Here is a 144,179-nt window from a genome sequence, read left to right on the forward strand (position 1 = left end):
CCAGCCACGACTGAAGAGAGCCAGGTCCGAAGTCCTTGAGCTAGTCAAGTCCGATAGTTCACACAAAAACATCTTATAACAAAATTAATCCCCCACACCTACCATAAAAAAAATAAATAAATAAAAAGTTCAAGTCTTCCGTGAAGTCAATTTTAAAAATAAGAACAAAACAAACGTAAATCTCGTTGTAACCCCGAAGAAGTTTGCACTGTAGTTTCGTTTATTTTGTTTATTCCGATCACACGCGTATACCGATTCCAACCCGCCGGTCCCACCAGGTCCCCATCGGGTCATGTTCTCACTTCCCTTCACACACTATATATAACTGTCCTTCACAATAATAGAAATGCATCAGTTCCAAGATCAGAACCAAATATCTCTCTCTTATCTCAGTACTCTGCACTATCTTTTCAATCTCCGGCAACAGAAATCCATTTTTCCGGTATCATGAAATCCTCATCTTCTTCATCGTGTTTAACTTCCTTGACGTTCAATGTTCGAAGGCGTGAACCGGAGCTGGTTTCACCGGCTAAACCTACACCTCATGAATTCAAGTATCTCTCAGACATTGATGACCAAGAGGGTCTACGGTTCCATATTCCGGCGATACAGTTCTACAAGAATGAGCCTTCGATGAGAGGACAAGACCCTGTGAAGGTCATAAGGAAGGCAATTGCTGAAGCTTTAGTATTTTACTACCCATTTGCTGGTAGACTCAGGGAAGGGCCTGGAAGGAAGCTGGTGGTGGAATGCACCGGCGACGGTGTAATCTTCATCGAGGCCGACGCCGATGTAACGCTGGAGCAGTTCGGTGAAGCACTTCAACCACCATTCCCTTGCCTGGAGGAGCTCCTTTACGACGTTCCCGGATCGGGTGGTGTTCTTGGTTGCCCTCTGTTACTGATTCAGGTAAATTAATTAATTAACCATCTCAAAATCCTCTAAGAATAGAATCTAGGGGGGCAATTCCCTAGGTTTACATACATAGATTAGAGAAAAAAAAATTTAACTTTTTTTAAAGTAGTTTTAACCTATATTATGCCTAGTGATGTTTAACGATCAACAGGGTTTTTAGTGTATAGTATCATTAACGCAAACAGAGAAATTTTTTCCTCTCAGGTTCTCTGTCCCGTTCGGTTGCCCCGTTCCTCTTATAGGGGCAGAAATGATAACTTAACCACCAACACAGATCCGCTACGATGCAATTGCCCATTCTGGCTTGTGCAGCATAGACTGGGCCGCACGTGCAATGATCGCCTTACCTTCGCTCGGGCGAGGCGTTTGGGCAAGGGTAAGGCGGTCTTTGTGCATGCGGCTCAGTCTACGCCACTCAGGCCGCAACGGACAACACACCGTGGAAGATTTGGATCCCTTAATCACACCTAGACAATGTGTTCGAGCAGGAGGTTAGATTATCATTTCTACCCCTTATGAGAGAAATCGGACAACTATTCCAGACAGAAACCTGAGAGAATGATCCATCTAAACGACACCGATACAGGTTGAACCATATAAGGTCCGAATATATTGAAAATTCAAAAAATTAAAATTACGTTTTGGACTGATTCCATTTTTTTTTTTGGGATACCATCTTTTGGTTGAGACTGATACCATCTATACATAATGATATCTGTCACGATAGATAGTGGTATAAATCGGCCAATAAAGTCAATATCTAAATCATAGCTATTAAAATGCAACTTTTTATTTTGGTAAAAGTATTCTTCTACCAAAAAAAAAGGAGTGGATTAGAAAGAATTCCTCCATAATTGGTGATGTGACTATTTATATGCTTCATCAATGATGGTCTTGATCCACATGATAGAGGAATTCCTCTTGAAATTATTTTATGATAAAATCACAGCTTTAAATTTTGGCATGATGACAATTTTATTACTAATTCAAGGACTAATAGTTTCTTTTCACCCACGTGAGTGTCTCCTTTTTTCTTCATTTGGTTCTCCTATGTGACTCTAGAATACAGGTAGAGAAGAGGTTGGCTCAGATTTTCGTACGGATCTGATTCACACAGATGGAATCCAAAGTGATACCTATCTCTCTTGGATTCCATCTGTGCAACTCAAACGGTATGAGAACGTGAGCTTCACTCGATAGAGAACTACTTCGTATGATAGGGTGGGAGAAGGATGTACCTTGATTTTTTTTTATAGGGATTAAAAAAAAAAAGATAAATTACATATCATCCTCTGATTTTCAAATAAAACTCAAATTATCTATGGTTTTGGTGTGAAAGGATTATTTTATTTTTGTATTAAAATATTAAAATTAAATTTATAATATTATCTTTCAAAATCTCTGTTTGGATGTCAAGACTAGTTTAGAAATTTAAATTTATTTAACTAGTTAACATCATTATTTAACGACATAAAACTAATGGTAGAGATTAATTTATCATAATAGGATCTAATACAAGGGATGATTTGAATATTTTAAAAAATCAAGGGATGATTTGACTTTCATTTGAAAACCAGAGGTGACAATGTAATTTACCCAAAAAAAAATTATTTCCACTTAAACATTTGCAGCCCATCTCCAAAATTAAAAATCCCTGTACTCATCGATGCCCTTACATCCCTTCAGTGGCTCTGTAGTAATGTAGGGACATGAGATAAGTCAATGTTCTTTTTCCCATCCCAATTTTACCCTTTTCTCATTTCTTTTCTTCAGCATGTAATTTATTGGGTAATTTTTTAAAAGGTAAAAAATTCTTTAGTCCATATAGACCATTAAATGTATTTTTAGAACAGGGTTCGAACCCAACCAAAACAAGGGAGGGATTTAATCATTTCAAGGAGGCCCACCTGTGAAACGATCCAAACACTCATCTTCTGGCTGGGCCAGATCCTGAGAAGAAACTAGAGAATTATGTAATCAATGCCCTTCAGACATTGAATGCATTTGATTTGACGTGTCAACTATAAGCACTCATCGACTATGTTTACTTTTTTCACAAAAAAAAAAAAAAAAAAGACTCTGTTTACTTTTGTAGTATATCGGGCCCCACAATAGTTCTTACACATATTGTTATTGTAATCTAATAACGACTCAAAATTCTTTGATCCAATTTGGATGCAGGTGACACGTCTTATGTGTGGTGGGTTCATTTTTGCCCTCCGGTTGAACCACACCATGAGCGACGCAGCCGGTTTGGTCCAGTTCATGTGCGCCGTGGGTGAAATAGCACGCGGAGCACGGACTCCCACTTTGCCACCTGTATGGAAGAGGGAACTCCTCACCGCAAGGGATCCACCACGTGTCACATTTTTACACCGCGAGTATGATGAGGTGGCTGATACTAAAGGCACACTCATCCCTCTTGATGACATGGCCCACCGATCTTTCTTCTTTGGCCCGGCTGAGGTGGCTGCCTTGCGTAAACACGTGCCTCCCCACCTCCACTCGTGTTCCACATTTGAGGTGCTAACGGCTTGTCTTTGGCGATGCCGCACAATAGCTATCCAGCCCGACCCGGATGAGGATGTACGTGTGATTTGTATAGTCAACGCACGTGCCAAGTTTCAACCGCCATTGCCGGTCGGATTCTATGGCAATGCGTTTGCTTTTCCGATTGCGATATCCCCGGCGGCAAAATTGTGTAATAATCCGTTGGGATACGCGTTGGAGCTGGTGAAGAAAGCGAAAGGTGAAGTGACTGAGGAATACATGAGATCGTTGGCGGATTTAATGGTTATGAAGGGGAGGCCCCACTTTACGGTCGTGAGGACCTATCTGGTTTCGGATCTAGTACATGCCGGGTTTGGAGCAGTGGATTTCGGGTGGGGAAATGCGGTATACGGTGGGGCAGCAAAGGGAGGTGTCGGGGCAATTCCAGGGGTGGCGAGCTTCTACATACCGTTCAGGAATCATAAAGGAGAGGATGGGATAGTGGTGCCGGTTTGCTTGCCTGGGCCGGCGATGGAAAGGTTTGTGACGGAGATCGAGGGCATGATTAAGGAGCCTCCCGTTGATCAGATTGACAATACTAAGACCACCTTCATCATATCTGCTATGTAAAATAATGATTTTTTTTTTTTGGTGCCCTTTTCCTTCTTTTGTTTTGGATAGCCATGTACGGTTTGGTTACTTTTGGTATGGTTAAATTAATGTTTTTATTTGTAAATCTTCAAAGACAACGATGTTTTTTTTTTTTTTGCCTTTCCTTCTTCTGTTTGGGATAGCCATGTATGATTTGGTTACTTTGGTATGGTTAAATTAAAATTTTTTTTTTTGGGATGTCAAATGAGCTCACCATTATGGTAGCCCGATAGGGAGTGGGCGCTTAGTGGGCCCAAGGGATGGCGATAGCTAAATAGTGGTGCATGGCAAGCACCAAAGCATTTATGAGGATTTGAACCAGTAACCAAACCTGGGGCATTCCTTCAACCAGGCAATGCCAAATTGCTAGGCCAAAGCAAAGACAAGGCACAACACAACAAAGGCAGGGTGGTTATTTATGTCCCCCACTGTGTCTAGGCGCGTGATCCCTGTCTGCGTTTCATGCAGAGAACGGTTCCCAATATTTTTTTTTTTTTTTTTGCCCTTTTTCTTCTTTTGTTTTGGATAGCCATGTATGGTTTGGTTACTTTGCTACGGTGACGCTTTGGGCTCTTCTTTGGACTTTTATTTGTCTAATACTTAGTTTCCTTGTAGATGCATGCCACCATTGCATGAGTTACTTGGGTAGTGAAGATAGTCTACACTATTTAGTATTTACAATTCCATTCTACTTTTACCAGAAAAAACTGAGGTAAAAGATTTGCGATCTCCAATGTTGTATTCCCATTTGATGTACTTTTTAGATCTCCAAATTAAACCTCTTTGCACAACCAATCTTACTACGGTTTACGGGCTTGTGCCATTCGGGCTATTATACTCACCCGCTCCAACTCGGACCAAACCCATCCAATTAGGTCCATCGCAATTTCAAAAATATTTTCTTAGGCAGGCTAGCTCGAACCTGCTCAGTTATTCCTTGCCTGGGTTAGGGTTGAGGTACTTATTAGCCCCACCAGAAATAAGCCCGAACCCGTCCAAAGTTGATTATTGCAAGGTACCGATAAATGCACCAATACGGGACTACTTTAATCCCAAAAAGTGACCAAATTCACCCAAGCCGAGTTCGGCTCCCATTCTCGTAGTCTCATAGGGGGCACACATGGAATCCACTCAAGTGGGTCCCAAATGGTGGATTCCATATGTATGCCTCTTAAGCGTACGGGAATCATTCTCGAACGAGAACCATTCTCGTACAAGAATGGAATCCCGCCTCACCAAACCACACTACCCAAATATTTGTAAACAATTGGTCTTAAAATATTCAAGCAAGAAGGGTTGAAAACCATAATCTTACCAAACATAATAAACTACGGGACGTGTTCTCTGTCCAAGAGTGCGGCGCGAGAGCCAATCAATATCTCCCTTTTGGTTCAATGCATGGGAGACAGAGATTATTTTATAGGAAGGAGAAGAGAGACAGACACATGGGCACTAGCATGGGAACCACGCTCCTAAAAACCTATTAGAGGTTTCTAGGCATCCTGGTCGTACAAGTACTCCCGATGGCTCTTAAATATACGTCACTCAAATGTAGTGTGTTATATGATACAATAAAACATTAAAATTTTTAAGACTACCAATAGAGTGCATGGACTACGAAAGAGTACATGGATCACTAAAGGGTGCAGGGTCATCAATGAGAGGGTATGCCATTACATGTTGGGATATATGATTAAATTTTGGTCCGAAATTTGATAAATTATCAATAGACCCATTCCCTAGTAACCAACAATCAAAATTTGTATCTCACCATTCCACATATCACAAATGAACCATATCCATCAAAAGATCCATTTCACTTCTTGACAACATGTCACTCCCCTACAAGGTAGCTCGTATGCTCTTTTGGGATTTCCAGAAGGAGACAAGATCTCACCTAAAAAATCATATTCATTATAATTTAATTACAAAACTGCCATTAGGCATCACCCCATGCCATGGTTAGCCATCAAGCCCCACCTATGTCACGATTGTAGGCTATACAAATAGTGTTGGACGAAACGGTAGAGACTTTCTCCCCTACTTTTAATATCCCTTGTCAACTTCTCTCTTGAAGGTATTCTTCGATCTTGTCGGGGAAGAATAATAAGGATGATGTTGGTTCCCAACTTGCTTATGATTCAGGCAAGTCCTTCTACTTCACTAGATAATCCATCTACGAAGGTTTGTTGGGTAGAACTTGCATCCGACGCTCAACCCACTTCTTCATGCGATGAGCGGCCTTATCAAGGTAGGCCCTAGCCATTTTAGCAGTATCATTCCAATCTTTCACAAATCGATAAGTTGCGAGGGTACTCCCTTTGTAACCAACTACTAACGTGTGTGGTGCCAATGGTTATTGGCCAATGATAAGCTCAAAAGACCTTTTGAGAGCGGAGGAGCTTTATTGTAGGTTAAAATAAAACTGTGCAACATCCAACAAATTTATCCAATTTTTTGATTAGTGTTCACAAAGTGTCGCATGTAGTCTTTGAGGAGAGCATTGAATCTCGCTCTATTCGGCCCTCTGTTTGGGGCCGGTTGCATGATGTGAAGTCTAATTAAGATCCCAAGCGTTTAAGTAGCTCAGACTAAAACTTTTCAATAAACATTGGATCTCTATCATTCACAATATTTTGAGGGACGCCCCAATACTTGACCACATTCTTCATGAACATGTATGTTGTCTCCTCAACTGAGTAGTGGATAGAACCAGAGATGAAAGTAGTATACTTGAAAATTTATCTACCACCAAAAGTGTGGACCCGTACTCTCTCACTTTTGGCAAAGAACAAATGAAGTCAAGAGAGACACTTTCCCGTGGTCTTTTGGGGTATAAGCAACGATTCCAACAGACCCAAGGGTTTGCTCCTCTCGGCTTTTTCTTGTTGGCACACCAAGCAAATCTTGACATAATCCATCACATCGTCTATTATGTGGGGCCAGTAGTATGCTCTCCCTAATAAGGCAAAGGTGCAACGCCAACCAGGATGTCCTGCCTATACAGTGTCATGGTATTCCTTGATCAGCTCCTGCCTCAAGTTCCCCGATCTTGGAAGGTAAAGATGGCTGCCTTTGGTGTAGAGAAGTCCGTCCCCCACCGCCGCCCCCCCCCAAAAAAAAAATGTTTTGTTCCTCCAACTTGTACCAAGGCTCAAAGGATTTGAACTTGGGGATCGGTTTGCAGCCCGCCCTTGATCTTCTCCAACAAGTTGGTGCTAACATAACTCATATACCGCCTTGTCTCTTGTTGCATTGTTGCAAGTTCAGCCTTACAACTAAGGGCATCTGCAACGTTATTCAATTCGACCAGGCTTGTACTCCAGGGACATGTCAAACTCTAATAGTAATTCTTGTCAGTGAGCCTGTTTGTGAGTTAGTATCTGTTGGGTCATGAAACAAGATATTGCCATATTGTCGGTCTTCACCACAAAAGAAGACCCAAGCAAGTAGTGCCTCCATATTCAAAGGCCATTAGCTCCTTCTTTTGAGCCACATAGCACCGCTCGGTTCCAAAGGTTTTCCGCTCTCAATGTTATTGGATTTTTTTCTTCTATCATTACTCCACCGATGGCATAGTCTGAGGCTTCAATACCTCAAAAGGCTTGGTCACATTTGGGATTCCAAGGACTGGTTCACATGTGACGACAAGCTTTAGTTCTTCAAAGGCTCAAGCACTTATATCAAACCATGCCCACAACCTATCTTTCTTCAGCATATATGTCAAAAGCACAAACTTTTCAAAATATCCAACAATGAATCAATGATAGTAGTTCACAAGTCCTAGGAAAGACAGCAACTCACGAACACTGGTAGAGCCCTTCCACTCTTAGATGACTTTGATCTTGATTGTGTCTATCCGCACTTGTCCACCACCGATCACGTGACCTAAGAACTCAATGTGTTGTTGCGCAAATGAGCACTTCTCCTTCACATATAGATGATTCTCTCGGAGTAGCTGGAAGACCCTTCTGAGGTGTTCAACATGCTCTTCTATGATGTTGTACACCACAATATCATCAAGATGCACCACCACAAACCTATCAAGACAATCATGGAAAATCTGATTCATTAATGTGCAAAATGTGGTTGGGGTATTAGTCAACCCGAAGAGCATGACTAGGAACTCATATGCGCCATATCTTGTGACATAGGTGGTCTTAGGGTCATCGCCGTCTACAACAGGAACTTGATGGTACTCCAATCTTAGATCAAACTTAGAGAAGTATTTGGCCCCTCCAAGTTAGTCAATTAAGTCCACGATCAAGGGTATAGGGTACTTGGTGACTTTGTTGAGAGCCCTGTAGTCGATGCATAACCTTAAGCTCCCATCATACTTACATCGGAAGAGCAATGGGGCCTCAAAAGGTGCTTTGGAGGGTCCAATGAAGCTTGCTTCAAGTAACCCATCCAATTGCTTATGAAGTTAAGTCAATTCAAGTGGGGTCATATGGTGTGCGTTGTGTATATCCGCCATTCCATGGTCTTAAAAGTCGGTTAACCTTTTGGGATTGATATGTGGTTTGTGTGATTACACTTTCATCAAATAAAAAGTGGTGTCATATGGTAGGGGCCCTTTGCAGGTGGCTTTGTTCCTAGGAGGAGCTCAATTTGTGGCCTATGGCCCTCTGAGGAGAAAAGGTGTTTTGGCAACTCCAAAGGCATCACATCTCCGAACTCTTCCATATGCCACAAACTTTGTCAGGGACTGGCTCCATGGTTATTTCATCGTCATGTAGGCCTCATTTGATTAGAAGGAAGGGTTGGTGGGATTGTTGGGAAGATGGGATCTACATGTTAGCATGGTTTTGATGGATTGGAAATATTGGGTTAAAGTTACAAGGAATTTTACTGTAGCATTCCACCCACCTCGTTTGGTTGGGTGGAAGCGTTGTAGGGGTGCAAAGAGATAAGGTAAGGCAGATTTGCAGATCGGAGGAGAGAGAAAAGGTGAGATGAGTGAGACGACAGAGGAGGGGCAGAGGGATAAAGATAAGGTTGCAGAGAGGAGGAGAGAGAAATGGGTGGAGGGATAAGGATAAGCTTTCCCACCCAACCATTGCAACCCGTCCAACATCTCACCACCTCGCTTTATGGCCAAGTTCAATTGCAATAATGATTTCGCATGCTCCAGAGTTCAGACCAGAAATATCTCAAAATAGAAGATCAATAAATCGTTGTTTTCCAAGTGTTCAGCAGTCCAAAACCCCATAAATTTGCTTTCGAAATCAATCCAATGTGTCTATGAACCATGAATTAATGACTCATTGCAATTACCCAACAAAGGTTAGAAGCTCGCTCTCTCTCTCTTGAGATGAGATTCCAGCACCATCATAAATGAAAGGGCTGAAGAAGGTCAAGAGAGAAGCTATTGGAGATGGATAATTTTTCCTGCCCGGCCACAACCCCGTACATTGTTGCACGCTCATCCAACCGTTGCAACCCTCTTCGGTCCAGCCGCGCACCGCACCAGCTCCAACCCTTGTGCCAGTGCTTTCCCTGGAAATTGGCAATGTCCCACCAAATTGGTGGGTGAGGAGGTGGAGTGAGAGAACCATCACCCACGTAGGCCGGTAAAATCTAATAGTTTTTTGGTTGTCCACTCCGTTTCCTTCCCTACATAACCATACCATTTTTTCATACCTAACATAACCAAACAACCTAAAATCCTATACTTCGGAAAAGTTCATATAATTATCCCACCCGTTAAATCCCACCCCACCAAAACTCTTCTAACCAAACAGGGACATAATGTTTCTTAGGCATAAAATTTTCAGTTGTTTATAGTTTCAGTTTGTGAATCTCCAGAAATTGAGACATTGCAATGAATGCAATTTGTTGGGAGTGAGCTGCGCGATTTGTCTTGCACTCTTGCTTCGTCTCCATGCTTCTTAAATGCCCACCCCCAAGAAAATGTAAATTACACTCAGGGTCCCTAAAGTTTAGGGAAACCATGATCAGGATCACTCATGACTCATGTTTCAATTTTTGGGGTCTTTAATGTTTGCAAAACTACATTGGGCTCCCTTTGTTAGACAAGTTAATCAAAATCATGAAAAATTCTCAACCTCTAATTTTCTTGATTACAACTATTTTGCAGAACAAGAACCTTCCTAGCTAATAAGACCCTTGGTGATTGTATTGGTTTGTGACAAAGACTATGATCATTATCTTTAACCTAATGCCTGACGAGTTAGTCTAATGGGGGAGGACCCTTTTCATAGTTTCCCCAAACGTTAGGTCACGTTGTAGTGCCTTGTTTTGGTCCATTTCATTCTGATTTAGAGTTCAAGACATGAGGAATGAATTACGCCCATACTCGAGAAAGGCAAACCACCTGACTTTATCAAGTCCTTTTTTCCCTACGAGAGTAAGGTGTTTCCTCCTCTTCGAAGTTTTGTATCATCTCATTCTGGTCCAAGTATACGCTCAGATCCAGAACCATCAAAGAGGTTTACAAACTTTCTAATAAATTCGGGGTTGTTTATAGGAACACTAATGATATAAGAATTTAACAGAGAAAAATGATCCTCCACTCTATCCAATCACACAATAGTGTAAAGGACCATTGTTTTTCTTTCTGGGATGTCACAGGACCATTGTATCTGAATCTTGAATAAGTGGCAGAATTGCTATTTCATAACATATAGACGGAAAATTTAAGGAGCATGCGCAGAATCTGCATACATTGACGTCGTTTTCATTTCAAGACATGCCAAAAGCCGTTAGAAAAACTACAGTTTGAATACAGAAGTAAAAACCCTAGTTCAATTTGATCTGAATCAAAATTAGGGACAAAAATACAATGAAAGAAAGCACACATGTAAAACACAATCAAATCCAATAATATTTTTCCCTCTTCTATTGACAAGTCGATATGCTGAGGAAGATATCGGGATGGCAGTCAAGGTACAACCCCAAGATCCTTGAAATATTCATGCTCAAGAGCATTCCGTGCTGTAATTCTTTTACTGGGGTCCAAGCAAAGCATTTTCTGGACAATTATATGATATTTATAAGTGATAGGAACCACAAATCTGAAGCTACATGTGGACACATCTTCCTTTTTGTCTATTTGTTTATGTATTTGAGGATCAATTGTGAAACTACATCATTTTATGGTTTTAGGGAATATCTGAGTAGCAACCAATCTAGGTTGCTACCTTAATAGCACAAAAGAAACGCCAACTATTAGTCTGATGAACTCCATCTGGATATTATTCAAGGGAATAACTGTTAACATTTCACAAACCGATTGTTAGATTTTACACCCCTCGGAAAGGGGAGAGCAACAGAACTTTTGACCAGAAAATCCCCTTCCTAATGGTGTGAAATTCTGGATAAAAAGTTTTATGCATCCAAAATCTTTTGGTATAATTATATGCTTAAGTCTTCATTCATCGTTCTACAAGTGTGTGCCTAAATTCAACTCGTCCAACTAGTGTTGTTTCTAAAAATAAATCAAAATCCAAACTTACCGAAAGTAGCTCTACTCCAGCTGGTTCAAGATCAGGGACCACAGTTGTCAGGTCCTGCATATCAGAGGCATGGTTTAAATCTCTTAATATATTTTCAGGATTTTATGACACAAAGACCCACATGAAAATCCCAATCACCTTAGGAGGCCACTTGGGAAAGGCAGTTTTGAAATCAGGTAATGAAGTCACCCCAGGCCAAGTTTCTTCATTTGGAGTACCCAAAAGTCTTCAGGGAGGAAAAAACGTGTGAATCGAAAACACAAGGAAGAAGGATAATGTACACACAAGAAGGTGTAACTATAAGTGAGCAGTGGAACCTGAAAATTTTGAACAGTTCATCAATCTCAGAGTCCCCAGGGAACAAAGGTCGCTGGTTCACCATCTCAGCAAATATACAACCCACTGACCATACATCAACTGGAGTGGAGTAATGGCGGGACCCAAGGAGAATTTCTGGTGCTCTGTACCAAAGTGTTACCACCTGTATGGGAGATAAGGTATGAGAAACATGGACCAAATGATGAGCAACTGGACCTCTTCTGCGTTGAGATGGATAAAGGTAGTGCAAATTTTTCATATCTAACTCCATGATTTTTGCAATATACAAGTTCTAAACTTAATAAATGTTTTGTCAAAGATTTTTAACAATGGGTGCCAATCTAACAAATAAAATACACATTTATAACACTAAAATGTACCATTGCAAATTGCAATTGATTAGAAAATTAAAAACCTCATAAAATTGCTAGTCCTGATTATAGCTAGTTCTAAGTTTCTTCACAAATGCTTTGAAGAAATTATCATAAAACATCACATGAAAAATAGACATATATACCCACCCTTGAGCGTACCTATACATCAAACTGATCTTTCATACATTCAGCTTGGATAATCAAGAAAATTAAACCAACTCCCAGTAGTAAGAGGTTCGTTGGAAAGTAAGGTTTTGAGTTTGGGTTCGACTCGGATTGAGCAAGTTAGGTGTAAACAAGTGCCAGCACAGGATTTTCTATGGAAAACAGCTAATTGGCTGGTACTGCAGGTAGGTGGGAAAAGAATTGGAAGGAAAGTTTCAACCCTTGGCTAAGCAAGTTGTATGGAGTTAACTGGTGGTTGTTTTTTCATTTTTTCTTTAATCCTTTTTTTTCCTGTGGGGGGGGGGGGGGAATCAAGGGTCAAGAGGTGGTCACGAGTTAGGTATTCTTGCTGTAATAAAAAAGGTAAAGTAAAAGACAAAAGAAAAAGCAGAAAAGCTCTAAGAATCCACAGGCTGAAGCCTTTAATTCAAATTTCCATTTCATTAGCCAGAGTTGGACCGTTTCATAGTAATGCCAGCCTGAGCTGCCTCCAAGCCTACTACCTTGAACTTTTTAAAACTGAAGGAAAAAAGCATATTAGGTTTCTGTTTAGATTACAATACTGTCACTTTAGTAAAGAGTAAATTAACAGTCAAAAAGGCTGTAACTATATTCTTCACTCTCTTTAAGTGGTGGAGAAGTTCAGAGCCACTTCATAAACATAATTTTCAATTACTTCATATTATATTGACTGCCTCCTTTATACTTAATTCACATACCTTTCATAGTTCGTAAGTGTATAGAGTTAATTATTCGCTCTGGAAATCTATTTTGATTTTCAAGTGAACTGTAAGATGAAAAAGGGGGAACATCTAAAGAGTTTTGAACGCAGGCCCGGTCTGTGTCAGATTCTGACACACACGCCCACATCCTGGTAACATAGCCAGGCACTTACGTATTGTTCCTCCTTTTGAGAATTACACAAAAATGAGAAGGGGGGTGGAGGGAGGAGGATCGCTTGCAGAAGAAAATAAAAATACTTAGATGTCACATACATTGACAGAAGACCTACTTAGAGTCAAACCTAGGTGATATGCCTCCAGGAAGTATATAATTATTATTATACAAAAGGGAAATGTTTTTGTTATGAGTTTATCCATCCCATGTGAGGGACAAACAGGTTCGAAGTGCCAATTTTGAGTTCATATTGATGTCTATGTCCTCGTTATTTAGAAATGGTGATATTCTACTGTTAACACATGGATCCAAAGTGGAGGAAAAGAAACTTAAAACAAATACCGAGGAAATTAAAAGGGCACTGCACATGTGATACCTCATGAGTAAATGTCCTCACAGGAATACCAAATGCCCTGGCCAATCCAAAGTCTGCGAGTTTCAGTGCATTGGTACGACGGTCTATCAGTAAATTTTGAGGCTTCAAATCTCGATGGAGAACTCTATGAGAATGGCAATAAGCAATTCCTCGAAGGATCTGATAAAGGAATGTCTGCAAATGAAAAAAGGAAAATTACTTCATGAAGTTTAACAAGGAGCACTCCTTACAATGATCATTCGTTACAATACTTAGACCTAACTGGCAAGCCAATAATTGATGAAACAACAAAGAAGAATCAATAACCAGAGAGCTATCATACAAACCTGCCAAATGAGTACAACCTATAAATGGATAGTTGTAATCCAAGTTTGAAAATGATAGAGTTTTGTCAGAAATCCTTAACCTCTAAAATGCAGACCCAGACTAAAAATGTGGCATCATAACTCGAGAAACTTTTTCGAGTTCCAAAGTGATAAATTACATCTTTTAAAATTCAGAATGCATAAATCCCTAAAAGGAGGAAAGATCTCACCCACTTTTATTAAACGAGGATCTTTACCAAACTCTGGACAAGAATCCATGTGCTTCTTCAAATCAAGGTCCAGATACTCAAAAACAAGATACAAGCGTTTCTCACTGTGTACAACATCCTGCAACCTGTCACCAGAAAATTGTTGAGTAACTTGGTCCAACAAATGAAATAATATACACAGAGTAGTAGAAACCAGACACAAAAGAATCAGTAAAGTAGACCAAATACAGGCAGCACTTAGTTGGTGAACAGCATACAATGTTTCAGAAACCAAAATGGTCAAATTGTCAGCTACCATACATTCATACATGATGTGAATGATTTCGTATACTAACTGGGAGATTAATATTCATATCAATACAGAAAATTTAATCAAAAGTTCCAATGGAGAGAGTTTTGAGTCAAATGAAAAAACATAAGATCTTTTTTCAGCTATTCATGTTCCTCCCCCTGAACCCCCACCCCCACCCACCTTTTTTCTATCCTTTTTGTTTGGCTGAAAAAGAAGATCTTAACTATCTTCTTATAGATTAACCTTTGAGCATCATCTTGATACCTTTGCCATCTGAGTAAATACAATTATCCTATTACAAGGATTCAACAGGATATTCTTTGAACCATCCATGGTAGTGGGCCTGGTGTAGATAAGCTTATCTTCAAGATCCACTAGTTTGAGCCAAATGGACAGCTATACTAGTCAATCCAACCAAAGCATCCCTTGGGTTCTCTAGATAATGACAAGTTTCATGGCTCATCTCAACTAAATGGACCACCATCTAGTGGATTTTCTATTATGTATTATAAGCCATAACTCTTAACTGTTGGATAAATAGGAGGTCAAGCAGATTAGCCATTTATAAAATTTGAAGCCAAACATGATCAAATAGCCTTACCATGTACTGAATCTTTTACCTAGCTGTTCAAATCTTTGACAAAATTGATTGTCAACTATGCCAAATGAAGTAATCCTCTTGGGTTGAAACTTACCACATGAGTCAAAGAAGATGTGGATAATGTTCGCTACCATTTCACCTTAAAGTTCGAACTATTAGGGAAGGGCAACATCAATGTATAACTCAACACTCCTGCAAGTGCAGGCCAAGATCCCATGGTCCTTGCACGTGGAGCTCATGCGGCATTTCCTTCGCGTGGCATCGAGGAAGAAGAAATGTCGGGATTATAACATTGCTGGCAATCTCAAGCTAATCTGGAAAATCTCCTCTAAGCATGATTCTATCTGGGTTAACTGGGTCTACTCCTACCTCCTTAAGCGGGACTCCATTTGGACGGTCCCCCAACCCACCGATCCCTCCTGGGTTTGGCGCAAGATCCTCCTCCTTCGCTCTTTAGCCCTTTCAGCTACCTCCTCAATGATAAGCAACGGGACTTCTATATCCCTCTGGCTTGATCCTTGGCACCCCCTTGGAGTTCTCTACAATATCCTTGGTGCTCGCTCAGTTTCTTCCTCTGGCATTCCTAAATCTGCCCCTCTCCACAATCATCTCCCTTGGATCCTAGTCTCCCCCCTCCCCTTCCCCCCTTATCTCTCAAGTCTGGGTGTCTCTCCCCCGCCCCCTCCCCCCATCCCTTCTCCCTCTGACAAGGTTACTTGGCTACCCTCCCCTAAAGGGTTTTTTAGCTCTTCCTTAGCTTGGGACTTTGTCAGACTCCATGCCGCCCAGTCCCCTAGTACAATATTGTTTGGTTCAAAGGCCACATCCCTCGCCACAACTTTAACGTTTGGAGAACCCTTAACCATTGCCTTCCCACCCAAAACATTTCTTCTTCACCGCCACATCAATGTTTCCCCCTCTTGTGTTCTTTGTTGGAATGGTAATAAGGACATCGACCACCTTTTTTTCTCTTGCCCCTTAGCCCTATCCATCTGGAAAAAAGCCTTGGCCTTTATTTGGCACCGTAGCAAGAGACCCCTCCCATTTGCAAGGGAGTGGCTTTGGTTGAGTAGGTTTTTTCGGGTAGTACAATCTGTGATACCGCCAGCAAGCTTGTGTTTGGGGCTGCTATTTCTCACATTTGGATGGAGCGGAATCTCAAAAGATGGACCTCCAATTCTCGCTCTATTGACATGATTTGGAAAGCAATCTTCTTTGATGTTAGCTCTAAGCTCCACATGCCCCTTAAGCCTCTTGTTGATACCCCAAGGAACAGGCATATTGTTGTATCCTGGGGTTTTGATGTTACCCTTCTTCCTTCTGATGGCCTGGCTTCCAGGGATTGTCTCTTTGTATAGCTCCCACCCCCTCTCTTTCCTTGTGTATTCTCCCTCCCCCTCTCTTCTCCCTTTTGGTAATGAATTTGTTATTCACCAAAAAAAAAGGAAACAACAAATCCAAGTGGAATAGTACGTATGATGAGAGGGGTATTCTTGGACGGAAAAGAGAACAAGATTTAAAAGGAATAAAAGATGGGGGAGGGGGCACTATTGGAAATAAAAGCAATTGCAACTTAACTAAAACGCAAATAAGGCTTTAAAAGTGGGGGCAGTTAGAGTTAAAAGAAGGCATTTAACGTGGGGGAGGTGTTGGGTCGTTTTGGACCTCTAGAGAAGAAAATAGCGGTGGCAGTGTTCTAAATCAACAGGGACTCCAACTGCAATGAAAGAAACCAACTTATCATACGCCAGAGTACAGGGACAAGGATCCGACTGTGACGAAGGGAACCAGGTACAGCCGAGTCGATTTCCCACCTCTGAAACTCTCTCCCTCTCTCTCTCTTTTAAATTTGGAGGAACCCTAGTGCGGGGGTTGCTGGCTTCTGGCCTCCAACCTCATGATATAAGGATATTAAGGGCTAGGTTTTGGCGGCTTGAATCGTCCAGGAGAAAGAGCCCTTCACTAGAAAGATGAATGTGGAAGGAGGAAGGAAAGAGAACAGATCGAGTTTTTTATCAAAATTCCTACTTCCAGCCGCAGGTTTGGCTAAGAATCTACAGGGAAGGTTGCCCAGATGAAGGCTTCCTTCGACTCTAATGTCAGAGAGAAAAGAGAGGGATAGAGATAACAAAGGCTAAGGAGAGGGCCTGTTGTTATTGCTTGAAACAGAAAAGAAACAGTAAGAAACAACAGATGGGGAGAAGAAGAAGAGATGAGAGAGATTGACAAGGAGGGAGATGGATGCATTTCTGGCTCTGATACCAAATTGGTGGAGGGCCAGTTAGAAAAGGGGAGAAATCTGAGATGGGATCTCAGAGTTGCAGGGAAAGAGGGAATCACACATCCACACACTTACATAGAGAAATCCAATCAACTACTGTATTTCAAATCTGTACTTCCATTGTTGGATTACAATGTATAAATAAGCAAATATCAAAAGACTCCTAACTAGAATGTAAGACTGAAACTAACTTGCAATCAAACTATCTCTCTCATTCCTACGTATCCAACTCAAGACATGAATAAAAAACATAAAGACTAACTAAAGGCTAACTAAACTACTTCCAACCCTTATCAGACTAAAAACCCGGGTTGGACCGGTTCCGTCCGGGTTTAGCTTTCCAAACCCGGTCAAGCTAGTCCAACCAATTAAGTGCTGCTGCATCAAGGTCTTTCGAACAAAAGCCTTCGTTGAGCACTTATTGGAGATTTAAGCAATGCTCTAGTTATGCAAGATTGCAAGAATAGTAATTCCAAGGATTAAAGTATTGGTTTCGGGTCTTAGGAATTGTATCAAAAGGGTGATTTTGAGAGATGTACCATATCAGATCGGAGAGACACAAGATACACTGAAGGTACACATGAAAATGGTCAAGAAACGCATGGATGTGCTTAGGATACATGCAAAATACAGTTTTGAAGAATAAAACATCTTATTAAGAAATATCAATATATATATATATATATATATATATATATATATATATATATATATATATGTATATCCTATAAAAGTACATACTCAAAATTCTTTGTCCACTTTTTCAGCTACCCAAAATACCCCTGAGATCCCTCCCAAAGACAAAGAAGACCACATTCTTCCCGATATCTGTTTCTCACAAGCTCTCTTTCGCGAACGGACGTATCTCCTGCACAAAAGAGAGTAACCTGGAGAAGGTAGGTCGCTACGTCACTCTCTCTTTCCCTATGATCCGCTCTTCCATCCCTCATCCATCTCTATCTCTTACTCCCTGGCTCTCCCTCTCTTTCAAGACCTTTCGCATCACTCTCCTTCTCTAACAATCTATGGAAACTGGAGAAATATTGGTGGAGAAAAATATTGAATGCAATCTTCTCTTCTTTTTTTTTGGTGAATAAAAAATTATATTACCAAAGCCCGAGAGGGGCGAGAGGGAGAAAGAGGGGAGGGGGATATACAAAGGGGGAAGGAGGGGGGGATACCCCGATTCCCGCTAAAGGGGGGGGAGGAGGGCGTAAAAGAGCACTATCTAGACCCCAGGAAACAACAATTTGCCTGTTCCTTGGGAAATCCAAAAAGGCCTAGTGAGGCAGAAGACTGAGCTTAGAGGAGACATCCCAAAAGATGGCTTTCCAAATCAAGTCGAAAGAGCAAAAGTTGGAGGTCCATCTCCTAAGGTTCCTCTCCATCCAAATGTGATAAAGTGTAGCGCCAAACAATGCAATCTTCTCTTTCACGACCTTTCTTGCTAAAATGCTTTCCCATTGTCCTCCCACTGTCGAGAGCACTAAAACCATGCTCAACACATTTCCCTGGCCACTTGACAATGACTCCTCTGCTACGAAACAGTCTCGTCGCTCTCGCTCCTCTCTTAGAGCATCCATATCTGGCTTTCTGAAATCTAAATTGAACCCTTTACTTGTATTCTTCCTCCTTGACGGAACTACCCAATGAGATCAGAATTCCCTCTCTCTCTCTCTCTGAATTGGATATCCGTGTCTTGATTTTATTATGTCTTCTCTGCGTGCAATTCAAGGTTTGTATTTTATTCAAACAATTTTCCTTTTCTCATTGAAATTTATGGGAATGAAAAATTTCCATATTTTTTTTAGTCTGTAATTCACAAGATGAAATCGGATCAGTTCCGTGGTCAAAAGTGACAGACTGCCTGATGGGTTAGCGCAGTCGACCATTTGATAACCCTGTTCCTGTCTTGATTTTATTATGTCTTCTTTGCGTGCAAATCAGGGTTTGATTTTATTCAAACAATTTTCCTTTTCTCATTGAAATTTATGGGAATGAAAAATTTCCATATTTTTTATAGTATGCAATTCACAAGATGAATTCTGATCTGTTACTCATCTTGTTTGTATTACTGTATTTTGTTACAAGCCGAAAGCAGTAGCGGGTCGATCATCTTCCTCAACAGCCCTGGTCATCGATTTCTTTGCACTCGTTCATCATGTCTTCGATGAGTTAATTGTTTGTTTATGTAATTTTGCTAGATTTGCCACTGAAACTAATAAGTTTTTTGACTGTTTTTACCTTTGATATTGATCCAAACTCCAAATCTTACTCCTTTTTCACCTATTTTAATGGTATTCATTCAATTTTTTCCATCTTCCATTTGGTTATTAGCCGGGGATATACTTGGTTTTTTTTCAGTGGTTTTCTAATTACTATTCGGAATGTAAGAAATTGTCTATTGTTGATGCACTAAATAATTGGAAAGGAATTAATTTTTATCATGTGCTTCCTAATGAATCAACTTTGTAATTTCATGATTTTTTTTTTCAAGTTTTTTCTTATTTTACGTTGGTGAACTGATGTAAAGGTTCTACTTTTATTGGCACAGAAGGAGCCCATCTTACTTGTTGCTGCTGCAGTGTCAATTTTGCTTGGTTTTGCTCCACCAGCTTCCCTTTCAGCTAAGAGCTCAGCTAAGGTCAGATATGATAAACTATGAAAAATATCTGCCTAAGAATCTCCTGTCTTTTCTATTTTCACATAGTAAACTGTGCAAGCAATTTTGGAAAAGGTTGGTGTTTTGATTATTGCTCCTCCAAATCTCTGTTTCTAAAGCTTATGGATCCACAAAGATCTTTTTGGAGGTCTCTCTCTCTCTGATCAAGAGCTTGAGTCTTATTATTGTCTTGGTTGCAGAATAGGAGAACCATTTAGGGTGGTGATTCTGATTCCATTATGTCGGGGTTGAATTTTTCGGAGTGACTTCAGACTTCAGAGTACTGTATTTTGAATTTTTTGTGTATGCATGACAATAGATGCTTTTACCTAATATTTGAACTTAATGGTGATAGGATAGTTTGTAAATCATCAATAACATGGTTAAATTTTTCGGAGTGAAAAAAGAAACCCTGTAGAGTGCAGATAGCTAACAACTCTGTCTCTTAGCTGAAATATCCAGTAAGTTTCATATACTTCTACTACTGCTGTCTGCAAATCCAAAATGAAACAAGCATAGCAGGACATGTACGAAATATTAATGTTGCTAACCTTCTCTAAATACATCTGAAAATTGAAAGAGATAAAGGATAAGGATATGGGTTTGGATTTGTGACTTATGCAGATTCTTTTGTGGTAGATAAAGTCATTCAAAACACTCATATTATCAATGGGAAGCAGGTCAAATGGGAAGCAGGTAGGTATTTTTGTTTGAAATATTTAGGTTGAAATCAAGAGGACCATACCAAAGGGAGCCATTGACTCTTAAGGATTTTTGGATGAAGAAGATCTTTATGGGTGGAGTTCCTACAACTGAAATAGAGGTATTTTCCTATTTTTCTTGCCTCTGTGTCTTTATTATGTCATGGACAGTGTAATTCAGCCGATCTGATTATCACTTTTGGGGACTTTTGGATCTTCGTTCAGTATAGTATTTGGCTTAGTACTAAGTTGATTCATCTATGTCGTCAGTGTGTTGTAGCGGATTGAATCCCTTATTTGACTTAGGACTTTGAGACATGGTATTGGCGAAGTTTGTGGTATTTGATAAATTCATACCAATTTGATGATGTTGGAACAAAGTTGGTGAGATGTGTTCTTTGACAATAATCCTATGATTAGAGAGGTTGATCTTGTTGTGGAGGATCAACGTTGTTTAAGTTTCAAGTTTTAGCTTATTATAACCGGTGATTTGATTTCTTTTAATTGATTCAATATCCATAGGTAGAAATATATGATACGTATTTCAGTACCCACCAAAACTGAGAAATTCATTGAAGATGGTGAGATTGACAGAATTAGGTATGGTTTTCCCCCATGTAAGGATGGCGTGCAACCATGGAAGATTATTTTGAGTATTTGGTGAAACCAACATTTTTGTTTCTTGATTACCTCATGTTCTTTTTAGCAACTCAATGTAGCATGTATATTCTTTATATCAAGTTTCAAGAAGATAGTCTTTGTTTATTTAGTGTAACTTCTTTTCTATTGTTTGCCCTTTTCTTTCTCATTATGGATTGCACCATATCTCCAAGATGGAGTTTCATGTGACACCTGAGCTAACATTGTAAACCCAACCCTTTTTTTGTGTTTCTCTAAGACAAGGTGCTCAATATTCTTTATCTTCCCTTTGTTCTTCAATTAAATTCAGATCTCCTTAATACAGAGGCAAAGGAGAGAAGGATTCAACCTCAATTAAATTCAAATCTACTTGATACAGAGGCAAAGTAGAGAAGGATTCAACTGCATCCACACTGCAAAGATCACTTGATCACGCATCTCTACTTTGTAGACAATGTGTTCATTTCTGTCTAGCTCACAAGGAAACTGTGGAAGTGATTCAGAGGGTTCTTTCTTACATCTAAATGGTTGCTGACTGCAAATTAACTTTAATGAAACTTATCTCCCATTTGCTATTACCTGCCCTCAGAGCTTATGCAACTTATTTGCAACAATCTCCAAATGGAAGAAGGTTAGTTGCTCATCAAAATATTTTGCTTCTCTGCTGATTTCCACCTGGTTAATGAAAACAGATTGAGAACCTTTGATTCAGGCCATTTCTAATAGAATTGATTCTTGGAAATATAGGAACATTTCTTTTACTGGAAGACTAGAGCTCTTAAAGTTTCTTTCAAAATGACATTCAATTGTTATGATTTGTGGTATTCCTCTTTTCCCAAACAAGCTAATCACTCAATAGAGAAGTTGTTCACAAGGTTTCTATGGTTCAGTGATTTTGAGAGAGGCCTACAAAGTTTGATGAGCAAACTTTACACGCTAAAGTGAACGGGATCTTGGTCTCCTTCATAATGAAATCTGGAACCATACAACACTGTGTAAGCATACCTGACTCATATGATCATAGATCTATTTGTACAAATCTATGATCAAGTAGAAATTTACTTGAGAAGACTAAAACTGCCAGTTGTGAACTTCATTTAAAATTATCTATAGTGGCCAGTCTACTTGACCTCGGCTATTACCAAGGTCTTCCAACTTCTTCGTTTCTTAGGCATGCAGCTTTGGGATAGGGGAAAGTTTTACTCGAGAACCTTAGTTGAGGATATGACTTCGTTTGTCCAGAGCAAACATTCTATTAATGGAGTTGAATACCTGTCTGAAGCATTTGGTCTGATAAAGAGCTGTTTCTTTCAAGGTATGATCCCCTATGGGGGGTTGGTCCATTCTATTTCTTCTAGAGAAGTGCTTGTTTGTTCATCTGGAGGACTAACTGAACCTGGAACACTATTCAATAATTTAATGGTCATTCTTCGGGATGTGGTAATATGCTACGATGGGACTGTGAGAGATGTCTGCAGCAATTCTATGGTCCAATTTGAGTATGGTGGGGAGGCTGTAACTAATTTCAAGGGTTTCTATCATGTTGGTGAGCCTGAAGGTGTTTTAGCTGTGGCTGCAATTTCAAATCCTGCATATAAGACAATTCTTGATTCTTCTCCGAGCAGCAATTCATCATGGGGAATGATGAAGGTATTCATTTGTTCAATTAATTTTCAAATTCATATATCTTTATGTTACGTATTGATTTTTTTGTTTTAATTTTTTATGAATGTTTTTCTCTTATAATTTTCAAATTTGTATATTTTTGCATCCCTGTTGATTTTTTTTCTCTTACTTTGCAGAGTTAATTTCAACAAGGATCGCAGGCAGACGATGATGCTCAGCTGCCTGCGATCCTTGAACAGTCGCTGTTGTCACCTCTCCAATCTTGCTCAGAAGATCTGCCTGGGCTTGGCATCCCCATCAAGGCTCCATCCTTGCCAGATTTGGGTGACTGCAGGTCTGGTTTTGTCACTGCGAGTAACCTGGATCGAGGCCTTTGCCATTCGTGTGAAAGCCTCTTGGTCCCTGCGCAAAGGTATAACCCCCCCCCTTCTTTGTCGGTTTTTAAGCCCCCACCCCTTGCTCACCTTTAATTACAAACTTACCCCCCTTCTACCTACCCCCCCCCTTCTACCTACCCCCGCCCTCCATGTGGCCTCCAACACGTGATCCTAAATCTCACTTCATCTCCCTTGCTGGACCCTCCTCAGCCCACCCACCTCCATTTATCGGCCCATCTCCCACCCCAACCTCTCCAACTCCCTCTCAGCCCACACCCTTGGCCCACCCGAGCCCTCATACCCAGCCCAAATCCTTTTTTACCTACAACCTTTCTATCATCCAACCCCCCAGCCCATCTTTACCAAAAATCCTACCCCAACCCTGTTCCCATTTCCTTCTCCTCCCACCCAACCCTCTCCCAATCCACTTCGGAACCCCTCATTCCTTCATTTGGGGCCCCCTACCATCACCCCCCTTTGACACCACCCTTGTCCCCCCCCTCCCCTACCCAGGTAACCTTATCCGCTAAATTTCACCCTTTCCTTCCCGGGGTGGCTTTGCCCCTCCCCTCTCGTTGGCCTATAGTGAGCAGCCCGGTGGTCGCCTATGTCCATAGGCGACACAAGAGCACCCTTCCTAGGACCTCGCAGCCCCCATTGCCTTAGTTCCCATGCTGTCTGGCTTTATTTGGAATTTCGTGGCCTTAACTCCTTGGCCAAGCATCTTGAGCTTCGTTCCTTCATCAAATCCTCCAACTCCTCCTTCTGTGGTCTCCTTGAGACTCGTGTTCTTCAGGAAAATGCATCCCGCATCGCTGCATCCATTGCCCCCTCCTGGTCCTTCCTTTCCAATTACACCCACTCGCCGTCTGGTCGGATTTGGATTCTCTGGGATCCCTCCAAACTCCATATCTCCCTATCCCACTCTTCTTCCCAATTTGTCCATCTTTGCTTATCTTTTCACAATTCTCCCACTCCCTTCTTTATCACTGTGGTTTATGCTTTCAACCAGGCCATCGACCGTCTGTCCCTCTGGACTGACCTCTCCCTCCTCAAGCCCGGTTTGGAATCCCTTCCTTGGGGAATTGGTGGGGACTTCAACGTTGTCCGCTTCCAACATGAAAAATTGGGTGGCAGGCCCATTGACCTCTCGGCAGTCGACCCTTTCAATGACTGCATTAAGGATCTCGGCCTTGACGATCTCCAGTGGTCAGGTTCCCCTCTTACCTGGCACAACCGTCGCGTTGGCCCTGATTGCATCGCCTGCAAGCTAGACCGATTTCTCGTCAATGAAGTCTGGCTTTCCTCTCTCCCCCATTCCCATGCCTCCTTTCTCCTTCAAGGCCTCTCCGATCACTGCCCCTACCTCATTTTCCTCTAGCCCTACTCCTCGTTTGGCCCCAAACCTTTCAAATTCTTCGACATGTGGATGTCCCACCCCCTCTATTTGCCCACCATCAAGAAAGCTTGGCGTTTACCGGTCTCATCTCACTCGCTCCCTCTGGTTGCCCTGGCTCAAAAGCTCCGCAACACCAAATCTGCTCTTTGAAGGTGGAACCTCTCCACCTTTGGCAATATCCCTTCCAGGCTCTCTTCCTGCCGGTCCGATCTCTCTCTCGTCCAATTTAAGCTCCAGTCTGACCCCCTCAACCCGGTTTTTGCCATCGATGAGAAGCGTCTTTCCGAAGAGTTATCCTCTCTCTCCCTCCTTAAGGAAAGCTTTCTTTGCCAAAAATCTCGTTCCAAGTAGTTGGAGCTTGGTGATTCAAACTCTGCCTATTTCCACCGCTCCCTAAACGCTAGGCAGAACTCGAATTCCATCACCCTCCTTGTCGCTTCTGATGGGACCTCTCTCTCCACTCCCACTGATATCAAAGAGGCTGCCTCCTCCTTCTTCTCCACCCTATTCAATCCCTCCCCCCCCCCCTCATCTATCCCCCCTTCGCTCATTGATAAGTTCATTCCCCCCTCTCTCTTCAACTCCCTCATAGCCATCCCCTCTGATGATGAAATCTCCCAGGCAATCCTTTCCCATAAGGCCAACAGTATGGGTTTCTTCCTCAGCTGTTGGGACTCTTTTAAAGGAGAGGTTTTCAAAGCCATCCGTAGTTTCTTTTTCAAGCCTAGTCAGCTAGCTCAGATCAACCAAACTTTCATCTGCCTTATCCCTAAAAAGGATGGGGCTACTTCTCTGACTAACTTTCGGCCCATCTCCCTTTGTAATCTCATCTATAAGTTCATTGCCAAGATCCTTGCCAATCGGATCAAGGCGGTCATTCCCTCCCTTGTCAGTCCCAACCAGTCGACCTTCATCTCCTGCCGGAGCATAGCGGACAACATCATCCTCTGCTCTGAGATCGTCAGAGGCTTCGACCGCAAATCGCACTCCTCGGCGGCTCTCTTAAAAATCGATCTCCACATAGCATTTGACTCCATCCGTTGGGATTTCATCTGTGATGTGCTCTCCCTCATGAGCTTCCCCCCTGTCTTCATTCGCTGGATTTACGCCTGTATCTCCTCCCCCTCCTTCTCTGTCTTGGTCAATGGCTCCCCCGCTGGTTTCTTCCGCTTCAAAGTTGGAATCCGCCAAGGCTGCCCCCTCTCCCCTTTCCTCTTCTCCCTTGCCCTGGAAGTCCTCTCCAGGAGCCTCCAAACCAAAACTGATCTCCTCCTTATCTCTCCTCTTCCAAAATGCAAACACATCAACCTCTCCCATCTGGCCTTTGCTAATGACCTGATGATCTTTTCTAAGGCGTCCCACTCTTCCATCTCTGCCATTATGGACTCGCTCCATCTCTTTGAGTCTCTCTCTGGTCTCCAAGTCAATCTCCTAAAATCCAAAATCTCTCTCTCTGGTATCTCGGACTCTACTAAAGAATCCCTCCGCCTCTTAACAGGTTTCTCCATCGGCTCTTTTCCTGTCATCTACCTTGGCATTCCCCTGATTCCAGCCAGACTCTCGAGCCACCACTGCACTCCTATGCTCGACAACATTCGTAAGCGTCTCCAGCTTTGGAAAGGCAAGATTCTTTCTTACGCTGGTAGACTTGAATGTATCTGCTCGGTCCTCCAAGCTTCCTACATCTACTGGACTGGTATCTTTAGCATCCCTAACTCCACCATCAAGGCCATTGAGCGCATCCTCTGCGCCTTCTTTTGGAAGGGTAGTGACACCCCCAGATTTCTCCACCCAGTCAGCTGGAAGTCTATCTGCATCTCTAAATCCGAGGGTGGTCTGGGCCTCCGCCGCAACCGTGACTCCAACACGGTGGGCATCCTTAAGCTCCTCTGGAGAATCTCTTCCCGCCAGGATTCTATCTGGGTTTCCTAGGTCCATTCTCATCTCCTTAAGTCTGACTCCATCTGGACTGTCTCCATCCCTGCTGACTCTTGGATTTGGCGTAAGATCCTCTCCCTCCGCCCCCTCGCCCTTCGTGGTATCTCCTCTTCCATTGCCGATGGCAACTCCACCTCTCTCTGGCTCGATCCTTGGCACCCTTCAGGGATCCTCTATAATCTTCTGGGCCCTAGAGCCATCTATTCCTCTGGCCTCCCCAAGGCTGCCCCTGTCTCCTCCCTCATCTCCTCTGGTTCTTGGACCCCTCACCCCTCCCTTAACCCAGACATCATCTCTCAGATCTGGGCAACCCTTCCCCCGTTGCAGCAAAACTCCTCCCCTCGCGCGGATAAGGTCATCTGGCTCCCCTCCCCCAATGGTCTCTTCTCCTCCTTTTCTGCCTGGAACCTCTCTAGAGACCCTAGCCCCTCTGTCCCCTGGCACAACTTAGTCTGGTTCAAAGGCCACATACCCCGCCATAGCCTAACTGTTTGGAGAGCCCTCAGACTTTGCCTGCCTACCCAAGCCTTCCTCATTCACCGCACTATCCCAGCCCCCCCCTCTTGCAACCTTTGTTGGATCGGCCGTGAAGATATCCCTCATCTCTTCTTTGACTGCCCCTTCACCTCCACCATTTGGAAAAAGGCCTTGCCTCTATCTGGCCGCCTAGCAGAAGGATCCGGAGTTTTGACCGTGAATGACTTTGGTTGCTTAAGACTTTTTCTGGGAACTCCATTTGTGACACTATCGGAAAGCTAGTTTTTAGTGCTGTTATTCACCATATCTGGATGGAAAGGAACCTCAGGAGATGGACTTCCAACTCTAGATCGTTTGATGTGATTTGGATAGCCATCTCCTTCGATGTATCCTCCAAGCTCAGCTGTATCCGTTAGAGGCACTCCATAGCCAACCCTAGGAACAAGCATATTTTGACTTTTGGGGGCCTTGATACTACCCTTTTGCGGTCTTCCTCCTCTGCGTACGCTGGTTGATCGCCCCCCCCTTTTTTCTCTCTCCCTCTCCCTCTTATTTTTCTTCTTCTCCCTCTTGTATTGATTCTTTTGGTTCTCTCTTCCCTGCCCCCTCTTGGGGTTCGGTAATATACTTATTTACCCAAAAAAAAAATTTTCAACAATGACCCTATTGACCCACATGTAATTTCTGTACCACAATGATTACAGTTATGGGAAATATTTTTCAAGGGAAAATGTCTTATGTATAGTTCAGAATCAGTTGAAGAGAGTCGGCCTAAAGGATATATCAGTTGACTCAATGATTATGTAATTTTTATTATCGTTTAAGTTGCATTTCACTTTTTTCAAACCTATAGTTCTTGTTATATTTTAGTTTTTGTCAAGCCATTATGTTGGAGTTCCTGTTTGGGTACTGTTTCTGCATTTGCTTAGTCATCACACCAAGAAATGAGATTTGGATTAAGATGTTCTAACTTTGAGTATAAAATCTTTGAAGATAAATTGTGTTCTACCAGTGATCTTTTATGTTTGTGGGATCCTTCCTCATATTATAGCAATACTGAAAATTTACTTCAGAATTTTCCAATGCATCACTTTAGGATAACAAGGTAACTTCCAAATATGATACTAGAAGAAAAGCCCCAACATACTGCTTATTAGGGGAAAATATAAAAAGAAGACTTGAGCTCTCATAGTGTACCAATACTTACCGGTGATACTTCTACCCAAATTTGTACCAACATCAATTACATGCTTGCGTCAATTTCTCTCTCTCTCTCTCTCTCACACACACACACACACACATTGGCATTTAAACATTTAGTAAATTACATACATATACTCTCTCTGCCATCTTATAAATGGCCACACGTGCATTTGCACGTGCGCGTTTACTAGTATATATATATATTTATATATAAGTTTGATGCAAGGAATTGAGTCGTTTTTGCCAAATCTAGTTATGCATAACAAAAATAAAAAATAAAAAGAGAGAATTGAGCAGGAAAAAAAATTTGCAACTTTATCCATTTCACCCAATCTGTTTCAATCCATGATTTTTTATGCAACTCAATTCAAAGAGAAAAATAAGTTTCCAAGGCTTTAGGTTGCTCTCAGTTTCATATCTCACTCACGGAGTTTGTTTTGTGAACTTAAAAGAGGTATAGTGAGTATATCTTACCTGTATCGATCCATATCGTTCCCTTATTGAACTGTATCAGTCGATACAAAGAAGATACAATTTTTTTTCTGTTTTAAGCATGGAACAAAAACTCGATCGAAACCTGTGGTTTCGGAAGAGACAACTCGGTTTCGTGGCTACCCGAGACGAAACCTAAGGGGAATTTTAAAAATCCTTGGTTTCTCCCTTAACTCGACTGTTTCGACCATGTTTCGGCCAGGTTTCGATCGAAACCTGTTCAACCTTATCTTCTTTAGGTTCTAAAATCACCTAACTTGACAGCAAGCCTTCATTTGAATAAAAAATTACAAAATAAATACCTTGCAGAGTTAACTTTGGCTTCCACCACCGTGGTTTATCCAATAATCAAGCATTGCCGAAAGTATTTAGTTCATGATTTTAAAAATTGGGAATCCGATTGGGGAATCGGGCAATTTGGATTGGAATTGGCTGACACTTATTCTGATTTCCACCAATCCTAATTGTTATTACCTGAATTGGAATCGGATAGTCCAAATTGGATCCGAATTGGTTGATTCATAGTCATTTTCTTTTTCTAATTCATCTTGAACCAAACCGATTCATTGGTCGATTCCTGACTCTTGAACCGATCAAGCAGAATTTTGACTTCATAACTATGCAGCTCAGTTTAGAAATTTGAACTTAAAAAATGTGGGCGAAAGGTCAGACTCAAACCTCGACTTTAGACGCTCACGTAAGTGTATACGTCTTTAGATCTTTAGGATACCCATTGAAAGGATGATGATAGACAATGTTTACATTCTTAAAAGGAAAAAGAGGAGCATCTTAATGTTTTATTTGGATTCAATGTATTATTCAGGGTTCAAATACTTTATAATTATGTGAACTAATTATAATACCACTTTAGCGTCTATATCATAGCAACGCGTACGCTAGTAAACTTGGGTCAATAACCACAAGTACCATTTTCAGTGATTTTTTGGTGAATGTAATTCATGGATTATGTTTAAAATGTGAAAAATAGGCAACCTGCAAAAAATCAGACCTAAAAAACCTTGTTTTGGGGTCGAAACCTTGGTTTCCCCATCAATGGGAAAAAATCCCTGGTTTCGACCAAAACTCGATTTTGGCCAGGTCGAAACCCGAGTTTTTAAACCTTGCTTGTAAGTATTGAATCGGTACTGTATCGTATCGATACCCACCAATACCAATATGTAATGATACGTACCAATACTTAAAACTCTGTGTAATTCATCCCCCATATTGAAAGTATAAAACACATCAAGTGCATAATAAATAACAGGTACAATCCGCCAAAATATTTTCATCAAATAAGAGAATATTGCATAACAAACACCATGAGATGAAGTGTGTTCCCCTGAACATGTATATTGGGAAGTATGAAGTTGGAGATGCCTTTGAGTGCTGTGCATTTGACATATACAAACAAAACTTAGGGAGAATTTCATTGGCCAGCTAAAAATCAGCCATGCTATTTACAGCATAATATTGAGCAACCAACCAACCAGCAACAAATCCATAGAAAAACCATAATTAAGATGGTACAGTGAGGTGTATGGGTGGCAATAATATAGAGGATAGAACTAAAAATGAGTGCATTATTTGGAACTTAGAGGTAACAATAATAGATCACAAGATGAGAGAATGTTACAGAAAAAAAAATTTCTGCACTGGGCCACTGGCCCGCTTGGAGAGGTTTGCTAAGCAGGCCACCTATTTCTGCCATGTGGAGTGGTGATAGTGCAATACCGACAGTTAGACGTTTAGGAAATGGTCTGACTTGACAAGGTGTCAAATTTCATACTCAAATTCAATCATATAACCACATGTATGTCCTTAAACTTTCAATACTTTATTTTGCCACTTGGCCACTCCGATTGGGATGAAACATGACATGAGAGCAGGAGACTCAGGGGTCCACCTGTCCACAAAATTATAGATCCATTGACAAGCCATGTGACAAAACCAAGGCCTGCTTGGAAAACCCTCTCCAGACCGGACCGCCTAGACCCGAAAAGTCATTTGAGATAGTTTGGTCATGTATAACAAATGACAATGATTGCACCAACAAGAGGAAATAGTATTGGCCTTCTATAACACACCCCAGATTTATTTATTTCACCCTATACAGTTAATAAAGGAAATAAGTGGAATTGCAGGAGAACCTGACTATGTTTCCATGCTGCATCTCCTTCAAGAGGGAAATTTCTCTTATTGCCGTGCTAGGAACTCCTTCATCTTCCTGCTCTAAGCGAATCTTTTTGAGAGCTATAGTCTCATTCGTCAAACGGTCACGAGCCTTGTAAACTACACCATAAGTTCCTTCTCCAATCTTCTCTACTTTTTCATACTGCCAGAATTAACAAGTTAACCTAAAACAAGACAAACGAAAAAGAAAAAGCTGCCAAGCACCAAGAAAGGGACCCACTACCTGGTCCATTAATTCCTGACTAAATTGCTTCACCACGCGAAGACAAGCCTGAAAGTCAATATCAGAAAGATTAGACAAGATCAATAACCTCAAGTAAGCTCAATTAAAAAGGCATGACAAGTACAGATGCTCAACAAAATTAAATAATAATATTTAAAAGAATAAGAAAAGAAGACAACAGGAAAGTCAATAACACTATGACAAAATAGAAGATATTCAACCAAATTTAGAAATTTTAAGCAGCTATGAGATAAACAAGGATCCAAGACTCTGCACAGAATCCAAAAAGCACAAATATTATTTAAGAATACAACACAAAAAAAAAAAATAGTAAATTCGATAATCTCATAATAATGTACTAAAAGTAGCACTGTTAAAATGCCATAGTGAAATATAGAGATAGGACCATAAAAATTCACAGGCAGTACGAGCCCACCTAAATTGAGCTGGACAGGTAGTATAATATAGACAATGAAAAAATTTTGACGAATAAAATACTTTATCAAAGAACAATAATCATAAACAGATAGAATTAAAAAACAGACCTCAACAATCAATCCAGGTTGTAATTTAGTTCCAAAAATCAACTTCTGAAGAACAGAAAATCAGCAGCTATAATGTAAAGTAATAAACAATATAATATTCAGGTCAAAAACATCAAATCAAAGCCTAAATTCAAACCTAAGTGTCTCTCATCATATTAGAAAATAAACTAGAATAGCAGCAATTCCAGACTCCACTTAATAACCATGAACCCGGTGGAATAAGTCTATTACCAGAAATAAAATTTAGTACCAGGTCCTTTGGAACAAACTGCACTGAAATTCACCTCAGAGGACTCATAAAGATTATGACCAACACATTATGGTTAAAGCCAATGCAGAGTAGCTCCTACTTGATCCATAAAGGATCATGGCAATAGATTACCTCCCGCATCTGTCATAACCAGCAGGAGAATGCAACTGAGCTAACCATCATGTTCAAGCAGAAATCAATTCCAGATGCATCCAGAATCAACTTAAACCAAGATGACCTTACCAAGAAGGTATTAAAGGAATACATAAATGAAACTAAAAATAATAGACAACCAAAATGAAGCAAGTTGTTCCCAAGATCCACATAATAACATCAAAACTAAATATAACCAACAAGGTGATTAGAAAAACATTTTGGACAAAACAATTATCTGCAGGAGAATCATCAATATTCAGAAAAAAATACTATGCGTACTACTTTAGTTAATTATTATTTTAAAGCAACATTTTACATTTTCAAAACAAATATATCTCCCTAACCAACATCGTACCCAAGCATAAGAAAACTGATGATTTTAAAGGACAGGAACCAGTAAGCTTATTAGTATACCAAAGTCCCATGCATAAGGCATCAGGTATTCATCTAAATCATAAAATGCCGTAAGCTCTACTCTTTATAGGAGCCTCCACAACCGTTTACATGAATTACATTTCTTTCCCTGTCTCTTTTAACCTTAGATCACCATCCACTTGAGATTTGCATACATATTCTGATCCATTTGATCCTAAATTTACAGTCTACAGCCAAATCCAGCCCCTGGATCAGGCTGAAATCACTAACGAAGGAGGGGGTTTAGTATTGGTGGTACACTGTCAAAATATGGGCTGAAGCTGATGATATGAACTGGAGTTTCCAGGCCCGAAGAGATTGCAGAAAATATCAACATAGGGTTGCCGCAAGGTTAGAGATTGACCTTCAAGACTTACCTTTCTTGGAACTCGATGGATTAGTCTTCAAGAGTTCAACCAGCAACTCTAGCCGTAGAAACAGTGCTTCGAATGCCTCTCAGATGCTTGGTTTTGCAGAACAATAAAAAATAGAAACAAGAGCACTCGATAGAGGAGACGAAGAAGATTAGGAGGGGGGCATATGACCAAGGCCTCTCACCTATGGCCTTGGTCAGTCTCTCACTAACCAAAGGATTCTCTCCTCACACTGCATCACACAGCAATGGTAAAACCAACATTCACTCAAATTCATTAAATCGTGGGGGAAGAACACTAAAAGTCCAACACATATATGCGGCCTTGGCCAACAACTAAAGAAGAAATAACAAAAAATTGAAAGTACTTGTACAGCAAGTAACTTAAGATCCTAGCTATTAATTAAATTAGAAAGTAACTAATAGCTTTACATTATAAAAGATCTTAAACAATCCCCATGATCTGGTTTTGGGTGAACCAAAAAAACACGCAGCCCAAGGGTGGTTAGGCCCAATGAACCATGGTCCACTTTAAGTGATATGGGCCTCGTTCTTTAAGATCCTGCGGCTATACTGCTTGCCCAGGAACTTGTCTAAATCAGCACTGTTTCTTTATACCTCCTACCAGTACATCTGATGCGATTCCAGGTTCAATAACCCTAATTAGGGGTTGCTATGGGCCCACCCAGATGAAAAGAAATAATGATGATAATGGGCAGTTTTAGCACCTAAAGGAAGAACTGGAATTGATTCAAGTGGAGGAGAGAGAGGGAGAAGATAGACCTGCATACTCACAGCTCTTGGCAGAATGGCAGCAACACCAAACCGAAATTTTCATTCAATATTTCAAATCTTAATCTAAACTCAGTGCAATGCTTACACATATAAAGAAAAGAGAAAATAAAGTTTCCTAATCAAACACTAAAATTGAAATAGAAACTGTAATAACTAGGTAACTAAATCCTTCATGTGTATCATACTTCCCTAACATAAAAATATGGCAAATTTTACAAGATAATCCCAATCCCTAATATCATGTGATTGCATCAACATCATTATCAAACATCCAAGGTCAGCCATTAAGTAGATTAGTCAATCGCATGGGAATAACATCACACCAAACGTCCTCCTCATACGCACCCAATTTGAGTGGGACAAGCAATAATGAGGGAACCCATAGCATCACAAATCAGCCCACCATAAGTTGCCTTTTCTTGAAATAGAGAACCATTACAATGCAAAGCAAACATAGACGGAGGAGGTCGAAACCATGAACATGCCTTCGGAACAGTAGAAATCCAATGCACATTAATTCCCCAGCTATCGGTTATAACTTCCTTGTTTTTGGCACTTTTGTGCCTGTCCCGTTTTTGTTAGGGGCCTCCCATTTCCCTTTTTAAGCCTGTTTTAAAGGGGTTCTAGGTGGATGCCTTTTTTTGTATATTTAACTTTTCCTTTTTTGTTTTTTTAATATAATTTACTTATCTAAAAAAAAACATCACACCAAACGTCCTCCTCATATGCACCCAATTTGAGAGGGACCAGGCATCTTTTTGGTTTACTTTAAGTGTGTTGCCATTTAGTAAGGAGATTTGGTAAGGTTGTGATGTTTCTCGATACATAGTTTGGCCTTACCAGCAAAGGCTTTTGAGACTACATTTACACAACTATACTGTTCACCACACCTTTTGCCCGCTAACCATACGAGTGTAGAAAATGCAATGTTGTCGTCAATCCTCACCCTTGGTTTCAGCAACTAGAATGCAGCTACCACAGTGATTTCATAAGTCTCCTCGTACTCATCATCACCAAAATCATTGGGTTGCTCCTCAACGACCTCCTCAGGTGGGTGGGGATAATAAAATCACATCTCCTCATTGGCCTCAATTGCTGCCACAAAAGCATTTGTCGTCTTTTGTCATTTGTAGCAAGAGAGAAACAAATAACCAGTCCCCACAAAGCTTGAAGGAGAGAGGGAGAGAAAAAGGAAGAGAGAGAGAGACGATGGAAGAGGAAGAGAAGATATGCTGAACCACAATAGATTCAGTCTATCTCTATCGTGGTACCCTGCCTTTACTTATAATACCAGCTATTAGACTCTTAGTAGGACTCAATGTCTAATAACAAGCAATACAAGGAATTAAATTAACAATAAAAGACTAACTAAGCTCTATGACTAAACATATATCACGATAGGTACACTACCCTCATGACTAATGACAAAGAAACTAAGGTACCACAGGACAGGAATACCCCTGCGGTACAGATCTTAACACACCACTGAGGGCAGAATTTGGTAGAGTGCCCATATTTGTCACAATTGTAGACCTTCGTCCCACAACTACTATTCAATGGAGCCTTGCCCTTGTCTGTGGCTAGAGGTGTGTTAATTGGTCTACTCATGTACCCTGTAGGGCTAGTCGGTGTTGGTGGTCTTCTGTTCACCCCGACTTGAAAACCAAGTCACCTAACTGGAGGCTCCAATAATCCCTCAGCTCATAACGCCTTTTGAAATCAGTCATGCAACTCATAACGCCTTTTGAAATCAGTCTCCTTTGAATCTCATGCTATATCCCTAACTTGAATCAAGATAGCACTTGTATATCACTCTCTTCAACTCCCGTTCGTGAAACAAGAGAGTCAAATTGGTCCATACACTCGGCTACTGAAAGGGTCTCTTGCAGTAGAGAATATTGGTCATGCTGCCGTGCTCGGAAAATCTGAGGTACTTGCTCTTCAGCCCTTCTTTCATCTCGTCCCAAGTGGTGGTTGATGTAGATCACAAGTCCATATGTACCCACAAGAAACAGGCCCCAAAACCAGCCCACCAAGGTTGTGGATTCGACTGCTGTGAGAGGCAGCCTGGTCTGATGATGTGGCAAGTTTCTGTTGGTTCGATGGAGCATCACCTAAGGCAGCCCCAGCCCCAGCCCAGAGAGAAGCATGAAAAAGAAAAGAGACCAAGACAAATTTTTTTTTTTTTTAAAAAAAAGAGGAAGTTACTGTTCGTGAACAGTGATTTGGGGCCTGATATGGACAGTTGGTGTGAAGATTAGCTGTTGGGTGTTGGTGGAATATTCTATTAGAAGCTGCTATTAACTTAGTTTCTATTTTTGTAATAGTTTCTTAGTTATTAAGTCTAGGTATCTAGCAGTTTCTAATTTTGAAAGCTAACCAATTCCATTAAATAGGCAGCCCCTCTTGTAATAGAGACAGATTTGGAGAAAATAATTTTCAGGCCTTGTTGCCATCGGTTATGGGAGAAATTCCATGTTTCAATAGCCAAGATAGCTGTGGGTGAGAGACCCAGGGTGAGAGCCATTCCCCTACCCCCCCCCCCCCTTCTCTTCTATATCCCTTTCTTCTTCTTCTTCTTATCCTTTTTATGTTCTTCTTCATATGTAACAGAAAAGTAGCAATAAAAAAAAGAGTTGCAGCTTTTAATTTGTTCTTTTCATTGTATCGATCCTGGCTGCAATCGATCTCCCGCTGGTTACCCTGGTTCGAGGTCGACTTCTGCATTATGGGTGTTGTGGTGTTGTACCTCGTATCTGCAACCTCCATTCTTGGTTGTTCCCAAACTCCCTTGCTGGTCCAATTAACTTTGCTCGAGCTAGCTTCAATTTCCTGGCTCTTATGAAATCATACCAATCATAATAATCCTCCAAAGAGGCTAGCCAGTCGTAGAACACATGTGGATCAAATTTCTCACTGTACTCTTTCAAAACTAGCTTCACCTTTTGGGAGTCGTCAGTATGCCGATTAGGTACACCATTACTACCGTCTAAATATGCTCACATGAGGTTCTCAAAAGAAAGTTGAGCTGTAGGAACCTTTGTGGCCTTCTACCTATAAATCTCATGGAATTAGTGGTAGAATGGGCTGGTAATCAACCATTAGGTCTGGGATGCTCAGAATTATCATAAGTAGGGGAAGGTTTGTTGGGTCAGAATTCCTTGAACTGAGTTCAGCCATAGCTCTGATACAAAAATAATGGCTAACTAATCACCCAAAGGCTGGGGTTAAAAATCCAACACAAGATCTAGAACCGCAGGTCAAGAAAAAAGCCAAACTAGAGAGAAAATCCAGAAACCTGATCAAGGAGGATCAGATCTGGCCCAAGTTTCGTCGAATGGCCTAGAAGATATGAGAAATGGTTTAGCAAAATTAGATGTCAATCCACCGGTTAGATCTGAAAATATCAATAGGTTACCAAAATAGAAAGTTATTTAAAGCAGAAACTTAGACTTATAACTACAAAAATAGTAACTAAACCAATGAATAGAAAATTGAAACCAAAATAGGAACATAGAAGGGATTTAGTAACTTAGTACTGAAATAGCAAGTGAAACAGAATTAGTAACACCCAGGAAAATAGAAAGTAGTGAAGGAAACAATGTTGTAACAGCACTTTGAAGGAGGCAGAAAACTGCCCACATAACTAGGAATCGATGGACCGAAAGGATGGTCGTACTGACATGAGAACATAAGAAGAAGGATATGAACTAAACCTCCCACCAAGAACTAGACCTCTCACCAGTGTACTTGTCTTCCCACCAAGTTTGCTATTGCATCCCACATGAGCACTCTGAATCTCACAGAAAATTACAAGCATAAAACTAATAGGTTGTTCATATTGGGAGGTCTACCCCTACTTACTTATAAGCTAAAGAAATAAAACAAGGGGAACCTCCCATGAATAGAGGAGTTCCTTACAGCTCAAGCTTTCATAAATTTAGAAACTCAAAGAAATACAAACTATCTAGAACTTAACTAAGAGGCTGGAATTAAAGGACACCTGTCCAGCCTCCTAGAAACACAAAAAATGAAAAGAAATAAAACTGAACTAAAGCCCCATGCATAGACTAATAAGCCTGAATCAAAAGCGTAAACTGTTGGTTTAGTTTAAGACCAAAACTGGTCCAAGAACTTGGACCAAGGTGCTTACTTCAGGTTTGGTTCTTGGACTGATTTTTTCCCCTGTGCAACGTACTGAAGTTTGAACCTTGAATCTGCATCAGACGCAATTCACAATATTGTAGGTCTCTAGTGGTGTTGGCTTGCAGCAGCAAAGTACAGGTCTATTTCTATAGATTATGGCATTGAGCCTGCAGCAGCCCACATATGTATGCATTCTGTTCTTCTTTCTCTCCTTCTCCTCCTTGTTCTTTTTCCCCTATTTCTAAATTTTCTCACGACCATGTCAAACAACATGTCCAGCCATGTCGACATACCTGTCTGTCAAACACATGACATGGATAAAGAATCCCAAGAAGCTATGTCCCCTAGATCATAGGAATTTCCTTCACAAAAGCACAATAACTGAAAAGATGATATGGTCATCCCCATCAGCATGGTACATCAGACAAATATGAGGAAGAAGAGCCTATCAATCTTCTTAACAATTTCCATAAGGGTCTTGAAAACCAAAAAACTATAAATGGTAAATTGGGGCTACTTTTTTTAAGTAAATCAGAGATACATTACCCTGCATGGCAAAGGATACAATTAGGGTGCAGTAAAGATTCCATTTCTTGCATTATTGTAGGATTATATGAAGTGTCAGAAAGGGGTACAGGTCATAATTTGAAATGCCTGGGCAACAAAAAATTGAAGGGGCTGATTTGGTAAGTGTTATCCAACTTCCAAGATAGACATATCTTTTTGTTTCTTTTTTTTTTTTTTATCTTTTTTCCCAAGACAATATCCTCCCAAACATCTCATATACTAGGTCCTTGGTCTGCAAAGTATGATGTTGGTTCACAGAGGTAGACGAAGATATTTGATGAACAACAATCATACAATCTAAGATGTTAGCAAAAGTTGCCCGTTTCTCATCTCTTATGTCCATTCTGGCAATTCTACTACACTTGAGAGATGACACTGACTTCAAGGTTCATGATTCTTTCAAGGCTCAAAGTAAATTTTTTGATAGAGTCCCATATTATTAAGACCTTACACCATATGTTGGTATCATCATGAATTAGGGTGCAGGGGATGAAATGGAGAGGCACTTATATGATGTCCTAAGATAAATTCATTCAAAATGAAATTAAAGAGAACTTTGATAGGTCAGCTTTAGTCCACCCTGTCATATGGAGCTGAATTCTGGGCATAAAGAAACTACATTTACATTAAAGGGGTTTAGCTGATGAAGGTGTTGAGATGGATAAGTGGAAAGACTAAGAAGGCCAGAATCATTAAAGAATACATTTGACAGGTCCAAGGTCTAGCACCATTATGGGACAATATAAGGAATTCCATTGAGAAGGCTCAGCTATATGCAATGAAGACAAATGAATGCATCAATGAGAAGGAATAAAGCGTGCTAAAAGAACATATGGACAAGCAAATGGCTGATGTTGACTGGGATTAGACTGTCAATAAGGGATGCTTATGAGTTAACGACAATTATGTCCTTAGTCAGAGGGCAGTGGCATAATAGGTTCATGTAGCCAGTCCTGAGTAGTTGGGATATGACTAGTGAGTCACACTGTTGAGCTGTTCACTGCAAAGCAAAGATTAAAAAAGGAAGAGGAAAAAGGAAGAAGAAGGAGAATGAATGAAAGCAGCAAGAAGAACAAGAAAAAGGATAATTATTTGTTTCCTATCATTATAGACCACAATGCAGATCTCACTGATCATCCAGTAATTGCAACAGCTAATAGAATTCTATAATAAACAAGTTAAAGCTCTGGTAAAACAAAGCTTTTGTGATTGTGTGCTACAAATGAGTCTATTTTTTTATTTTTTCTATTTATGTTCAAAGTTTTTTATTTATCCATAAAAGATGCAGTAGGTAATGATAAACTTTATATTTTTATTTTGGCAAAATGATCAATTTCACTTGGGTGAATGAGAATTGTGGGTTTCGTTCTGATTACATCCTGCTGTAGAATGACCCAATGCCCCAGAAAGACCTAAAACACAAAGCCCTACAGTATCCTGTTGTAAAATTTCAAGTCTTACCTTCTGTGCATGAAAAACACTTTTGAGTAGTATCATGACAATGAGAAATCAGCACCATTAACCTCAAATTTCTTCTTTGATAGACTATTTGCCACACTAAATATGCCCCACAAATGTAGCCACACTTTGAACTGGTGATAGTTATCCACAGTGTGGGTAATAGCCATGTCTACCAAGTACATATGAAACCAACCAAAGTACATACAGGAGCTATAAGCCTCCCTTATCCCCTTGTTTAATTCAAAAGACTTACTTGCATGACTGAGAACACAAAATAAGAGGCCAACCTGTCCACTACATGTGTCTTGACATTGGTAGATTGCTAGATTCTCTATCCATTTCAATAAAGGTAAAGAAAAAAGACTTTACACCAGTCTAATAGTGCAGAAAGGGACGGCTCCTTTCTCACTTTCCCCCTTTGATCTGCAAGTGATCCAAAACAGACACAACATATTTTACATAAATGAAGTTGAAAGCAACCGATTAAATGATAAGTGACCTCTTCAATTTAGGGATAGCAACATTGCATGAGTCTTAATCATCACCGTAAATGTCATATTTCTAAATTGTCAATAAATGTAGAAAGTAACCACAGATAAATTCAAGCAGTTGAGACATTAGCATCATTCAACCATAGGCCTTCTGCCTCATGTAATTAATGAGGCACGCGATGATAGTAGTTCAGCAAATTGTTTCTGGAAACCGCATTACGAAGTCCTTCTTCCAACGAAACAAACCAAACTGAAACGATCCTACGAAGCATTTACAGTTTATACTTCAACAGAAGTAAAGTCCAACATAGTTTATGTAGTAAACCACCAGAGATCCTGAACTATTAAGACTCCTCAAGAGACAAATAGCATTGATCAGAATTCCAGAGACCTTCAGTAAGACTGGAAATCAATTAAGCATCACAATCTTTATTTAAAAGATCATTTGCTGCTACCTTATGGAACTCACTTCAAACTGTTACTAAAACAAAGAACTCCATCAGCAAATCTTAAACGAACTCGTATTCTATTACTTTAAACAAAAGAAACAAAGATCATCAAGAAATGCGATTGGGAGACACAGGGAGAGTTGGGCTGCACTTACCGAACAAAGTTAGCCGTAGAAATCGCCGGAATTCGGCGAGTGGAGGCGAGATCTGACCGGAAGTGGTCAGATTTGCGCCGGAAGTTGCAGAATGCCAGAAGAGGGAAACAAATGAGACAAAAAGTAAAACTACGGTAGGTGGAGTAGAAAGAGGGAAAGGGGCACGAGAGTAGGAAAGGGACAAGGGTAGGTTTGGTATTATAGTTTTTGTTTTGTTTTGTTTGGTATTTTGCTTCTGCTCGCTTTTTGCTTTTTCTCCAATTAAGATAAGATAAGATTGAGTAGTAGAATCTTTGACGGAATCTGACTTGGTGGAACTTATCAAAAATCTGACTCGGTAAGTTGAAAAGGTCGTTGACATTTTTTTTTTTCTTGAACAGAGGTTTTTTATATTTTTTGGGGTTTTTTACAAATGCCCCCTGAAAATATCCATTTGTCCAGATGCCTCCTACAACTTTTCTAATTGCAAACTCTCATTTACTTTCATTACAGTGTAGCACTTTGGTCCAGTCCGTTAATTTGGGACATTAGACATTAGTTTCAGGGAATCTAATGACTAAAATGCCTTTCTGATAAACACCTACCAAAATTAAAGAATAAAATAACCAAATTGCCCTCATCTACCTCAAATAGTTTAGGGTTTGAAATCAAACTCTAAACCATTTGAGGAAGATGAACCCTAAAATCAAACCTCCAAAATTGAAGTTGCAGTGAAGAAAGTTTCCCATGAATCAAGACAAGGGATGAGGGAATTTGTATGATTAATGTCATACATGAAAAAACAATTTAAAAATAATCTATAAAGATTGCAGGATTGACCTTATTAAACCACGGATCATGAAGAATATTTGTCCCGTGCTTGTGGACTATGCAAGGAGCTGCAATTGCTGCCGAGAATCGCCTGGTTTGCCGCAGATTTGATGTTGCAACATGAGCTAGTTTCCACATCTTCTTATGAATCAAGAACTTAGAATAACATAACAATGAACTGGAACAAAGACTAAGAACAATCAGGCCTCTTTATCTGCTACACATTTATCATGGAATTTAGAGATCAGTTAAGAAGAGTTCACTGAAGCTCTTCACATGTGTTTGTTTATTTATAGTGACATTATTCCCCACATCTTGCTCATTTTTTGTTTTTGTTTCGAAACAGTATAAACTCTACTGAGATCGAGATCAGATTCTCGCTGCCCGATGGAAATCACGAGTAGGATTCTAGAACTAAAGCAAATGGAGATTGCACGGACCAGAGAGACCCAAAACCTACTATATTCAAACGATCTCAGCAACAAATTCCCCCATCCCTTGTCTTGATTCATGGGAAACTTTTTTCACTGCAACTTCAATTTTGGAGGTCTCATTTTCAATTTTGGAGGTTTAATTTTTAGGGTTCATCTTCCCCAAATGGTTTAGGGTTTGATTTTCAGTTTCAAACCCTAAACCATTTGGGGAAGATGAGGGCAATTTGGACATTTTATTCTTTAATTTTGGTGGGTTTTTATCAAAAGGGCATTTAAGTCATTAGATTCCTAAAACTAACGTCTAACATCCCAAATTAACAGACTGGACCAAAGTGCTACACTGTTTTGAAAGTAAGGGGAATTTGCAATTAGAAGAATTGTAGGGGGCATTGGACAAATAGACATTTTCAAGGGGCATTTGTAAAAACCCTTTATTTTGTGCAAATTATTTTTTACTTAAACAGTTAAACTATTCTATTGGGGAAAAGAGTGAAAAAGCTTATATTAAAAGGAAACGTGCAATTTGTAAAAAAAAACAAAAAAACTCAGCTTGTGTGATAACACTTTTTGTTTCTCTATGTCTTTGCTTTCTTTTTTTTTTTTTTTTTAATTTCTGAGAAAAAAAAGGTAAAAGAAATCCATTTGTTAACTCCGGTTCACATTTTTGTTCTTAGAAATGAACAGGGACAAAAAAGTTGCTGAGAAATAGACAAAAAGAAGCTCCAATTTGTTTTTTTTTTTTTTTTATGAAAGAAAAGATATATATTAAAAAAAACTAAGAACATAATGATTCCTAGGACAGATCACACCATTTAAAGCGTACTGTAGTAAAGTTGTAGGTCGCTTCTGCTAGGTAGACTTACATACTAATAATGGTCCAATATATACTAGATAAGTTAGAAGGTTTCAAAATATCACTAAGTGATTGCAGCACCAGATTTCTTTGATGGGGATCTGTTTTTCCTTTGCTTTCTTCCATCCTCTGATCAATCCAAAAAGTTCTACTTATGTTGCATCCTGTATGTTCAAGCTACCAGCATCTGTTAGGAAACTTTGTCAATCTATCAAAATACAAAAAGTCCACTTTGTTATTTTTAGACTGGATTCAAAAATTCATGCGACCAGTAAAATAGGAAAATCCAGAGACAGATTAACAGAGAACCTTAAAAGTGAGGGGAGGTGTGTGCTTTGTGATGATGCCATTGAAGGAGTCATTGGTAATGGTGGATGAAGATTCAAGTCTTTAATCCATCTAGAAAGATTATGGATGACCAACATAGGGTCAGCCTTCCCCGCACCCATTAAGACATTATTTCTTATAGACCAGATATAAAAACAAGTGATAATAACAACAGAAAAAAATCATCTTAAAAATTGTTTATCAAAGGCCTTCAAGCCAAGAAAGGATTCGCCAAGTTGGATAAAAGGAGCAGAGAGATGCTCGGTTCTTAATCCAAGTGGACCAGAAGCCCAAATATGCTTAGTCCAATCACACAAAAGAAAAGATGCCAAATTGATTCGTCGTTAGAACCATAGAAAACACAAGAAGGCTCGATGGGCGTCCATTTCGAAAGAGTGCTCTGACAAAGAGTCCTGCATTTAAGACACGCCAAAAAAAGATTTTAAATCGAGGATGAATATTAATCTTCCAAAAAAATTTCGAAAATGACTTGGTCTAGGAGCATGAGGTTTTGCAATGAAATTTGCAGCCTGTTTTGTTGAGAAAATTCCAGTATTGGAAATGGAGCATTTCCATAAATCATCAGTGGAGGAAGAAATATTAATCGTATGGGCATCATGCACAGTCATTGGAGAGTAACAAGATTGTAAAAGTGAATAATTCCAATGATTGTTGTTCATGAAATCATGCACCGTACATAAAGTTGGAAACTGAGAGGTTATTTGTAGGAAGAAATTACCTGAATTGGATGGTATCCACAAATCATACCAACAGGAGGTAGACTTACCATTACCAATTTGACGAAAGACCATTTTCTTTAGATCAAGAAGGGTTGATGTAATGCTGTTCCAAGTCCAAGATCCTCTTTTGGAAAGAGTTTTTGGGTCAAAAATGGATCTCTTAGGGAAATATTTGACCTTTAGCACCTTTGCCCAAATAGAGGAGGATTCATTTATCAGTCACCATCTCAATTTTAAAATTAAGTCCTTGTTATGGACTTCAGATTTCTTGAGTCCAAGACACCCCTCCCCGAGAGGTTGATAGACCTTATCCCACCCAATCAAGTGCCATTTTTTTCTTATCTTTATGATCATTGTTTCAAAACCTAAAATAAGGAATCCAATGCCTTGCAAATTTTCAAAGGGAATAGAACACATCACATAAGATGAGAAGGGGTAGAGGAAAGAGCCGATTGAATTAAAATTTTCCTCTCAGCATATGAAAGGTTGTTGGCCTTCCAAATTGCAAGTTTGGTTTTGACTCAGTCCACAATATGGGCTAAGTCTTTACATTTAGACCTAGAGTAGCAAAGCTTGGTCCCTAGGTACAAAGAATTAGGGTTCAATTCTTTCAGGTGCAACAACCCACAAAGATGCTTCTTTTGTAAAACCCTAACATTTTTGCTAAAGAAAACCTCACTTTTGGAAAAATTCATCTCCTACCCGGTAAGATCAGAAAAGAGATCTAATATAGATTTGATTGTTAAAAAGTCATCACAAGCTCTGCGAAAAATAAAAGTATCATCTGCAAAGAGAAGATGAGAGATATCAGGGGCAGTCCTGACAACTTTAATTCCTTTGAAGAGACCAATATCTCTACAAGCAACCAGTAGTCTTGATAGAACTTCCATGGTCAGGAGGAAGAGATAGGGGCTTAAAGGACATCCTTGTCGAAGTCCTCTAGAGGGTTTCAGATAATTAAAAGTACTCCCATCAATTTTAAAAGAGAAAGAAGTTGTTGAGATTAAAGTATTGATAGAAGCTATCCAGTGATCATTGAAACCAACAAACCGAAAAAGGTTACCAATAAGTTGCCATTTAATTCGATCATATGCTTTAGTCATATCAAGTTTAATGGCAGCAAAACCCGTTTTTCCTTTTACCTGTTTGAGGTATGAAAAAATTTCCTAGGCAATTGTTATGTTATCAAAAATTTGTCTGCCAAGTATGAAAGTAGCTTGAAAAAGTGAGATAAAAGAGGGTAGGATGGGCCTTAATCTATTTGCCAAAATTTTAGCCAAAATCTTATAAGAAACATTATAGAGGCTGATAGGTCTAAACTCAGAGGATACAACAGCATTTTCTTTTTTAGGAATCATACAAAAAAGTGTGTGATTGCATCCAGGTGGAAGATAGTTATTATGAAAGAAAGAGGATACAAAATTTTCAATGTCCACACCAATCAAATCCCAAAAGCGATAGTAAAAACAAGCTTGAAACCCATTTGGTCTAGGTGCTTTATAAGCACCAATTGCAAAAATAGCCTGATGAATTTCAGAAAAAGTTGGGACAACAGTAATTAAGCTATCAAGAGAGGGATCAATCAAATTGGGAAAATGGCATTCAACAAAGGAAGTGTCCAAGGGGTTAGAAGAGATGAAGATCTTTGCTACGTGTTGGAAGAAAACCTTAGCAATTCCAAAAGGGTCATCAATTTTAGTACCAACATCATCTAAGATATAAGAAATACTTCTTTTCTGGATGTTGTTCTTTGAAACAGCATGATAGAATTTGGTATTTCTATCCCCATCTTTAATGAAAAAATGTCTAGATTTTTTGAACCAAAACTTTTTTTCTACATCAGAAATCCACTTAATTATAGAAGCAATGCAATTGAGTGTATCAAGATTAAAAGAAATCAAATCAGCATCCTCAGCAATCCCAAATTGGTTAAAACAAGATTGTTTCAAAGCTCCAATTTGAAGCTTCTCTATCCCAGAAATAAAAGGAAGAAATAAGGGGGGAGTTGCTCTTTAATGAGCACATGCTTAATTTGATGGGCAGAGCAGTAATTTCATGTTCAAAAGAAAACCCCACCTCCAATGCAACTTCAACCACCACCACCATCGACGCTGCCACTACCTCCACCACTATCGCCACCACCACCACCACCTCCGCCATCGCCACCACTACCTCCACCGCTACCACCTCCTCCACTTCCACTACTGCCACCACCTCGACCACCACCACCTCGACCACCTTCCGTGGATTACCAGCCACAAAATATTTCACCTATAACTTATCTTTTTTTTTTCCCCTTGAGCATAGTTGAAAACCGGATTTTGACTAGAACAAGTCACCCGAGTCAATTCAAAATTTTAGAAAACATGGTCAAGAGTCGTGTATACTAGGTTAGGGTTAAAAATGACGAGACTGGGTCACAAATCTTTCGAGTCAAATAAGACTCGGTATTTTTACTTGAGTCATGACAAGCTTGGTGAGCTTAGTCGTTTTTGTAAAAAACCATAAAGTCGGTTCACTTAAAAATTGAATTGAGTAAAATAGTAAATTCGTATTCTAAAACAGTTGGAAGCCCTCAACTCCGCGAACCCCTAACTCATTGTACAAGTCCATTTCGGAGATTCTATGATCGCGATCGGATGCCCGAAAAATATTTCAAATAAATTTAAATACATAAATAATTATTTTTTATATTACAAAATAGTTTTGTAAACAATTTACAAAAACGACACGGGTACCAGATTTCTGTCCAATCCATCACAGACTTTCTCTCTCCTTGATATTCTTGAATTAACGGTAGTGGATTCTATGTTGAGCATCTCTTTCATTAGTAGTGTGTGATCACGTGTCCAGTGCGCCGATATATAGTCTGTAGGACGTCAAGCATTGGCTTACCAAAACAAGTAATCCAACACTACAACAAATAGGATCTCTCATGTCAAAGGTCAACCGACGGGTATGAATCTCATTCTCAAACAACTGGTAGTAGCACATGCGAGATTCTTACCAAATTCTTTTCTATATACACACAATATGTGTACCCACATTTATGCACTGAAAACTCATTTCTGGTAACATACAATGTGACGACCATATGAACGGGATGTTTGATCTGTCCCTAGCCGAGAACAATTTTGGGTGAAAACCCATGGAACAACTTACAAGCCCAATAATAAATGTCATGCGTGAAATGAAATAAATATTTTATTATTAAATCGGGTTTGATGGACACATATCCAACACAAACAACCCATCTCAATCATCTATATGGGTTGGTTGCTCATCTATAGTGTCAATGAGTGCCAACACTCACAATCAATGAGATTAAGCAAGTAACCAAGTCGTATATCACGTCCATGAGTCATCTTGGGGGCCAAGGAATGAATCTATATGGATTTATCAAGAACCGAATAGAACATGCAAAGTTGATCAATCCAAAAAAAAAAAAGAGTCCATGTTTATTTGAAAAATTCCCAGAAATTGACATCAATCATGTTCGAATTGGCATCAAACTTCAAAAGCATTATTGTCTAATCTAATCTACAATCTGCCGAACATAATCTTAATTTTGTCAATGGACCTTTCTGAAAAATCAACATATCAAAGCAACATTCACCACTTTCTATGAAGTTAGTTGACTGATTAATCTGCCGACCGACATCATATAGATGTTGATTCGAGCTCTTTTGTCGATTCTCCTTAAATGGCAATTGTGCCGCTTTGGCTAGTTCACTTCTGAACTGGGCTAGTTCTAAATGGGATTGGGTAAGGACATGTCTATCCAATACATGTCTAAGACCTTGGAATGCCTACGACTTAGGTTGTGTATATCCAAATTGTACGATTTAAATAATATTTTTTCATATATTTCACATACTTTAACTGGGTACAAGAATCAGAGATTGTATTGGCCTGTAGAGACTGCCTCCAATGTAAACCTCAATCATAAAAATAGAATATTTTTTCAAATAAGGGGTAAATGGACATAATTTCGTACCAAAATTGGATATGACAAAATAATCCCCTATTCGGACACGTTGGCAACTCTTCGGATCAAAATAACCCTTTTTTATTAGTTTTCCCTTTCAATGGCTTTGGTCATTTTTCATGGATGGTTTGTGAACGTACCAAAAGTGTGAAAAACTTCTCAAGTCTAAAAATACAAGACTAACACACTACAAAGGACACTCATCATCGTTAGAGCAACCTTCAGGTGAAAAAATGAGGTGTCTATAGCCATGAGATGAGAGAATCTCCCAAAAATAAACAAAAATCTATAATAGACCAATAATCGGTAAGCCTAGTCAACATCTAAATACACCCAAATTTTGAGAGATGTGGAGATAGAAAAAAGTAACCCCTTAAATAATGTATCTTCTACATAACTATTGGATCAAGAAAACTCCTCAAATTATCTTCCGGTCTTGTAGCCTGCACAAGAGAGCAAAGTAAACACCAGAGAGCCGGTTTGCACCAATGAGGGACTCTCCGATGCCTAAGTCATATCTCTTTGAGCAACATTTGATAGGAAGCAAGATGGTTTGTATGTGGTTATAATTGAGTATATATAGTGTTCGTCAAACTATTGCATCAAGAAATCTCTTCAAATTATCTTCCGGTCTTGTAGCCTGCACAGGAGAGCAGAGTAAACACCAAAGAGCCAGTTTGCACTAACGGGGGACTCTCTAATGCCTAAGTCATATCTCTTTGAGCAACAATTGATAGAAAGAAAGATGGTTTATATGTGGTTATACCTGAGTGTATATAGTGTTCGTGGCTAGTAGAGGCGATGGAGGAGAGAGTCCCAACATGGTAGGTTTTATTTGTGATAAGAATATCACTAGTAGAATCTCTTTAGAAGTGTAATCCCTGATTCATGGGGGTCATGAGCGCTGTTCCAATAGTTTCCTTATAGGAGTAAGTTGACATACGGAAAGATTAACCCATGCCTACATGGTGTGTTATGCCGTTTTTGGTAGATTCCTTATTGGAATAGGTTATGGAAGTGATCTGCTGAATCCTTGACCTTCAATAGGCTGCAATACTCTAATGACGTGGCACGATTTTATTGGATGGTTATATTTGGGTATAACAATAAGGAAGAATGCAGAGCATAATAGTATACTGTACAAACCGATGAACAACCATGAATTGACTGATTACATGAACAACATAAGTAATATAAGGTCGAGGGACTATGAAATAAACTAAAGCTCAAGATCAAAAAGTGGCTCTTCATCAATGGATCAAAGCTTAACATTGAATTCTAATGGAGAGTCTAATTGTCTTGCTATCAGAAAGCCTAGCATTGGAGAAAACATTAGAGGTATACTTAGCTTGAGATAGAACAAAACTAGAAGAAAAATTGTGAAAGTTATTGAGCCACAAAGAATATAAATTCTCAAGTTTTAATTGCTGAATTTATCATTTAATTGTAAAATGTTTACAAAACTATTCTCTCTCTCAACTTTCTAGTTAAATGTAATTATTTAGGATGTCTTATGGAAAGCTTTTCCAGTTATAATTTAAGGTTTCACTAAAATTTAAAATTAAAGATGGAGAATAATTGAAGTAGCTTTCATGTTTGATCTAATCCTAATCTAACCCAATATGGGATATATGATACTAAGGGTATCAATTTGGGACTGAAACCAGAAACCATATTGTAACCTACCGACTAAAACCCATAATTGACCTGTTTCATTACTAAATGGGACTATTTTGGGAGCTTAGTTTGGAACCGATTATTATATGGACAGGATGATTATGGGATGCGATTCCTAATGGGTCTTTAACCAAGAGAGCAATAATGAATTGACTGGAACTGGAACCACTAAAACCAGTTTCAGATGCATATTTAATTATTTAGGGAAAGTTATATTTATTGGGATTGTCTAAATGACATCTCTAAGGTGTATTTAGACATCTAATCTTCTTTTATTGCCCATTGTCTTATTCTGAAAAGTTTTTTAAGTCTGGGATAAAGGAGGGTTTTCAAAAGACTTTTCGAGTACACATATGAAATGGTAGACTTTACCCTCACAAAAAAAAAAAAAGTGTTAAATTAAGAGAATAAAAACAAAAGGTTACAAATTATTTGACACCAAGGGGCCAATAAAAAAAAATCATACTTAATAAGAGTTGTGGCATAATTACTAAAAAAAAAAAACACGAACTAAATGTTTTTGTTTTTTGGGTAAGGCAAACTAAAGGTTACGTGTCAAAGAAACACTTATATTTGATTATTTGATATTTTGAAGCTCCGGAACCGTTAAAGAACCAGGTTAGTAATTACAAAAAAAATACAATCATTAACCCATAACAAAACCCTAATCTTAAAACTTGGATGGAGACTCCTTAATGAGGAATCGTCACTGTGGGCCAAGGTTTCAAGGCTAAATACTTCCCCAAGACATCCCTTTTTGACCCCCAAACCATCTCTAAAGAAGGCTCTTGGACTTGGAATAGTATTGTTGTCTTATTACTAGGCTTGAAAGAAATGGTTTACTCTCACATTGTTAATGGGAATAAAACTTATTGCTAGTATGACCCTTGGATCCCATCAATCCATGGGTTCTCAATACCATCGGAGATCCCTCCAAACTCTTCTTTTAATAGAGTTAAAGACTTAATTTCTAATATTGATTGGGACCCTGTATCCATTTCTCCATGCTTTCCTATTGCTTTTATTAATGATATCTTGAGAATCAATATTTCAGATTCGGTTGATCTTTGGAGATGTTCCCTTTCTAGTACTGGGTTGTTTTCCACTTACTTGCAGTCAAGTTCATTACTGCAACTAGTCACTCTAGTCCCATTCTTACCAAATGGTGGCGATTTTTTTGGAGAATTAACATTCATTCGAAATTTAAAATGTGTGTTTTGGCATGTCTTAAATGCAGGACTGTCTGTCAAAGTTTCTATCTCAAAATGGATGTTCGTCGAGCTTACATGTGTTTTCTGTGGTTCTTGTGACGAATCATTTCACACATTTTCCTATCGTGTGATTGGAATAAGAGTATCTGGGCATCCAGTCCTCTTGGATTGAGAATCTATCCATCTTTTCATTGGCATTTCTGTATGCTTCTCTCCTTTGTTCTAATGTCCTTGATAAACAATCTTTCATTTGTTTTTTTTTTTTTTTCAGTCTTATGCACTTAAATGGCTCTTTGGTTTAAACATGCACCCCTCATCCAATATTTCAAACCTAATAGCATCTCCTCTAATCACACACACCACATTAGTGATGCATCAGGTTTCTAACCCTGATTTACAATTCTCTGATTTAATTTGCACAGGCATATATGACCATCAACTAAGATTATTCGGTTGGGCTTTTTGCATTTTGCTAGCTGGATATGATGTTTTAACATTTGTAGGTAGTCTCACAATAAATGATAAAAGAGAAACTGAATTATATGGACTTCTGCAGGGGTGGAAACATGATGTGAAAGCTAAAATCATTCTCAAAGGTGTTTGGTGCTACAATAGAGACTTATGTTCTTTTCTTCACCCTACTGATCAGATGTGTTTGCCGTGGAACCTAGTTAATCTTTATTTTGAATTGGCTAATGAAACCACTAACGTTACTAGTATTAGAAGTAACTGGTGTAGTAACCAATTGTTTTATAGCAAGGTTAGATGTATGGCTCTCAACCCTCAAAAATCATTGTAATCTTTCGGTCCCTGACCCTATTGTAAATTCCAATCTTTAAGTAATATATTTTATTTTTAATAAAAAAAATTACAAAAAATACTTATATTCGGGCATTTGAGAATTGAGACTATGAGTGCCAAGAACGGATTTTTATCCTCTATGGTTCTGACATCCTACAATTCCTACAATTCCCTCATCCGATGTAAGACACGTGTCCTGTGAGATCCAACGGTTAATTTTGAAATAACTTTTCTACTTCCCACAAAAGTCATTACTCTCTCTCTCTCTTCACTCCAACCGAAAACGAAGAACTTCCATCGGATTCTCACTCTTCACTCCTCCGGCAGAAGAGGAAACTCCGACATTGGCGCGTTAACTGCGCCTGCAACCTCCGACGAAGGCTTGGTAACTTCGTCTGCAGCCTCCGGCGAAGGCGGCGAAGTGCGAGTGGAAGACGTCTGCAACCGCTCTCTCTCGGCGAAACCCAGTTGCCCTAAGTCCAAAAAGAAAGCCTGCAGATTTTTGGGAATCTCTCACACCAGTAATCTCCGGCGAAGGCGAACTGTTCTTCAACGATTTTTATTTTAATAATTTTTAATGAAATTTGTAATATCCTAACAGTTTGGAACAATAATCACCCCATGAATCGATTTCTCAGTTAGTATGATGGAAAGTCTACCTTTTGCTTAATTACAAGAGAAAGGAGAGAGGGATTCACTAGAGTGAATTGAACGACAATTAATAAAAGTCTCTCTATTTTCATATAAGCTTATTTGCAGCAATATCAACAACAGAATATTTAATACGATTAAATCATTAAAGGAGTGAGTACCTACAAGAAGAGTTCAAATAGATTAAAGTGTCATAATACATGCTTACAGATCAAAGAGAACCACAATGAGGTTCAAAAGTGAAAGATAATTAGTTTAGAAATCGATTTAAAACAGAGGGTCCCTGAATCATGGTTTAAGTAACTCGCATGTTATAACGTTTCTGATTTAGAAACTGGGTCAAAATTTATGAGGTATATTGGAGAAGACAAGAAGATGTAGAGAGAACTGAGGTATTGATAAGAAACTGCTTTTGAGCTAACGCAGTGATTGTGAATTTGGTGCCATGTAGGGGGAATCATTGTCCCTGTTATTTTGGGTTTTAGGATTTTTTGTTTTTGGTTTTGGACAAATGTTTTCTGGGTATAGAGAGAGATATGAACAGGGAATGGTATAGAAATGAGCAGATCAAAGGTAAAAATCGAACCTCAGAGTGGGCTAAAAATCTGTTGCAAGGGCATGAGAGAGCCTTCACGTGCGAGAGAATCGAGGTTGCCGGAGGTTGCAGAACCCTTTGCCTTCGCCGAAGATCACTGGTGTGAGAGAGGAACCAACGCCGGAGGTTTCTCTCCTCCGGATTATCACTTCGCCGCCTTCGTCGGAGGTTGCAGGCGCAGTTAACGCGCCAACGCCGAAGTTTCCTCTTCTGCTGGAGGAGTGAAGAGTAAGAATCCGATGGAAGTTCTTCGGTTTCGGTTGGAGTGGAGAGAGAGAGAGAGAGGAGAGAGAGAGAAAGAGAATAGCGCGAAAGAGAGGGAGAGAGAGAGAGTTAGTGAGTTTTTTGGGAAGTGGAAAAGTTATTTCAAAATTAAACGTTGGATCTCACAGGACACGTGTTTTACATCGGATAAGGAAATTGTAAGAATTGTACGATTTCAGAGCTCGGTACTTCAACGGATTTTTATCCGCTGCTGTAATCATCGTGCGGCGTTGCAGGTGTCATGTGTGTCATGTGGGGCTCGTTGTGCATACATGACACTTACAACGCCGCATGATGAGTATAGCAGCGTTGCAGTTACAACAGCGGATAATGACCCGCCACCGACTACAACAGAAAATTCTTTAACAGATGGAATATTGAAGTAACCCTCACCCACCTTGTCGTGTCTACTCTAGTTTGGCCCCACCCCTCCTCCGGAAGGGTAGTGATTAACTGCGATGAGTCTAGCAGGGAAAACATGGGTGGGTATGGCACGATTGGGTGAGACTGCATGGGCCAACCCATTTTTGCAATAGCAGGCGCCACCAATGATAATAATGTGTTGCGAATGGAACTCCTAGTGATTAAGCAGGGCCCAGCCAAGGCAAAAGCCCTTCGACTACCCCTAGTCCAGGTCTGGACCGACTCCCTACTGGCAGCTCAGATGGTCAACGGTCTGTTTCATACCGCTTGGGAAGCACTTAGTCTGATTGAGGATATCCATGACCTGATGCAAGGGTTTGAGCAGTGTGTTGTTGTCCATCATCCTAGAGAGATTAATTCCAGCGTAGACTTCCTGGCCCGGTTCCTTCGTTCTTGTGAAGAAATCCATTTATGTATAGAAAGCCTTCCTAACGATCTCACCTCCCTCCTGCAAGGTGACTCTAATGGAAGGAAATACTATAGGATGTAAATTAGTCCGGTTCTTCCTTAATTAAATTCTCCTTTTCTCAAAAAAAAATATCTGCCAAGAATTGTTAAAAAATCGAAACAGGACCATCCCATATTCCCATTATCAAACAGGACTACATTTTAATTTTGGGACCGATTAGTATTATGGAATGACTCTGGGATTGGCCACTTAGGGCTGAAACTGATAAGAAACCCTCCCGTTTGACACCTTTTTATGATACTACCTGTTGGTAGAATCGTGGGCTAGAAAAGAGAGAATGAGAGAATAATTGCTTAGCTTCATTGATAGGTAAGCCCATAAAGGGGAAAGTTACAAGAGACTAAAATAGACGATGTAGGACTAAAACCCACATAGTCGACTTAAACTTAATAACATAAAAACTACCCCAAAAGGATCAGAATACCCCCACGGTATTCTGGAGTAGATATTTCAACACTCCCCCTCAAGCTGGATTATACAAATAATTAAAGAAAGAAGATCCAGTTTGAACTAAAGAAAAAAAGAACTCCATAATAATGCTAATAATGCTAATACTTCCCCTCAAGTTGGCGTAGACAAGGTACTAATGCCCAACTTGAACAAAATAGGAAAAAACTAAGTTGTAGCAGAATCCAACTTCAAGACGAATGCAGCTCCCAAATAAATCTTCAAGAACTTGAAAAAATAGATCTTCAAAACTTGGACAGACTTGATCAGCAAATCGGGATTGGAATGTCTTCCAAAAAAGGCAGCTTTCACCAATCTTCTATTGCTGTCCAGTGATGAATCTCTGAATGATAATCTTGAAGATAAGTAACTAGGGTAGCGAGCAAATGAATCAAGCAGTAGAAAAGATCACGCAGCAGAAAAAATCAACCCAACTGTAGAACCTCATGTAGGCAGCCAATAACCAAACATCCTCAATACTTTAATACCAATCTTCCCCTTACGACAAATTCAACCCAATAATGAAGGATACCCAATAGCAACGGTGGAAACACTAATCTTCTATGTTTTGCACCAAGTGTTCCAGTAAGTTCTGCTTTCTGCAATGGCTGCATGTATATTGTACATAATCCCCCCTCTCGTGTAGTAGTACACGTGGACAGAAAACGGAGATGATGTAAGAAACAGTGCAAAAATATAATATTCCAGAATTTCCAAAAGGTGCTAAGGGTAATGGAAAAGGAAGAAATGGCAAATTAGAGAATATTATTATCGTCCAAAGTGGTTATGGATATATGCCAAAGGTTTGGGTTATGAAGGGAATTAGAATTATTGAAAGGGAACGGTGTTGGAAAAAAAGGATGGCATGACTGTAATTTAGTAGAAATCCACTTTTAAATACAATCCAAGCCAAAGGACAAACTGATAATAAACCAGAATTTTCAAGGGTCAATTGGGTAGTCAAATAGGGGAATGTATGAAAAAGTAATGGTAGTCTCGTAAATAATCAGAATTTTGCAAGGGCTTTTTGATAAACAAAAAGCAATGGGATACAATAAGTAAAATAATGGCTATGGAGAGTGGCAATTTGATAAATAACTAGAATTGTCAAGGGGTTATTGGAAAATAATGAAGCAAGGGGACATGAAGGGAATTAACATTTATTAGTTGGGGAATGGCAAAATTGCAATTAAATTAAAATCCAATTATAAACCCAACTAGGCAAAAGGGTAAGCTAGGAAGGAAAAGAAAATTTTGGACATGAGTTGATCAGAGAAAAAGAGGGGCATATGAGAAAATGTGCGAATTAAGGGAGAATAGGGTAAATCTGAAATAAATCAGAATTTCCAAAGGGTACGATGTAAGTAACAAAGAATGACATAAGCAAGAGACTAGTTATGTTTTAGTGGGAAGGGTAGTTTTGGAATGAACTCAAAATAAAAGACTTAAGGGAATAAAAGGGCTTGTAGTAGTAGGGAATCACCCCCAAAAAATCAGTTGCATCTAAAAAGGGAAACCCCAAAATCGATTGGAGTTAGGGTTTTGAAAAACCCTGACAAGTTGAGATCGATTTGGGTATGGAGGCTGAAAAAGTTAATAAAAGATGGAGAGAAAAAAAAAGAGAATGAAGACTATGGAATAGGGTAGAAGAGTGTTGGAAAAGACTGCATAGAAGGCTCCAACAATGGAGGATCAATCTTCATTAGGTTGAAATCAGATCTCCAAAACTTCTAGACAGCTCCAATATCGCAGGTATGACTCCAATAGATTTCGAACAGAATTTTTTTAATAAAAAAATGTAGAAATGGAGGGGGGGGGGCAGCAACTAAATCATTGATATGTTGTGTTTACCTCATTAGTGCTGCCCCTTTACAAGGTTGAGAGGAAGAAGAACAGAAGAAGGAAAAACCGAGAAAGGGAGAAGAAGGGAGAAGTCAATTGAAGAGATGGAGTAGGGTTTTCTTCTCTTTTTCTAATCTAGATCAGACCAACTCTGATACCATGTTGGTAGAATCGTAGGCTAGAAAAGAGAGAATGAGAGATTAATTGCTTAGCTTCATTGATAGATAAACCCCTCTATTTATAATAGAGGGGAAAAAGTTACAAGAGACTAAAATAGGCGATGTAGGGCTAAAACCCACATAACCGACTTAAACTTAATAACATAAAAACTATCCCAAAATACCCAGAATACCCCTACGGTATTCTGGAGTACATATTTCAACACTACCAACAAGATCTTTATCCCCTCCAACTCCCCAGTGCCTTTAACAAGGGGGGGGGGAGAGGGAATGGCCACCTACACCTGCCTGGGTGGGGTCCACCACCCCCTTATTAGAGGCACTGGGGAACTGGGTTGGGTAGGGAACTGGAAGAGGTAATTTTTCCTACCAATAGCCACGGGCCTGATTTGAGTTCTGCTTCAACTTAACCAGCCTTGTTGCCATCATCACCTTCCCTGTTCTCTGAAAGTGATTTCATTGATTTCTTGCTCAGCAGGAGCAGATTGTGAGCAGAATAGCAAATTTATGTTTGAAAACTACCTGGAGTTATGGATCTCAAATGTCTACATAAGGCATTAAGACATGTGCCACTTTCCACTAAAAGTACATACTTGAAACAATACATATTCGAAGACCAAAAACAAAGCAATCTAAAAAGAGTAAGCATATATGAAGATCCAATTCTATCTTACATCAAAGAAAAAATACATGTCATCTTCCTTCTTGCATATTCTCCACAAGGCCAGACCCATTGCCTGTGCCGGCGACTGCAGCAATAGTCAATGCAGCATCAGCCTTTGGTGCATCAAGAGTAACTGTATTACTGCCACTAGCATTTTCAGCTTTCATTGTTTCAGTTGATGCAGTTTCTGCAGTAATGGTTACAGTAACAGGCTCCTTGACCATAGGTTGGGGACTCACTGTGACAACCTCATCTGTATTGACCATGGGTGGGGGAGTCCCTGTCACAACCTCATCTGTATTCTCATCCACTTTTCGCTGCTTCCTTGCCCTTTGAGATGCCGAATTAACATCCCTTGATGTACTGACCAGGGAAGGATCTTTGCCCGTGTTTCGCTGTTCTGCTGATGCAAGCTCCTTCAAAGCATGCAGTTGTTGCAGCCGGTAATCAGTCTCAGGCCGACGGCACACCTTCCTAAGAGGCACAATTTCCTGCAAACGGAAACAAAATGAAGAATAAATATATGATTAGCAAACATTAAGCAACCAACTCATAAATGGGGTTAGCATAACATCAAATGGATATCTGAGTAAATGAGCACGACACTACTTGGATGCCCTGTATTATATAAGGGAGTTTCTGAATGACACCACTATAGATGTATTTAAAACTTGACACCTTTTAATTGCCCTTTGTCTAATTCCTAAAAGTTCTTTAAGATAAGAGTTAAAAAAAGGTTTTCAAAAATAATTTGAAAGTGACATCATCTCATCATAAGGTGTCACTGCCATACACATGTGAAATGACAGATTACCCTTGTTGGAAAAAAAATTATCTCATACTAAAAGGGCAAACAAGTAAGGTTACCACTTATTTGACACCGTGAGGGGAGTCGATAAGAAAATCCCATTAAATAAACACCAACTTCTCTCATTTCAGTGCAGGGCAATGAGGCATTGATTTTATTATGGTGCATACAAAAGAAACATAGCATGTTCATGCACACAACCATTCAATTTGCCCCAAGAGCAAGGAGATCCAGGCTCTTTGATGCAGGAGCACTTCTGTAGATCAGCCCATACCCGTTTGGGATCCAGACGGAGATGAACCGGGTCCAATTTGGGTTTTGGTTCACTAGAATATTTAGGATTTTTAATTATTTAATTTGGATAATCATGTTATCTTTTAGGTGGGTAGGTTAAGTAGGATATCAGATTTATTTTCCAAGTTACCTTATTTGAATTAGTTTTCTAGCTAGATTGGTCTTTATTTTAGGAGTCTTATTTCTCTTTATATATGGTGTAATCCCCGTCATTGGAGGTAGAATGAAAAGAATGAAATTGTGAGTTGTGAAACCTGGTGGCTGTACGTGTGCGAGTTTCTTCTCCCCCCACCCCTTCATCCGTGCAATCTCTCCCTTCCTAATTTTCTTCTCTTCTTCTTCCCTTTCCTTGCATCTGTCTTCTTCATGTAATTTTCTGTATTATTCTTTTCCCTGCTACCACCAAACAAGCAAGGCTGGGAAAGGTTGATCGAACTCTCTCATCCCTAGCCCTTTCTCTTTCAGATTTGGTGTGGTGATACTTACTGCAAGGGCAACCCATCCTGTGGAGTCTTGTGATCAGTATCTATGTGGAGTGTGAGTTACAAATCAAACTCAGATCTGGATTGTTCTTCTTCCGCTGGATCCAAGTTGCATCAATTTTATTTCATCGTTTTTCTTATGTTTTGAAGGCCTATCAATTGAAGTCAATCAATCATTGAATTATTGAATTTCTTGAGTTTCAGCCCGATTGGAGCTTCCGTTGATGAGATCGGTTATGTGATTCGAAATATTGTACCGCCAAGGATCAAGATCTCGGTTTCGGACCTGGTTTCAGTGAGGCCCAAGACCTTGACTTATCGGATATTGTTTAGAGGTTTTGATACTGGGCCTCCCTAGGTTGAAACCCAAGGTTTCGACCCTAATATTGTTTCGGCCAGGCTCGGAACCGAGACAATTCAGAGATTTCGGTCAGTTCCAACCGAGATTTAGTTCCATGTTTACCTCTGGGTTTTTGTTCTCTTCATGAGGTTGAAGACAACCTTCAACCTTCATCCCACGGTATGGATAAAGTATCGGTCTGTATCGTATTGTATCGGCCGATATGTATCGTTATCGATACGTCTCTTTTTAAAAAAAAATTGTATTGTATCAAGTGTATCGATACGTGTCGATACGATACGATACGATACAATCGATACGTACTAATATTACCGTTTGTTTGGGTTTTTAAATGCATCGATACGTACCGATACATACTGATACATATCGATACACATGCCTTTGTTCACATTTTACACCGAACACGAACTAAATCTCAACTTTTTCTCCGTTCGGGTCGCGCCACAAAATATGTCGGATCGGATAGGATCCACATCGCACTCGAATCCTTGGAATACATGACATACTCAACACTTGAAGGGAAAGGTAGTTTTTTTTTTCAAAAAAGTGGATCTTTTGCTTCAAATCTTACATTTTAGTTCCTTTTTTTTTTGCTATGATTCTAGGAGAATAGGTTCAACTAAGTATTAGATGCATGCTTTGTATACATTTGCAAAGATTTGAACTCAAATCCATCATTTTTCACCCAAAACCAAAAATGGCTTCCTTAAGGGTCAGTATTGTGCTTATGTTCGGTCAGTACACAACATCATCCTAGTTGCTCTTAGTCTTGAAGACCCTTACAAACATGAGTTTGATCCACCCCGACATTCTTCATGGCAATACAGTGACTCTGCATGTAAGAAATCTCATCTTTTATAACAATTTCAAAGTGTCGCACTTGTTTGGTTATACAATATTCACAATTCTTAGAGTATATACATGATATATGACATATATTGCATGTTTATATTGTTTTTTGTGTCCAAAAGTGTATTTCCATATGTATTTTGATCATCTTCATGCGTTTCTGCACCAATCGATACGTACCTCTGATATGATATGATACGATACGATACGTCTCTCAAAATCGCCCGGCTGATACGATACCCGATACCGATACTTTAAACCTTGATCCCACCCACGGGCCACGATATTGCCTTTTAAAAAGTAGGTTTCCAAATTTGCCCTCCCTCATTTCATAAATTCTGTTTTATCCATAGTTTGTTTTCTATTCCTAGTTTACCCTTTCCAAACAACTTTACTACTACACATGAATTGCTCCTTTTCTTTGTGTTAATGACTTCCATTAACATCCACTAGATTAATTGAGTTGTGTAGTATCCGGGTGGGACCATAGCAGACTCAATAGGGTATTTTGACCCGGGTTCCACATCACTCTTCCAACTCATCAATTGTGTCTTGGATCACCTGTACACTTGAAAAGTATATGACTGCTCAACTTCACTAAGCCTTTTTCCCGCAATATAACTGCCTAACAACTTTAATCCCTTCAACCAGTTAAAAGGTTGGCTCTCGTGATCTAGGCATAGTTGCAATCCATTCTATAATTTTTCTCATTACCTCTCATGGTAAGAGGATCCTAGACTATAGATGCTCTTTATTTGATCCGGTGAAAGATAAACAACCATGCATTAAAAAATCAGCCACTCGAATAGGAGGTTTTACTTTTGTGATGGTCTATCCCATTATCATATGCATAGTTTTAATAAATAAGATCATCATCCTGACCAGGAAGAATCACAAAGTCCTTGGCTTACTGCTGCTGGTTGGCCAAGTTTTTGACAATTGTGCATTGTGTTTTGCTAGTGTGACCATTTTTTGTATTGCTATCTTTGATTTGGTGTTGCTGCCTTGCTGGTATTATATTCAATGGGTGATCCAAAATATTCTGTGGACACTGAATGATCAAGTTACTGCTATTAAACTCAATGGTGCATCCAAGTACCTTCTATGGGCACATGCTGGCTGTAAAGGTATACATTCGAGCCAAGGGAAAACTAAGTTATTTGATGTCAGGATCCCCTCCTGTTGACACAAAAAATTATGAGTAGATTACGACGAGTGGATGTTAGAGAATGATACTCTATTTGTGTGGCTGTGAAATAGTATAGATCTGTCTCTTGCCACAAATGTTACGTATCATCCTACTGTCAAAGGTTTATGGGATGATTTGAAAGAAAGTTTTTCCGATGACAGAATATGTCCCGTGTGTGACCTTTATGAGAAAATCTTCTCCTTCAAGCAAGGTGATGAGTCTGTGGGTGAGTACTACAGTACCCTTAAGGGCATGTGGGAAGAACCTACTGTTATCACTTATCAGGCCCTAACCACCGACTTGGATGTGTTGAAGACTCAAGGCACAGAGTTTGAAGTGGCCAAGTTTCTATCTGGCTTGAAATTCTGATATCCAGCCTATTAAAGGCCAACTACTTGGTGGCGAAAGAGTTCCCTTCATGAATGAATTCTTTTGTCATATTCAACGTAGTGTATCTCCCTCTCTCACTAAGTTTGACTCATCTTCCTCTTCTAAGGGCAATTCTTCCTTTGAAGCTGGTGACCGTGGTCGTGGTTCTGCATTTCCTGGAGAGGTTGTGGGTCAAGAGGAAGTCAAGACGTGGAACTGGTGGAGATAAGAGGACAGCAATCCGACCAAGCCTTAACATCGGGGCTCACATTATGGTAAGGTTAATCATACAGTTGACAAATGTTGGGTTACATATGGAAAACCTCAGTGGGCCAATAACTTGCTAATATACTTCAATGGCTGAGGGAAGTTCCAATGTGGTGTCATCAAACCGACACTAATGCTGTTTCTTCATCTAGAGGTGGTCAGTCTACGTCCGTGTCTCATGATGATTTGGTTACTGAGTTATTTTTGCGTGCCCAATAGCTTGAGTCATCCACTCTTTCATCCACTACTACGGTAGCCCATACATGTACTGTGCTTCTTGTTCTTCGTCTCCTGCCTCTTGGGTCATTGACTTTGGTGCTACTTCTCATCTGAGTGGTAAGTCAAATGTGTAATTTTCTATTCATAAAACTAGTTATCCTTGCTAATGGGACTTCTACTCCCATATCTGGTCAAGGTATTGTTTCTCCTACCTCATCTTTATCCCTGTCTCATGTACTTCATGTTCCTCAGTTGCATTTAGATCTTCTCTCTGTAAGTCAAATTACCAAGACTTAAAACTGTTCTGTTACATACTTCGCTTCATATTGTGTTTTTCAGGATCTACAAACAACAAAAACAGATTGTTGGAGGGCATGAGAAGAATGGTCTTTACTACCTTGACGATGCTTTGTCTTCTACAACTGCTTTTGTTCCTTCTAGTAGTGTTTCCCCTTTTCATTGGCATTATTGATTAGGACACATGTCTCTCTCCAAGCTTCAATAGATGGTTCCTAATTGCAAGTCCATTTGTCATATTGAGTATGAAGCTTGTGTGTTCGACAAGCATCATCATACATCATTTTCTTCTCGTGACATTGTTAGGAATCTGTCTTTATTTTCTGGTTCATTCTGATATTAGGGGTCCGAGTCGTGTCAAATGTTGGTCAGGTTTCTAATTTTTGATACTTTTGTGGATGATTATTCTCAGTTAATTATTCTCAGTTAAACTTGGTCTTCGAGGAAGTTTATAATGAAATACAAAATCAGTTTAGTGTTTCTTTTAAAATTTTCCATTTTGATAATGCTCTTGAATACATTCAATTTCATTTTTTTGTTGAGTGTGGTATTATTCATCAAACTAGTGGTTCCTACACTCCCCAACAGAATTGTGTAGCTGAATAGAAGAATCGGCATTGCTAGAGACTGCTTTTTCATTATTAATTCTTTATGATGTTCCTAAAATTTTTTGGGGTGATGCTGTTTTGACACCTACCAAATGTCATTGTCTGTTCTTTAAAATCAATCCCACATGTTTGTTGTCTTTCCTATATCTCCGTTGTTTCCTTTGCCACCCCGAGTGTTTGGTTGTACTTGTTTCCTCCATAATTTGAGTCCCGACATTGATAATTCTTCCTCCGGCTATCAAGTGTATTTTTCTTGGATACTCTTGTATTCAGAAAGGTTATCGATGTTATGATGCTGTCATCTGGAAACAGTTTGTCAGTGCTGATGTTACCTTCTTCAAAAGTACTCCTTTCTCTGCTATGGGTCATACTTTGGAAACCGAACCTAGGAGTCCTCCACCTCTTCTTACATTACTTGCTCTCACAGGTTTTCCATTTGTGACACCACTATTGAAATGGTATCAACATCGTCCCAAGACGTCTGCCCCAGCTGTTGTTGCTCCTCTACCGCCCCTCATACCATCTGAAACATTGTCTGCAGGTCCTGCTCTTTCATCTCCCACTGCTGACTCACTAATTGCACTTCTTAATGGTATGTGTTCTTGAACTTGACGATCTTTGGTTGCTTACCCTATTGACTAGTTTGATTGAATCTTACATCTTCCATCTTTCCGTTCATGGCCTTGTCTTATGTTGAAGTATATTGAGCTAAGAATACTTCAACATCTGATATTTATCCACCCACTCTGTCCCTAAAACCTATGACAAGGCTTCTGGAAGAAAATCAGCTATGGATGCGGAAATGAATGCTCTGCTAAGTTGTCAGACATAGTTTCTGGTTGATTTACCTCCATGTAAGGATCTTGTTAAGGGTCGTTGGATGTATATCATTAAATATAACCTTGATGGATATATGAGCTGTGGAAATTGAGAATAATGGCTTGTGACTTAATGTTCACATCCTCACTTTATTAATAATAGACTAGAGAACATTCTAGAATAGGTACAAGGACTGACACACCCTCAAAGACTAAAATACCCTTGAACCCATATTACAACACTCCCCCTCAAGTTGTTACATAAATATCAAACATGCCCAACTTGTTAACAATAGAACCAAAACTTTTACTACTAATCCATGTAGTGAGAATATCAGTCAACTGAACACTAGATTGAATAAAAGGAACACAAATTACTCCTAGTTCCAGCTTCTCCTTGATGAAGTGCCGATTGATCTCGACGTGCCTAGTGTGATCATGTAGAACTGGATATGCGCAATGCTTATTGCTGATTTGCTGTCACAATATAAGCGCATAGACAGCACAACAGGAATACAAAAATCTCGGAGTCCCTGGAGCCAAAGGAGTTCACATATACCATGGGCCATAGCCCGAAACTCCGCTTCTGCACTGGACCGAGCAACCACAACTTGGTTCTTCCTCCGCCAAGTAACCAGCTTACCTCCAACAAAAGTGCAATAGCCTAAGGTAGATCTCCTGTCATCCAGACATCCTGCCCAATCTGCATCGATGAAAGCCTCAACTCGCAAGTGATCCAGAGGAGAGAAAGGAACACCTTTTCCAGGAGCAGAAAAGAACATCTTTTCCTCTTGAGGTGTTACTGGGATCATGCATATACTGACTAACCACACTCACAGCAAAAGCTATATCAGGCCGTGTGTGGGAAGCTATATTAGTTGTCCAACCAGCCTTTGATAGCTGTCCTTATCCACTGGTTCTCCATCGTTACTTTTTAGATGAGTATTATGGAATATCTAAAGGCTACACCTCAACATTTTTTTGTCAGATAAGAGATCAAGTGTATACTTCCTTTGAGAGAGGAAGACACCTTGAGCTGAATGAGCAACCTCGATCCCAAGAAAATATCGTAGCTTTCCCAGGTCCTTGATCTCAAACTGCATCCCCAAATAGGTCTTTAGTCTACATATTTCATCAACATCACTCCCAGTGATTACAATGTCATCTACATAGACAATCAAAACTGTGATGTATTAGCCTGTCTTCTTGATAAGTCAAAGTGTGATCAACATTACTTTGTTTATAACCAATTGACACCATGGCTCTATGGAAATGGCTGAACCAAGCTCTTGAGTACTGTTGTAGACCATATAAAGCTCTGTTTAGACGACACACTTAGCCTTGGGTTTCTAGGGCAGCAAAATCAGGAGGGATATCCATATATACCTCTTCTTCAAGCTCCTCGTGAAGAAAAGCATTCTTCACATCAAGTTGTTGAAGATCCCATCCTTGGTTAACCGCACAAGAAATAATGACTTTGACAGCGTTCATCTTTGCGACTGGGGCAAATGTTTCCTGATAGTCGATCCAATGTGTCTGAGTAAACCCTCTAGCAACCAGCCTCGCCTTATATCTTTCCATTGTTCCATCTTCCTTCTATTTGAGTGCGAAAACCCACTTGCAGCCTACGGGTTTCTTTGCTGGAGGAAGACTCACCAAATCCCATGTGTCATTTTTTCCTAAGGCACTCATTTCTTCATTCATTGCTTCTATCCACCTTGAATTAGCTATTGCTTCCTGCTAGGTGTTAGGAATGGAAACAGAGGACAATGAGGAAACAAAGGCATGGAAAGATGGAAAAAGAGAGTCATATGAAACAACATTAGAAATGGGATGTTGGGTACAAGTTCTATAGGGTTTACGAATAGCATTTGGTAAGTCAAGACTAGGATTAGAAGGAGACTCACCAGGAGAAGTAGGATCACTAGAAGAACTTGGATTTGGTTGTGATGACTATTTAGGAGCAGTGATGGTGGTATTATCAACTTGCTTTTGTTTATGCCACATTCCTCGAGTAAATGTTTTCAAAGTGTTAGGCTCCTCAGGCTCCCCCTATATTAAAGGCTGCACCTGTTCTTGCCCTGTTATACCATCCTCAAGTTCAACAGACGAATCTTCCACTGTCGGCACATCCAATGGAGCATTTAAGGGCACCTCTTCACTTGCAGATTCCCCCTGAAGAGGGTGCATGGGATGGGAAATAGCCTTCGATATCCGGAAATACTACATCCATAGTGACAATCAATTTCCGGGAAAGAGTATAATAACACTTATACCCCTTCTGGGTAGCAATATAGCCCAAAAAAATGCAATGTACCCCTTTGGATCGAACTTGCCACTTACATGATGATTGCAAGCAAACACCACGCAACCAAACACCTTAGGGGGCACCACAAAGGAAGATGATCCCAGTAACACCTCAAGAGGGCAGCAAGATGCCAAAACCTGAGAGGGTAACCGATTGATATGATAAGCCGCCAAGAGCACAACATCACCCTAGAACCGAGGAGGGACAGACATTGCAAACATGAGGGATCTGGCCACTTCCAAGAGATGACGATTCTTCCATTCAGTCACACCATTCTGAGCTGAGTGTCAACAGAACTAGTCTGGTGTATAATTCCATGAGTAGACAAGTAGGCCTGAAGAGATCCATCGATGCATTCCTTCCTGTTGTTAATCCGAAATATCTTAATCTTGGCATCAAATTGAGTCTGAATCATCTTGTGGAATAGCTGAAAACAGGAGAACACATCCCTCTTGTGACACATAAGATAGATCCAAGTGGTACAGCTAAAATAGTCAATAAAAGTGACAATAATCAATAACCAAATGTAGATATACAACGGGCAGGGCCCTAAACATCAAATTGAATTAAACCAAAAGGAATTAAACTTCTATTATCTGAAATAGGGTAGACAGATCTAGTTTGCTTTGCAAAAGTGTAGGCATCACAAAAAAGTTGTTTGGATTACAATATTCACTAAATTGGGAAACAAAGTAGATAAAACGCTTGGAGGGGGGTGACCCAAATGACGATGCCACCTATTTAATTCGGCCAAAGCAGACGCAGAAGAGTCAGGAAGAGAAGCCTGAGAGACCAAAGCTGATGGAGAACTATCAAGCAAGTAGAGACCACCAACCACCTTACCACTGCCAATCGTACGACTCGTCTCCAAGTCCTGGGAAAGACAATAACTAGGAAAGAAAGTTACTTTGCAGTTTAAGTCCCGTGTAAGACAGAAGACTACTAATAGAGAGCAAATTAGTAGAAAATTTGGGAAGGTGCAAGACCGAGGAAAGAGATAACGAAGGAGTGCACTTAATGGTGCCCTTCCCAGAAACAATAGAGAGGGAACCATCATTCACATGAACTTTACTATTACCTGACAAAGGAAAATACTGAAAGAATTGAGAGGGAGATCCGGTCATATGGTCAGTGGCACCTGAGTCAATTATCCAAGGAATAGATACGACTGAGGCACAATGACCACCAAAAGAAATACCTGAATGGGAAGAGGAAGATGAAGCATTGGTCCTTAGCAGGGATGTAGCAGAAGCTGCAAATGGAGCTGGTGAAGAAGATGAGTCCAACCTGGTCATCAGACAACACAAGATCTATAGTTCCTCCTAAGAAAGAGATGGATCAGCAACAGTATCCTCAGATGCAGTGTGATGAGCCCTGGCCGAAGAAGGAAGACCCTACTCACGACCTCGAGTATCAGTGGAACGCCCATGTAATTTCCAGCACTTGTCTCTGGTGTCTTTCCTTTCCACAATAATCACACTTTACTAGAACTCTATCAGATGTAGAATGATCACCAATACCATGAGAAAGACCCCCACATGATAAATTATGTGGGCTAGAGTATAGGGTTGATCACTTCTGTGTAACCGGATGAACTATGGCATTGCAACAACTGTCTTATGACTGCACCATGGCATAAGCCTGCTCAAGTGATGGAAAGGGATCACGATTTAGGACATGAGCCCGAATCTGATCAAACTCAATGTTGAGACCAGCAAAGAAATCGAAGACGCGAAGACTGTCTTCCCATTTTTAAATGCAGTCGCATCATTATCACAAGTAGCTGTAAAAGACCTATAGAAATCCAACTCTTGCCACATGCTACGTAGGGTTGAATAATAGTGGGATAGAGATAACTCCTGTTGTTTGGTCTCATGGATTTTCTTGCGGAGTTCATGACATTGGGCAACACTACCTACCTAAGAATATGTGTCTTTGGCTGTCTTCCAGATCTTAGCAACAATGTCTAGAAGAAGATAGCCTCTGGCTATGGGATCCACAGAGTTGATGAGATAAGACATTACCAGATAATTAGATGTGACCCATTAATCTTGAGCAGCACCAGCTAGAGAAGACATAACAAATTCCCCTGTGAGGTAGCCTGAATAGCCATGGGAACCAATCACGAGATAACAAGAACGCAACCCCATCAAGTAATTGCTCCCATCGAGTTTAATGGAGCTAAGAGGGAAGCGAAGAAAAATCACACTGACTCCTTCCTGTCCAAAAGATGCGGTGGTCAAATCAGAATCCATTGTTGCTGTTCAAGATAGGTTTCAACAAAACATCAACACTGCATAATGGATCCTAGGAAAAGTCACCAACAAATCCCAATTGAAGAAAGGATTTAGATCATTGCAGGTGAAAAAGCCCTTGGTGGGAGATAACTCACCACCAAGGGTGAAGAGAGAAAGGCTACGGAGTAGAGAGACCGCTAGGAGAGGGCGGTGCTAGCAGTGGTGGTTGGCGTAGGTGACGGCGGTGGTGGCTTGCGGTGCTGAAATCAAGATGAGAAAGATGGTGGCAAGAGGTGGTGGCGTTGGTGCTTGCGGCACAAAAACTGATAAAGGAGATAGAGAGGGGAGACGGTAGAGATGTCTAAAGTTTCTTGATGAAAGGCATTAGGGTTAGGATCCCGATGTGGATCCCAACTCTAATACCACGTGGAAATTGAAAATAATGGCTTGTGGGTTAATGTTCACAGCCCCACTTTATTTATAATAGACTAGAGAACATCTAGAATAGGTACAAGGACTAAAATACCCCAAAGACCAAAATACCCTCGAACCCATATTACAACAATGAGCTTTATGAGCAACTTAAAGCTCACTTGGTGGCTAAAGGCTACACTCAGACATATGGTGTTGACTACTTTGAGATGTTTTCCCCTGTTACCCAGTTTAAATTTCGTTCATGTATTTATATCATCGGTTGTTAATCCTGACTGGCCCTTGCATCAACTAAACATCAATAATGTTTTTTTTTTGTATGGTGATCTCCTTAGGGAATAAGGAGGTCTATATGGAGAAACCTCGTAGGAATGTTGCTTAGGGGGGGGAGGTAAAAGGAAAGTATATAAGCTTCACAAGGCGAGTTATGGTTTGAAATAGTCTCCACGGGCTTGGTTTGACAAGTTCAATAAAATTGTTATTGATTGTGGTTTTATGCAGTGCTATTCTAATCATCATTGTGTGTTTGTTTATCATCAGGATTCCATGGTGATTGTTTTGGTGGTTTAGGTTAATGACGTCATTATTTCTGGTAATGACTTGTCTGAAACTGAAAGTGTCAAAATTTATTTACAGCAACACATTCAGACGAGGATTTAGGCACTCTAAGGTATTTTCTGGGTATTGAGGTGTTCTGAGTAAAAGGGTGTTAGTCTTTCTCAAAGAAAGTAAGTTCTTGATCTTTTGTTTGAGGCTGGTATGTTAGCCTCTAAACCTATTGGTTCTTCCATGGATCCCTTATCTGAAGATTGCGACCTGTGGTGGTAAGGAATTTGACAAGAATCAGTATTGACGGCTGGTTGGTAAACTTACTTACCTCACCGTGATTAGGCCAAACATTTCCTTTGCGGTGGGTGCTATAAGCTAGGTCATGGAGTCGCCTAAGCAGGCTCATTGGGAGGCTGTATCTCACATTCTCCAGTATTTTGAGGATGCTCAACGAAAAGGGCTCATTTACAAATTTCATGGACATATTGATCTTGTTGGTTACTTCGATGCTGAATGAGCTGGTGCTGAAGGTGATAGGAGGTCTACCACTGGTTACTGTACGATTGCTGGTGGTAACCTCGTCACTTGGAGGAGTAAGAAACAAACTAAAATAGTGAGGTCTAGTGCTGAAACTGAGTATAGGACCATGGCTCATCCTACAACTAAGATGTAGTAGAAATCTTTTCTTCAAGAGCTTGGTTTTCCGACTAATAAGCTTATTAACATGTACTGTGACAATCAGGCTGCCCTCTATATTGCCAGTAATCCAGTTTTTCATTGAAGGACTAAGAATATTGAAGTTGATTGCCATTTTGTTCGTGATGCTGTGACGAGGAAGTTGATCTCCACTCCATTTGTTAGTTCTGGTCAATAGCTTGATGAATTGTCTAAAGCCTTATATAAAAGTATGTTTGGTGTTCCAAGCAAAGCATGGGTGATATTTATGCTCCGGCTTGAGTGGGACTGTTAGAGATTTGTACCAAAAGGGTATTCTTGTAATACTCTTGCATATTAGGGTATATTAGTGTTTTATGTGTGGTACATTAGTTATAAGGGCATTCTTGTAATTCTGGTATACTTTTCATTATAAATATATAACATCACTACCGATTGGAGTTTGCACAATTCACCAATCGATAGCACTCTTTTTTGCTGCCTTTTTATTTGTTCTTCTTCTTCACTCCTTGTTTTACTTCATCATTGTTGGTTGTTCTAGGTCTGTAACTATTACAAACTGAAAGCCATACAAGTCTTAAACACAACAAACAGTTAAACCAACCAAAATCTGAATATGGAATAGGCTTACATGTAACATGAAAGTATGAGACAATGTACGAGGTCCAAAGCAGAAAATGTTAAAAGATAATTTCCGCACCTCGGACTGATCATGGTCATAACGTACTAGAAACCGACAACGACATCCTCTAACATCATGTCTCCGTCGTTGTGCGTCAAGAACATGGGCATCAAAGTAAAGAGCCTGCTCTTTACCTTCCTGATATTTTTCAAATCACAAACATAAATTATTAAGCAAACCATGATGAAATGTGATTTTAAAACAGCAGTCCCACGAACGAACTATACCTGAAAACACAGTATTAGATCTCCAGGAAGTACTGCAACGCATTCTGATGCTTCACATGGAAGAGATCGCTGTCTCACATGCCTGCGCACATTAACCCATTCATCCTCTTCTGCTCCAAATCCTGCAAACCGAACCCGAACTTCCTGAAATTGACAGCACAAGTGACAGAAGAATGAGGTGTAGGAATGACCAATTCTCAAGTATCAATCATAGGCAGAAAAAAGTTGCCCAAAGAAAATTCAGGCCCATGTATCTCTATTTCTAGCACTGAATGTTTAAGGAGAATATCTCAGTGATCTTAATAGACTGCAACATCAATAAAAGGAGTTGCAATGGATTCACGAAAAACATTACCTGGGCAGATAAACTCACTATCAGGAAGTCTAGATATACTTACAGTGACACATTTATCTTTTTCCCTTTCCCTTTCTGTTACTTTTTTTGACCCTTTCTTCATCGACCTTTGTACATCTTTAACTATCCACGACAAACAATGAATAGAATAGTTATAATCATCCAACCTATTTAAAATTTTGGCATAATATCTCCAAGGCAGGATGGGAAAATCATAGGATCTGATGATCTATATGTACTGCTATGCCTTTAATTGTCAGCCTGGCTAGAAGCTTACTTTCCTAAATCCTAATACTCCTAATGCAACCCGGGATTCAAAACCTTGATTATAGGTAGCTATGGGCCCACCCAAGTGATAAACAACTCAAAGAATAATGGTAGTGGCAATTGCATAATTATATAGACACGCCAGACCCACCCTTAAGAGTAAGATAGCAATCGGCAAAGGTTATATAAAAAAAAATAATGAATATGAGGGCTTTTATGTAACTGCAAATGAGGGCCTTACTTGTAATAATTAGAAATTGCTTCTTCTTCTATCTCACAATACTCAACCAGTATGCACAGGAACCAGCCTTGAATCGAATGAGAGAACTCTCTCAATAGATTTCTGTTCGACCTAAGATTTCAGGTGTAGATTCGCAACCACTAACCATTTGAAGATGATTAATTGCAGGACCCGAGATCAAGGAAATAAATAGTTTTTATTTCTGCAACTCGGTCGGGCGGAAGAACACAGAACTGAATCTGGTTGCAGGTTTATTGCTCACTGGTTAGGAGGAACTGGGGAATGGGAACCTAAGCTTTAGATCACCCTAGGGAGATGATCTAACCCTCACAGTTTCAGTCCCAATTGATTGGGTATCAGATAGTTCGAACTTCAATTTCAGGCTGCCAGTACTGCTAGACAGAACAGAGTATCAAACACGTGAAGGAAAATACAAGGAGACGAGTGGGAAGAAACAGACGAAATAAAGGAGGAAGGACGGACAGACCTGAAGTAAGAAGAGATCAGAAAAAGAGGGGAAAACCAAGAGTATTGATCGGCTCTGGTTACAGGCCATGTAGGCACACTCAAACATAATTGTCCATTTCAATCTTCTATTCCCATCGTAGGTTACAAGCATATATAAAGATAAAATTCCTAATTTACATTTTAAAAAAGATATAGAAATGAATTAGGATACTAACATTAAACAGAACTCCTACGTATCTGACTCCTGCCAAAATAGAACAAAAAATAAATAAAAAGATTACATTATCAACCCAAGAGAGTGGACCTTGGTGCAACGGTAAAGGTTGCTCCATTGTGACCAAGTGGTCACGGGTTTGAGTATGGAAACAGCCTCTTTACGAAAGCAGGGGTAAGGCTGTGTACATTATGACCCTCCCCAGACCCCACAGTGGCAGGAGCCTCGTGCACTGGGTATGCCCTTTACATTTTTAACCCAAATTGATGAGAAGTATTTAAGATATCCGGGCTCTATAGTAAATAAAGAAGACAAGAGAATTAAAATAGGATGGATGAAGTGGAGGGATGCGTCCAAAGAGCTGTGTGATCGGCGTATTCCTTTAAAGCTTAAAGGAAAATTTTATACGACCCCAGTTGTCAAGGCGGAGCCTAGGCGTCCAGGCGCTTTGGTCGACTTGGCCGCCTTGGCAGGCGCCTTGGACGCCGAGGCGGTGTCGCCTTGATTTTTTACCCTCTCTAATGCCTTGGATCGCCTAACCGCCGTGACAACTATGTATAGGACTGCCATACGACCGGCTATGATGTATGGTGCGGAATGTTGGGCAGTTAAAAAGCGTCATATAGATAAACTAAGTATAGCAAAGAATCGGAGATGAGGATGTTGAGATGAATGTGTGGCAAAACTAAGAGGATAAAGTCAGGAATGACCATATTAGAGCTGAGTTGGGATTCGCCCCGATACATGATAAGGTACGGGAGAGTCGTTTGAGGTGGCATGGCCATGTTCAATGGAGGCCTTGGGATGCTCCAGTCGAAGGAGTGATTTGATTCAGATTGAAAGAGCTAAAAGAGCTAGCGGCAGGCCTAATTAACCCTAAGTGAAGTGGTGAGGAAAGACATGCATAGCTTAGGTCTCGTATCTTGTATGACTTCAAATAGAGCTAATTGGAGAGCAAGGATCCATGTAGCCGACTCCATTTAGTTGGGGAAAAGGCTATGCTGTTGTTTTATCAACCCAAATTAATGCCTAAATATCCTACTGGACCAAAACCAGATTTGGACCCTGCTCGTCTCAGTCTAAGCTCACAAACGGGTTTGTGCCAGTCCACGGAAGTGCTACTGCATCAATTCTCTCATTGTTGAGAAAAACTTGCAGACGAGTTTTGTAGGACAGAAACAGTAGCTAGGAATAATATTTAATGCTCCATACCACTATGGCGAACCAGGTTCAGATTGATGATACATCCTCATCTTAAAATATGAGGGGAATAACAAATTCATTATGTAGCACATCCATCGCTGCTTTATTGCTTCAGCCACAACCTCATGTTCTTTGGAAGGGAATTGAACAGGTAGGGTTGTATCCACATCATGAACCACAACCTTTGCTGTTACTAGTGGTTGTTCTTGTGACTGGATTGTTGGTGTTGCCTCTTTTGGTTTTAAGCATACTCCGTCTACCAGTCCTTGAAAAACTAAAGGTTGTTGTTTGTGAGAAGGTTTTAGAGTGCACATCTACACCCTTTAGCACTTCCAAGCACTGTCGACCAACTTTAATGATGCATTTGGAAGAATCAAACAACTCACAATGAGCATAATCAAAGTATTGAGAAATTTAAAATTTGACGAAGGCATCACCTTCAGATTCAATGATGATTTAATTTGTCTAGACAACATCTCCACCATGGACTGTAATAGAGATTCACACTTTTCCCTTCATTTATGAATAGAACAACAGTTCTTCCATTGGGCAAACAAACTCTGGCCTTGGAAACATAGGTTTCCATGGCTAGGTTTGGCTTTGTTACAAGATAATGCAACCCAGGGTTCAAAACCCTGATTATAGGTTTGCTATGAGCCCACCCAAATGATAATGAACTAAAATAATAATGGTAGTGACAATTTCGTAGTTATAGGGTGTTAGCAGCCTTTAGGAAAGAATGCTTGAGTGATCAATAAGATCACCAAGGCACTTTATTTATAATAAAAGAGGAGACTAAAATATTACAGAAATACCCCAACCATAACCGATTCTAATTAATGAGTCGGCAAAAGGGGAAAAACCCAATAATGCCCCTGTGGGCTACATAACTCAACACTTCCCCTCAAGTTGGTGCATAGATATCACACATGCCCAACTTGGACAAAATAGGATGAAAAAATTTCCCACCCAAGCCCTTAGTGAATACATCTACTAATTGACAAAAGGCATACAAATCTGTCCACTTTCCAGCTTCTCTTTGATGAAGTGTCTGTCGATCTCCACATGTTTCGTACGGTCATGCTGCACTGGGTTAAGGGACCAAACCTCGATCCCGGTCCCAATTACTAATGGGACGGGACGGTACCGGTTCCTAAAGGGTTCTAGGCACTGTAGAAAAGGGAGAAAAAGTTGAATGGTTCCTAGCAAGGCGGGTTTGTTAGTGTTGTGGATTTTTTTTCACTATAATGAAATCTAAGTTGTCTTCTGCTTTATAAAGCAACTTAAAATATGAAACCATAGTTTTACTTCTTCAAACTCCTTAAAATCATATGCAATAAGCTTCTCAAGATTATAACTAAGAACTAATGATAACCAAATAAACAAACCCAAATGGAAGGAATTAAAAATCCCTCATGGTAAGAAGTGAAAACGAAAGAACCTGGTAGATCTAGAGTTTCGAGGGAGGAGGGATTGGTAGGCTGTGTGAGGAAAGAAAGAAGACTACAAGTGGATGGATGGTTGGTTGTTGCGGAGATTACTACCTTAGTGCTTTTGATTGTTCAAGAGACTTCAAACTGTGGTTGTTCCTCTTCCCATTAAGCTTCAAAGGACAATTAGTGAATTGAGTGAAACCCTAATGAGCCGTAAATCTTATATATGTTTTCTTTTTAAACTGTACTAGTAGTTCCGGTACCTAACCGGTATTTCGATACTGGTACCGTTGGGAATCCCGTCCCAGAACCGTCCCGTCCCATTTATCATTTGGTACCAAAATCAGATCCCAATATTAATGGGACGGTACGGTACCGGGTTTTAGCGGGACGGTACTGGGACGGTTCCCGATTCTGGTCCCAAATTGACACCCTTAGGCAACACTGATTGCGGCTTTGTTATCACAGTACAACATCATGGGGAGACGAACAACAACACCAAGGTCTTGAAGTAATCCTTGAATCCACAACAACTCACATATTCCTTGTGCCATAGCACGGAACTCTGCTTCAGCACTGGACCTTACCATAATGGGCAGACGAACACCACCAAGGTCTTGAAGTAATCCTTGAATCCACAACAAGTCACATATTCCTTGTGCCATAGCACGGAACTCTGCTTCAGCACTGGACCTTGCCACAACATTCTGTTTCTTGCTGCGTCATGTGACAAGGTTCCCTCCCACAAACGAACAATAGCCTAAAGTAGACTTCTGGTCAGGAGAACCACCCTAATCAGCATCGGTATATGCTTCAATACGAAGGTGACCATGCAGGGACAACAAAACCCCTTTTTCCTGGAGCTGATTTCAAGTAATGAAGAATGCAAAAAATAGCAGCCATATTTGTAGAATAGGGACCATGCATGAACTAACTAACCAAACTCATTGCAAATGTGATGTCTGGTCTAGTATGTGAGAGATATATTAATTTTCCCACAAATCTTTAATAATGGCCTTTGTCAACAAGCACCATCTTTATCCTTCAGTCTAGTACCAGCTTCCATAGGAGTATCACAGGGATGGCAACCTAACAAACCAGTCTCAGATAAAAGATCTAGGACATACTTCCTTTGAGAGAGAAAGATGCCTTTTGAGAAACGAGCAACTTCAATCCCAAGAAAGTACCTTAATTTCCCTAAATCTTTTATTTCAAACTCACGTCCAAGGAAACTCTTCAGATGAAATATTTCAGCACCATCATTCCCTCTCAGTACTATGTCATCGACATAAACTATGAGAACAGTGACCTTGTCACCAGACCATTTGATAAACACAGTACGATCAACATTACTCTGTTTGTAACCCACTGAAAACATGGTCTTGTGAAATCTACTAAACCAAGCCCGTGGAGATTGCTTCAGCCCATAAAGTGCACGCTTCAGTTTGCAAACTTTCCCATGAGTTTTTTCAGATGAAAATCCTGGGGAATTTCCATATAGACTTTCTCCTCAAGCTCTCCATAAAGGAAAGCATTCTTAACATCAAGTTGCGGCAAATCCCACCCAAAATTCACAACACATGATACTAGAATACGAACAGTACTCAGTTTTGCAACGGGAGCAAAGGTCTCCTGCTAGTCGATGCCATACATTTGGGTGAAACCCTTGGCCACAAGTCTGGCCTTATATCTGTCAACTGTGTCATCCATCTTCTGTTTGACTACAAACACCCACTTACATCCAACTGGCTTTTTCCCTGGAGGAAGAACAACAAGGTCCCACATATTATTTTTTCCTAAGGCTTTCATATCTTCCATTATAGTTGCTTTCCATTTTGTATCTGCAAAGGCTTCTTGCCACTTATGTGGAAAAGAAACAGAAGAAAGAGGAGACACAAAAACATGATAAGAGGGAGAAAGAGAACCATAGGAAACCACATGAGATATGGGATGTTGGGTACACGCCCGAATACCTTTACGGACAACAATAAGTAATTCAAGAGAAGAATTCTTACCAGACAGAGTAGTAGGCTCTGGCTCAAAGGACGGCGACGGGATGAGTAAAGGCATCGTAATGGTGGTGGTGTTAACTTGCTTTTTAGGTGTTTAAGTGAAGACACGAAGATTTGGACGATTGAATCTTCCCTGAATTTTTTCAACCTGTTGTCTAACAGAACCAGGAATAGGTTGCTCCCCCTGAAGTGTATCCAAAGAATGCCCTTGATCCGGCAGCTGCTCCCCCTGAAGAGGAACATGGGAAGGAGAAGCTAGTGGTGTAGTAGGTACAGCAGGTGATGATGTGGCAGCAAATAATGGTGGTGTGGCAGCAGGTAATGCCGGCACATCTTCACAAATTGAGTCAAGCTCCCCTTGATGATGTGGCGACAAATAATATGGTAAGGACACATGAAAAAAGATGTCCATGGAAACTAGCACACGGCAAGATGGAGGATGGTAACATTTGTATCCTTTTTGATTTGCAGAATAACCCAAAAAAATACACTTGACACCACGAGTATCAAGCTTCCTATGAGAGTGTTGATTGCGAGCACAGCATACACAATCGAAAACCTTTGGGGGAATAAGAACGGAAGAACCCTGAAGGACATCAACAGGAGCACAAGATCCCAAAACTCGAGTAGGCAAACGATTGATTAGGAAGGCAGCAGTAAGAATAGCGTCACTCCAGTACTGGGAAGGGACAATCCGGTCAAACATCAAGACACGGGCCATTTCAAGGAAGTGGAAATTTTTTCTTTCAGCCACACCATTTTGAGGAGGTGTGTCGACACAGCTGGTTTGATGAAGGATTCCATGATCAACCATATATTTTTGAAATTTCCCTACCATGTATTCTCTGCCGTTATCATTGCGGAGAATTTTCAAAGTGGCATTGAATTGAGTCTGAATGAGCTTGTGAAAAGCTGAAAACATCAAAAAACTTCACTCTTGTGCTGCATCATGTACAGCTAAGTTGTACGGCTATGACAATCAATAAATGTGACAAACCATTTATGACCAGAAATGGATGTTTTCTAGGCAAGGCCCCACACATCAGAATGGACAACATGAAAGGGAAATACTTCTTTTATTAAATAAAGGATAAATGGAACGAGTCTGTTTAGCCAAAACACAGGCTTCACAGAAAAACTCATTCTTATTACAAGTTTTAACTAATTGGGGAAACAAATGAGATAAAGTCCCAATAGGAGGATGTCCTAGCCTACGATGCCATTGATATAAGTCAGAGGAGACAGAATGTAATTGATGACTTTGAGATGAAACGGGAGCGGAAGGTTGTGAACCACCATCAAGTAAGTAGAGACCACCATGCACTTTACCAACCCCAATCGTCTTCCTTCTCACCAGATTCTGGAAGACACAATGAGAAGGGAAAAAAGTTACTTTGCAGTTCAGGTCCTTAGTAAGACTACTAATGGACAATAAATTAGTGGAGACAAATTTTAAAGTAAGACTAGAGGAGCAACAAATTGACCCCTTTCCAGATATAGATGAAAGAGATCTATTTGCTACCCGGACTGTATCCTTCCTGGATGAAGGAGTGTATTGATTAAAAAGGGTAGAAGAACTTGTTATATGGTCAGTGGTACCAAAGTCGATGATCCATGGACTGGCGACTGCCGATGCACAATGACCACCAATAGAGATACCTGAGACAAAGTTAGAAACAAAACCAGAAGTGGCAGCAGGCGTAGAGGACTGGGCAGCAGAGGCAGAAGAGGCCTTTAACATCCGACGAAAAGCTTGAAGTTCTTCCAGAGATAGACCAGTGACTAATTGGCCTTAGCTGTAGACTAACCACGGCCCTTACTGCCACCCTTTTTTCAATTGGCTTCAAAATCAGCAGGCTTCCCGTGTAACTTCCACCAAGTGGCCTTAGTATGCCACAGCTTACCACAATGTCCACACTTGACAGTCTCCTTAACAACTTTGGAGGTTAGTGGTAGTAGTATTCGAACCAGACCCAGTATGTAAGGTTAATCGATCCGCGGGTGTAGGGTGCAACATAGCTGAACGGTGGCGATCCTCAATCTAAACCAATGCATAAGACTGCTCCAGAGTAGGAAAAGGATCCCTGCTGAGAATCTATACTCAACGTTAAAACCAGCCAAAAAATCTAATACTCGAATTTAATCAACATGTTTACGGTAGGCAGCAATATCAATAGAATTAATGGGTTGATAATCTGAGTAATGATCAAGTTCTTGCCAGGACTTACGAAGCTCAGTATAATATTGGGAGACCGATAATTCATTTTGCTTGGTATCATGAATCTTCTTTCGGAGTTTATATACTTCATTCCCAACTTGGGAGTAAGTGTCCTTTGCAGCTTTCTATATTTGAGCAATAGTGTCCAACAGAAGGTAACCCAGTGCCCAATAGTAAGATGCATGGAACTCACAAGATAAGACATTACCATGGAATCATGGGAGAGCCATCGATCTTGGGCAGGACCTTCTTCTTCAGGTTTGACAAGAGTAGTTGTAAGATGTCTTGTAAAGCCGCGACCAGCGATGGTAAGGTAAGTAGATCGAGACCACATTAGATAATTAGTCCCATCTAACTTGATAGCAGTGGCAGCGAAAGGAAGGTGTTAACAAAACAGGTTTGTGGAATAATGCTTGAATGATTAATGAGATCAGTCAAGCTCTCTATTTATAATAATAATAAAAGAGATTACAAGGGGAAACACTGTTCACGTGAATAGTATCACAGCCCTAATTACATTTCTACCCTTGCTCATAAATACATAAATAAAGAATAAATAAAACACCCAAAAGACCAGAATACCCCCATGGTATTCTGGTGTACATAATTTAACACTCCCCCTCAAGTTGGTGCAAATATATCAATCATGTCCAACTTGACTAGAATGGGATGGAACAATTTCCCAGATAATCCCTTAATGAAGATATTAGCAACCTGATCAGCAGACTTTACAAAGGGAACACAAATCAACCCTTCTTCCAACTTTTCCTTGATGAAACGTCTGTCCACTTCAACATGTTTAGTGCGATCATGTTGTACCGGGTTGTGTGCAATGCTGATTGCAGCTTTGTTATCACAGTACAATATCATGGGAAGATGAACAGGAACACCAAGATCTTGTAGCAAGCCTTTCAACTAAAGTAACTCACAAATGCCTTGTGCCATAGCCCGAAACTCGGCTTCAGCACTAGAACAAGCCACCACATTCTGCTTCTTGCTACGCCAAGTGACCAAATTGCCACCTACAAAAGAACAGTACCCAGAGATAGATTTCCGATCTGCAGAACCAGCCCAGTCAACATCGGTATACGCCTCTACCCGTAGTTTACCATTAGGAGACAGAAGAATGCCTTTTCCAGGAGCTGACTTCAAGTAGTGGAGAATCCGAAGAACAGCCTCCATGTGAGAAGAATAGGGATCATGCATGAACTGACTCACAGTACTCATAGCAACAGCAATATTTGGACGAGTGTGTGAGAGATAAATCAGCTTTCCCACTAGGCGTTGGTACCGGCCTTTATTAACAGGTTCACCCTCCTTTTCTTTGAGACGAATAGTAGCCTCCATAGGAGTATCTGAAGGGTGACATCCTAACAGACCAGTTTCAGCCAACAAGTCTAGGACATACTTCCTTTGGGAGAGAAAGATGCCTTTAGAAGATCTGGCAACCTCAATCCCAAGAAAGTACCGTAGCGGCCCTAGATCTTTAATCTCAAATTCCTGCCCAAGAAACCTCTTCAACCGGCTGATCTCATCCCCATCATTGCCTGTAACCACAATGTCATCCACATACACTATAAGAGCAGTGAGCTTCTCACTAGCCCTCTTTATAAACAGAGTATGATCAACATTACTTTGCTTGTAGCCAACAAATGTAATTGCCTTGTGGAACCGACCAAACCATGCTCGAGGTGACTGCTTCAGCCCATACAGTGCTCGCTTCAATTTGCACACTTTGCCTTCATTATTGTCAGAAGAAAAACCTGGTGGAATATCCATGTATACCTCTTCACAAAGTTCCCCATTTAGGAAGGCATTCTTCACATCCAACTGTTGGAGATCCCATCCAAGATTAACTGCACACGATAGTAAAACCCGAACTGTATTCAATTTTGCAACAGGGGCAAAAGTTTCCTGATAGTCAATCCCATATGTTTGGGTGAAACTCTTTGCAACCAAACGTGCCTTATACCGATCCACAGACCCATCAATCTTTTGTTTGACCACACATACCCACTTACATCCCACTGGTTTTTTTCCTGGAGGGAGGGTTACAAGATCCCAAGTGTTGTTTTTTTCTAAAGCTCTCATTTCTTCCAACATAGCTGTCTTTCACTTTCCATCTGTATAAGCTTCCTGCCAGTTTTTAGGAATAGAAACAGAAGAAAGAGAGGACACAAATGCACGAAAAGATGGAGAAAGAGAACTATAAGAAACAAAGCGAGAAATGGGATGCAGGGTGCAAGTCCTAGTACCTTTTCGATGAGCAATAGGTAGATCGGAAGGAGAGGTCTCACCACAAGGAGGAGGAGGATCTGACTCCTAGGTCGGCAATTGAATAGGTATTGGTGCCACAGTGGATTGATGCTGCCCTCTGTTGGAGTGTCTCTTGTAGGTGATGATATTAGAGTTGTCTATTCTTTTCTGAAATTCACTGATGGTTCTCTGGACTGGAGTCAACTCCCCCTGACAATGATCATTACCACCATTATTTCCTACACACTCCCCCTGTAAAGGAGTCCCTACAGATGAAGGGACAGCAGCCAAAGGAGGCTGGACAGCAGTGGTAGGAGGCTGGACAACAGGGGTAGGAGGCTGGGCAGCAGCTAAAGGAGGAATTTCAAGGGGAGGAAACACAAGTACATCTTCACTGGAACCAGAATTCTCCCCTTGAAGATGTGTAGACTGATAATAGGCAATACTTTCATGAAAGACCACATCCATACTGACCAAAGTACCACGAGAAGGAGGGTGGTAACACTTATAACTTTTCTGGGTTGGAGAGTAACCCAAAAAAATACACCTTAACCCACGAGGATCAAATTTGCCATGAGGTTTAGTGTCTCTGGCATAACACACACAACCGAAAACTTTGGGAGGAACCACAAAGGTGGAATTCCCATGTAAAATATCGGCCGGACTGCGGGAGTCAAGAACACGGGAAGGCAACCGATTAATAAGATAGGTTGCAGTAAGAATAGCATCCCCCCAATATTGGGAGGGAACATGGCGCGAAAACATCAATGCCCTGGCCACTTCCAACAAGTGTCGGTTCTTCCTTTCAGCCACACCATTTTGGGCTAGGGTATCAACACAACTTATCTAATGAACAATCTCATTATCAGCAAGGTATTTCTGAAATTGAGTCTCTGTATACTCAGTCCCATTATCACTTCTCAAGACTTTGAGAGTAGCATTGAACTGAGTTTTGACCATGTTATGGAAATGCTGAAAACAAGAAAAAACTTGACTTTGGTGTGTAAAAGATAAACCCATGTATGTCTAGAATGACAATCAATAAAAGAGACAAACCAACGGTGACCAGAAATCGAAGTCTTACGATTGGGGCCCCAAACATCAGAATGCACTAAGTGAAAAAGTGAAGAACTCCTTTTATTAGAAATAGAATAAGTTGAACGTGTCTGTTTGGCCAGAACACAAGCCTCACAAAAGAAATCGGTCTTATCACAATGTTTGACCAAAGCAGGAAATAAAGATGCTAAGATGCCTAAGGGGGGGGGTGACCTAATCTAGAGTGCCACTGATAAATTTTAGAAGGTACTAAGGAATTCTGATGTAGTAGTAGTAATGGAGGTGGAGTGAGACGTCCATCGTCAAGCAGGTATAAGCCACCATGCACTTTACCCAATCCAATCGTCTTCCCAGAATCCAGACCCTGAAAAACACAATGGGAAGGAAAAAAGGTTACTTTGCAGTTAAGATCATGAGTTATGCTACTAATAGAAAGAAGGGTAGTAGTAAAATTTGGAATATGTAAAACATTGGACAAAGGAAGGGAAGGAGTGCAGTTAATGATTCCTTTTCCAGAAATGGAGGAAAGGGAACCATCAGCCACCTTGACTTTGTCTTTTCCAGAGGTAGGAGAATAACGATGGAAGAGACTAGAGGACCCGGTCATGTGATCTGTAGCTCCAGAATCAATGATCCAAGGATGGGAAGCTACAGAGGCACCATGACCACCAAACGAAATACCGACCGAGCAAAGTGTGAACCCGAGGGAATAGACGAAGTGGCGTAGCTGTGCAGAGAGAGGCGAGTGAGAAGACTTTAGCACACGTAGGAATGCCCTGTAAATCCTCCTGAGATAGGCCGATGTCGTAGTAGGGGCTGCGGTGACGGACTCAAAGTGATTGGCCTTGGTTTTGGTTTTCGCTTGGCAGCCCGTTTAGCCTTAAAGTCAGCGGGCTTCCCATAAAGTTTCCAACATTTGTCCTTGGTGTGATAAGGCTTATGACAATGCTCACAAGTAATGGTGCCGATAGTGGTACCACCCACAGAGAGAGTGCCAACTGGTGTAGAAGGAGCCGGTACAGTAGTCTGGAGGGCTGATCTGTTAGGGACAGCAGGGTGCAACATAGCAGCTCGACGATTTTCTTCAGAGGAAACCAAGGCATAAGACTGCTCAAGTGTGGGAAAAGGGGAATGGCCCAACACTTGAACACGAATTGGGTCATACTCAACATTCAACCCAGCCAAGAAGTCATAGACCCTGATTTTATCCACATGTTTCTTATAGGCAGCCAGATTAGTAGCATTATCAAGTTGGTAATCAGAGAAGTGGTCCAACTGTTGCCAAAGGTTGCGCAGAGTAGCATAATATTTAGAGACTGTTAAGTCCCCCTGAATAGTATGAAGAACCTTCTTCCTGAGTTCATAGACCTGTGCATCATTACCAAGCTGTCCGTACGTTTCCTTACAGGCTGACCAAACCTGAGAAGCTGTATCAAAAAGGAGGAACCCATGTGCAATGTCCGAAGTCATAGAACCAATCAAATAAGACATGAGAACACCATTGTTGGCAAGCCAGCGAGTCAGGGCAGCACCTGGGGCAGCAAGCATGGGAACAGTGCCATCAATGTGGCCAGTGAGACCACGGCCAGCAATAGCAAAAGAGGCTGACCGAGACCACAATAGGTAGTTGCTGCCATCAAGTTTGATGGGATTGGGCTAAAAAGTATGATAATCTGATTTTTCATGTCCAAGTTGATTAGAAGTTGCAGTTGAATCAGCAGAGTCACCCATAGTTGCAACAAGGCTGCGGAGAATGAAAAACCAGCAATTACACCAAACCAAGAGCTGAAATCAAGGTCGAGTGAGCCAATATGAAGGGCAAAACAGCTCCCAAAAAATCAGCAGCAGCAGAGAGATCCCTTCCACAGAGATCGACAATGTCAGGGTTTTGGAAGAGAACCCGAAATTGGAGATCGATGTGGTGATGGGGATCCAAAAAAAAATTGACAAAGAAGCTTGATTGAATCTGTCCAGGAACCTGTAGAGGATGTCCTTGATGAAGAGAAGAAGCTCCAATAAAAAAACAGCAGCAAACAGCCCAATTCCCAAAAATCGATAATGATCAGGGTTTTAGAGAACCCTGAAAAAGAGGAATCGATTGGGAGGAGGGGTCTTCAACAACCAAAAGAAGCTTGAGGGCAGCTGGTCCAGATCGTAGATGAGTGTCCAATATGCAGAAAACCAGCCTTGATCAATGGTAGTGGCTAGGGCTTCAAAATTCTGGAAACTCCAAAAATCGCAGACAGGAACCAGCAATAATCGAACCAAATAAATTATCTCATAAAGGGGAAAAACAGAGGTGGGAATAGAGCAGCAACTAGATCATATGATCACCGCTGTAATGTTGCCCTTAGGAAGGGAGGAGAAGCAAAGGAAAAAAAAGGAGAGAAAAGAAATCGAGAGAAGGGGAGGAAAGAAAAAACGATAGGAAGGGGGTGGGTTTTGAAAACTTAGATCAGAGAAATTTTGGCTCTGATGCCCTGTTAACAAAACAGGTTTGTGGAATAATGCTTGAATGATCAATGAGATCAGTCAAGCTCTCTATTTATAATAATAATAAAAGAGATTACAAGGGGAAACACTGTTCACGACACTGTTCATGTGAACAGTGTCACAACCTAATTACATTTCTACACTTGCTCAGAAATACATAAATAAAGAATAAATAAAACACCCAAAAGACCAGAATACCATGGGGGTATTCTGGTGTACATAATTTAACAGAAGGTTCTCAGTATGAACAGATCCATCTGATGGAGATGAGGCTGTAGTGAGATCAAACATCATGGCAAGAGAGTGGGTAGACGGGTTTTAAAAAACCCACAAATTTAACCGTCAGAAAAGGCTAAAAACTGGATCGAGTCTCCCTCTAGTAGTGGCCAAGATGTCCTCCAAAAATCAGCACCTTCTGATGAGCCAATAAAAAAACCTAATTTGTGTCAAAAAATTAGGTAAAACCTGATTTGGAGGAATCGCAGCTTCAAATCTGACTTCAACCAGGAATGGATGTTGACCAATAACCAGCAGAAAAAAATCTCCAAAGAAAACAAAAAAAAATCGATCTTCAAGGAGGGGAAAACCTGCCGGCAGAATCTGGTCAGCACCTGTCTTCAATCATCATCTTCAATGAGGTAGGATGGAGGGCAGCATCTAGATCTACAGAAGATCACCTCATGGTGCTGCCCTTAATGTTTGAGAAGAGCCAAGAGTGAGAGCGAAGGTTTTAAGAAGTTGTGGTAAGAAGAAAAGAGGTCTAGGGAGAAGTCATGGACAGCAGGGAAGAGAAAAAAAAAAAAAAAAAAACTGAAGATTGTAACTTAGATCAGAATTCCTGCTCTGATACCATGAAGCAGCCTATAGGAATGAATGCTTGAGTGATCAATAAGATCACCAAGCCACTTTATTTATAATAAAAGAGGAGACTAAAATATTGCAGAAATACCCTTACCAAAACCGACTCTAATTAATGAGTCGGCTAGGGGGGGAAAACCCAATAATACCCCTGTGGATTACATAACTCAACATACAGACAAATCAGACCCCTAAGGTAAGAGAACAATCGAGCTGGGGTTAAACAAAAACAAAATAATAAATATGAGAGATTTTATGTAATAACAGAAAACGAGGACCTTAGTTATACTAGAAATTGCTGCTTCTTCTATCTCACGATACTCGACCAATACGTAAATGAAACGGCGTTGAATCGAATGACAGAACTCTCTCAATAGATCTCAGTTCGATCTAAAATTTCAGGTCTAGATTTGCAACCACTAACCCCTTGAATATATATGATCAGGTCAAGGAAATAAATAGTATTTATTTCTGCAACTTGGTCTGGCGGGAAGAACTCAGAACTAAATCTGGTTGCAGGTTTATTGCTCACTGGTTAGCAGGAACTGAGGAAAGGGGACCTAGGGTTTAAATCACCCTACAGAGATAATCTAACCCTAAATTTTGGGTTTTTTTTTTTTTTTTGGTGAATAAAGAATTCATTACCAAAGAAGAGCAAAACAAGCAAAGACAAAATAAAGAACAAGGCCCTGCCTTTATAGAGGGGAAAAGGCCAAGGCCTGAGACAAGAAGGGGGAAGACCCGAAGAAGCAACAATCAGCCTAATTCTAGGGAAGTCGGCACACCGGGAAGGTGCCACACCTAGCTTGGCTTTTACATAAAAAAGGATGGAATCCCAAATCTGCTGAAATGATCTAGACTTGGAGGTCCATCTGTGAAGGTTGCACTCCAACCAAATATGATAAATAGTTGCACCAAATGCAAGCCTACCCACCGCATCACAACAAGAGTTCCCTCCAAAGGACATATCCACCCAAATCCATTCTCTATCAAAAGGCAAGATCCTTTTTCAACTGAGCCAGCACTTGGATAGGATGCCTTTCCAAGCAAAAGAAGAGAATGGGCAGTCAAAGAAGAGGTGGTCAAGATCTTCAGAGGCAGCAGCTCGAGGCGACGGAAATATAGCGCTCAATGAGGAAGGACTGCGTAGGGAGGCAGCGGGAGAAGACTCTCCAGATGGTGAAGCTGTGATGGGGAATATACCTCTTGAACCAAACCAGATTATGTAAGGCTTTAATGGAACCATGAGCCCAGAAAAGATCCCAAGCAGACTTGGCACTGAACATACCCAAAGAAGAGACTGACCACAAAACAATAGGCCTTCTACGGATACTGGGGAGGGCATCCCAAATGGCAGACAAGAGGCGGAGGAGGGGGGGAGGGGAGAGGGTCCCTCATTGAACCGGATAAGGTCCGAAATCATATCCAACTTACTAAAATAAGATGCTTTATGAATGTCAATCCTCATATGAGTAGTAGGGGGTGGGATTTCCTATCAAAGCCTCTAACAAGCTCATTACAGAGGAGGATGTTATCAGAGATGCTTCTACAAAAAATGAAAGCAGATTGGTTGGGACTAACAAAGGAATCAACCAACAACTTGAGACGATTAGCAAGAAATTTGCAAGGAATTTCTATAAAATTTTGCAGAGGGAAACAGGCCGAAAGTTAGATAAAGAGGAGGCACCTTCTTTCTTGGGAATGAGCAAGAGGAAGGATTAGTTGATCCCTTTAAGTTGGCTGATGTTAAAGAAGAAACTCCAAATAGCCATGACAAGGTCTGATTTGATGATATCCCAACAAGAGGAGAAAAAGCTAATACTAAAGTCATCCAGGCCAAGAGCTGGGTTTGCTTTGTGAGAGAGGATAGCTAAGAGGATTTCCTATTCAGAGGGGATAGAATGCAGAGAAGCAAACATAGAGGAAGGGATGGAATTAATAAGAAGGCCATCAGTGATAACAGGGGGGAGAGAAGGAGAGGAGGGATTGAAATATTGGAGAAGAAGCTAACTACTTCAGATTGGATTCCATCAACAGAAGAAATGGAGGAACCATCACTTAGATAGTCTGGAAATGGAGTTAAAATTGGTTCTAGCCTTCAAAGACCTGTGGAATAAGGCCGTGTTAGAGTCTCCAAGGTTAAACCACTAAATTCTAGTTTTTTGGCGGAAGAAGCTCTACTCTTGGGCCAGAAGGGAGAGGAACTCCGAAGAAGTAGAATCCTCATCAGAAGCCAGAGAAATGTTGTGAATATCAGATTGGAGTCGGGACTGGATATCTGAAAGCTTGGCATGACAATCAGGGACAAGGGATGAGATACTCTCAAAAGAAGAGGAGTTCCAAACTTTAAGAGCAGTCTTGACATTCCGCAGCTTTCTGGAGAAGGCAATGAGGGGGGAAGAGTGAGCATGCACTGGTTTGTCCCATACCTCACAGATAATAGAGAGGAAGGCAGGGTCAGGGTGAGAGGACCACATGTCAAAGAACTTGAACGGTTTGGGGCCAAAGGAAATATATGGCTGGATAAGGACAGTGATAGGGCAATGGTCATATATACCAGGGGCATCGAAAGAGGCATGGGAAGAGGGGAAGGAGGTAAGCAAGGCATCATTGACCAAAAGGCTATCAAGCTTACAAGCAATTCTGTAGCCACATTTACGTTTATTATGGCAGATGAACTTATGACCAGACCATCTCAAATCATCCATGGCAATATCTTCAATGCATTCATTTAGAGCATCAACAGAGGGGACATCTAATTGGCTACCTCTTTGTTTTTCATGAGCAAACCACACCACATTGAAGTCTCCCCCATGGCCTAGGGAAGAGATCCAGCCTCGAGGGAAATATTGCGAATGTCTGTCCACAGGGTGGATCTCTCAGAAACACAATTCGCAGCATAAATGGAGGTGAAAAGGAAGCAAAAATTCCCAGCAGGATCAGTAGCCTTGAGAGGCATAAGTTGGGAGGTGGAAGACAGAATTGAAATATGGATTAAGGTAGAGTCCCATAGGCACCAAATGCGACCATTGGGTTGGTGAAGGTAGTTTGAATAGAAAGCCCAAGAGGGGCCAATTGAGGCCATAATGTGTAGGGTTCTGTTATGCTGGTTTCAATGAGGCAGGCAAAGGCTAATTTTTGGGATTTAATGCAGAAACGAACTTCTGCCTGTTTGGCCGGAGAATTGAGGCCCCTAGTATTCCAAAAACTGCACCTTATTCATTTGGAGGAGACTTGCAAAAAGACACCTCAAGGCAAGGGCTAGGAGATGCCTGGATGGAAGATTTTCCATGCTGACGCTGGTGGTATTCCTAGAGGGGGTAGAGTTGAAAGCGGAGGTTGGATGTTGATCGGGAGAGGTGGGCGATCGGTGCTAACCAGACCGAGCAGAACGGGACGGGATGTTGTTACTACCACAAGGGAGATTGCTTGGGATCATGATGGGTGAGCAAGGAGGGTAGTGTTATAATATGGGTTCAAGGGTAAAATTGTCCTTGTACCCATTCCAGAATGTTCTTACCTCATATTCATTCGGGAATCTAAGACAAAATTTTTTTCCTCCCTCATATTCATTCGGGAACCTGGAACATAAAATTTTTTCCTCTCCCACTCCCACCCTTGGTGGTGAGTTGTCTCCCACCAAAGGCTGTTTCCTACATCTATTAAAGATTGTTTTGAGATTTTTTTTTTTTTTCTCATTCTTTGATTGAGTTTTTTTTAACCTACAACCATGCCTGACAATTCCGAGATTACAACTGCTTCCTCTAGCCCCGATGGCAGGTCACAACATGATTTTCTTCCGTTTCCAGCCAGCTCCATTAAATTGAATGGCAACAATTATCTGTTGTGGTCTCGCTCCTGCTTGTTTGCTATTGGTTCCCATGGTCTCTCTGGATATAACACCGGAACAACGGTTAGGCCTACCGATGCTGGTTCTGCACAAGATAAGTGGATGAGTTCTAATTTTTTGGTCATGTCTTATCTGATTAATTCCATGGATCAAGAAATTGCCAAACGCTACCTTCTTCTTGATACGACTGCCAAGATCTGGAAGACAACCAAGGACACCTACTCTCAGGTGGGGAATGCCGCCCAATGTTATGAACTCTGTCAGAAAATTCACTCGACAAAGCAGTTGGAGTTGTCGCTCTCCCAATACTATAATAAGATGTGCACTATGTGGCAGCAATTAGATTTTTGGGGGACCTTCACTGCAAGATGTGATGTTGACACCACTGCGTTCCGGAAGTGGGAAGATGGTTTACGGGTCTTTTGATTTTCTTGCTTGTCTAAATATTGAGTGTGATCAGATCCGGGCACATGTACTGAATCGTGACCCTCTACCCACTCTTGAGCAAGCCTATGCGATTATTGCGGCTGAGGACAGTAGGCGTAGTGCCATGGTTCATCCCGTCACTCAGGAGCGATCTGCTCTCCTCTCTAGCTCCCAGTCTACTTTTCGTGGGAACTCTTCCCGTGGTGATCGTGTGGGTAGTGATCACCCCCCTATTAAGTGTGACTTTTGTAGGAAGGACTGGCATACCAAGGAACGTTGTTGGAAGTTCCATGGTCTCCCTGCAGATACCTGTGGACGTGGGAAGGGTGTATCAAATCGTTCCAACAATGCCCGTGCAAATCAGGCATCTTCTGAAGAGTAGCCTACTGACCAATCTCTCTCACAGGTAGTGGAGGAAACTACAACATCTCTGGAACATGATAACTCGTTTGGATACCTCTTCATCATCCACATCTCCTTCATTGGTTGCTTCGGCTGTTTCCCTGCCTTCCGACCCTTTTACCAACCTTTCCACAGGTATTTCATTTGGTGGGAATTGCACCTCGGTCATACCCGACTCTCGGGTCATTGACTCTGGTGCAACAAACCATATGACAGGTTCTTCCTCTCTTTTTTTCCAATATTCTCCTTTATTTGGTCATAGTAAGGTTCGTGTTGCTGATAAGTCTCTTTAAGGGATTTGTTCAGTGCACTTCTTCTCTTTGCCTTTCCTCTTTGTTACACGTACCTAAGTTTTCTACTAATTTGTTATCCATTAGTAGTTTAACTAGGGACTTAAACTGCAAAGTAACATTTTTTCCAAACCATTGTTTGTTCCAGGACTTGGTAATAGGTCGTACGATTGCATGTGGTAAAGTGATTGGTGGTCTGTACGTGCTTAATAGTTCGCCGGCAGCATTGACATCTCAAGCCTCGTCTTCTGATTCTACCTCTGCATTACTTGAATTAAATAAATGGCATCGCCATTTGGGACATCTACCCTGGAGTGTTTTGTCAGTTCTATTTCCTAGTTTATTCAAAAAATGTAATCCCAATAATTTTTCTTGTGATGCTTGCACTTTGGCAAAGCAAACTCGGTATGTTTATCCTATTTCTGATAGTAGAAGTGTGACTCCTTTTAGTTTAATACATTCTGATGTGTGGGGACCAGCACTGTGTTTCTACTTCTGGATTCCGGTGGTTTGTCACCTTTATTGACTGTTACAGTCGCACTACTTAAGTTTACTTGAAGCACAGTAAGAGTGATGTTTTTACCTGTTTCACCTTATTTCATAAGATGGTTCAAACTCAATTTGATGCCAAGGTGAAGATTTTACGGTCTGACAATGACAAGGAATACATGGATGGTGCTTTTCGCACCTATTTGGAATCTCATGGCATTATTCATCAAACATGTTGCGTGGACACTCCTGCTCAGAATAGAGTTGCTAAACGAAAGAACCGACATTTGTTGGAGGTAGCTCACCCCTTATGTATACTATGGCTGTTCCTCCTCGTTTCTAGGGGGATGCGGTTCTTGTAGCCACTTATCTCATCAATCGGCTCCCTTCCAGAGTCTTAGCTGGTTGCTGCCCTTTGGACATTCTCCTGGGATCCTCCAAAGGTTTTTGAATGTGTGGTGTTTGCCAGAAATCACCATGCACATAGCAAGTTCGACCCCAAAGGTCTTTGGTGTGTTTTTCTAGGATATTCAGCTACCCAGAAGGGGTATTAGTGCTATCATCCTCCTACTAGAAAATTGTTTGTGACAATGGATGTGGTTTTTTGGGAGTCTGAGGCCTACTTTGCACCACCGGTACCTCTTTAGGGGGAGATTCTAAGTAATGAAGAGGTACCTTTGATTGCTCCTCTGGATGTAAATGTACCTACCATAGAGGATGTATCTGTTGAATTAGAGAATGGGATTACTAGTCAACAACAAGAGCAAGGACAAAGTGAGCAGCCTATAGTCCAGAGGGAGTTTGGAGAATTGAAAAAAATTGAAGACTTTCTCTCGTGGAACAAATTTCCCTCCTCGTGGAACTTGGCGCAAAGAAACTACCACCACTGCTCCCGCACAATTAGTACTTGCTCCAAGTCCTACTCCTAGTCATCTCTCTAGTAAGCTTACTCCTAATCCTAGTCTTGATTTACTCATTGCTATTCGAAAATCAAAGCGGAGTTGTACACACCACCCAATTTCCAATTTTGTGTCATATAACTCTCTAACTCCTTCATTCCATGCCTTTGTTTCTTCATTGTCCTCTGTTACTATCCCTAACAATTGGCAGGAAACAATAGCCGAACAGAAATGGAAAGAAGCGATGAATGAAGAAATGCATGCCCTGAGGAAAAATAAAACCTGGGTTTGGTGATTCTTCCACCAAGAAAGAAACCCGTAGGCTGCAAATGGGTCTTTGTTGTGAAGCACAAATAGCCAAACAGAAATGGAAAGAAGCAATGAATGAAGAAATGCATACCCTGGGGAAAAATAAAACCTGGGTTTGGTGATTCTTCCACCAGGAAAGAAACCCGTAGGCTGCAAATGGGTCTTTGTTGTGAAGCACAAATCAAATGGGTCTGTAGAGAGATACAAGGCAAGATTGGTTGCGAAAGGGTTCACCCAAACCCATGGAATCGACTATCAGGAGACCTTTGCTCCTGTGGCAAAGATGAATACGGTAAGAGTCATTATTTCTTGTGCTGTAAATCAAGGTTGGGATCTCCAACAGCTTGATGTCAAGAATGCCTTCTTGCACGGAGAATTGGAAGAAGATGTTTATATGGAGATACCTCCTGGTTTTGCTACTCCAAAGACTCAGGGAAAGGTATGCAAGTTGAAGAAGGCCTTATATGGTCTTAAGCAATTACCAAGGGCCTAGTTTGGTCGCTTCCATAAAGCCATGATTGCTAATGGCTATAAGCAAAGCAATGCTGATCACACATTGTTTGTTAAAAGGGTGGGACAGCATATCACAATTTTGATCGTCTATGTGGATGACATAGTGATCACTGGTAGTGATTCATAAGAAATTCAGAAGTTGAAGACTTATCTGGGTACAGAATTTGAAGTAAAAGATTTGGGAAGATTACGGTATTTCTTGGGAATCGAGGTTGCCTATTCAGCCAAGGGTATATCTCTTTCCCAGAGAAAATATACTCTTGACCTATTGAGTGATACAGGGATGCTTGGTTGTAAACCAGCTAATACCCCTCTAGAGCCCAACACACACTTGAAGAGTAAGGAAGGTGACCCTGTGGATAAGGATAGCTATCAGAGATTAGTCGGTCGATTGATATATCTCTCCTATCCCTAACCAGACATAGCATTTGCAGTGAGTGTCGTGAGTCAGTTCATGCATGACCCTCACTCCTCTCACTTGGAGGCAGCATACAGAATACCAAGGTACCGAAAGTCATCTCCTGGAAAAGGAATCTTGTATTCTCCACATAATCATCTTCAAACAGAAGCCTATACTGATGATGCAGATTGGGCAGGCATTCCTGATGATAGAAAGTCAACATCTGGATATTGTTACTTTATTGGAGGTAATTTAAGTACGTGAAGAAGCAAGAAACAAGCAGTGATTGCTCGATCCAGTGGTGAAGCAGAGTTTAGAGCTATGGCACAAGGTATCTGTGAACTTCTCTGGCTCAAGGGGCTACTTCAAGGTTTGGGTATAAGTGTTGATCTTCCTATGCGACTCTACTGTGGCAGCAAGTCAGCAATCGGTATCGCCCATAATCCAGTCCAACATGACAAAATCAAACATGTTGAGATTGACCGACATTTTATCAAGGAAAAGTTGGAGCAAGGAGTAATTTGTATTCCATTTGTTCAGTCTAGTGAACAGCTGGCTGATATTCTCACTAAAGGAATTAGTAGTAAGTTATTTTGTTCTGTAATTAGCAAGTTGGGCATGTTTGACACTTTGACATGTATGCACCAACTTGAGGGGGAGTGTTGTAATATGGGTTCAAGGGTAAAATTGTCATAGGGTAAAATTGTCCTTGTACCCATTCCAGAATGTTCCTACCTCATATTATAAATAAAGAACGGTTGTAGTCACTCTAACTCAAGCCAATATTCACGGATTTCAACAGGTAGAATGGGTTAGTAGTTGGGTGGGCTAACCCAAGGTCCAGGTCCAAAGGGCAAGGAGTAAAAGTAGGAGAATGGGCTGGGCTGGGGTGAGTCAGGAGAGGCGATGGGAGGCCCAGGAGTGATGGAGCGAGGGCGCAAGGGGAGTGTTGAGAAATGGACCCAGTTGGGGGATTGAAGGGACTAGCCTAGGAAAGGGGTTGATCAAATGTGCTTGGGGAAGGATGACGCTCATTGATGTAGATTCATCATCGAAATGGGCTTATTTCTTTAGAAATAAGTCTAGGGTTGGGAGATATATAAGCTGGGCCTTTGATCCCAAGGGTTTTTTATGTAATAGGCCACTTTTATGGGCCTAAAGTCGAAGTACATGAGTTGCATACGGGATTAGCCCTATACTAAGTTTATTTTCATGTTTTTAATGTTTTAAATTGAACAGGTCCAAAGCTGGTTTGAACCAGTGGTTCAATTTAAGTGATTTTATTAATTTTTCTTTTAGTTGTTTAGTTGGGCTGGATTAGGACTCTATTTTGAGTCTATTTCAGTTTCCTAGTCAGTTTAAGTTAGCTAATAGGTCAAGGATTGGGTTAGGCCTTTCCTTTTTAGTGTCGAAGTCTATTTTTGAGTCTTCTATATAAGTTTGTAAGGGAGGCCAGCATTTAATACGAATTTGATTAATGAAAAAGCTTTTGCTTGCTGCCATAATTGCTGCTACTCCTTGACAGTATTACATCCTTGTGGGTTTATCAAGGTGGAAAGGGTAGGTGGATCTCCTACGACTCCTTATGCCGTGACGGCTGGGAGGATCTCCATTGAAGGTGGTTCTATCCTTCTCCAGTGCTCAATCCACTAAGTTAGTTTAATTTTCTGCAATTATCCTTCTCTCCTAATCCTCTACAGCCTTCATCCTTCATCAGATTCAGCCCAAATTCCCATTAGAACCCTAAAACCTACAACTATTCTTCTTCCCTTCTAGAAGGTCACATGCAAGGTGATTTTCGCTAGAATTCTGCCCAGCCAAATCTAACCGTTAGAATCATCTCAAGTTTTGACCTAATATTCTTGAACCTAATTCATTAACTCGATTTCAGTTTGGTGCAATTCTGACATGCAGATCTGTTCCTGCTGTGAATTTCCAACTCTGCCCTTATTGTTATATTGTTCTTTTGATGTCACAATTATTACCTATTCTGCTAATCTGTTATTGCTGATTCTTATAGGCTAAATTTACATTCGATTATTGAACATAAGTACATAACCCTAATTTCTGATCTCTGAATTTCCTGGTTAAATTAATGTTTTGCCCTTTTCCTAATTGCACTAGGATTCCCCCATATTAGCTGATCTAACCATTGGATCAATTCCAAATTTTCAGCAATTGTTCCAGCCCCTATTTGGTAAACTCTTGGAATTTGGGATCATTCTAACCATCTGATTTTCTGTTATCAAGATTTTCCTTAATCTGAACTATCCTTTGATGAAAAGATCCTTGTTTGGTTCCTAGTTTGATTATTCGAATCTAGGAATACATTACCCATGTGTGGGGTTAAAAGGCAAAGTGTTAAGGGCCAAGCATGAGGATTTGGCCTCACACAAAGGTTCTAGACCGGTAGGGGTAAAAAGGGGGAAGGGTAGAGGTTACCTCGAATGTGGGATTCGAGGCAGGAATAGAGATATGCATAGGAGAGAGGGATGGAGAAGCAGGGAGGACCTCAGAGGGGGAGATGGACCTGATTGGTTGAAGCAGCGACATATCAGACGAGCAGCCCTAAGGAAGTGGAGTGGACAGTTCAAGACTAGAACAGTGGAGGGAGAGGAAAATTGGTCGACAGTGGTCACAAAGGCGCTACAAAAATTGTTGGTGGCAAAGTCCAAGCAGAAATGTATGGGACCAACAGACAAAGGGGAGGGACGGACATCGGAAGGGAGGAATGTCCAACGGAAGACCCAGAAACTGGTTTATCGCAAAGCCTAAGGGTTTTCCGATTCTGACTGCGCCTCCAGCCCCTGCTGAAGGAGTGATCATTATTCCTAGAGTTTGGGATGGAGGGGGGTAGAGGGAGACAATGTGCTATGAAGGGTCAGCGGAATGGGAACCAAAGGTAGATGGGATGGCGATGGTGGATGGGGGCCTGGAAGGGGTAAAATGCGTTTCTAGAGGGATTGCTGTTAGGGCGATGGATGAAGGAGTAGCTGTTATCTTGGAGCCTAACGCACGAGGAAGGCAGGACGTTGTATCGTGGCCGAAGAGCTTGCAGGAGTTGCATATGGGAGGAGGCCAATAAAAGCCCACAACTTGGTTGAAGGAAAACCTTCATCATCCTTAACCGTAATGGAGCATGGCAAAGGATCAGAAGCGGAGATTTCTACGTAGATCTTGGCATAGACTAGACGGTCCATTTTCTTCCACGGGAATATAGGGGCTTGCCCACCACTGATCACACAATGTTAAAGCCTTCTTCACACCAGAAGTGCAGAGGGAGACCTGGACGAGTGATCCAAACAGGGATAGAAAGGTATGCGGTGGAGCTGCATATGGCGGTCCCATTGGAGGAGAAGAATGGGTTTACGACCCACATACCAAGGGCCATCTTCAAGGGCACAAATCTTATCTTCATTAGAGGAGAATTTGAATATAAGGAAACTGTTATCTAGTAGGTAAGCTTCCATCGACCCTACTAACTTCCATTGCTTAGTGAGGGAGAGTTTAACAACGTTGAAGGGAGGGCAACTGCCTATGAAATGTCCCACCAAGGAATTACGCCATTTCAAGGCTTCAAAATCCATCAGTTCCGAATGGCAGAAGGCCACCTTGGAATCTCCAACAATGCCGGGGGAATATAATGTAGGGAGCGACCTTCCTCAAAGGAGCAAGGTCTGGTCGAAGAGGGAACTCCAAGACATACTGACAGAAGGAGGTAATGGATGGGGGGTCAGAGGGAGGGAAGAGGCAGGAGAGGTGGTGGGGGAGGGTGGTGACGACACTACCCCAGAGCTACCAGCCATGACGGCCGGAAGCAGGTAGGGGGGACACTCACGGGAAGGGGGGAACCTTCCATTCACTCTCACATAATTTCTAAACTTCCAAAAGAACCCTCAAAGTTTCAATCCCAACTGATTTGGTAACATGGAGTTCAAACTCCAACTTCGGGGATCATACCGCTAGAAAGAAGAGTATCGAACAAATTAAAGAAAATACAAGAAGAAAGGAGAAGAGTGGGAAGAAACGGAAGAAATATTGAAAGGGAGGAAGGAGGGAGTAACCTGACGTAAGAAGACAAAGGAGGGGAAAACCAAGAGCACTGCTTGACTCTAGTAACACACCACGCAAGCACACTCAGACATAACCCTTAAATTCAACCCTCTAATCCCATCGTAGGCCTAGTTGCCAAGGAGTCACCGTCCAAGTTCCCTCCAACACCGTGGGTCACCTAGACGTCATGACAATTATAATCATAAGTTACAAGCATATATAATTGTTGTGGCTAGAAGGTCAGTGTCTCCTCTTGACTCTGGGACTAATCGCCCACCCTACATAAGGAAATAAAGTTGTACCCTCACTCATGGTTTAAAGTATTGACCGATACGATACGATACGGATCGATACGTATCGGTATCGGTAGATACCGATACGAAACATACCGATACGTCTCTTCTTTTTTTTAAATGAACTGTCTCGAATTGTATCAAAATGTATCGACCGATCACGGAAACATACCGATCGTCTCTTCTTTTTTAAATGAACTGTCTCGAATTGTATCAAAATGTATCGGCCGAACGGGCCGATACGACGATACCATCGATACGTCCAATAAAGGGTTGAGTGGATGGTTTAATACGTATCGATATGTATTGATACGTATCGGCCGATACGTCTCGATACATACCGATACACACCGATACATACCGATACCATCGATACATTCCATAAAAAAGCCATTTTCACTCAGAGACTCAATACAATTCCTAATCTAACGAAAAAATGAAGGAAAACTCTCAACCAAGAGTCTAAAATCTTGCATTTAATCTTGGTTTTTCACACTTTTAAACTAAAAACGAATCAAGGAGTGCTACAACATCATTCTTTGCATCATCCAATACTCTTCATGGCTATAGACGATTACAACATGTGAGAAACTTCATCTTTTATAACAATTTCAATTTAATGCACTTGTTTAGTAATACATTATTCACCATTTTAGGTTTTATGCATGACACTTATTATATATTGCTTATTTATATTGTTTTTTGTTCCAAAAGTGTATTTCTATGTGTATCTTGACCATTTCTATGTGTATTTGTATTGTTCGATACGTATCTTCGAAACGATACGATACGATACGATACGATACGTCTCTTAAAATCACCCGACCGATACGATACCCAATACCGATACGATACCCGATACCGATACTTTAAACCTTGCCCTCACTACCACTAATTGGTTTTAGTGTAGCGGTAATTGATCCGAAAGACCAACAATTGGTATCAGAGCCAAGGTCGCAACTCACAAGTTCGTCACTCTGCAAACGCTGAGGGGATTGTTGGGCCTAGAATGTCAGCATCTCCTTACCATAGTACAAGATTTCGGCGAGATCTTGAAAATATCTCAGTTTTGTGAAGTCATGAGACGAGACGATAAGCGATCCAGGATTTGTGCAAGATCTCAGTATCTCGTCAAGATCTTGTGGTATATCTCAATCTCGGTTCGACTCGAGACCATACCAAGCTATAAAAAGGCACCCTCTCGAGGTCGAAATCTCGCCTCTCTCGCTCTGCTGTGAAGGAGAAACACTTGGAGGTGAGGGTTTCGGGGCTATTTTTTGGCAAATCTCACCTCAACTGAAGATTAAAGCTTGGAGATTCTAGATTGAAGCTTCAACATCAAGAGAGGGAGCTGCATTGCATCTGAAGAATAGTTTTAGATAAAAGAAGAGCAGAGCTTGATTCGACAATAACAACATAGTCATTTTGATGATCCGGCCCGACACTCGTTTAAATACTAGCTAATCTCAAATGGTAGGACTTGTTACATACTTACACTTGCATTTGTTTAATCTGTCCCTTTCCAAGTTTCCAACAATTATTAACAAATTGTCAAACCATCACCCTGTATGATTATGAATATGATGCCTAGTGCATAATGATTTATGGATTGATGTTTTTTAATTCCCAATGCTTATTAAGTTGTTTTACACCTCTACTCTAATTATGTGTTCTAAATATTGTCTGGAATAGCCTTGGGTAGAGCTCACCTACGCCATAGACTACCAACCTAGGGTCTGAAGTCAAAGTACCATTTTTGGGTTTGAATTTGAAAAAACTAATGTTTCCATTGTTTTTAGAAGACCTAAAATAGAGTGGATGTCAAGTTTCAGGACCTGTCTTGGCGATATGGCCACCGAAACCCACCATCGAGTCAAGACAGAAAAAAATACACCAACTTGCCGAGATCTCATGGCAGAACTCGGTTTCGTGGTCTGGTGAAACCAAGGGCGAAACTGAAACCTAAAACCTTGCTCCTCATGATTTCGGGACTAACCGCCCGCCATAAGGAAATAAAGTTACACCCTCACTACCACCAATTGGTTTTAGTGTAGCAGTAAGCGCTTGATCCGAAAAACCAACAATAAAGATAAAAACATTCTAAAAAAGGAATAAACTTAACTAGGAAACTGACACTAAAACAGGACTCCTACGGATTTATCTCCTACCAAAGTAAAAGATTACAATATCAACCCAAATTAATGCCTAAATAATATCCTACTGGACCAAAACCAGATTTGGACCTGGCTCGTCTCAGTCTAGGCCTCTAGGGCTTCCAAATGGGTTTGCGCCAATCCACGGAAGTGCTACTGCATAAACTCCAAGAAGCCTAACCAGGTGAAGCATCTTGTATCCAGAGCCCCAGGGCTTATAAAGTTGGTTTGGGGCCCTAATCCTACCTCACGTCTTAGGTTCAGAAGATCATGACATGCAGTAGGCTGGGTTCCATCTAATCCAAAAGACAATAGGAACAAATAATCAGCTTGATCTGATGGTTTTTCACAATATGATTTCCATAAAATTCTTCAAAGCTTTTATGACTACACTAAAATTCAGACTATTTCAAATAGAAACACAATGAAACTGAAGGTTGGAATTATCAATTCAAGTGAATTTTGTCTAATTGACCTTTAAGTAGCGTGCATCTGACAGTGGGTCCTGATCATGTTGTAGTGAAATCAATTAAAAAACATTAGGGCACCCAAACCATTTCTAACAGGCCTGCATCCCTAGATCCCAGATACTGCCAATACCTAACTAATCAATACCCAATGAAAAAAAAAACACAATTTATAAGATAAAAGGACAAGAAACTCATAAAATAACTGAAAACAAACAATATCAACTACTGGCAGTCAATTGTTGTCCCTTCGTAGGGAGTAAAAAAAAACACTACTGGTAATCAATTGGCAAACTATAAAGAGATGCGAAATGAGCTCTCAAAATTACCGGGTCACCTGTCTCAAACATTCTATGAGAAATAAAGTTTGCAACATCATACCTGAGAAATGGAACAAAGAATCAGGAAAGAATACAGGAAAAACTGAACTTCACTATGCATAATGTAGTATTATGATTCACTATCTGCCACATGACAGTACATAGGTGGGTCACGTGGCAGATTGTGAAGCCTAGGAGGATCCTATGGAAAAGTTACACTTCGTTATGCCTAATGAAGTAATACACTTCACTATCTGCCGCATGGCAGTACAAGGGTGGGGCCATGATGTGGCAGATAGTGAAGAAAGCCTAGGAGGGCCCAGTATATATAAAAGAAAAAACTACTGACAATGTTGTCAGTCATAGCATCAGAATTAACACCTTGATGGCAAAAATAACTAACCATGCTCCATCCCTTGCTGATTTGGCTTCAAACTCCATCTGAGAACTATTATCAAAAGCACTCCTTGCTGAAATTAGAAATTGCAGGACCAAGTGATATTAGAATAAACTATATTGCCAGATGATGACCATGGTCAGGATCATTCAGAAAAGGCAATCCCTTCAACAATGAAGATAAGATTCAAAAGAAAAAGTACAGAAATAAAGGGGAATAGAGTTGTGTATGATTCATGGCTTAGAAAAAAACAAAGAGAAAGTAATAATATAATAATGCAGATTGCAGAATAAATGAGCAAACAAGAAGCAGTGATTTAACATAGATTGGCCTAGTAACCTAGTTGCTGACACCCACAAGATGTAAAATCTGGCCCACACATTGTACAAGAGCCTGTCTCTTTCACTTGCAACCAATGAAGACACATTGAAATGTCTTCCCAATAAATGGTATTCCTAGATTTTGAGAGAAACCCTGGCAGAGAATCGAAGACACACTGAAATGTCTTACCCACACATATACAATAAGAATAGGACATCGCCCGGAAAATGTTCAAAGCAGCCAATTTTTGGAAGGTTGAATATGAATCTCTTATCAAATATTTTCATGGAAAAGGTACACTGTATGGCTGTACTAACACTATAACACAGAAACACAGATAATGGACCTGTATTTCCTAGACCGCCATCTAGGAAGGAATCTTCTTGACAAACACTAAGATCTAACATGTCGCAGGTCATATGAGCCAGTGTCAGCCCAAATGTGATCCATTGGCAAAACAAAGCATTTGAAAAATTCTGGATAACCAAGAGGGTTATGGGACCATGACAAGATGCATGCACATATGTGGGAAGACATGTGGTATATGACTGAATTTGAGTGAAAATTTTGACACATGGCCTATCCAGGCCATTCCCTATATATCCAACAGCCTGAATTACATACACAGCCTAGGAAACTTTTTGCCATAGATAATAAGCCTATGGGCAAAAAAATCCTCACTTTGATCCTTCAGACAATCTCAAAGGTCTTCCCTGTGTATTAGGGAATGTAACCAAGAAGAACAAATAAGATACATTGAACACTTCGAATTAGGAAATTTGACAGCAAGGGCAGTGAATCAGTTGAAAAATACAAAGAATTGAAATAATGAAAAACTCACATCAAAGCATCAATCAAGATTTCCATCTTAAAGATGGAACGATGGATTCAAGTCATGCACAAGAGGCAAAATGAACCTCTCACTTTAAACCTTTATAGACCCTCTGAGGCCTGTCTCTATGCATGTGAATGATAACCAAGAATTACAAATAAAATAGGTATGGCAAAACTGAAGTGAGGAAATCAGGCCAATAAGGACTGAGGACAGGAAATCAGTTGAAACAATAACAGTAGTAATAGAAATAATGAAAACTCACAGTCAATCAAGATTCCCTTCTTAAGACAAAAGTTTGTGCTCAGAAAACAAAAGTGTAGGCTACATTGAGAAAAGCAGAATATGGTTCACAAAACACCCATACAAAAGATGGCACAGAGAGAGAGAGAGAGAGAATATTCGAATAGATCAATTTCTCCCACCCCCTCCCTCTTCATTTAAATGCAGGACCAAGCATAAACCAGCCAAAACGAACAAAAACTTGTTAAACCATGTATGGGCCTATACAAAGAAGGGTTGTTAATGCAAATATTCCAACCTGATCCTCTACTTGGTGGAGGGCCGATTAGGAGAAGAGGGAAACCTGGAAGAAATCAGAGTTGCAGGGGAGAGAATGCATAAGAAGAAAGGGGGGGGGGGGGAGAAGAGTGCACAAACACCATACACCATGCAGGCACAACTAAACTCGATTTCAATTCATCTTTTTCAATCTATTCAACGATGGGGAGTTACACCACATATAAAGAGAAATAAAAAAAAAAAACTTCTAAAAATAAAGACTAACTGGGGAGATTCAGCGTATACCGGATAATTAGTTGAGAGGGTTGGGGAAGGAACGCAGAATATGGTTCACAAAACACCCATACAAAAGATGGCACAGAGAGAGAATTTTCGAATAGATCAATTTCTCCCACCCCCTCCCTCCTCGTTTGAATGCAGGACCAAGCATAAGCCGCTAAAACGAACAAAATATGAACAAAAACTTGTCAAACCATGTATGGGCCTATACAAAGAAGGGTTGTTAATGCAAATATTCCAACCTAATCCTCTACTTGGTGGAGCGCCAGTTAGGAGAAGAGGGAAACCTGGAAGAAATCAGAGTTGCAGGGGAGAGAACGCATAAGAAGGAGGGGGGGGAGAAGAGTGCATAAACACCACACTCCACGCAGGCACAACCAAACCCGATTTCAATTCATCTTTTTCAATCTATTCAACGATGGGGAGTTTCACCATATATAAAGAGAAATAAAAAGAATCCTAAAAAAAAGACTTAACTCTCTAACTAGGAAACTAAGAATAATTGGGAAACCAAATATCCTACATAGCTAACTTCTAAAATAAAAAGAATAAAATAAACTAAAAGAAATTATTTCCCCAAATAACATAAATTCCTAAAATGCTACTAAATTCCAAAAACTCAATCTAGACCCGGTTCATCTCCATCTGGATACTCAACTGGGTTTGGGTCGGTCCAAGGTAGTGTATTTGCATCAATTCCCCAGGTGGGGAGTTTTGTAGAATGGCAGAAATAAAATCTCAAGAGCGGGGGCTATGGGTTCCATTATCTGCAACTTGAAAAAAATCCAAAATATGAAGCTTTGGGGGTGCATCCATGACTGGAAAATCGTGGGGAAGAACAAACTCATGATGTGGAATAGCTTTCACTACACTGGAATCCGTCGTTACTTGATCCATGATCTACTCATTTTCCGTTTCCACTATTTGCATGGTTGAGGCTGTACCACTGGTGCTGCCTCTTTTGGCTTGGAACAAACATCATCAACTAAACCATGAAGAATGAATGTCTAGGGCATGTGAAAAGGCTGTAGAGTGCACAAGTTTCCATCACGATCAATGATGCCTTTTCGTTCTTCTAGCCATTCACGACCCAATTTACTAACACGCCGAGGAGAATTAAACACTTCACAATGAGCACTATCACAATAATAAGAAACGGAGAATTCAACGAATAATAATCTTCAAAGTGAATAATGATCTGGTCGTTCTTTGATAACATCTCTACCACAGATTGTGAGACAAAATTATGGCTTTGCCCTGCATCAATAAACAACATAACAAGCTTTCCATTGGCAAACACACTCTAAATTTGAACACAAAAGGGTCCATGGCCAGGTTAGTAATTAAAGGAACCTTAAAGGGTTACGAAGGCAAACCAAAGAATGGATATGAAGGGTAATACAAATTAAAGACTAGGGACCTAGTGGGAACAAAATAAATTAAAGGGGATGAGGTGATAAGAGAGAAAGACAAGGGTATTATGGGTAACTAAAAAAATAGGAAACATAAAGAACCGTGAGAGGAAGGGGTATACTTGGAAGAACATGAGAATAAGAGTTTTAAATGAGATATAGTGGGGCAGGGGCACTATTGGAAGAAAACAGAAAATAAAAGTTACAATGGAAAGGGAGACGTGAAAAGGGTGGGGGAAAACCAGAAAAGGAAAGTTTCGAGTGAGGGTTACAATAGAATAGACTTATCGTTTTGAAGGGCCATAGCCACAGAAGACGTAACTGTATCTCCTATCAATGGTCAAGCAGCAGAGCCCGGAAGAGAAGGATGGCAGAAATATCGGAGAAAATGTAGGACATCAGCACAACCAGAGGCGGGACTTCAACTTCGACAAGGATCAGGAACTACCACTTCGAAGATGGCGGTGATATCATCACTGCCGCAGAGAATCCAGGAGGCCAGCGGTTGCAGTGTTTGAAACAGACTAGGAGACCTTCAGGGCATGGCGGAAACCCAAGGACGGTGTCGCGGTTGGAGCTCTGAAACAGGTATGCACAGCCTCTCTCTCTCTCTCTCTCTCAGGTTGGGGTTCTGCTAAGGGAATCAAAAGGGATGGGATTTGTTTGTCGATGGGAATCACAGGGGTGGGATGTTGATTCGGTTGCTCTGTTTTAAACAGAGGCGATTTTTTTTTTTGGGGGGTTCACTGTTACAGTGTGGAAGAAGGGAAAGGGAAGGTGGGTGGGTTGGTTTTTGCCAAGATGGGGGAATGGGGAGGGGTGGTCGTTGGAGTCAAACGTGTATTTTTTTTTTCACTGGTGCTGATCGCAGAACAGTAATGGAAGGAAGATTAGGGAAGGAGAATGAGATGAGAGATGGACAGGGAAGGAGATGGGGATCCTTCGTCTCTGATACAATTTGGTGGAGGGCCGGTTACGACAAGAGGGAAACCTGGAAGAAGAAGGGGGGGGAGAAGAGTGCACAAATACCACACGCCGTGCAGGCACAACCAAACTCGATTTCGATTCATCTTTTTCAATCTATTCAACAATGGGGAGTTACACCATATATAAAGAGAAATAAAAAGACTCGTACAAATAAAGACCAACTTTCTAACTAGGAAACTAAGAACAATTTGGAAACCAAATATCCTACGTAGCTAACTTCTAAAATAAAGAGAAAAAAAAAAAACTAAAAGACATTATTTCCCCAAATAAAATAAATTCCTAAAATTCTACTAAATTCCAAAAACTCAATCTGGACCCGGTTCATCTCCATCTGGATACACAACTGGGTTTGGGTTGGTCCAAGAGAGTGTACCTGCATCACTAGTATGCAGAAAATTTTGTTATAAAGACGAAGATTCAAGGATCAGTGGATCACCAACAAAGTGGCAAGAAAATGAGCAAAGAGCATTAGCAGAAACCTGGGAGAGTACCATTTGCTCAAGCAATAAGGGACTGCGCATTAGTAACCCAAACAAATTTTGGACCAGAGAGGCAATCCTAGCTCATTTTAGTTAAAGATCAGAATCGGACAATCTGGATCTGATCCGGACTAGAATCAGTCAGGGCCAATCTGATACCGGATCCCAATCTCCAAAACCTTGACAGTGATTTCACATGTAGAAAACAAATTCCCTTGCATTAACCCATGAGAACATAGGTTTTCTCCTAGCTTAGTCAACAACTACTAAATAAATACAAAAAATTGCATCCATATTAAATCACAGATTTGCAAAGGTAAATAGTACCTCCACCCCAACAGAATAGTATTACGCATTCTACTGTTGCGCTATGCCAACTACTAGCTAAATATGGTTCTAGAATGCCTTTGAATTCCACAAAGCAATCGATCAGCAAATGCACATGATGTTAGATAGGCAGTGCCAATACATCTCACCTATACACTGGACTCACCCCGTATCAAATGGGTCCCACTGTACTGGTAGGATCCAAGTTGTCCATAAAAGGTGTCATGCCGGCGGTCCCCATTACTATATACTAAATCAGAATGTTCTTACATGTTGTCACTTGGCTTACATCTTCCATTTTCTGTCTGTCTCCATAGCAAAACACTCCCCGCTCCAATTTTTTTTTAAATAAATAATGTCACCCATCTAACCTGTCCACCAGACTGCAAATCTAGTTAGCTCTACTATCTCGCAATTAATTGTGAATTTAATTAATCCCAAATTCCCAATCCCTAACGATAAATTAAAAGCAAACAGTGGCGCAATGCCTGTTGCACCAAAGCTGGCATTAGCCCAACAACAACTCTAATTCAAGTCCATAGACTTAGGTCCCGTAGGTTCCACTCAAGAGTTGTGACTTTAACCCAGGGGGAAAAACAAAAGCAATTGGCAAATTTTGTATATGAGAATTTCTTCTCGTACAATTCAAGTGGAAACACACAAATACTGGTTGCAACGGATATGTAATAGAAAGTTTTCAACCTCTTAGTCCCTTTATTTTACCCTTTATGAAATCGCCGAATTTTTTTCAATCCAATAAGATGGTTTTCGCAGGCAAATATTTACTCTTCCAATATCTGTTTTATTTGTAGAGCCACCCCACGACCTCTCAGAGTAAATGAATTGCTTCCAGGTTCGTTCCACTATCTTATTTTAAATCCGATGGTCAAAGACGACTGGGAAATAAGATCTACAGTTAGAACAAAAAGTGCTCCTTAAGACAGTTACATTTTATCTGCACTTGAGCCCCTTCATCTGAAACTCCATTGGCAAGTTCCCTCAAGTGCATGAATTCCAAAAGCAACACCCTTGATGGACAAAACCTTCCATCTTGATCGATGGGAGCAATTTCAAAGTGGAAACCCCCCCCCTTCAATCCGACGTTTGCATTGATATTCAAAACCCTTGCACTCAATTAAATGGTCAACCACACTCATCCAGAGTAAAAAATTGTGGGTCAGTGTGTCAATACATGCCCCTGGTATCCTCAGGTTTAAGTTCCAAAATCTAAATGAAGGGCTCGCTTAAATGACAGGATCAGCAACCACTGCTGTTCACAGCAACCCTTGCACAATCACAAGATCTTAATATGGATATGTCAAAGCATGTCTCTGGTAATCTGGTAAACAGGCGATCCAAGGCATTGCAGGGGGGGGCCTGGACGCCTAGGTGCCATATTGTAGAAGGGGTTCAACTAAGAACCACTCTACAGTAGGATCGATAATAGTTGCAGCAGATTATCAATAATAGAAGCAAATCAGAATTAGAAGGTAAACACCAAAATAGAAGGTAAAGTATACTAAGTAAACCAGCCAGCAGTTTGGTGTCAAACTGGGATCGAAGGAAGGTCTGGCAGAAATAAGAAACCTCTAAAAATTCCAGTCAGGTCTGACCAATGACTGCAGAAATATGAAGGCCAGAAGTTACAGCAGCAGAGACTAGGAACTGATGCAGCCGCAGGTGTAGGAAGTGGCCTTCTTTGTCTCAGAACAGCAACAGCAGGACTTCTTCTTGTTTTTTATGCTTTTTAAGTCTTCACAGATGTAACTGCAGCAGTGGTTTGCACTCTCACAGCAATAGTAACAGCAGGGGATCAACTGAAGTAGAAGGAAGAAGATAGAAGGGGATAGGGGTTTCGGCTCTCTCAGCCCTTCATCCTCTCACCAGGACTTAACATTGCACAAAAGCAACTTCATTCATCTATTCAAATCGTTAGGGGGCTCCTAAGAGCTCATACATATTTATAGGCAGCTATTGCTTGCCTTACAAGTTAGAGGAAATTAGAAACTTACAAGAAAAGGAAACAAACTTAAAATAGAAACTTAAGCCTACTTTCTAAATCTGAAATTAGAAATTAAACAGAGCTAAGGTTGCTTAATATACACCACAAAACATCCAAGAGAATAATTCTAAAATAGAAACAAAACTGAACTCCTAAATTCCTCAAGCATACACAAAATTGACTCTTCTCATAAAGCCTCCATGCAATCTGGTCTTGGGCCCCACAGGATCTCCTAGTAATATTCCCACCAAGGAAAATATGGGGTTGTGACACTGTTCACGTGAACAGTGTTTTGGTCTTTTCTTCTTCATGTTTTGATCTACAGCACGCTGCCTTGACAACTATGATCCAGGGTTAGAGTTCCAAAATCTTAATATGGGAAAGGCGCACGTAAACGACAGAATCGGAAACCTCTACTGTGCACAGCAACCCCTACACAATGAGTTCCATTGGTTTTTCTTGCATTTTACAACCCCACCCTTTTCTGTCGGGGACGAATGTGCAACCACAAGGAAGAAACCAAGCAATCTCACACAACACGAGGAATTTAACATGGTTCAGCACAAATGCCTACATCCACCCGAGATAACCAGAGATATTTCACTATACTAGAAAAAAAAATATCTCTACACCACTCTCCACCTCACAATATGATCTCTCTTGCTTGTATTTAGGGTTTTCCTCACAGATACAATATAGAGGAAACCCTAAAACCCTAACCCCACACAATTACAATCATAGTTGTCAAGGCATCGACAAAGCGTCGCCTAGGCATCCAAACGCCTTGACCAACTTGGTCGCCTAGGCGGACACCTTTCTCGCATGAATGGTGTCACCTTGAGTTTGAACCCTCTCTAGCGCCTTGGTTCGCCTAGAAGCCGTGACAACTATGATTACAATTTTACCCCCTTAATGTAATGGACCCAAACCCGACCCAATTACAAATACAAGCCCAATAATAAATATATGGACCATAGAATACAAGACACACCAAACCCCAACATTTTATGCTTATGTGAAAGATGGGGTTCAGTGCATTCTAATTCAAACATCACTGGCAATAAAAATGAAGATAATTGAGCAATGGGGCTGGCCATGTTCAAAGGAGACCTTTGGATGCTCCAGTATGGAGGAGTGATTTGATTCAGATTGAAAGAACTAAAAGAGCCCGGGGCAGACCTAAAATAACCTTATGAGAAGCGGTGAGGAAAGACATGCATAGCTTAGGCCTTGTATCAAGTATGACCTCGAATAGAGCTAATTGAAGGCCAAAAATGTAGCCAGCCCCATTTAGTTGGGATAAGGCCGAGTTGTTGTTGTGGTAATTGAGCAATGGGGTTGCATGGACATATCTGGAACTGTTTGAAACAAGTCGGAGAGAGAATGTTTTGTGATGAAAGAGAGTGAAGGAACAAGGTTCCTTCTCTATACAATCAATCTTCCAGAACAAATAACCATTGGATTTAAAACCCCGTCTTCAAAAACAACTAACTGGTCATTTCCCCTTTTCCAGGTTCAGATTATCATCTTTTAAACAAAACCTACAGTAGGATTTAAGAACCTTACATTCCGGCTTGACCATGGTATTATTTCTCTATATAGAGGACATTGCCTGCAATTCCGTCAACTTTGTTATACTAAGATCAACATTACTATTTCATCAAATTTACACTATTAGCAGTCTAATGGTGACACAATTTTTCCTTGGAGCAGTAACTAGCCACATTAGATGATAACCAAGTAAAGATCAACTCAATCAATCAAAATGAAAAGATTTTAGGCACAACAGAAGCAATTACATTTATCAAATAGGAATGGTTGACCTAAGAACCCCCCCCCCCCCAAAAAAATATTAAATCCAAAGGCCTTGTAGCATATAACAGAGATAAATCCTATTAAACTTATCACTACCTGAAGGAGCAGGTAAAGATTGAGTAACATTTCTCACTTGACCCGAATCATCTCGAGGCATAGGTGAAATACTCAGCTTCACAGGAGACTTAATCAATTTTGCCCTTTGTGCATACCTTCTGTTTTGGAACCAATTCCATACCTGTAATAAAATTACGCAGAAGAACGTAAAAATTTCTGAACTTTCCCCTTCTCTAATCAATCTGGAGTCATACTTCAGAGATATAACCAAAAAATGACAAACCTGCTTTGGTTGCACAATAATCTTCCCAGCTCTCTCGGCTGACGCACTACAACAATAGGCAACATGTTACCTTATCCATTTCTAATGCCATTGTGGCAATACTAAGTATTTCCAGCGCTAAAATGTGAAATCTCTTAGAGAAAGCAACAAAATCACATGGTAATAAAAACCTGAACTTCTCCGCAAGAGAACAAAGTACTTCACGACCTGGTATTGCATTATTGATTTCTTGCAGACAAGCTTCCATTTCCACCACCTTGTATACAAACCAATATAAGATTGTAGCATGAAATTATGAAAATGTGTAGTGATCCACTGAACATATCAAGCATGGAAGCAGGATGCAGTGATCAACAATTTTTATGGTCAAGAGGAAACATAAAATCATAAGCAAAACAAGTAAAGATGTATGCAAACTCAACTAGAAGCCAACATAGAATACATTGATATTGAAATCGACCAGAAGGATATTCTCTTGGATACTCCCATCAATTACTTTACCTCAGATGGGAAACAATTGGAAGTGGAAAAATTGTGACAGATTTTTTTTTTTCATGAAAGAGCAATATCATTGTTGCCTTAGCATAAATAGTCAAGCATGCATGTTATAAAGAATAGACAACACATCATAATGACAAAGCATTAGATATAGAATTTCCTTCGACTAAGGATAATATTTTGTGAATTTACTCCAGGGCCAATAAATTTTCTATTTATTTTCTTCAATGGATATTAGATAAGTGCCTTAGGTTTTCTCCGAACCAGATTTTCAACCAGAGAGAAGAATCCGTTGCTTAAGGCAGATTCTTCTTCTCCAGATTGAACTGTAAAATGGGAACCACAAATAGTTCCTGTCAAAAGCATAATAAATGAAATTAGAACATAAAACTTGCAGACCAAACAAAAAATAATAATACCACGCATAAAACCCCCCATGATACGATGTGTAATTTACCTTTTTTTTCTTCTTTGATTTGATTCCCACATGATACCACTGCGACCCAACATGTTTTCGTGATAATGTAAAAGGAAATATAGTGACGAAACACAATTTAAAGTTTCAAGGTTTAAATCAAAAGGGAGTGCGAAGAAGGGAAATGCAAATAATAGTCGAACGAAGAGACTGAATAAAAAAACCCAGAAATATAATTTCCAAATGAGAACCACAAAAATCTCAAACTTCGACTGCATGAACACGATCAAACCCTCGAATACTACAGACCAGTTAACCCAATACATCATACATGATTATTACTGAAAGCAGAGAAACAAAATCAAAAAACACAGCAACCCACTTGAAATTTTTTAGTTCTAACACGAAAAGAAGCGAAGCCAAAGCCAAAAATTTACCTTCAACGAAAAATAGAGAGAGGGAGAAGTAGATTGGGGGAGGGAGGGGGGGGGGGGGGACTGTTACCTCATTCGAAGTGAAGCGAAAAGCTGTGCCTCCGCTGTGTGGAGGTCTACCCATTAAGTCCTATATTGAAGAGTTTCCTCAAGAATCTGAAAATAAGTCTTTGAATGGGAATATCTGTCTATGCCTTCTACACCTAAGAGCAACAAATTAAATACAGTTACATGTGAAACAAACAAAATGTTCAAAGGAGAGAGAGACTGACTAACAGGAAGTCCCTCTTTCCTCTTTTTACGTCATTGGGTGTTGTGGAGTGGCGGAGTGATGCTGTTGTGGTCTTAGACTCTTAGCATCGGCGGTATCGAGTATCAACAGAAACGAGGGAAGGCATTTTGCTTTGGCCTTCGGGTCCTCAACAGGAGAGGAAACAAGTGGGGCCCGCATGAATGCTGACGTGTTTGGGATGCATTCGCATTCGTAGAACTGAACGATAAAATGTATGGATATTAATTAATAAGGGTGTAAATCGGTCCAGAACCGAGTTTCGGTTCAGTTTCAAAGAGTATTAGTGTAATCTAGATCCATACCAAGTCTCGCTTTAATACTGAAATTTGATACTCATACCGAACTTGTATGGTTCCGATTTAGTTCCAGCTCCAATTTGGTTTCAAAATTCGATTTCTACACCGTTTTGATCCGGGTCATGTACTTGCAAATGCACATGTGGACCTTTGTTAGGTGACACAAAAATAGAAACAGAACGAGATATAGTGAGAGAGATAAAAGAATTGCATTTCTTTTTTATTCAAACAATTAAGGGTTAATTCAATGCTATCGTGTGTGTGTGTGAGAGAAAGAAAGGGATGTGTTGTAGGACTCCATAAGGTCGTGGTTGGTCGTGTAAATCGTTTGAATGTATGTCACCAAAATCGTGATTCTTTTTTTATTAAACTGTTCGGTTGCCTTAAAGAAAGTGATCCGAAGGAATTAGAGGAGAAGCACCCAAAATCACTATTTCTTAAGAAAAAGTGATTCATTTGGGCCCCGTTTGTTTAGCAGAATAGTTTGCAAGGGGTGGGAAAGTTGTGGTAAAATGCTGACATGGCATTGCAACAATCCTACCCCAGGCTGTTTGTTTGCTAGGGGTTGGGAATGTTGAGATAAAAATTTTTATCACCTCCAATTCGTTGCTTGCTCCAATTTCCTCCAATCCCTCGCATAGGAGTAGAAATGACCACTCTACCCCACCTTGGGCGCTGTGTTCGGGCAGGGGATAAGGTGGTCTTTTTCACTCCTATGTGAGGGATTGAAGGGAATTGGAGCGTGTGGGAATTGGAGGTGATAACGATTGGTTGAGATAATGGAGGGAACTTAATCATTATCATTGTCTGCTGACATTGCATTGCAAATCCTATAATTTTCCCACTCCTTGGCTTTACAAAGTCCTACGAAATACATGGGATTTTGCAACTTTCCCATGGAATGCTACAGTAATCCATCAATTCTTTACTTTTCCAAACACATGGGACCCACCCATCAGTAATCCCATATCTCTCCCACCCCATAAATCCCTCTAAACAAATGGGGCCTTGTGGATTCTAGGCAAGAGGTGATCTCACATCTGAATGACCTGCTTCTACCCTAGGTATAAAAAGAAGCGAATCACCTGTTTCATTTGGCATGATAATGAATCCACTGACAATCTTTCTATGGAATCACCACCAAAATCGATAGATGCACCAAAAGATTTACGCAACTAAACACAACCTAAGCCATCTCATACACAATGTTTATATTCCAAAAGAAATCATATTACATGAAAAAACTATACATATTAGCTATCTTCAATTTCATGATTTCATTGAACCTCCTCATGCACGCAAGACCATCATTAAAGCCATCCATGATATGAATAAACAATAGAGATGACTTTTCCACCATTGAAAAGGTTTTAAAAACCGGAATCAGAGATCTGAATCAGCTTAAATTGGTCCTATCCGAACAATTCTAGTTTATTTTATGTTAGAGAAGGGATAGGCTATGGGATCTGAAATCGGCTTTAGAATCGGTCTGAACCAACTTTTATTTAAAGAAAATGACTTAGAATCGAGATAAATTAATGTCCGCGCTGATCTGATTCTGTTCCAGTGTGATTACTGATACAAAGCATCTAGGATAGGGATCAATGACCGCATGCATGTTATGTTATGTTATGTTATTTTAGAACAGGAAAAAATGTTAGTCCTAAAGCATGCAAACCTTATATTCAGATAATTTCAACGAAAACTACATTTCATGGGCAAGTTTGCAAGATGGAAAGAGAGGAACCTGAACGCATAGAGTACTGCGAGATGAGTTTTCCCAAACCTATCAAGCGTTAATGATCACATGATCATTTCACCCCGACCCCCCAAAAAAAATGATCACAGGATCAGCAAAAAAGGTCAATTACAAACCGTTCTTGGGAAGCAAAACCTTTGTGGATTAATGGAAGAAAACATAATGCGAGGGGAAAGAAAATTCAAACGTTTCTCACCAGAATTCCCCAAAAGCTTTTGTTATCTCTAGAGTTTCGATTCCACCTTCAAAATCAAAAGAACATTAAGTAGAAGTGAAAAACAAAAGTTTAAATAAACTAAATCACTCAACAACCCAGATGCAAACAAATATTAGCAAAATATAATGTCTTAGAGATACTCACCATGGCCCTAGCTTCCCGTCCTGATCCGAATCATGGATGGACTTCCTCTATACGCAAACACAAATTTAGCATTAGATTTGAGGAATAAAAAAGTTTGACAATAACATCAGGCATTTCCACTTTTCTGCCCTTGAGCGGCTCTGTTGATGATCAGAAATCCCACCTAACTCTATCACAAAACCAACACAAAAAACCTTTCATTTGGTTGTAATCTGTCATTATTGTCTTATCTTTTATTCTTTCCAAATGGTCTAAAGAAAGGCTCCCAACAATCTTGGAATCCTTGTTAGCTGATTCCAAGAATAATGTTAAATCTGAGAGGTGGCCGATGGCCCTTAAACCATCTCCTCAGCATCAGGATATCCAAGACCATGGTGGAAGTGTGGAATTGGGTTGAAAAAGAAAGAATTAATAAAGAAGTCAAGATCGATCAAGCTCTTAGACTTGGAGATTTAGAACCTCCTCCTCCTAAATACGAATGCTTCTACAAACTACCTTCCAATGCATCTAGTGTTGTTGTTACTCCACAAGTGCTAGCGATCGAGATCCTTAGCCAAAATATATGAAGCCTACAAGCATGAAAAAGAAAAAGAGCGTTCATAGGTTAGTCCTTTCGTTTATCGAGCTAGTTGTCCAACAAAGATTTTGATTCCTAACTCAGGTAGTGGAAGGAATTCCAATATGAGCCTGAGTCTTTACTCATTGGAAGGAATTATGCACTCCATCAATTGAGAATTATGAGAGAGAGAGAGAGAGAGAGAGAGAGAAGATTTTATTTCCAAATAATTAGGATAAGATGATGTTAAAGCATGGATAAGAAGAAGAAGAGAGACACAGTGAGATGGGAAAAGAGAATATTTTGTTTACTAATGAATAAAGGTCTCTTTGGTATGATTTGTATATGTATTTATCTTATTAATTTCTATTTTTACATGTGTTTGGTATAATTTATAATGCTCATTTATAACAGGGAGGTAGACGTGAATAGGAAGGGGGAGAACCCGGAGAAGAGAGAGGGGAGATTTTGTTTCTTACTAAATATGAAAGAAGGGAGAGAAATAATAGGATATACTCATAAAATTATGAGAGAATGGAGGGGAGAAATCATGAGAGAGAGAGAGGGGGGGGGGAAGAAAGAAGGTTTTGTTTCCTAATAAATAGGATGAGAGGTTCCTAATATTTATGATAGGAGGGAGAGTTATACAGTAGGATATACTCATCCAATATAATTATGAGAGAGAATGGAGGCTACGTGAAGGAGAGTTGGTTATGTGAAATGGGAAGAGGAAGAGGAAGAGAGAGAGAGAGAGAGAGAGAGAGAGAGAGTTATAATAGGGATTCGATGGATCCCAAGAAGAAGAAGAATGTATTTGAGTTAAAAAAAAATAATAATAATAAGGAAAAAGGCTAATAATAAAGAATAAGGGTATCAAAGATTTCGAAAATATAAGAAAGAATGACATGTAGGATAAATAAAGGAAGATGGTGTTTAAAAAGAAAATAAAGGTAACACAGTCAATTCCTTACTTATTTGCAATTACAATGGGATATCATACAGAGAGAGATAAGAAAGAAATAAAATCTCCTAAGGAGAGGGGATTTCTTTTTTCTTTTTACCGTAAGTTGGCAGATTTCTAACTAAGGTTGAGAAGAGAGAGAAAAGAAATAGATAATGGGAAGAGACAAAAGATCTCTAGGAGAGAGACGTGGAATGGGAATAAAAAATGTAGAGTTCCCTTAAATTGAAATGAACTTTTTAATTTATTATTTATTATAAAAAGTTAAGAGTAAGGGTACTAATGTACTATGAATCTCTAAAAAATAGAAAGGAGAGAGAACAATTATAGTAAGAGAAAGGTTATTTAAATAAACAAGAAGGATAAAACAGTCAAGAAAAAGATTTGCCACAAACATGAGTTCGTGCTTTTATATAATAATAATAATAATAATATAGTATGATATTGTATAATATAGTAGTATTATAAAATCTAATACTAATACTAGTAAAATAAATGGCCAACCTGAAGTATCAGTTATTTCTCTTATGTCTTGTTGTGGAAGGATTTTTCATGACACTACTTTCTGTCCCTCTCTGAGAGGTTCATTGAACCCTAATCTCCCCCCTTTAGAATTTTTTGACCATGCTCTCACCACACCCTTAATGGTCAATCACACCTCTGGGATTATAGGTGCAGGATGTCCATGCACTAATACTTCTTCATCATCTTCTGAGATGATTTTGTCTACCCCTATTCGTCCGACCTCAATTGAAGGAGGAACTCCCTCTAATGCCCCTACCATCCTGGGGACGGAACAGATGTCAAACCCCCTCATCATCGGACATGGAGTAGGAGCAATACCCTTCAACAACAAAATACGGAGCTACTACTAAAGATGACATCTTTCCCTCTGAGTTATTTGGGAATTTGACTACTGAACCAATCTCTGCATTCTTCTTTCGGAGGATCTGCACTTGGGAACAATGATAAGCATGAATGACTCTGTGCTTCTGCCGTTTCAACTAACACCGGAGGGGACCAATGATATCAATCAAGTTCCTATTGGTTTATCTGGCGGGTTCTCCATCTTGGGGTTTCTGTGGTTGATGCTCAATGTATTACAATCCACCAATACTTCTATGGTAACGATGCTTCAGTCTCTAATACAGTCTATTGGTGTTGTCGGATTGAATGGCAAGGTAGACGTCTTTCAAGGGAACTCGAGCCTATCCCCTTGTCTCAAAAAAGGAAGTTTCTTTACAGTGCACAAGCCTCTCATGTTCAATCTGACTTTGACAGCATTAGGCATTTCATGTCTCACTCATTTGAGAAGTCCACTGACCCCAAATCTTTGCTTTCTCTTGTGAAGGATTGGTTCTGAATTGTCAATTTCTAAGTCTGAGGGTTTCTCGTTGAATGATCCTTATTTGAGCAATCCTGCTCCCTATACGGTGTACGGAGAGGACGATCCTCCCACTCCAATCCGGGTAATTCCTTCCCTGTTGAGTAACAACTTTCTCAATTATTTTATTATGTTCTTCGCTATATTGCTTAGTATTTCCTTAAATTTGTTTCTTTTGAATCACAAAGCTTCTAAATGTATGTTCATCCCCCAAAGGTGTGCCTATGTTTAATTCGCTTTTTCATATCTTCCATGTGATTTATTATCTGCTAATTCCCCTTTTCCTCTGTGGTGGTCTGCTCCTATTGTCATTTTTTACCTGATATTATTCTCCTGGAATGTAAGAGGCCTTAATAGCCCCTTAACAAAAAAAAAAAAATGTCTTTTATATCATGTAAAGAAAATAAGGTCATATTTGTTATTTATATGTGAAACAAAGTGCAAAGATCACAATAGAGTTAACTTTCCATCATTAAAGAATCATATTGATTCTATTGCTTATATTAACAGTAAAGGATCAAAGGGCTACAAAGGAAGGTTGTGGGTTTAGCAGCTACCCATCTTAGTTTCACTAATATCATCACCAGTTTTGCATTTATTGCACTATTTCTAGTAGATCCATGCTTTGACGAATCATGTGTAATTTTCATGTATGCTCCCCCCTCATCCTAACTTGCGCGGTGCTATTTGGAATGAACTTTCCTTGTTTCTCTCTTCTCTTTAACGTATGTTCATCATCATAGGAGATTTCAATGAAATCCTTTTAGCCTCTGATAAACTTGGTGGATCCTCTATCCACCCCTCCCCATCATCCCTATCTCTTCTTTCCCTAATGTCCTAATTTTCCTTGGAGAATATTAATCTCCCGATTCATGTTTCACTTGGTCCAACAAGCACAAACCTCCCAAATTAATTAAGGAATGTCTTGATAGGACCTTGGCCTCCCCAGTCTGGCTGTCATGTTTCCCTTGGATCCCTCTTAGTAAGCTCCCCTCCCTGGGGTCAGACCATAACCCAATTTTTCTACGTACATGCTCAAATCATACTTCTTTCAAGAAATTATTTCACTTCCAACATGCTTGGACACACCACCCTGACTTTGCTCCATCCTGCACCTCTAAATGGAAGGACCTAGTTGGTGACAACTTTCCCTCCAAACTCTCTAGCCTTGGCTGACTTCTTTCGGCATGGAACAAAACTATTTTTGGGCATATTGATCTTCTAAGATCGAACTATTTTGACCAATTTGCCTTACTAGAAGTTAATTCTAGGTCACCTGAGCATTCTAAGGACTTGATGCGTATTGCATCTAACTTAAAGTAGATCTTTTTTTGCAGAAGAAGCCTTTTGGCTTCAGAAAAAGCATTATCATACTGTTACAATATCAAACTTCGAAGGCACCATATTAATTTTAACCTAAATAATAACGGTGAAAAGATTGATGATCCGAGGGGTATTCCCATGTATTTATTGACCATCTCAGTGGCATCTTCACAACCACCAACCAACTTGATTCTAGCTTTATAGAATGCCTTTTCCATCCCTACATCCTTGACTTAGATGAGATTAAGCATGTTGTCTTCTCCATTGAGCCTTTCAAGGCTCTCGACATAAATGGGTATCAAGCATGTTTTTACCAAAATTTTTGGGACCTCATTTGCAATGATGTTTTAATGTTTGTTCAAAATTTTTTCTCTTCCTTCTCCTTCCCCCCAGGTTGCAATCATCCTCTCATTTGCCTTATTCCACAAAAAAAAAAAAAAAGACAATGCAATTAGGATAGCAAATTTCAGACCCATACGCTTATGCAATGTATCATACAAGATCATAGCTAACTGCCTTAAGGGACACCCCTAGCCTCAGTTGTCTCTCCCTTCCAAGCTGCTTTTATACCAGGAAGGCAAATTGCTAATAATATCATCTTGGTTTAGGAGATATTTCAATATCTCAAACACAAAAAGTGAAAATGGGCTATGTGGCCATCAAAATTGATATGGCAAAAGCTTATGATAAGCTGGAACGGAACCTAATACGAGACCTTTTTGTGTTTATTGGGTTCAATGAATCATGGAGAAAGCTTATTAATAACCTCATCTCTTCCCCCACTTTTTCAATTAATAAAATTGCCCGTCACCCGCCGGAGATAACCCATCTCCTTTTAGCATATGGTACTTTTATCTTTTGTAGGGCCACTGAGGAGGACATACTTACTATAAAATTCATCCTTGACCTCTTCTTTGACCTGTTTGGCCAAGATATTAATTACCACAAGAGTAAGATTTTCTTTAGCAGAAAGTTGATAGTTTTTTCAATAGCCATAGATTGTGTTCCCCATTTGGGATAATTGAAATGTCGTGGGACTCCCATTATTAGGTACTAAGCTTATCCAAGTATGCTCAAAAGTCAATGACCTTGAGTTCACTGTTAAATGAGTTAGCATTAGACGTTCATCTTGGAAGTCAGATTTTCTTTCCTACGCAGGAAGAAGAGTCTTGTCCAATAAGTCCTTGCCTCAATCCCATCTTATCTTATGTCTTGTTTTATGTTTCTTTAAAAGACTTGTTGTGCGTTAGACTCTATTTGTCTTCGTTTTTGGAATGGAAATACTGGGAGAGATAAAAAAAAATTACATTTAATTGGGTGGGATTGAATTTGTAGCCCAATCCAATGTGGTGGTCTAGGGCTCCGAAAGGCATCCCCATATAACAAAGCCTTACTATTGAAATTAGGCTAGCATCTTCTAAATGAGGACCTTATGGGCCCAGACTATCGAAGGCAATTACCTTTGATCCCAAGGTTTTGTATAAACGTGGGTCCTGGAAATGGAATAGCATAGTTTCAATTCTTCTGTTGCTTAATTTTAATAGTTTATTTTCTTAAAGATTGGAAATTGATTTAAATCTCGATTTTGGAATAACCCATAGATCCTTTCAATTCCAGGTTTTTCTATTCCTCCAGAATGTATACAAACTAATGGTGTATCTTTCGTCACTGATGTTATCACTAATAATAACTGGAATATTCATGCTCTTTCTTCTTTACTCCTAACAGCTTTTGTTGGAGAAATTTTAAAGATTTTTATTTAAGGACATGAGGACCAATGCTGGTGTTCTTTTGTCTTGAGATGGTCACTTTTACACTTGTTTGGAAGCAAAATATCTTAGAACACCAATTCATTATCCTCGAAGTCCCATTTTCTCTATATGGCGGCGCTTTCTTTGGAAACTAAAATTACATCCTAAATTTGAACTATTCTTTTGATGTGTTTTATATGCCGGAATTCCAATTAAATTGACTCTCTCAAAATGGATCTTGATTGAGTGTTTTATATGGTTCTTGTGATGAATCCATCTAGCATTTTTTTTTATCATGTGACTGGACTAAGCGTATTTGGGTACAGTCTCTCTGGGATTGAGAATTGAGTTTCTCTCCAACTCTTCAATGGCTCATTTGTGTGCCTCTTTTCTCTCATCCAATGCTCTTGACAAACAATCTTTTTTTTTAACCCTCATATTCTCTGGGACCTGAGCCAACCCCTAAAATTTTATTGAAACAATTCCAAATAGTAATAGATACAGAGGGGGGGGGGGGACATGCCCGCCTAATCCCAAACCCGAGAAGTACAAATAAATAGCTCCATTCTGAACAGACTCTCTCACCCCGACCCCATACATATATATTTTATCTTCTTAAAACCGGGAAACCAATTGTATCCTCGCATGTGATTCGTCGAAGTTCCATTGGTAAAGAAGAATCTCCAGAGAAACAGTGTCCGTCAATGAGGTGCAGGCAAAATTTGCCAGCCAGTCAGCCGACCTATTTCCTTCTCTATAAGTAAAGGAAATCAAAGGCCTAAGCAACTCCATCAGATTTAGAGTTTCCTGAAACCAGTACCAACCCTTCCAGGATCCGTAACTTCCTTTGTATATGCAATGAATTATTGCCACCGAGTCAGAATTTACATAGACACCCATGCATAGCTTAAGACCATCTCTCAATGCCCTAAGCTCCGCCACAGTTGTACACTCCCCATAGTAACGTGCAAAGACAGCAATGACAGAACCCTCTCTGTCGCGAATAATACCACCACCTCCACTGGCCCCTAGGTTCCCTTTGCAGGCACCATCCACATTAAGCTTCACCATATCGAAAGGGGGGCACCAGTATATAATAATAGGCGGCCTCTGAATGGGAGGATGATGAGAGATTCCAAAAAATTGGAGAATGAGGGATTCTTTCAATGATGGGGATTTCACAAATGAGGAGTTGATGGGAACCTCATGAATCCAATTTCTAACTACTTCCACAGTATGGCTTGCCGACCGTGCTTTCTCACCGTGCCTTCTATTGTTTCTTTCTTTCCATAACTCCCATTTAATAAAAGACGGCATCAAACCTGTGATAATACCACACATGCTTTTCCCAATAGCCTGCCCTTGCCAAAAAAGAATTTTACTTCTCACATTTTGCAGAGGAACGTCTTCCACCTTCAACATCCGAGAGAAAAATGACCACACTTTAGAAGCTGTCCCTCCCCACACCAGGCAGTGGGATATCGATTCACATTTTGGAGCGTCACAGCATAGACATTTAGACACTAATGGAATTCCCATTCTCATGATGGTATCATCCGTAGTAACCCCTCCACATAAAATCTGCCACAAAAGGAAACCAATCTTGGTTGGAGTTGTGCTACTCCACAGCCATCTAGCAAAGGGTTTTTCAGTCGAGGAAGATCTAACCACATTCCATTTCGACTTTAATAAAAAATTCCTGTTTCTCACTGAAGCCCAAACCAGTTTATCTTCCTTGTCTGAGATTAAAAACTTTCCTTCAAGCATACTGTTGTGTACTAAGTCGGAATCCACGAGATGGATCGCCCCATCAACTCGATCAACTAGCGCTCGCCACCCTGTCTAATTATCGAGCCAAAAGTTAACAGCTCCTTTACCAACCAGTCAGTAGAAATTCGAGATCAGCAGATTTTTATGTAACAAAGCTTGATGCCAAGAAATGGACCCAGCCGACTTTGGCCTTACCAAAACAATGTGCTCGTTTTTAAGGTACTTTGCCCTAAAAAAGGAACACCATAAAGAATTCGACGGCATTGTTCGCTACAAACCCTTTAATCGCAATGCCAGACTTCCATCCTCAAGGCGACGAATGCCAAGGCCTCCTTCTAAAATCGATGTGCACACCTTCGACCAGCTCACCCAATGATGGCGATTACCCCACTCCAACTGTCCCCATAAAAAATTTGCACAGATACTATCAAATCTTCTAACAATAGTCCTTGGAATATCCAAGGTTGAAATGATGTGAATTGGCATTGAAGAAAGCACATCTTTGAGAAAAGTAACTCTCCCCCCAGAAGATAACAATTTCCTCTTCCAACCTGCAATTTTTCTATGCACTTTTGCCAAAAATTCCTCAAAAAAATTGACAAACAATCTTACATTTGGTTTTTTCTATTTTTTATTATTACTTGCTACTATATCTGACATGTTAGGAACAAAGTTATTAAGGGATTTACTAAGGCTGATCCCAATTTAGTATTACAACCTGTATTAAAATGGCTTTCAGACCTTGAAATTCATCCCCCCCCCTCCTTGCTATCGACCTTTGATACTCACCATTATATTTCTATTATGAATTCTCTTATTAGTTTATGTGACCCCAACCCCAAGCTAAACTTCCTTTAGAGGAGCCTTTAACCCAAGTATAAATTCTTCTGGTTGGGCTATATGCATTTTGTTAGATGAACATTTTATTTTGGTAACTATAATAATTTTAACTGCAATGACTAGAGGCCGAGCCTTTTGGTTTTTTGCTGGGGTTGAAACACGCAAAAAGCTTACATCTCAATATCAAAGAAGTTTGGTGTAACAACAAAGATATATGCTCTCCCTTACCAGCTCTAGTTGATACCACTTGGCCCTGGAATGTTTTACCTTTGCTTCTACAACTATATGATGTTAACATGAACTTCAAGAACTTTTTTTTGGTTAACAATTAGCACTACATATTTTATAGAGAAAGCATAATTTTGTACATTTTGGAACACCTGTATCTTTTGACTCCTTATTTTAATATAATTTTCTATCATAATATTTCTACCAAAAAAAAAATAATTCTTTCATAATATATATATATATTAATAATATAGTGTATTGATATACTATAATATATTGGTATTATACTATATTAACGTATTATAATATATTGGCACCCAAATTCGGTTCGGTTTCGGTTAACCATCCGAACTGTATTGGATCCGAAAACTAACCAAGTCTCGCATCGGTTCTGTTCCTTAGTTTTGGATTTTAACCAAAATCTATTCGGTTCCGGTTATTCATTTCAGATCTGGTTTCGGTTTTTCGGTTCCAGTTTGACACCCTTAGATATAGTGGTATATATTGGGAGGGGAAGTGTTCTATGTGTAGGAGCGTGGCTCCTATGTGCCGTTGTGGCCACCGCAACCTCTGGAATGCGGGGTTCGATTCACCTTGTGGGTGGCTACGTCTAAAGTGTTATTACTTATCGGGGTCCCTTGGCGACGGGGGTTTGGGATCATGTTATATATATATATACACACACATTAAAATAAATGGAGTCACCACTTAGGATTCGGGCCTAGGACCCAATAGGTGTAGCCCCGTCCAGAGTGGGTGGAAAGGGCTACATGATTCCATATGGTCTGGTTAGAGAGTCTGAGTAAGTGGTCAAGTTACGAGAGTGGGAAGGTATTAGCATCCCATCTTGCCCGGTTTAACCGATCTTTCTACTAAATGCTTCTTTCTGAATATTCTCCCATAATGACATGTGCTATACCAATATATAAGACTAATTTGATATGCATCATATATGTAAAAGAAATTACACATGCACTTGCAAGTGAAAATATTAATATTTATTCTAAAATGATCTACTTGAATGGGAAAAATTAAAGTAAACTAAGCATGCTTGAACAAGATTGGAGTATGCTACTTTAAAGGGTAAAAATTACTTTGTATACTAATGCAAGATGCTTTAATAATCTACACTGTGCCAGCAGTAAAGAGACAGTGCAAATGTTTACCTGCCAACGGAATCAACAAAATAAAGAAAATGTGAATGACTTGCCTCTCTTGTCAAACAAAGTAACGACTATGTAAGAGGGAATTCACAACTCAGACTTCGGGTAGAGTAATGGCTTAAAAATGGGTATTTCACAACTCAGACTTCGGGCAGAGTAACAACATCACAAAGGGCTTAGAGAGTTTATCACTCTATCCTTGGATAAAATAACGACATCACTTTTATCCACAAGGATATAAATAAGGAAAATAATGGAAACTGGGTAACAGTAGCAGAAAAAAGTGGCAAAAGGCTCAAACGATGAGCAAAGAGGGTAACGATAGTGCGAATGTTGACAATGGGGGTTGAAATGGGTGGAAAACTAGCTAAAAAGGCTAAAATTGAGTAAAAACAAGTTCTACGACGTTGTGGCACAACTTCCAAGGGTTATAACATGCCCCCAAAGGCCATGGCATAAAGGGGAAGCAGGTATGGATGGTGCTACCCAAAGGCAAACGGTGTCATACCTTGGTTTGGACGTTTGTTGGAGTGCCACTCCAGTACCATTGGGTTTGGAACGGACCATCATGGTCGGGGAAGGTGAATAGTACCTCCTTCAGCATTTGGTAAAAAGTTCTTTCATTAGGGATACGAGGATTACATGGTCTCAGTGTATGAGCAAGTCCTTCGAGAGAGGTGCTAGTGTTTGTTCATGTCTTGTTATCGACATCATAAGGGGATGATAAAATTCAACATCTATAGTCGCAGTTTGAGGAGATAAGATAGGCGATCTTTGTTATGGGCTCACTGAAGTCGCCCGGACCTAATGGTCTACCTCCAATATATTATCAAAGATTTTATTTAGGGGTTAACACAATATGATCTTATTGGTTTTGAGTAGGACATCTTCATCAATGGAATTGTGCCTCTAGGTATGAATGATACTCTCATTTGTCTGATCCTAAGACGCCTAATCCCGAAAATGTAGACCAATTTAGGCCAATAAGTTTATGTTGTGTGGCTATAAAGGTCGTTACTAGGATCATGTCCTCCCGTCTTAGCACTCTCTTGTATCGAATTATTTCCTCCACGGAGTCAACGTTTGTTTCTGTGCATCATCTCAGATGATATCTTTATTGCCCATGAAGTGTTCCATTATATCCATCATCAAAAGAAAGGAAAAGGAAAACTTGTGGCCTTAAAACTAGACATGTGAAAAGTGTATGGCATATTGGATTGGACCTTCATTGAGCATATGCTCATTGCTCTTGGCTTCTCGGACCACTGGGTTTCTATGGTTTTGAAATGTATAAGCACAGTTAACTATAAGGTCCTCGTTAATGGTTCTCCTAGAGGGAAAGTCACACCCATAAGAGGAATTTGCTAGGGAGACCTACTCTCTCTCTCTCTCTCTCTCTCTCTCTCTCTCTTTATTCTCTGTGCCCAAGCCTTGAGTTGTTTCCTTCAATGAGCAAAAACTATCGGCAGCATCAAGGGTATAAGGTACGCAATTGGTCATACCCAATTTCTCACTTCCTTTTCATTGACGATTGCCTACTGTTCTATAAGGTGAATCTTCAGGAAATATGGGAGTTGAAAGGATGTCTTGACACCTACTACTTAGCAAGCAACCAGTCTATTAATCATGCCAAATCATCACTTACCTTTAGTTCTAATACTCCAATAAAGATTAAGTGGTAGTTCTTGAGGATCAAGTATGGGGAGGGACCAAAAAAGTACTTAGGTCTGCCAATTGAGATTGGGATGTCGAAGAACAACTCTTCAGAGATATTGGGGAGATGACGAACCACAAGCTACAGGGGTGGAAACATCTTCTCCTCTTCAAGGTAGAAAAGGAAGTCCTGAAATCTATGGCTTTGTCTATAAATAATTTTGTGGGATTACATTTAAACTTCCAGTAGCGCATCACTACTAGATTTGGAAAATCTCATTGGACTTCTTTTGGGGTATCCACGATGATACATCCAAGATCTAATGAATCTCATGGAAATGCCTTTGCCATTCCAAAGAAACTGGTGGACTCAGATTTTGCGACCCAAAGCTCTAGAACCACGCTCTACTCGCGAAAGTACCATGGCACTTATGGCAGAACCCATAATATCCTTGAGGGAAATTCATAAAATAGGCGTACTTCCCCCCATCCTCTTTTTTAAACACTAAGATGGAATCCAACACATCGTGGGCCTGGTATAGCATAATGGTACGAAGATCAGTTCTCAATGCTGGACTTTGTTGGAAGGTAGGTAGCAATGAAATTATTAAAATTTGGGAAGATAATTGGCTGCCAAGCACCATGGGCTTCAAAGTTCAGCATCACCCCCTTGGGCTGTCTTGTCACTTGAGTCTCTTAACTAATCAACTCCGAGGAGAAGAAATGGAACATGAGGTTGCTCTACCTATTATTCTACCCATCAGATATTTAGGCATCTCAAAAAATCCAATTACCTCTCTTTCCCTAAGAAGATTATCAAATCTGGGTTAGATCTCAAAATGGAAGGTTTACTGTCAAATCCCGCTTACCACATGTTATGCAAACAACAAAGAGCTAAAGATTTGAACAAACCATCATTCTCATCTTCAAGCTCAACCCCCCAAGTCCCTAATGAGGTATGGAAAATGATTTGGAGCACCGTCACCCTCCCAAAAATCAAGAATTTCCTATGGAAGGCTTGCATTGATGGTCTAGCCAAGAGGGAAGGTCTCTATCGACATCAAATCCCCATAGACCCACAATGCCATTGGTGCGGAGCCTCTTCGAAAGCAGTGGATCCTATCCTTATAGGATGCCCCTTTGTCTATGCGGTGTGATTCAGCTGCCCCTTAACTATAAATTTCTAACCTTCATTTGCTCCAACCATCATGGACTGGATCTTGAAGTGGAGGGAATTGTAGGTTCATAATAAGAAGGAAAGCTGCTCAATTATCAGTTTGTGCTCCTTTGTGTGTTGGTACTTATGGAGAGCACACAATGAGTCTCTGCATAATAGGGCAACACTATCGCCCATGGAGGAGCCTATGAAGAATTCTGGATGGCTTCCTCACTGCAATCAGCCCCATCTCACAACCTGATTCTCACGTCAACCACCACACTTGTAACACATTGGAAGGCCCCTCCCACCTCAGTCTTCAAGATCAATTATGATGCCTCGATGGCTAAGAATGGTGCCTCCACTTGTAGTGCTTTTGTAATTCGGGACTCTCGTGGGAGCCCCCAAGTGGCGGTGACCAACCCCTTTCAGTTCTCTTCTATAATATAAGGGGAATCGCTATCCATCAGAATAGATTTACTCCAGGCTATCGTAGAAGGAACTGAGAAGCTTATTGTTGAATCAGATAATCAAGAATTGATATTCATCCTTAATGGACAGACCAAGCTCCCTCCTATAGAATATTTTCCCATCACAAAGTATATTCAGTATTTCTTAACTTTCTTCATTGAATGTTACTTTGCCTATATTCCAAAGTGTATCAACATTGTCATTGATACCTTGGCCCGAAGGGCAGTGTTGATGAAGTGCAAGACAATTTGGCCCATCTCCAGTCCATGGCATGTCCATTTTTACAATAGGGACTCCATGAGTTCTTCACTCCTATTGAAATCTCTTTAAAAAAAAATTCAACGTTATTTCAATCCTCAATCTGAACTATCACATCGGGTGGAGACCTCCACACCAAAGATTAAATATTTTGAGTAACAAGGGAGGTCGGATCGAACTCCGAGGAGGATTCTCTAATGCTTAAGTCAGTATTCCGAGCAACAATAGTATGAGTGGGGAACTGGGCGAGCAGTTGAGGGGAGTAATGAGAGTAGTTGGCAATTAATGAATAACTGAATGGTCCCTTTACCTCGTACTGGGTCAACCTATATATAGGATGGACAATGGCAGCAAAGGAGGGCCCTACACTTTGTGGTGATGAGGAAGTCGAGGTATAAGGTATCATGATGGCAGCTATGCTCCTCTAGCTCTGGCCTAGCTGTACTCCACTTTCTCTAAACTGGTCACATGTCGACCAATCATATGCAGGTCAAATTTATGTATATCAGATGCCCCCTACTCATTTGTGCCCAAAATGGGACCGAGGGAGTATAGAGTTCATCCTTATTCTCTTACTTGGTTATGGTAGCTTGACCGCTGGCTATGTTGCCTCAGTTAATGCTGCTCGGTCATTGGGTATTTATCTTAACTCAGATGTTGAGTCTATGGCCTAAGATTTTGTCCACTCCCTAGGTCTATGCAGCTCAGCTCGAATGCTCAGGCTGCGACCAGGATTTTGGGAGCCACCTCGATTTATCAAGCTCAACTTGAATGCCAAGCCTTTAGCCTTTGAGGAGTGCTTTTCTTTGGATCAACGAATTTGTAGAGTCTTAGGTTGATAGTCCTTTGCCTTGGAACAACCCAAGCTCTTCTATTAGGGATGTCTCATTCCACACCTTCTCTGATTTGAAAAGATTTTTGGCGGGCTTTTTCCCGGCCTTTCTTAGCTTCTATAGGAATCTTTAAGGAGTGCTGCAGGAAGGCACCACATCCCCTGTCCACCTCGAGACTGGAAAGGTTTCCCGAAAAATTGGAGGTCATGAGATTCAGATCTGGACCGTCGATGCTCTTTAATCATCTGTATGTCTTCTTGATTTCTTCTTTGGTAGTCATCAAAAGCTTCCATCTCAGTCATGTCTTCTCGGCTCTCTCTATCATCAATAAGTCTTCCCTCCCTTCCTTTTCTTTATTTCATAATATCATCTGCTAGTGAGTCCTCTTCTCAGAAAAATCTGGGTCATGATGTAGACTGGCTGTATTCATGACATTAGCTCGGATTCTGATGTCGCTCCTAGTCGGGGCTCTAATGATGATGAGGTTTTGGTTTCTCCACATGTCGAGAAGAAAATATTGATTTCTCCACATGCCAAGGAGAAAATACTGGAGCTCTCGCAGCAGCCGAGCCCAGGCTTATCGATGAGGAAATACCGGAGGTCCTTACAGAAAAGTGTATCTGGGTAAATCTGACCTAGAGGACATCAAGGATAAGTTCCATTTCATAATTATGACGACCCTTAGATTTACTGACAAGGATGAGAGGGCTTGCACTAGCAGATCGGGCAAGGTCTGCCTATACGAGGATAATATGTGTGTCGGCCTCCTCTGGATGACTTCATGGTTCTCATGCTCCAACACTACGAAGTCACCCCTTCTCAGCTAGTACCCAATGCCTTAAGGTGTGTGTGTCGGGCTTCGACATCTTTTTCTCCAAGTTGGGTGGTTTCACTTCTCTTGATCTTTTTACCTACTGCTTTGGCCTCAAAACTCATCCAACCTTGATCAGTTGGTATTACTTTTGTCACCGACCTGGTGTGGGAAAGTAATAGATGGTCTGGTATCCTCTGTCTACTCCTAGAAGAGGAAGTTATTTTTTTGTAAGGTCAGGGAGGTGCCTAATAAGACTATTTCATCGGAGCTAGACTCCTCAACTGCCAATAAGTGACCTAATCTTGATGAGGACTTGTAGCTCATCAAGTTAATTAAGAACAATAAGGCATTCCAAGCGAGAGAGCTAGAGGAAGAGGCCATTCTGGCTCGTTATGGGCTCAACTCAGGTGCGCCTTGGTAGCAGAAACCTTTCTTCTTTCAATTATACTCGTACTGATGTTCTTCTCTTTCCTTTTGCAGTGAAGCTTGATGCTTAGGAGCTCACAACTTCATTGAAGATGGAAAAGGCAGCGAAGAAGAGGAAGGAAGTTGCCCCTAAAACACTGACCAGGCCGAGCAAGAGGACTCGGATAGAGGCCACTACTTCGGCTTGAGCTTCTCCGAGCGGACGAGATACTGATCCTACTCTGGTCTGTTTTCTCCAAGCAGACGAGTTGATGTCGTTGCTTTGCCCGTCGCTACTCTGAGGGTTTCCATAGGCTCTAGGCCCAGAACCATGAAGAGTCCTATTGTCACAATCCATGATGTCTGTAGACACCTCATTTTGTCACCCCAGAGGTCGCCCTAACGATGATGAGTATCCCTTGAGGCTGAGAGACTTTATATCTATGGATTTAGAAGGTTTTTCATGCTCTTTGACAAGTCCACCAAATCGTCTATACAAAATGACCAAAATACCCGAAGTGAAAAATATGATAATATGTGTTTACTAATCCCAGAAATGTGCCAAGATGCCCAAATAATGCATTATTTCACCATACCCAAATTTGGTACGAAAATAAACTCATTTGCCCCTTTATTGAGAGAATATTCTATTTCTAACAAGAGGGACCCACACTAAAGGCAATCCATCCTGGCCAGTACTATCCCCTATTTTCATACCAAAATGTTGTATGCGAAATAAGGAGAAAAATTGTTTTTGAATCACTCGATTTGGGCATATGGATAAAAAGTTACGCGCATTTGGACATTCCAAACTAACCCTGGATGGGCTAGGCCTAGTCTAGTTCACTTTGGAACTAACCCAGTCCAAAATAGAACCATAAAAAGAGGCATAAAATGCACAATTGATATCCAGACTAGAGGTCGATAGTCAAACGGCCTGAAACGATATCGAATTGACCTAGTGTCAACATCGATGAGCCATTTGATATTGTCGAACAAAATCCTCTGAATATTGACATGCAACCGACAATGAAAATTAGTTCTTCGATAGTTAAGCCCCTCCACTCGATGTCGAATGATGTTCTTCGATACCACTTCGATTTTGTCTAACCTTGGATCGATATCAGAAGAAGGTAAGAAAGTGACAGATTTAAGGTTGTTAGTTTATGTTTGTGGAGTAACTTCATGGCCATTTTGAGTTATCTTTCGATTGGATTTTTGGGAAGCTTAAAACCTAAGAAAATTAAATATTTAAATTAATTTCCATATTCAATTTGAATAATATCTTTATGATATCGGAGTGGGAAGTTATAAGTAGATCTTCAAGGCTGGCATGTGTGTTACAAAGAAAAGTTGTGTCTACATATTAGTCAGCTTCAAGATCTATTTTGGGGGTACGTACACTGAGATTTATCTCAAATTCAAAACATAAACACTATAGCCCTTTGAGTCTTCTATACCTAAGAAAAAGAATCGGGTAAAACGGAGGTTAGGCGAGAAAGTTATGTCCATTTTTGTGAAGGTACACATCAACCAATGTCGATGTCAAGCTGCTGTCGACTGACACTATGTCGATGTTGCTCGGGGCATGTCAATGTTGAACAGAGTCATTTTAATGTCGGTTTCTAAGAATATAAAGTGCATCTAACTTTTCATATTTTATGGATTTTGATTCCTATAACGCATGAGAACCTATTTGGAAGCTATAAACTCGTTTATGGACACTCTTAGGCCCCAAGAAATACATCTTTAGTAACAATAGACTTGCTTGAACCTCATTGACCAAGATTATTGACAAAACCTACACCATTGATGTAAAATCACTTTGATAAATTCTCCATGGACGATTCAGGTCACTTCAATGATCCATGGACTTGTTTAAGAGCATGTACACTCCACTAAATCTATAAATACACTGCCTCCCACGTTGAGGGGGATCGTTCTCTAGTTTTCTCTATGGTATAAATATGCTTTGAACTTGGAATGAGCTAGAGAGAGAAAGTTGTATAACCCTAACACTTGGATGACTATTGTGAACTAATTTTGGTCTTTTTACTGAGTCAAGGGTGACCTTTAACCCTTATTCTTTATAGTTCTACAATCAGATAATCTTCCATTGTCTCTTGTTATTTTTTCTTATCTTTTCTTCCTTTTGTTTGCATATTTTCTCTCTTTTCATCACATAAAAGGGTGTGTGATCCTGCCTCACTAGGTAGTGGTTATACACCCATGTGTGTTTGGTTTTGATTGATTTTGTAGTTTTGCTTTAACCTTATAGTCATATGTATCATTCCTCTTATGTCTTTATTGCATTCTTATAATTAGAACTTATGTCATTTTATTTATATTTTTTATTCATGATTTAGATCCTCTCTTTCTCTTATCATGGTGATTCCATGTCATGGATCTTTTCCATGAACTATGTTAATGCATTAAGGTTAATTCAGATAATTTTCTCTCTTTTTACATACATGATCATCTCCTTCCTTTCTTCATGCACCTCCTCAGTCTAGGATTTACATGTTTGCTTATCATGATGTTTTGATATTTGTTAATGCATCTCTTATGTTTCACTTTGCTTTTTCTTCTTTTGCATGCACTTTATATTAGGTCCTTGCATACTATTTCATGTATTCATGCTTTGATCTATCCTTATTATATCTATGGTAGTCTGCAAGCTTGTTGATGCTTATATTGATTTAATGTGATATGCTGATATGTATGATGACTACCTTTGGCCTAATATTTTGATGCTTTCATCCATTTGCATTATGTTTTATACACAATCTCATGAATACATGAGGATTAGATTTCATCATTGTGAGTATGTTTAGTGCATCCCTTCCCATGTTCAGTTTTTGGTTTCTTTATTCATGTGTTTTTCTCATGTTTTCATGCATCACATGTGTCTTTGCATATTTTCTCTATTTCCATGGTTTTCACCATTAGAATAGGTGTTTCATCGGTGTATTTCCAAGATTCAACTTTGCTTCATGCTTTAATTAAATTTTTTTTTTTTAATGTTCTAATCATGTTTTTATCATTATCTTGCTTTCTAAGTGTTTTCCCTATTTCAATTACTTCTTGGGATTTTCTAGGTTTTTTCTAGGTTTGTATTAGTCTTAGAGGTGTTTTCATATTTTTCACTGATTTTCTTTGCATACGGATTCTCATGCATATTTTCATCATTTAGCTACATTGCTTAGGGTTTTAGCCATGCATCATATGCATCTTTGCATTCTCAAGGTTCCTCCTTGATTTATCATTCATTAATGCATCCTAGTCTAGGGCTTGCATATTTAGGATTAGTTTCCTCATGCATTGTTCATTCCTACTTTGTATATTATTTGTTTACATTATGTATACTAACCATGCAGCCAAACATTTTAGGTATGTTTTCCTCAACTCTGATCTTTTATTTTACTTTCTTTGTATACTAATCATTGCCTTGTGGACAGAGATAAAGACCCTTAGAGGAACGGGCAACCTTAATGCCCAAGAAAAATTTCATTGGCCCATGGTCCTTAATGTGAAATTGGGCACATAGCATGTCTTGTAACTGACGAATTAGGGAGGAATCGAAACTGGTAATTACAATATCATCAACATACAAGAGAACAAATGCGGTTTGGCCAGCCCATCGTAATATGAATAAAGAATGATCAGTTGTGGAATGAGCGAACCCATAATCACAGAGGGACATCGAACACTTGGAAAACCATCGTCGTGATGCCTGCTTAAGGCCATATAAAGATTTATGTAGGTGATAAACCAAGATCTCCCCCTTTCGATGATAACTAGGGGGAGGCATCATATATACCTCTTCATCGAGATCACCATGTAAGAAGGCATTATTGGCATCCATTTGATGAAGAGGCCAGCCTCGAGCTGCGGCGATAGCAAGTAAAACCCGAACAATGATAAGCTTCGCCATGGAAGCATAAGTGTCAAGGTAGTCGACACCTTCAAGTTGAGTGTAACTTTCGCCACAAGTCGCACTTTGTAGCGCTCAATGATACCATCAGATTTCCTCTTAATTTTATACACCCACTTTGAACCTATTGCCTTCATACTCGGAGGAAGAGGAACAAGAGACTTGTATTATTATCAGTCAAAGCTGTAATTTCTGTCTGCATGGCGGCACACCATTCTGCATATTTCATTGCTTCAGTGAAATTGGTTGGCTCATCATGAGAAGTAACAAAGGTGAGAAAAGCTAAATGAGAATCTTTAAAATGGTCATATGTCTGAAAATTGCAAAGGGGATGGGGTGTAACCAAACCTGAAACCGATGAAGACGATGGTGACGAGATAAGAGAGCATGGATAATCTTGTAAATAGCGGGGGGGCTACTGATGGCTTGTGAGGAAGAGGGTTGAGGTGGGTTGGGAATTGTGGGAATGATGGAGGACATATCATCGTTGACAGAGATAAAATCCCTTAGAGGAACGAGCAACCTCATTTCCAAGAAAATATTCAGTGGCCCAAGGTCTTTAATGTAAAATTGGGCACGGAGCATGTCTTGTAATTGATGAATTAGAGAGGAATAGGAACTGGTAATTACAATATCATCAGCATACAAGAGAATAAACTTTAGCGGCCCAAGGTCCTTAATGTGAAATTGGGCATTGACCATGTCTTGTAACTGAAGAATTAGGGAGGAATCGAAACTGGTAATTATAATATCATTAAAATCCTATATGCATGGGTTTCAACCTCATTCCCAAGAAAAACTTTAGTGGCCCAAGGTCCTTAATGTGAAATTGGGCACGGAGCATGTCTTGTAACTGATGAATTAGGGAGGAATCGGAACTGGTAATTACAGTATCATCAAAATCCTATATGCATGGGTTTCAATTTTAATCTTAATTCCACCTAACAACATTGCCTAAGTCTCTAAGCCTTTGCTACGGTAACAACTGGGGAAATATTCACGTCTTCTTTTGCACCTTAATGCACCGAATCCACAACCATTACTCTGAGAGCATGGGTAATTACAATGCACTAACTATTTATGACAGATAAAACTTTAGTGTATAATCAGTTTGTGAAGTGTAACTAACTATTTATGAATCGGTTTATCAGCTTTCCATATGATTCTTAGTCCTTGAGGAAATGTCCTTTTGAATATGGTTTCTGGTTTTGAGAACCTTTCAAGTGTTTCTAATTGTTGAACTTGGTTTTAAGGATTTTAACTTTTCAGGTTTTTGGGTTTTGGGATCTGGATTGGAAAACTGTAATTCTTGTGAGTTTAGTCTTTTAGGAATTGGGTTTCAACTTGCGCTTTTTTTGGACTAAGTGTTGGGAGTTCTGAGTATGTGAGAATTTGGAGTTTTAAAGTGTTTTTTTGTTTGTTGACCAGCAAAGGGAAGAAAGAGATAAGTGTTTTGGTTTGGGAACTATCTTAGAAATTGACAATTTACATTCAAGACATAGTGTTTTTAGGGTTGACGTTGGTGAGTTAAGGAGTTGAGACTGATAGAAATAATACATGCGGAACACTCATGGAGATCAATGAGCATACAAATAAATCCAGGAGTGTGATTGGCCTACCTGGATCCATGGTTGTGGAAGCCGAACTCTTGACGATCTCTGTCGCACACGAACTGCGTTGGTCTGGTCTACTCTCTTCCACTCAATTTTAGGTTTTCTTAGGTTAGTCACTTAATGGGCCAGTGACAACTATTTATAGTGGTGAGGGTAGGGACCAACCCTGCATAGAAACTAGGGTTTTCAATACTTTATATCGACACATAGTAACTAGACTCATACCATTAAGGCAGTTCCCATCAACACAACTAAACCGGTTTTGTGAAAATAAAGTGGGACTATGCCAGCCTACCTTATGAAAATCTTACAATCTCCCACTTGGGCTGCATATGTCATAAGTTTTGTTTTTGAAAACCTTTTAAAATGACTCTCCGGTTTAGACAAACTGATTGTGACCACAAAAGATAGTGTTGAATGGAGTATACCTTAAACTTGATGCCTTGGTCCGAATGAAACTACAAACACCCAACAGTGCAGATCATCACATCTAAAAAGACATGAGACCTAACACGTCAAAGTGCTTATGGCCTCACCGACTTGGGCTATACAGTATGAGAGTGTGGTATGAAAAATACATGATATAACGATCAATATGCCAATTTCCAAATTGGTCCAAGCTCAGAAACCGAATGAGCCGCATGAGATAAATACTGGAGGTCTCATTTACCATAAACGTCGCCCAAATGCAAACACTTCACATAAAGAAGCTCTTTGAGACTAGGTCAGAATGTCCCAACATACTAGTACACGTCCTCGAAATCGAATGAGGCTCTTCTAGTGAACAAGATGTGCGTGTATTTACTAAAGGCCTCAGATACCATAGGAGACAAATACACCCCATAACCTCAAATATCTGAAGGAGGCAAATAATTAAGTGTACACAATAGAATCTGCATGCATTTACTTAATAACTGGATGTGCGTGTATTGACTGAAACCTCGTATACCGAATGAGATAAATACACCACATATGACCTCAATTAATTCTCTATGAGGTAATTAATCAAGTGTATACACATAAATAAATGGTCATAATAAAGATGCATGTATATTCTCGAGAATAAAATATCACAAAATGACAAGAATGTGAAACCATTTGCAACTGTATCCATAAGCAAAACTCCCACTAATAAAATGCATCAAAAGGACTAACAAGTTCCATATTACTAACATACTCCTGAAAACTTTTGGAGTCAAGTCCTTAGTGAGAGGATCAACAATCATACTATCTGTAGTAATATACCCTACTGAGTTTTGGGACTCTCATACTTCCTCTCTAACAAGGAAGCATAAATATCAAAAGCCCTGAGTTAAAAAATTCCTCAGCCATAGAGTCTCAACAGTGACATCATAATAAGTCACAAATCCCTTACTTATTTATTGAAAAGCAGTCAGTGTCTGTTAGACACTTTTCTAACATATAGCACCATCTGTCATCACAAAACATATATCCATATATGGTCTTTTAAGTCATCTTGGCAGTTACCTAATGTTTTACTCCAAGATTATTCAAATATAAAATAAACAATATCAATCTATATGTATTTTTGAGGCTACATTAAACTACCAACATTAGATGCACAAAGAGTATTATTCACCTGAGTTCACTGAGTGTTGGTAAATCTGTTTTTTTTTCCATAAGAGGTCTCTTGAGACAAATCAAGAATGCATATAGTTCTATTATGGTGAATCTTAATACCTAAACATAAGAGGTTTCACTAAGATTTTCTTATCAAAATGGTTACTACTGTTTTGTCTCAAGTAAAAGGGTGACATCATTACTTGCAGCAAGAATATCATCACTATAAAATACAAGAAAAGATTATCTAACCCCATTTAACTCAACTTGTATGACATAATTAGTGATTTACAATATATATTCACAAACACACTCACACTATTATAAGAACTAGGTGTAAACAACACAAAATCCATGTAAGTGTTCTTTAAAGTTCATCATGAACAATGAATCTTCTGTTTATAGGTGTAATGAGTTTCTATTCCTTGACACTCTCGATGTATGCGAGAGATTCCACTGCGTGTTGGGCGATCTTGCCACTCTAAAGATTTCGTCACCTGTGGTAGCAAGACAAGAACCTCTAGAGCTGCGAAGCCCAAAACGTCACCCTAACACCATCAAGCAAAACTGACCAAACGATGACTCACCTGTGGTGGCAAGAGCACATCGTTCGTCATATGGTTTTCTTGACTGCAATCCATCCGAATAGTCAATGATGATCTCATAATCCAAGTAACTAGCTCACTAAGTGGAAGTATAATCATTTAAATCATGAACCCCATAGACTTGGATTGCTACTGAATGCCCATTTTATTTCAATAATCTCCATCAATATTGTTTTTATTATAAAACACACATAGCTAATATATTTACAGAAATATCACCTAAATTAATCTTTTCGTGACGTTTAGAATCATCACAGGATGTAAATATCAAGAATAGGCTACATGCAATTCCTCGTGACGAAATCGAATGTCACAAACTATATAACACCAATGAGCAATTAAAAATACATCAAATTGGCTAAAGATTCATAAAAGGCAAGTGTAATGCAGATAAACTACTGTGTAATGCATCCATCACCCATAGTAGGATAGAATTCTATTTTCCCATGATGACACCATAAGAAAACTTCACATAAAATCTAAAACTTGTTCACTATTGAACTAATCAACTTTGTTCAAATCTCTGTCTTAAACCAAAAGATCAAAATCAAAAGACCATACTGGCAACGGGTCTACTAGACCAAAAAATAAGTCGACGGGCTGGATTATTGAGTCAACCCAACCAAGCAGAATACGATGATAGAAATACGAGTGCACAATAGTAGGACTAACAAGTCAATAGATTCATAATTACGACATTGTAGAGGTTCCAAAATAATAACTACAAACACAGAAAGTAATCCATAAATGTTTATAAATAAATAAATTTTCAAGACCAGAAATGATATACAAAACCAATCAACAGAAGCGATTTCTAGAAATAAAGCCAAACACAATGATCAGAAGGTCATATCTAGAATTCAGAAAATATTTCAATAGATCAAACTTAAATCGTATGATTTCTGATTCGCCTCCATAAATAATTTATAAGACTTTTCAAGTAGGTTCCATTAAAACTATGATGGAAGTATTTGATCCGTAACTTTATAAATCCAACCTTACTACTTTAATGATCCAAAACCTCAATTATATCCTCAATTATATGTGGGCATCATCATGTTCATCTTGTACAGAAATTACAAAAGTTAAAATTTCAATGCTTTCACATATTTATAAGATTGCCTAAAATAACTTTATGGGATATAAAATGATGGAATATGTGGTAATAATATCCCCTCAGTGGCAAACTTGTAAATACTAGACATTAAAGATTATGTTTTCCTAAATGTCACAAATAACTAAAAGCGTACATCACTAATTATAATATCTCATGACAATACAAAATGTCACGAGTTCATTATGTATTGTAATACACATGTGGTTTTACTTATTGTCTTGTGACATACTTAGATGTTACAACCTTAATGGCACTGAATCCACACTTAGAATAATACAAAATGTGATGTTGCAAAAGTACATGTACGTGACATAGCATGAGAAAAAATAAAAGCATAAATGATTAACCAATTAAACAACCAATATGCACCAAACTTAACTTTATGTATCTAAACAACACCTTAAAAGGCCAATGGATATTTAATGTAGCCAAACAGACCTTTATGTGAGAATTTAATTTAATGTCTCTCAAATTGAGAGTATATTTTAACACGTTCCTGACACTGTATGGAACATTAAATTACCCTTGACTTAAATTTCATACTCCCACCGGCTCAAGGTACTCTTAAGATTCAGGATCAAAACGGTTCAAAAATGTCTTAAAAATAGCCTTAAAATAATTTAGAAAATCACTTTTACCAAAACTGTTTTCAAAATAGGATTGTTTCCCTGAAATAGAAGTGCATAAATAGTATTCTGAAGCAAAAAATATTTTTCTGAAACGTTTCCATGAATTATATCAACAAAAAAATTACTTATATATATAGAATGAATCAAATCATTTTCTACGAATAATCCATAGCCTGAATTGAACCAAAATAGACAAAATTGAGCCAAAATCTGAACAAAGTTCAAAATTACATTATCCCACTGGTCGAACCATATAACTGGCTCGGAGTACATAATTCCATCCTCCCACCGGTTCGATCAGTCAATATGACAATATGATAAACATGACATAAAACGATGATAAACCTTTAACAAAAAAAATTAATACAGGCTTATATACATGTTACACATTTTCAAAATTTAATGGACTTTATAATAATAAAGTTTTAACAACATGTTCCTGCACCAAGACAAACTTCTTCATTCTTTTCAAACTCTTGCTCTCAATCTTGGTCATCTTTCTCTTGATACACCAGGAGTTACTCCACAAGGAGTTCCACCGCCATTCGTCGGTGCATCCAGTTCTATTCCACATCTTCCATCTTTTGATCCTCCTGTTTGACATGTTTTACTCCTCTCACTTGGTGCTATGCTTTAACTTTTAAACACTTAGAACACAAGCATTAGTCCAAGTCTTATTTGTTATCATCAAAACATCATCATAAGAATGACTTGGAGGAAGTAGAGTGTAGGACCATTTTCCTAACAATCTCCCTCTTTTTGATGATGACAAATAATCCTAATTCATAAAAGATAAAAGATAATTAATGAAGAACAAGGAATAAGAGACAAGAGTATCAATATAACCATAATTCTTTAAACCAAGCAAAAAAATCATAATCATTAACCATTACAGCTTTCAAATACTTCTCCCCCTTTGACATTATCAAAAAGAGGAGTAAAACATGTGAAACAGGAGGATAACGGTCATATTTAATTAGTCAGGCACTGATCCATTATGCTGGATTGGGATCCGGTATGCCGGATCAGGGTAAAAGACAACAACTATATGATTTGGTATGTTGGATCCTTATCCAGCATGGGTAAAGGGGTTACTGGAGGTGTTTCTCTGAGACACCCATTAATCCGGTATGCCGGATCAGGAACCGGTATGCCGGATTGGGCAAATTCAGTGAATTTTAGTCTAATTTCCTCAAGGATTATTTTGGGTATTTCAAACCCAATTGGTTACATGATCAGGAGTTCAAATAACCTCCTAAGGTCATTCTAGATGGATGCATGCGTGTGTGTGTGCATTACATCGAATGTGACTCAAGAAACAACAGAAATTACATATTTGTAAATAGACAAAGTCTTCAATCAAAAGTCTTCAATTCTTCAATGTTTTAAGCTTCCAAACATATGTCTTTGACTTCCAAGCTTCAATCTTCTTTCCATTGTTAGGAAAATGATCCTACACTCTACTTCCTCCAAGTCATTCCTATGATGATGTTTTGATGATAACAAATAAGACTTGGATTAATGCTTGTGTTCTAAGTGTTTAAGAGGTAAAGCATAGCACCAAGTGAGGGAGAGCATATACAAGTGTTCAAAGACCACTTTCAAAGAAGATTGAAGCTTGGAAGTCAAAGACATATGTTTAGAAGCTTAAAGCATTGAAGAATTGAAGACTTTTGATTGAAGACTTTGTCTATTTACAAATATATAATTTCTATTGTTTCTTGAGTCACATTCGATGTAATGCACACACACACGCATGCATCCATCTAGAATGACCTTAGGAGGTTATTTGAACTCCTGATCATGTGACCAATTGGGTTTGAAATACCCAAAACAACCCCTGAGGAAATTAGACTAAAATTCACTGAATTTGCCCAATCCGGCATACCGGTTCCTGATCCGGCATACCGGATTAATGGGTGTCTCAGAGAAACACCTCTAGTAACCCCTTTACCCATGCTGGATAAGGATCCAGCATACCGGATCATATAGTTGCTGTATTTTGCCCTGATCCAGCATACCAGATCCCTATCCAGCATACCGGATCAGTGCCTGACTAATTAAATATGACCGTTATTCTCCTGTTTCTTAAGGAAAGTAAGTAATCCGGTATACTGGATTCCCATCCAGCATACCGAATTACTTATAGAATGTGGGATTCTTTTCTTAATTGGATTCCTAATTGGTTCTAAGCCTCTAGCCTATAAATACCCTCTTGATTAGTGTTCTAAACACTACAACAATCATCAATCAAGAGCTCTAAGCAATCAAGCACTCCCTTGTGAGATTATTCTTTCAAGATCAAGAAGATCGAAGAAAATTCAATCTCATTCTTGCTCCCTCATTGCATACTTGCATCCAAGCTACATTGACTAAGAGGTAGCACTTATTCTACTAAAATTATTGTTAAGTCCTCTTGCTCCAATTCAGAGAAGGAGTCCTCTTGCTCATTTCTCAAGAGTAGTCATTTGAGTCATCTTGCTCATATTTTCAAGAGTAGTTGTACGAGTTCTCTTGCTCATTCAAGATTTGTTATAGTGAATTCTCTCTAAGGTGAGAGGAATGGACGTAGGTACATATTGGCCGAACCACTATAAATTGTTTGTGTTTTTTTACATTGCTTGTCTTTACTCTTCTCTATCTTTATTGTTTGGTTTTATTTCTGCATAGTTATTTTACTTTTCGAACCTATACCTATTCACCCCCCTCTAGGTGAATTCACATTTGATATCAGAGCAGGAGCTCAAGACCGTGATTATTTTTAATCCAACTAAGAGTTAAAGACTATGGGAACTTTTGCTAACCGTAAGTTCAAAGGTTATAACATTATCCGATCTCCCTTCTTTGAAGATGAAGGATTCTCCTATTGGAAGAATCGCTTCAAGAACTTCGTATGCGCCAATAACATTGATGTATGAGAAGTTATAGAGAACGGACCCAATATTATAGACAAGCCCAAAGAAGAATGGACTCCAGTTGAGAAAGCTAAGATGCAACTCAACTATGTTGCTATAAGTTATCTTCAATGTGCATTAGGAGAAAAAGAGTATAATAGGACATGCATGTGTGACTCCGCTAAGGAGATGCTTGATAAGCTTATAGTGACCTATGAAGGTACTTCTAAAGTTAAGCAATCTAAGATTGACATGTTAGTAAATGAATATGAACTATTTAAAATGAAAAACGATGAAGATATATATGTCATGTTTACTCGATTTACTAACATTGTAAACAAGTTGAAATGATTAGGTAAGGTCTACTCCAATGGCGAGAACGTTCAAAAGATTCTAAGATCACTCTCAAAGGAATGGAGACCCATGACTACAGCCATAAGAGAATAAAAAGACATTGATAAGCTAAGTCTAGATGAGCTGTTGGGATCACTTCAAACACATGAGATGGAGCTAAAGCAAGACACCAAGGAGGACGAGCCTAAGGAACCTAAGAAGAAGGTTGTCGCATTCAAAACTTATGATATTAGTGACGATGATGAAGAACTTTCAGATGATGAAATTGCCTATTTGTCAAAGAAATTTTCAAGATTTTTTAAGAACAAAGGAAAACCTTCATTCAACAGAAGAAAATTCTCAAAAGACCAAAAAGGTAAAAATGTCTCTAAGGATAATTCTGACTCTTCTTCAAAGGAAATCTTATGTTATGAGTGTAGAAAACCTGGACATTTTAGAGAAGATTGTCCTAAAATGAAGAAGTATAAGAAGGCCTACAAAGCCGAACACACCTTCGACTCAAGTGATGAAGACGAAGATAATAAAGAATCACAAAAAGAAGAGGAACAATCCAACCTTGCTTTAATGGCTACGAAAGAAGAAGAAGAAACTCAAAATGAGGTAACTCATATTTCTCCTTCTAAAGATAAAGATTATTTAGAATTGGAAGAAGCTTTTGAAGATTTATATCAAAGTAGCATATAATTGGCTACTACTAAGAAAGATCTCCTAAAGGAGATAAACATCCTTAAAGACCAAAACACATCTCTAACTTCTCAAGTAGAGACTTTGGAAGAAGAAAAAGAGAAACTGTGTAAAGCATTAGAGTCCTTCACAAATGGTAAAAAAACTCTTGATATTTTACTCGGAAATGCCTCCAAAGCACCCTTCAATAAGGAAGGAGTAGGTTATGATGTGAACAAGAGTTCAAATCATACCAATGAGGCAAGTTCAAGTAAAATAACAAGTAAGAAAGTGAAGAAGAATTTCTGCAATTATTATAAAAAGAAAGGACATTTGATTGAGGAATGTTATGTTAGAAAGAAAACT

The 144,179-nt window shown here is 39.9% G+C and overlaps 3 protein-coding genes across 8 annotated transcripts; 1 reads left to right on the forward strand and 2 right to left on the reverse strand.

Annotated features, from left to right (window-relative positions):
• The first annotated feature begins 375 nt into the window (after positions 1-375).
• LOC122644555 (benzyl alcohol O-benzoyltransferase) lies at positions 376-4,044 on the forward strand. The gene is made up of 2 exons (XM_043837932.1): positions 376-909; positions 3,097-4,044. Exons 1-2 carry the CDS (start codon positions 448-450, stop codon positions 4,033-4,035), a joined length of 1,401 nt encoding a protein of 466 aa, XP_043693867.1. The 5' UTR covers positions 376-447; the 3' UTR covers positions 4,036-4,044.
• Positions 4,045-10,662: 6,618 nt separating this feature from the next.
• On the reverse strand, positions 10,663-41,299 carry LOC122646507 (cell division control protein 2 homolog). Of its 4 annotated transcripts, none has more exons than XM_043840079.1 (9): positions 41,120-41,299; positions 31,304-31,351; positions 31,038-31,222; positions 14,204-14,324; positions 13,665-13,838; positions 11,852-12,015; positions 11,673-11,760; positions 11,535-11,588; positions 10,663-11,050 (listed from the first exon to the last, which is right to left on the reverse strand). In XM_043840079.1, the coding sequence occupies exons 2-9, from the start codon at positions 31,310-31,312 to the stop codon at positions 10,961-10,963; spliced, it is 885 nt and encodes a 294-aa protein (XP_043696014.1). In that variant the 5' UTR covers positions 31,313-31,351; positions 41,120-41,299; the 3' UTR covers positions 10,663-10,960. The 4 variants fall into 4 exon arrangements, with proteins under 4 accessions (XP_043696014.1, XP_043696017.1, XP_043696016.1 ...); XM_043840082.1 differs by having other exon boundaries at positions 41,106-41,295; XM_043840081.1 differs by having other exon boundaries at positions 41,102-41,295.
• A 16,135-nt stretch (positions 41,300-57,434) lies between these two features.
• On the reverse strand, positions 57,435-112,375 carry LOC122646282 (protein SAWADEE HOMEODOMAIN HOMOLOG 2). Of its 3 annotated transcripts, XM_043839811.1 has the most exons (11): positions 112,220-112,329; positions 111,967-112,056; positions 110,973-111,058; positions 110,803-110,848; positions 110,559-110,700; positions 101,493-101,559; positions 101,099-101,150; positions 71,152-71,295; positions 70,943-71,062; positions 57,771-57,971; positions 57,435-57,728 (listed from the first exon to the last, which is right to left on the reverse strand). In XM_043839811.1, exons 2-11 carry the CDS (start codon positions 112,042-112,044, stop codon positions 57,510-57,512), a joined length of 1,155 nt encoding a protein of 384 aa, XP_043695746.1. In that variant the 5' UTR covers positions 112,045-112,056; positions 112,220-112,329; the 3' UTR covers positions 57,435-57,509. The 3 variants fall into 3 exon arrangements, with proteins under 3 accessions (XP_043695746.1, XP_043695744.1, XP_043695745.1); XM_043839809.1 differs by having other exon boundaries at positions 57,435-57,971; positions 112,220-112,328; XM_043839810.1 differs by lacking the exon at positions 111,967-112,056 and having other exon boundaries at positions 57,435-57,971; positions 112,220-112,375.
• Positions 112,376-144,179: the final 31,804 nt, after the last annotated feature.

Source organism: Telopea speciosissima, chromosome 11 (assembly GCF_018873765.1).
Source record: "Telopea speciosissima isolate NSW1024214 ecotype Mountain lineage chromosome 11, Tspe_v1, whole genome shotgun sequence".
NCBI lineage: Eukaryota > Viridiplantae > Streptophyta > Magnoliopsida > Proteales > Proteaceae > Telopea > Telopea speciosissima.

Bases quoted from the DNA above. Each gene is read 5' to 3' on its own strand.
- LOC122644555 (XM_043837932.1), top strand. From the start codon at position 448: ATGAAATCCTCATCTTCTTCATCGTGTTTAACTTCCTTGACGTTCAAT. The intron at 910-3,096 runs GTAAATTAATTA...ATTTGGATGCAG, and splicing joins GCCCTCTGTTACTGATTCAG to GTGACACGTCTTATGTGTGG.
- LOC122646507 (XM_043840079.1), bottom strand. The intron at 12,016-13,664 runs GTATCACATGTG...TCTCCCATACAG, and splicing joins TGAGGACATTTACTCATGAG to GTGGTAACACTTTGGTACAG. The intron at 11,761-11,851 runs GTTCCACTGCTC...TCCTCCCTGAAG, and splicing joins GAACTGTTCAAAATTTTCAG to ACTTTTGGGTACTCCAAATG.
- LOC122646282 (XM_043839809.1), bottom strand. From the start codon at position 112,044: ATGATGTATTGGGTTAACTGGTCTGTAGTATTCGAGGGTTTGATCGTG. The intron at 110,849-110,972 runs GTTTTTATTACC...CTATTGTTGTAG, and splicing joins TCTCTTGCGGAGAAGTTCAG to TGCGTCAGCCGAGAGAGCTG. The intron at 101,560-110,558 runs GTAGTGATAAGT...TTCTAATTTCAG, and splicing joins ATCTTTACCTGCTCCTTCAG to CAAGGAGTGCTTTTGATAAT.